General features: G+C 58.1%; 2 protein-coding genes across 9 annotated transcripts; one reads left to right on the top strand and one right to left on the bottom strand.

The window, feature by feature from the left end:
• Positions 1-19,123: 19,123 nt before the first annotated feature.
• CLSTN1 (calsyntenin 1) lies at positions 19,124-75,843 on the top strand. Of its 5 annotated transcripts, none has more exons than XM_028512584.2 (19): positions 19,124-19,445; positions 45,212-45,334; positions 52,907-52,936; positions 54,149-54,347; positions 55,880-56,088; positions 57,241-57,390; positions 57,513-57,698; positions 60,062-60,310; positions 60,654-60,775; positions 64,816-64,978; positions 68,176-68,232; positions 69,365-69,522; positions 70,632-70,780; positions 71,009-71,235; positions 71,691-71,861; positions 72,199-72,344; positions 73,295-73,430; positions 73,692-73,876; positions 74,278-75,843. In XM_028512584.2, the coding sequence occupies exons 1-19, from the start codon at positions 19,355-19,357 to the stop codon at positions 74,470-74,472; spliced, it is 2,946 nt and encodes a 981-aa protein (XP_028368385.1). In that variant the 5' UTR covers positions 19,124-19,354; the 3' UTR covers positions 74,473-75,843. The 5 variants fall into 5 exon arrangements, with proteins under 5 accessions (XP_028368385.1, XP_035881168.1, XP_035881169.1 ...); XM_036025278.1 differs by having other exon boundaries at positions 19,384-19,449; XM_036025275.1 differs by lacking the exon at positions 52,907-52,936 and having other exon boundaries at positions 19,125-19,445.
• A 978-nt stretch (positions 75,844-76,821) lies between these two features.
• On the bottom strand, positions 76,822-123,394 carry PIK3CD (phosphatidylinositol-4,5-bisphosphate 3-kinase catalytic subunit delta). Of its 4 annotated transcripts, none has more exons than XM_028513139.2 (24): positions 123,293-123,394; positions 102,447-102,567; positions 89,518-89,690; positions 86,317-86,545; positions 85,980-86,209; positions 85,404-85,583; positions 84,903-85,052; positions 84,350-84,439; positions 83,071-83,292; positions 82,387-82,483; positions 82,163-82,293; positions 81,654-81,704; positions 81,392-81,559; positions 81,183-81,304; positions 80,816-80,959; positions 80,558-80,657; positions 80,251-80,429; positions 80,050-80,162; positions 79,810-79,888; positions 79,133-79,300; positions 78,617-78,740; positions 78,345-78,490; positions 78,023-78,155; positions 76,822-77,654 (listed from the first exon to the last, which is right to left on the bottom strand). In XM_028513139.2, exons 3-24 carry the CDS (start codon positions 89,656-89,658, stop codon positions 77,517-77,519), a joined length of 3,135 nt encoding a protein of 1,044 aa, XP_028368940.1. In that variant the 5' UTR covers positions 89,659-89,690; positions 102,447-102,567; positions 123,293-123,394; the 3' UTR covers positions 76,822-77,516. The 4 variants fall into 4 exon arrangements, with proteins under 4 accessions (XP_028368940.1, XP_028368942.1, XP_035881166.1 ...); XM_028513141.2 differs by having other exon boundaries at positions 81,392-81,556; XM_036025273.1 differs by having other exon boundaries at positions 85,458-85,583.
• Between the last annotated feature and the right edge of the window lie 4,084 nt (positions 123,395-127,478).

The following is a 127,478-nucleotide window of genomic DNA, read 5'->3' as shown; positions in this document are numbered from 1 at the left end:
GCAGGTCCATAGGAAGGTGGACCCCTCCCCGCTTTCTGACCTGGAGATTCCAGATGTCATCCTGGATGAGACGGAGGCCAGCGACCTCTCCAGGCGACCTCACCCTCCCTGGTCCTGCGCCAACACCGGGCGTGCCGTAGGCGTGGGGACACTCCTCCGCTCCACGCCCCAGTGGCCCGTGCGAGGCCAGCGGTCCTCAGAGTGCTCGCAGCGGAGGTCCAGGCAGACTGGCCGCCCCTCCCGTCGTCCCAGAAGCGGGAGGTTTATTGGTGTGTAGATGTCTTCCAAGCTTGGAAGCTGTCGTCATTTCTGCTGTAGGAATTTCTGCTTGGGAAGCGTTTTCTAGAATTTTTCATTTCTACACTTCATCATCCCATTTTAGTCGCTCTCTCTTTTTTTTTTTTTTTTTTTTTTTTTTTTGCTAATTACATAGACTCACCGCTTCTATTTCCTTTCCAAAGAGTTTGACTGGGTGCTGAGTGCTACCGGGTTTATGGAATATGGTGACAGGCGACGCAGTTGCCGTCACTCAGGCTTAGTGTTGAGATGGACACAGGGGTTATCTAGCAGCCCACGCAGTGGCCAGATGTGTGGGCCCGCCTGAAACATCCCTGTGAAGGGCCTGCCCCACCTTTGCTTCAATACCCTGGGGAACTCACTACCTCACCTGATAACGCGTTCCAGTTCAGATGTTCATTCCCGTGCTGAGCTGATCTGCCTTTCTCTGGAACCTCCTTTTCCGGGAAGGACTTCACGGTTACTGATGGAAAGACAAAACAGGGCAGCTGTGTCACCTAGAAGTCACACAGACACACACATCAAGGGCTCATGTTAGGCACAGACTTCCCCCACCCCCACCCCAGGGCTCCGACTGGCACTGTGGGGTGGTGACCCTTGGAGCTGGTCGGCTCTTCCAAGTGGGGCCATTGAGCAGAGCAGGAGGGGCTGGTGGGCCCTGGTCCCACCTGCCCAGCCCCCCAGGCCTGGGGCAGGCTCTGTTAACAAATGAGGCGATTGAGGCATGGAGTGGCGGGGACGAGCTGAGAAAGGGAAGGCCCCCCCCCACCCGTGAGCTGTCAAACTGCCCTGGTCTGTCATGGGAATCAGGCCACATAAGAAAGATGACCCTCGGGCAGGCCGAGAGAGGACACTGGGGACAGAGCTGGGTCTTTCATGGTCCCTCGGCCCACACAGCAGGCTGCCCTCCACGGCCATATTCCTGGGTGTGGGTGCACGCGCCAGGGAGGACTCCAGCGGGCAGGACTGAGACAGCGGGGGGGCCGGGCTGGGCCCAGGGAGGCCAGACTCCCTGCTTTGCCGGTGTTCCCCAGCCCTGGGGGGAGGGTGGCGGAGAATGAATGAATTGCTTCATCGCCCTGTCCCTGCAGGTGAACGGCAGCTGTGGGAATCCAGGCTGCTCCAGCCTTTGAACGGGAGGACCCTTTGTGGCCGCGAAAACGATCCCTCCGCGCACCTGGTTCAGCCGTGGGGGGGTGGTGGGAGCTCTGAGGCCCCAGGGGACCCCGTCACCACCCGCCTGCCCTGCCTTCCTGGGCTGGTCCTCTCCCCTCTCTCCCCTGCCCCTCTCCCTGCTGCTCGCAGCTGGGCACCCCTGTCCCAGGTTTAGAAAACACTTCTCTGTCTAATGAACATTCTCTTCTGGGGCAACAGCTAGGTGTTTAGGAAATTTGTAGGGGTGGGGGGCAGGGGTGGCAAGGGGGGCCATGGCTGCTAGTCCTGATTTACAGAAAGGCCTCCTCCAAGGACAAGGGCAGTGACCTGTGTTCTGGGTATCAGCCAGGGACTTGCCTTCACTTTCCTCCTTGGCACTGGAACCGCCCCTCAGGGCCGGTTTCCCAGGGACGGTTTCTGCCAGGCCTTCAGGCAGGGAAGGAGGTCAGGGGAGCAGGTGACTGTCGGCGAGCCCCGCCCCACCCTGCCTGGGCCTCTGGCCGAGTCCCCAGGGAAGGAGCAGAGCGTGCAGCAGGTGGCTGCCCTGTTTGCACACCTGTGGGAGGCCCTCCCCCACCTGCACAGCCCCAGGAGGTGACTGCAGACCCAGAGCCTCTGAGACGCTCCACCTCCTGGCCCTTGGCCTTGGCCTTGGCCTTGGCCGTGGAAGGGGGTGGGTTTTCACAAACAGCTGCTGTGCAGGTGTCTCCACGTCCCAGCCTTCACACAGCAGTCGTGCACTGGGTGCTGCCCGTGTGCAGGCGTGCAGCACTTCGCACACCCTCTGCAGTCACGTGTGCGGTAAGTGGGTGACTTCACAGAAGAGAAAATAGGCTACGGAGTTTGCGGAAGGTCAGTGTGGTGCAGCCAGCACGTGGGCTCCGGCTGTCTGACCCCACACTCTGTGTTTGTAGCCACTTCCAGCTTTGACACGAAGGGGTAGGGGTCGGGGGTGGGGGATAAATCCTGAATCACGGGGTTGCCCAGCGCCCTCTCCCGGGCCGGCTCTGAGACCCCAGGACCAGCCCGGTATTGGCCCTGTTCTCTGGCCCACCACATCCTGTCGCGGGAGGTGTGCTGGGTCCTGGGGCCCGCCCTTGCCTCCCGAATGAAGCCGCAGCCCTCCCAGACCGGACGTGAGGTTGGCCTGCCACCGGCTCCCCGTGGGGACCCAGCCTCCTCCAGGCCGAGCTGGTTTTTCTGGAACCCACTGCTCCTTCCCTTGGCGTGACTCTCCCTGCCACAGCTGCCCTCTGGCCGTCCTGCCGGGATGCACACCTGCCCGCAGGTGAGGTCGGCAAAAGAGGTCCGACCTGGAGGCCACAGCCCTGCCTCCCTACTGTGATCTCTGTCCCCTTGGCAGGTCTGGGCCTCACTCTTCTCACCTGTAAAATGGGAATAATAACACAAACACTTGTGCCTTTGACAAACTCTGCACAAAAAGGCTTCAGACCCCGTAAAACTGGGGTCCAACGGTCTTCTCTCCTGACTTCGGTCAGACCATTTCCTGCCACTGGACGAATCTTTGTCTTTGTGTAGCTGGGGGCTGGGGAGAGGTTCCGGCCAGGGGATTGCGGCCTGGGTCTGACATTTGGCCACTGTACGACTAGGGGCAAGTTGTCTAACTATCAGGGGAAAGGGGGAAACGAGAACACCCTATAGGGCTGTTTCTGAGAATGAATGAGAGGAGGCACGTGACAGGCTCATCCCGGTGACCTGCCCACAGCGGGCGGTCAGCACACGTGGTCCTCACTGAGTCCCCGCGAGAGTGTCCCCCACCCATCTTCTCTGCTTCCCGTCACTCACTCGGGGCAAGGCCTTGTCCGCAGCTCCTGGGGGCAGGCGGGCAGCCCCAGGCCCAGTCGGGGGCCCGTTGGGTGCTTTCTGCTGAGGATGAGAGAGAAGGGATGGCCCTTTGACAGAAGCCCGGTTGGAGCTGCTCCCCGCCCCCAACCCAGCCTCTCTGTGCTGGGCAGCTTTGCCTGGGGGAGCCACAGGAGTCCCCTCCCCTTCCTGAGCCTGCACAGCACAGTGAGGGGGTCCCCCGCGGGGACCTGGTCGTGGTTGGCACTGGCGGGGAGGCGCCTGGAGGAGGCTGGGGGTGGGAGTCTGGTGTTCCAGGGACCCTCCTGCTCGCTCACTCGGCTCGTGCTGAAACTCGAAATAGACTCAGAGCCAGCCAGGGAAGGGGATAAAATTAAATCCTTTATCGTGATCAAGCGGTTAAAAAAAAAAACACCCGCCAGAGGCTCCTTCCCACTGCAGCCGTCTCGGCTTCAGAGCCGAAGGGAAGAGGGTAGGGGAGCTGCGGGGCCCCGAACCCTGAGTACCAGCACCCTAACCTCCTTCTGCCCCTCAAGCCCCCACCCCAGGGCCTGAGGGTCCTTCTCCTACTTCCCACCCACCCCACTTCCCACTCCCGTCTTGCCCAGAGCCCAGCGGAGCTGGGATAAAACCCCTGAATGCCTCCAGTGTGATGGCTGCCATGCGGAGAAACCTCCTGCACTCTGGGCTCGGACCTGGGTTCGAATCCAGACATTGCCGGCAAACTGCCCGCCTGGAGCCAGGTGGTAGGGGAGGTACAGGCTGGAGAACATTTCAACCCAATAAAACTGACTCTAAGTCTGGTTTCCCTTTTTTTTCTTTTTAACTTTGTCCCCGTGCACAGCAACGCTGACGCTGGGGCTGCCCCCAACCTTTGACCTCCTCTTAGGCTGCAGCCCAGGTGGGCCGTGGGAGCGGGTGGGCTGTGGGTGTGTGTGAGAGGGTGGAGGTGCCCGCCTTGGCCCTGGGTCTCCCGGGCCTGGCTCCGGCACCCCCTGTGCTCTCTCCCAGCCTCCCCGCCGGCTCACCTGGCGGCCCTGGGCTCTTGCAAGGCAGACCTGAGGGACAGCAGGTGGCTGAGCCGCAGGCACCTGGCAGGCCAGAGCCTGTGGTCCCAGCTGGCGCAGGGAGGGAGGACCGAGGCGGACCTTGGCTGGGGACCTAGGACACTGAGAGAGGAAACAATGGGCGGTAAAAATAGTCCTTTGTTCACCGCGGGCCACACATCCTCACGTGTCCTGGGGAAAGAACTCGCCAACCAGCCAGGGCGCCGCAGCAGGCAAGAGGGGCCCCTGGCACAGTGGAGGGGCTGCCCCGGGAGTGGGGAAGGGGCCTGGCCCGGGGAGGCGGGAGAGCCCCCCCTCTCAGAGGGCCAGCCTCTCCCTCTCGCCCCCTCCACTGCCCCCTCCGCTGTTTCTGCAGATCTTGCCACCACCGCCCTGAAGTGCCCGAGGCAGCCCCTTCTGGGCCACCCCTGGCCGGGCCTATTGGGCAGCCCCCCAGCCCACCCCCAACCCTCTGCCCAGAGGAGGCTTGTGGCAGGCCCAGGGTGGGCGGGCTGCCCCTGTCCACCAACCCCTTCACACCAGACCACTCCCTGCTGGCTGGCTGGCCCCTTCGGAACTTGTCTTGGGGGTGGCCCCGCCTCCCGGGAGAAGGCAGTCCCTGAGCTTTTCCCTGGGTGCACCTCTCCCGCCCCGCCCTCTGCAGCCGCGCTCAGCGGTCAGGGCAGGGGCTGGCAGGGGCTGGCAGGGGCCTGTGCGTCCACCTGGGTGGTGGTCCCTGGCTCCTCCCCAGGCGTCAGACGGAGAGGGAGGGGAGCTGGAAACTGCTCCTGAAGAAGGAGACATTTGCGGCAGTGGGGGTGGGGGTGCGGGTGGGCGTGGGGCGGCCAGGTCAGGGCGAGCCTGGGCCCAGGCACACGGGAACCCATCCGGCCCTCGGGGTTCCTGCTGGCGCTGGGTGGGCAGCTGCCAGCCCTCGCTCGGGCCTGCTCCAGCCACCCGCTCTGAGCTGTGTGATCTCGTCAGGGCCCCAGACGTTTGTCTGGGGTGTGGGGTGGAGGCAGGGCAAGGGGGTGTCCTAGTACCTCGTCCCTCCTCCGAGAGGCAAGGAGGATGAACTCCTGTTGGTGTGTGGAAGGCTGGAGAAGCTTATGAGATTAAGCTGCTGCAGGTCTTGGGGCAGGAGGTGAGGGTGGGAAGGGGGCGGGGCACCGCAGACAGAGGGCTGACCTCTGCCAGGGCCTGGTTACTACAGCCCCACTCTGCCGAGAACCTTGGGCAATTCGGTCCATGCGTCTGAGCCTCAGTTTCCCTCCAAAACAGGGTGCAGAAGCCATTGGTGCTCCTCCCCGAACACTCCCAGCTCTGCCTACCTTCTGGGCATCCGGAAGGACTGTGTCCTCCCCCCCACACCCCCCTCCTCTTTCCAGTTGAGTGCAGCCGCCCTGACTTGTTTGGCCGGAGGAATGGGGGTGGCGGTGATGGGCCATTTCGGGTGGAAGCTTTCAGACCCACTGGGTCACGTTCCAGAGGCGGTCATGCCTTCCGCCCGGCTGCTGGCAGAGCCCCTGGCCAGTCGGAGGGTGAGTGAGGAGGAATGGGGCCCTGCGTGGGTCTCGGGGGTCTGGGGCCTGCGTGTTTCCGCAGCCCACTCAGTCCCTCCTGACCACTAGGTTCTCCCGCCCTCGGAGCTGCCGCGGGCCGTTCCGACTTTTGCTGCGTCAGAGAACACTGTCAGCTCCCAGCCGACCAGCCTCCCCGAAAGGCTGTGCCTGGGACCCGCCTGCTGTTCTGGAACCTGGGAAAACCCAAGTAAGGCTGCCCGCTGGGGCCCTGCAAGGCAGCGGCTGCCCTTGGCTGCCCTTGGCTGCCCTTGGCATTCAGGATGAAATTTCCTCTCCCTCTCGTGGGAAGCCCAAGGTCTGGGGGACCCGCCTTCTGTGGACCTTGTCTCCCGAGCCTCCCACCTCCCCGACTCCGTGTACCAGCCTCTGGCTTCCTTTGGGCCCTCAGGCGTGCTGAGCCTGCCGCCCGCCGCCTCAGGGCTTCTGTGCGTGCTGTTCCGTCTGCCTGTGATGTTCTTCCACGTGGCTGAGTCCCCAGGCTGCTCACGTCAGCTCAAATGCCACCCCCCCCACCCCGCCCGTCTAGTCCCGTTCGGGCTGCTACAACAAAATATCACAGAGCGGGCGGCTCACGCGCAGAAGAAGAAATGTGTCCTCTAGAGTTCTGGAGACTGGAAGCCCAAGATCAGGGCGCCCGCAGGTGAAGTGCCGGCGAGGGCCCTTTTCCAGGTCGCAGGCCCCGAATTCTCCCCGGGCCCTAGCGTGGGGGAAGGGGCGGGGCGCTCGGTGGGGCCTCTTTCAGGAGAAGGGAGTCCCATTCTCAGGCTCCACCCTCATGACCTAAGCACCCACAGGCCCCGCCTCCAAGTACCGTCACGTGGGGGGGGCGGGGTTAGGGCTTCAACATTCGACTTTTAGAGGAGGGAGGACACAAGTATTCAGACCGGAGTCTCTACTGACCACCCTATTTTGCTTTCCACGCTCTGACAAGCTCTTTCCCATTTTCCTGATTTATTTTCTTTATCTGGAATAACCTTATGGATGAATTTCTTTCTTGGCCTACTTCTCTCTTGAGCCTCCCATTAGAAGGTGAGCCTGTAGGGTCAGGGGCCCCACCGACCTTCCTCACCGCTGTGTCCCCAGTCCCTGACACACTGTGGGCTTTCAGTAAAGGCTCGCTGCATGAATGAATGAATGAATGACCTTGACCTTGAGTTGGCTCTTCTGCTGAGCCTTCTGTGACCTACAGGTACTGTGACTCCATTTTCTGGACTGACATTGTGCTGACAGCAAGCAAACCTGGGCCCCATGGAGAAAGGGACCTCATCTCTCTTCCTCTGGCTGAGGCCTCAGGGCAGGTTTTGGGGGGCAGGGCGCTGGCCCCTGTGTGGCACCCATATCCACAGTTTTGTTAGGCCTGTCCTGGCAGGTTAATCGATTCTGAGCTACTGAAGAGGCTTGGGGACTTGTTTTGGGCAGAACTTTTTGGTTTCCTGGCAACAGAAACCCAATTCCAACTGGCTTGTGTCATTGGGGAGGGTCTGAGGGTAGTTCATAAGATTAAGGCAATTGTGGCCAGGAACCAGGGCCTCAGGGACTGGAGCTGGAGCCTGGACACTTCTAGAACATTCTCTCCCTCTAGGTCCATCTCTGCCTGTTTCTGCTCAGCTTTGCCTTTTGGTCTCATCATCTCCCTTCGGACTAACCTCCTCTGCTGACAGCAGAACACAGCTCCTGGCAGCTTCAGTGGAAGAAAAAGTTCTTTCTCTCAGTGCTCCCAGGGCAGCCTCTGATTGGCTCTGCTTGGGTGAGGTACCACCTGTTGGGCCAATCACAGTGGCCAGGGATTCAGCCACATTTTCTTCCTGTGGCCAGGGAGGGGCAGGCTACTGCAAGTGGGATGGCCACCAGAGCCACGTACAGTGGCAGCAGCAGTGCCTAGAGTGTGATCAGGGACAAGCTGTCACCGTGAGGCTCTGATGCCGGCTGAACCCCAGAGCATGAGAACTCCCGGAGTCACACCAAACTGGGTGGTCAGCCAGCCCGGCATGGGGGAGGCGGAGAACAGGGCTAGGAAGGGAACCTGCTCATGAACATCCCAATTTTCCATCTTGCCCGAGGAGACCTGTGCCATCCTACAGGGGTGCTGGGGTGCCACGCAGCCCTGCCTGGACGGGTAGGTGTCCCTCAAAAGTAAACCAAGTCTGTAAAATGCTGCGTGTTGTGTGAGTTCTTCTAGAGCCACTGAGAAGTCTTGCAGTAAAGACATCGGTTTCATTTCGCTTTCCCCTCATCTGTTCCACCCCAGAACGCCTCCATTTTTTAAGGATTCTGGGGAACCTCCCGTGAGAACCCCTGCTGTGGAGAAGGAGCACGAGATACAGAATCAGAGCTCAAGTCTGAGCCCTCCTACTTATGTATGACTCCTCCAGGCCTCAGTTTCCCCCATCTGTGAAATGGGTGAGAACACCAGCCCCCAGAGGGCTGTTCTAAGTGTGGAATGACAACAGGTCTTTGACAAGTATCTTGTAAGGTGTACGGCACTGGGCAGATGCCTGGTCGTTTATAACTGGTGTAACCTGGAGAAAAACAGGTATGCCCTTTACCTTCTAAGGTAGAAGGCTCAGGGAAGACAAGGGGGAAGGACGTGGCGCACCCACGCCTGGCCGAGCCAGGGGACTGACTAGAGATGGGTGCAGGAGGGGGGGGACAGGAGGGACTCCAGCAGCAGTGCATTGGGGAAGAAAGGCCCCGGAGCCAGAAGCACAGAGGCAACACTGATGGGGAGCCTTGGGGGAGAGGTGCCTGGAGGGAGGGAGGGAGGAGCCGGCTGTTGCTGCTGATCCCTTCTAGAGACTTCTGAACAGACAGCAATGCTGGCGCCTCCTCTCTACACCCCTCCTTGTCCCACCCAAGGGACTCTGCCTGGGACACGGGTGGGTCTCTGAGTTTGCCTGGACCGCCTTCACAAAATAGCATCGGTGACTTAGACGTTAGGAATTTACTGCCTCACGGTTCTGGAGGCTGAACTCCAAAATCCAGGTGTGGGCCGGGCTGTTCCTTCTGAGGACTCGGCCCCAGGCCTCCCTCCTCAGCTGCACACGGCCACCTTCTCCCTCACCTGTGTGTGCCGTCTTCCTCCTGGGTGGCCACGTTTCCACTTTTTATAGGGACACTAGTGATCCCAGATCAGGGCTCACCCTAATGGCCTCATTTTTCCCCTTTATTTATTTTTAGAGAGAGGGGACGGAAGGGAGAGAAACATCGATCGGTTGCCTCTCGCACACACCCTGACCAGGGACCGAACCCGCAACCCAGGCGTGTGCCCAGACCGGAAATTGAACTGGCCCCGGCAACGGAGCCACAGCGCTTAGGGCCTTGTGAGCTCGTTTTCACTTGATCACCTCTGTGAAGACCCCATCTCCAAACAGGATCACACACTGAGGTGCTGGGGGTTAGGGCTTCAACACAACACTTCCGGGGAGACCCAGTCCACCTGGAACAGTGGGCACTCTCCCCAGGGGGCGCCTCCCTGGGTCTCGCCAGCCCACCCCCTTGGCCGAAGACATGTGGATTGTGTCCTGCAGGAAGACGGAGGGCCCGGAATTAAGTTAATTGCCACAGTACCAGATCTGCAATTAATATGCCACGGGAACAAAGAGCAAAGGCACTAATCGCACATAATTGGGCTTAAACTGCACCCTCGGCAGAGCTCTGCCACCGAGCCCCACTGTTTATGCTCCTTTTCAAATTAGCAAATTAACATCCGACTCCCCTTCCCCCCACCCAGAGCAGAGCTGTGGAGGAGCCCCCGGAGGGGGAGGCCTGGCGGGCAGGCGGACTGCATGCTGTCCAGAGCCAGGCGCCTGGGCCCGGCCTTTGGAGCAAGGGTGTCTACCTGGGGCCCTGGGGCGGGGCGGGAGACTGAGGCTCAGTGGTGCAACCGTCTCCCTCCATTCCTGGGGTGGCAGTCATGTCCGGGGACAGGCGGCAGGCACCCCTCAGAAGGGCGGAGAACGAATGTTCTTGTCTTCTCTTCCTCCCACTCTCTCGGCACACAGGCCTGATGGCTCTGTGCCCCTGTGGCCCTGGGGACAGACTGTCTGGAGTCCGTCCTGCCCGTGCGTGCCTCCTGCAGCTGGAAGGCACTGCCCAGGCCTGGGGGTGGACGGCACGAGCTTCAGTCCTAACAGGCAGCCTGGCAAGTGCCAGGCAGGGCCTCCCCTGACCCTGGCACACTGCGTCTGGGGCTCCCCACCCTGAGCAGCTTCCTCCAGCCCCCTGGCCGTGCTGTGTAGGTGGGCTTCCCTTGCCATCTCCCCACCGACTCCTAGCTGGGCCTGTGTAGTGGGGGCTCAGCGCGGGGGCGCGGATTCAGACTCCTCGACTGGGCCCTCCTCTCCCCCCAAAGGCCACCAGATCGCCTGCCCCTGCTTCCCAGGGCTCAGGGGAGGGCAGGAGGGGCCCTTCTTGCACCAGCACTTCCCAGCGCTTTGCCTGGCTGCCTTTCCCAGGCGGCTGGGCCTCCTGCCCGGATCCCGCTGAGCCAGCCACAGGAAGCTGGTGCAGATTCGGATTCGCAGGGCCCTCTGTGAGGCTGCTTGGAGGAGAAGATTGCCTTCCTTCGACAGACAACCCCCTCCTTCAAACTCCCTAACTCAGTGCCCTGGGATGATGCAGGGCGAGTGAGGGGAGGGGAAGCAGGAGCCACCCCCACTTCCCGCCGCCCCCTAGGAGCGCACAAAAGGCAGGGTCAGAAGTGTCCCCCTAGGTAAGCATCCCCTTCTCCCGGCCCTTCCTCCAGGCTGGACAGAGAGGAGGGCAGCGCCAGGCCTGAGGTGGCCGGGTTGCTGGGACGTGCCAGCCTGGAAGGTGGCACCTGACTGGGCCCAGGGGCACCTGACTCCGCCTCCCCAGTCAGTGCAGTCAGACAGGCGGGCACTTGAGCCTAGGGCCTCGGAAGGGACCAGCGGGATTTGAACAGGCAGAGAGAAGAGCGTTAGTCCCTCCTGCCTGCCTGTCCCCACCAGGGGTGGGGGCTGACCAAGAAGGGACCTAGCTGGAAGGACAGCCACCGTGCACTGAGCACCGACAACGCGCCAGGAACAGTGCTGCGTGCTGTCTGCCTGGTATCACGTTTAAGTTCAATCCACATGACCTCCTTGGGAGGCACGGGCCACTGCAATCCCGTCTTACAGATGACAAAACGGAGAGGAGAGGCCACCGAGCCGGGAAGTGGCAGACTTGGGTTAAAAGCGAGAAAGCTAGCCCTGGTTGGCATAGCTCAGTGGATTGAGCTCGGGCTGTGAAGCAAAGTGTCGCAGGTTCGATTCCCAGTCAGGGCACATGCCTGGGTTGCAGGCCATGACCCCCAGCAACCGCACATTGATGTTTCTCTCTCTCTCTCTCTCTCTCCCTCCCTTCCCTCTCTAAAAAAATAAATAAATAAAATCTTAAAAAAAAAAGCGAGAAAGCTCCAGAAGGACAGGTGAGAAGGTCATGTCTGCAGTGTGTGAGGGCGGGCGCTGGCCTGGGATGACCAATCAGGACAGACCTGTCCTTTGACAGAGGGGACTGTCCTTTGGGATGGGATGAGGACAGGTTCCTGGTCAGGACACTCCCTTCCCCTTACTGCTCCACCCCTGCGTCTTCGCTCCCCCGCCCGACTGCCCGCCCTCTGCACCATGAGCTAGAGGAGGCATCAGTCCGGGCAGGGGGTCAGCCAAGCGCTTCTCCCACCTCGGGGCCCCCTGACTTCTTGTGACTCTGCAGACACCGTCCCCATCAGAGTGGTTTCTGGGAGACAGGAAGGTCCTGGGGAGGAGCTTTGGCCTCGAGGTCCCGTGGGTGGGGGTTTGAACCCTGGCTCTCCCACTTTGCTGAGCGCCCCGACCTCTCTCAGCCCCAGCGCCCTCCTCTGTAAAAGCGAGACGTCACTTGCATGCGACCCCTGAGCCTGAAACCAGAGACTGCACAGGAGAGAGAAGGCTCCCCCGCAGGCCAGCCCACAGCCGACACTTGCTCAGATGAGGAATGAGCAGAAAAAAGCGGCTCAATGAGCTGGAGACTTTAAGGGGCCAGAAATTCTGGAATCTGGCTCTTGACTCGTTGGGGTTTGCTGGCCCGGGGAGATTCGGGACTGGGGGGAAGTACAACAAGGCTAGAGGGGCCTCATCGGAGGGCCGGAGGGTCTAGGCAGGTCCCTCCAGGCCTCTGATCCCCTGCTCCCCCTCAGTTAAGCAGAGATGGGCAGCTGCCCACCAGGGAGGTTGTGGTGCGTCCTGAGTGCGTCCGGTGCCCTTGAGAAAGGGCATGTGCCCGGCAAGCGCAAACCGGAAAGTACTTCCCACCGCCAGCGTCTCCCTCGACTTCCCAGGACACGTTCACGCCTGTCACCAGCGTCATCGCTGTCATCGCGAGAGCAGCCACCACTGCCTGAGTATCGTCTAAGTGTCCCGTACTGAACAAAACCCCTATAGGCGTCCTCTCCCGTAATCCTCTCAGCAGCCTAAAGGAGGGGTGGTGATGGTGATGGTGATGATGATTGTGTCCATGTTCCAGATGAGGAAACCGAAGCTCAGACTAATTAGGCTGTCTGGTCTTTCCTGCTGATAACGAACCCGGGTCTGTCTGAGGCAAGACCATGTGAGTGAAACGTTCCCCGTTTTTTCAAACACTTTATCCTACAAGCTCCTCTCAGTTCTGGTTCCGAGGAAATGGGGCGGAGCCGTGGAGAGAACCCAAGCTGCTGCCGTCCTCACTGTGGGGGACTGGTGACCGGGTTTCCTCCGCACCGCTGTGAGGCTGGGCCCTTTCTGCCCTCCCCTCCCCTCCCCTCCCCTCCCCTCCCCTTCCCTCCCAAACCCAGGCCAGTCCTTTCCACCAGGGCGTCGCGGCAGACAGGCCGCATCGAGTTTAGCTTGTCTGCCCCCAGAGGGACCTCGTCTGCCCACCTTGGTGCCCCTCATCTGACACATGTCTCTGTGTGTGTGTGTGTGTGTGTGTGTGTTGCACAGGTGTGTGATTGGTGCTGCAGAATTACCTTATTTGGCTGCATATAATGCACACCCACGTTTTGGGCCCAAACTTTCAGGGGGGAAAAAAATCTTGTGTTTCAATGTTTAATTCCATTTTTAATTTATTTATATTTAGAAACAAAGCCGATGATCATATTCCAGGGTATTGTTTTGCATATGGAATTGTTATTGCTTTCTAGAGTTACACTTCTAACGCATACCGCGCAAATAAAAGAATTAAGAACATTTGAATAGATACGGAATCGGTACTACCTATATATATAGTGTCCATGGTTATTTTTCCCTCGGAAATTGGGGCAAAACGGTGTGCATTATACACAGCCAAAGACAGCGAGTAGCTGTCCCGTCCTCCCCCACCGCATGCAGAGCGGAGGGACGGCAGGGGAACACGCCGTGTGTGACCCTGGCGAGGGAGTACAGCAGGAGACCCCAAGCTCTACCCCACCTTGGGGGCGGGGGGCGGGGGGACAAGAGCACGAGTTGCCTGGCTTCCGTGGGAAGGCGACGTTTCCCTTCCCTGGAAATCTCCACCAGCTAGCGATGGCCGGCCCTTCCTGGGCGGGAATTCTTGGTTCCTTTGCAGGCCGAGAGCCCTAGAAAGCGGTAGGGAGTCTGAGCCCGAGTCCCCGGAGACCAGAGCAGCGCCGCCGCCGGCGGAGCTCGGAGCCCTGGACGACAGAGAATGCGAATCATAACAGCTACTGTTTAACGTTGTGCAGGGGCTCCGGTTCCCGGAGAGCACGGCAGCGGGCACGGACCCACCTCCGCTTTACGCACGGAGACCCCCCTGAGACGGGAGGCGCAGGGCTTGACGCGAGGCCACAGAGCGAGCGAGAAAGGGCGCAACAGCCAAAAAAATATGGAGAAGCCGGCCGCCAGGCGCTGTAAAAGGGAAGACTGGAGGCTGCCCTCAGTCCGTAGGGGACTGAGGGAGTCAACCCCAGTGGGTCCGCACGAGGAAAAACTGTTTCTCTACTCTCGACGCCGCAAGGGTGGGGCTGCCACGCCAAGCGAGTCTCTGACTCCCTGCGCGCGCCAAAGGAGTGTCCGGCTGCTGCTTTTCGTTTCGACACTTCGAATAGCGACCTCAAGGGGTGGGTCCCCAGGTTACCCGCCCTTCTGTCCCGGCTGGCTGCAATTCCGAGGGTTCCCACGACCCCTGTCTCAACTTCGTTCATTTGTTGAAATGTGATCATTGACGTATCTCTCCTGGTTTATTAGAAAGGATACACATGAAGAGCCAGAGGAAGAGGCACGCGAGTTGGGGTCGTGGGAAGGGTCCCAGGCAGCTGGGCCGCGTCACCCTCCCCGCACGCGGCTGTGTTCACTGACCCAGAAGCTCCCCGAATCCTGCAGGTCTCAGGTTTTTGTGGAAGATTCATCCCGTAGGTGTGATGGATTATTGACCCAACCTCCAGCCCCCCTCGTCTTACTGAGTCCGGGGGTGGAGTGGGGCAGACTTTCCAAACTTCTAACCGTGGCTACGTCTGGCCCCCATCCTAAAACTCACCCAGGAAATCCCAAGGGACTTGGGAGCTCTGTGTTGGAACCAAGGAGGATATATATCTGGTTCTTACTATCCCATGATATCAGATCAGCAAAGGGAATACTATGCAGCTGTGAAAAGGAGTGGAGCCTGTTTGTGTACTGAGATGGTGCTATCTCCAAGAAAATTTATTAAGTGAAAAAAAGCAAGATGCAGCCCTGGCTGGCGTAGCTCAGTGGATTGAGCACGGGCTGCGAACCAAAGTGTCGCAGGTTCGATTCCCAGTCAGGGCACATGCCTGGGTTGCAGGCCATGGCCCCCAGCAACCACACATTGATGTTTCTCTCTCTCTCTCTTTCTCCCTCCCTTCCCTCTCTAAAAAATAAATAAATAAAATCTTTAAAATAAAGTGCTTAAATAAAAAAGCAAGATGCAGAACAGTAGGTGTGATATGCTGCTTTTCATTTAAGAAAGGGGAGGGGGATGTATTCAAATAGTTGTGTTAAAACAAAAACAAAAAACCCGCCATGGAAGGATAAGCCCCCAACAGACAACACCGTCATCTCTAAGGGGAAGAGGGGTCAGGGAGGAGGAGACAGGGATGGAACTAAACTTCCCTGAGCACCTTGCTTTCTAGATTTGACTGTGGAACTATTTAACTATTTAATATACCAGAAAACAAAATTAAATAGCCCTGGCTGGTGTGGCTCAGTGGATTGGGTGCCAGCCCGCGAACCAAAGGGTCACAGGTCCGATCCCCAGTCAGGCACATGCCTGGGTTACGGGCCAGGCCCCAGTTGGGGGTGTGCGGGAGGCAGCTGATTGATGTATCTCTCTCACACATCAATGTTTCTCTCCCTCCCTTCCCCTTTCTCTAAAAATAAAATGAATAAAATCTTTTAAAAAAACCAAAATTGTACAAAAGGGAAGGAAGTGGGTAAATATGCATTTGAACGCAGGTCTGTCCAACCACTCTTGCCCTAAACCACATCCTTTATTACCCCTTTCTCACAGCAATGGAGTGACCTGGCCAGGCCTCTGGAAGGCAGAGGTGGGGCCAGACCCAGCGCCACGAGGGGCTCCCGGTACATCCTGGTGGTGCTGCCGGGGGCTGCGGTTCCAGTACCTCTGGGAGGCTGTCATCAGCGGCTCTGATCGGATTTCTCACAGCCTCTCCTCAGCATCCCCGAAGTGGGTTTGCTCCCAGGCACACTGTTGGGCCAGCAGGGGTGTTAGCTGCCTTGCCAGCCTGCAGCTGGGTTCTGCAAGCACTCGCCCCAAGCGCTGCCTGGAACAACACGCCCGCCTCCCGCCGACCGGGGAGTGGTCCAGATTCCCCGCACAGAGCTTTCCTGTGCTTGATTTCACTTCATCCTCGCGGCGACCAGGAATGGTCTTCCCAGTGAGGTGAGGAAGTTTAGTTCGGACGAAGACCACCACCCGCAGGCTGGCACAGCTGGAGGGTGGCAAAGCCCCCTTCCAACAGTGCTGGCTCCCGGCCGGGGGTCCTGTGCCAGGCGTTTATCCGCATCTGGGGCGTAATTTCACGTAGGGCGCTGTTTGGGGGCTCAGACAGACGTGACACTGAACCCCAGGGCTCCTTCCGAGCCATGAGCTCTCGTGCAAAAGCTACATTTTTCTAATCTGGAACAACCAAAGTCCCTTCTGGAGAGTGTTGCTGCAGACATAAATGATACGAGTTTAGCACAGAGGCTGTTGATGTCGGCAAGGCTCATTTCAAAAGAGGCGGCACCCTGGACCCTCTGTGTCCTCTCTACCTGCTGCTTGTTCAAGAGTTCGAAAGCTCACCCCTTCCTTGCCCGGCGGACAAAGCCACCGCCTTCTCCTCCCGTGTAAATACCCCTTAAGGACAGGCCTGGGTGGAGCCTCACTCCTGGCCGCGCCAGGGCCCCTGGCAGGGCGGACTCAGCTCAGGCGAGGCCCCTGCCTGCTAACCAGAGCACGAGTCTGCACCGACCCCCATCGCAGGGCCATTCTGAGAATTAGCTAATCCATCACGTGGAGACCTTTGAAGAGTGCCAACATGGCCGATGCTATTGTCGGGCCGGCCGGAAACAGAGCTCACCGGTTCCCTGGCTTCGGAGACATTCATGCGGAGCCGTGCAGCTGGACGGCCTCTGCTATGGGCAGATCTCGGTGTGCACAGGTTGCCCTGGCCTCACCGGTTGCCCACCCGCCTGCCCGCCTGCTGCTGGGCCTTTTTGATCTGTCTCTTTGTTTCTCGGAGGGACTGTGAGCGTGAGAAGATAAAGGGATCAGGATTCCAGGCACCAGAGCGCTTTTGTTTGTGTTTCTAATAGAATGGAATACATTACACTGTCCCTCTTGGCTTCAGCCTGGAGGCTCAAAACGCAGTTCTGAGACTATACCTTTTGGGTTTTGTTTTGTAAGTCTCGAAGGTCCCTGGGGACCTTCGGGGCAGTCTGTTACTCCCCCACGTGTGATCCCCCCATAAAAACAAAGCAAAACACAGAAATCCACTTAGTTCCTCATTGGATTTTTTATTGAGTTCCTACTGTGTATGCATCATTTCATTTAATTCTCACGATTAGGAACTAGGTTCTGTTATCCCATTTCAGAGGTGAGGAAAGAGACACAGACAGTTCCTATGTTGTCCAAGGTCATCTGCAGGAGCAGGAGCCAGAATTCCCATCCCGGGCAGTCTGACTGCACCATCTGGGGCCTTCCCACCATAACAGTGGGGAAGAGAAAAGGACACCAAGTAGCAGATCATTAAGTCTCTGGCTAGTTAAGAGAAGGTGGGGTTTGGGGAGGGAGGGCCTGATAGTCAGGAGGACTTCCTGGAGGAGGCAGCCAGAGGTGCATTGTAAGGACCCGTGGCTCAGGGCAGAAGCGGAGGAGGGTGTACCATGCCATGCCGTTCCTGGGGAAGAATGAACGGAAGGCAGATAGCGGACAGCAGGCCCTGAGGTCAGCTGGGTGGGGCCTGGGGCTGAGCGGCGGGAAGCCTGCCAGAGCTGCCTGGACCTGATGAGGTGGCCAGCCTCTGGGAGCCAGGGAGGGATGGAAGGAACAGCCATGCCTGGAGAGGATGACTCTGCAGTGCTGGCTGGAAGGAGTGGAGAGGTGGCCTGGAGACGGTGGGGGCCAAGCAGGCGCCTTGGTAGGGGTCCACCCAAGGGGAGTCTGGTCCTCCTGGACAAGGAGGGGGTGGCGGGGGGAAGCAGAGATGGAACCTTCAGGCTTTGGTGGAGGATGCCTTTGAGGGACAAAGGACAAGGAGGAGCACATTCATTACAGATGGCTTTGAAACCCTCAAGTCACATCGCGCCTCTGTTCACTGCTGTTCAAGGTCGTCTGTGTAAGATTAAGTCCAAATCCCTCGGGCTGTCGCTTAAGGCACCTCACAATCTGGCCTTGGGCTGCCTTTTTGGGCTCCTCGCCCACACTCTCCTAAATCAGTGTTCCACTCTCCACCACCGGGGTGACTCCCTCCCAGCCTGCACAGCTGCCCACCCGACCCCACCCCACCCCACCCTGGTCGCCACAAGCCCACCTGCCAGCCAGCCCCTCCCGGGTGTGACAAACCGGGCTGTGATGGTCCTTGTGCAGTGAACTGGCTTTGACAGCGCTTCCGGCACAGCCCAGAATGATTAGCATTTTATTGTCATTTAACTTTTGTGGTTGGTGTCTCCCCAATGCTGCCATCCTGTCGGGCCAATTTTCCTTTTCACAGTAGTTGTCTCAGCTGGGGACGTCATCACCTGTCTTAGTTTCCTCATCGGCAAAACGGAGCCAACAATGTCGTCTCCCAGGGCCTGGCCCACAGGAGCCTTCCATGACTGTTCCAGTTCTTCTCTCCAGGAAGGGGGGGGGGGGGGCGTCCCAGGGATGGAAGGAAGGTGGGGGGCCCAGGGCAGGAAAAGGGAGGACTGGAGACCCTTCAACGGAGCTACCAGAACGTCTCTTTTACCTATTTGGGTCTCTGCATTTCTAAGGGGGACAGCTGGCATCACACTAAGATCTCCTAGAAGGGGTGAGCACAGAAGCCACTTTTAAAAAGCCACACACGGATTTCTTCAGCAAATGGAGAAATGTTGCGTTACAAATTCAGGACGGCCTCCCTGGGACCTGCAGTACCCCGCGTCCCATGCCCGTAGGGCCGGAACCCCTGCGGCACGTGCAGCGCAGCTCCCGACTGTTTACAAAGCGTGGTTCGCTGACCTCCTCTCCTTGAACACCTATTGTGACTCCGCGAGCTCCCTTCTGGTCCCCTCTCCACTTGGCAGAAGACACCTAGGTCCTGGGGGGACCTGACGTGCCGGCAGGGGTCGGGGTGTTGGTGCTCAGGGGGGACGGACGGGCTGCATGCTGCAGCCGGGTCTGCACTCCTTGAGGGCGCGGGCGGGACAGGCAGAAGGGGAGGCCCGGGCCGCGGGCTGCTCCTGGATCGGCTCTGGAGCCTGGGAGCGCGCGTGGGGAGTGAAGAGCTGATGCTCTCGGCTGCGGCCGGGGCGGAGGAGCAGTCCTCCCCCGGGCCCTCCCCGCCGTTCCGGAGCCACCCCGGGCGCGCCCCCGCGGGGCGCGCGCCCGAACCCCGCCCGCGACTTCGGAGGCGCGCGCGCGCCAGTCCCCGCCTCCCGCCCGCGTCCCGCGCGCTCCCCCGGCCTGCCGCGCGCGCCTGGCCCGCGCTCGCCCCGCCCCGCCCCGCCCCGCCCCCCGCCGCCCCGCCCCGAGCCGGGTACCGTCGCCGGACCCGAGAGAGAGCACGGGCGCCATCTTAGTTGCTGCCACTGCCTCCAGCGAAGCGCTTCCTCTGCGGACGGGAGGGCGCTCGCGGCCCGAGCGCGCGGCCCGGCGTCGCGGCGGCGGCTCCCCCGCGGACCCCGGTGCTCGCCGCGGTGCGAAGCAGCCGGCTCCGGGCCACCGGAGCCCCGCTCGGCGCCCCGCGCGCCTCCCTGCCGCTCCCGCCCCGGGCCGGCCGCGGCGCCGGGAGCCCGAGAGATGCTGCGCCGCCCCGCGCTCGCGCTAGCCCCGGCCGCCTGGCTGCTGCTGGCCGGGCTGCTGCGCGGCAACGAGGTCGGGGCCTCGCGAGGTAAGTGTCGGGGCCGGGTCGGGGCGCAAGGCCGAGTGCCAGGAGCCGGGTCGGGGCGCGGGGGTCGGGGCGCCGGAGGCCGGGGGCGCGCACTGCAGGCGCCCGGGGAAGCCGAACTCTATCCCGGGCGGGGCACCTGGGCCCTGGCCACCCCCATCGCAGCCCCGGGTGGTGGCGGCGCGGATTTGGAGGAGGTGCAGACGGGCCGAAGGGTCGATCCGTCTTCCGCGGCAGCGCCCGCAGGCTGGGGCCGCACCCCCAGGGGAGATGCTGTGTACGTGTGTATGTGCTCAGAATGTGCATCGGACGCGGGGTGCACGCACAGTTTTTGGTGTGTGCTTGCTTACATAAGAGCCCACTCCTCCGCATCCCTTTCCAAGATCCCGAGTCTGCACCGCGGACACCGCATCTTCGCCGCTTTCCTCCTCCTCCTCCTCCTCCCGGGGTCCTTTCAAGCAAACAAGCAGAAGCTGGAACTTCTTGCTCCCCTCCCACCTTTTCACCCAAAGGGGAGATTGGGATGAGGTTTACGACTGCGGTTAGAAATCTTCGTCCCCTGCGCCCCCGACGCCCTGGTGCACCTTTCCCTGACGGTACTTTAGACCGTGCAAGGGCCCCGATGGTCGCAACGGAAACAAGAGAGCCCTCTTTGATTCCTTGGGGCTGAAATTATTTTATGGTTACCTGCCAAAAATATTTCTTAGTGAATTGATTATTTTGTTGTTTTAACCTTCATCCACTTTTAAACGTTACCCGATTTCTGATACTGACTGATCTTGCCAACGAAACGCTTACGCATTGCAGATACGCGCTTCCGAATGGGTCTTGGAATCGCCACCACTTTCCTTGGCCTTGGAGCAAAGTAATCCAGCCGTCGTCTACAGAATACTTGACTCTATTCTTCTGGTGTTTTTTAATACATTTATTTTTTTCCGGGGAGGAGTAGTGATGCGAGTCCAGATTAAATGGTCATATTTCACTTTAGCAAGCTTTTAAAAAATTCTTATTTTCTCTTCCTCGGCATGACATACGGGGAGAATTACGGTGCGAGCAGATTAAGGGGGAGAAGAGGCAAATGCTTTTTTCGTGCCGTGTTTCACGGGGAGGATGAGAAGCTTCAGATACTTCTTTCATGTCATTGCTGACGTTCTGTTGACTCTCTCACGTTCAGATCTTAGTTACTAAGTGTCCGATTGCTGGCGATTTGGTTTTTAAAAGTTACATGAAGCCAAGTTTCAAATGTTATTTTTCATATGTGAAATGGAGGTCTGAAAGGCTAATACTAATACATCCTAGCAAAAACATCCAAGTTTTGCTTCTCTTGGGAAGAACACGTTTTTAAAATATGTGCTTGGATTGGTTACTGTGGTTATAGTTCAAGTGTATTCAGTTTAGTCCGTGATAACTTTTCCTGTTAAAATCCATATTTTCCCTTTTTTTGTTCATTCACCTACATTTGCTGTTCATTATTGAATTAGCAAATGGGCTAACTATCTGAAGATATCCGATATCTTCATTGTGATGTACTAACAGAAATCTTAGGTGAAAGACGGCTTGAGTCCTTTGTAATTTGCTGACTTTCTCTAAGCTTTTCTTGGTGCACCCATAGTGCTTGAGAATTCTTAGTCTTCAAAATAAAAACACGTTTTTTCAACACCAGTTTTTCTGTTGCATTTGTTAATTTTTTTTTCAGCTTGCAAATTAGAAATGATGATAAAACAATTTCATTTTGAAATGTGACAAGAGTGAGTTTTCTGTGTAAATAAATACACAACTTGTGGAGATGCACTCTGTGGGTTTATTTTAAAAGATGATCACTTCAGATAATTCCTTCCACCACTGCAAGACCGCATGACGCTAGGAACCTGCCCTCGGTGCCCTGGCTGCCTCCAGTAAACATGAGTAGGGTACAGATCACATGGAAGTCGCTACCGAGAATGTTAGGCTTTGCCATCTAACTTGCATTTTGACTGTTAATTAGTTGTTTTATGGGAGAACCCTATATTTTCACTTGAATTGTAGCTGTAGTTCTAAAAAAAAACCATAAAGTCAACCAAAGTATTAGGAGAAATGTCTTTGGTGTATTTGAGGCTGCCTTCCCTCTCCCCAGTCCATCAATTAAGCAGAAATGGAAAATCAAAATAGAGAAAATAGAACGCTTCCATGAATATTAAAAAACCCAAGTGCCATCGTGGAACTCGTTGCAAAGCCGGATAAACAACACTGACCTTTGTGCAGGGACTGCTCAGCGAGGCCTCGTCTCCCATCCTGACGTGTGGTCCTCCGTCCCCGCCACCCCCTGCACCCAAGTCCTCCTTCCCGCCCCACTGTTCCTCTTGGCCACAGCACTTACTGTGACCCCCTTCCTCGTTACCTCGTGCATTCTCCTTCTCCCCCAAACGCAGGCCCCAGGGTGGGTGGGCGCCTTTTGGTTGGTTTTGTGGGCGGGCGTACCCTGGTTTCACCTGACGGGCAAGTACCATATACTGAATAAAGCATCACAGACCACAAACAACCTAGATTTTGCAACGTGGGTATCAGCATTCATTAGTAGATGATTTTTCAAGGACCCTTCTGTCTATTGCAGTGTTGGGGGTATTAGGTTGTAAAAATCTGCAGCAGCTTTTGAAGGCTGTAGCTTTGTGGCTGCCACTTGTAGTCCATTCGAAACAACACTGTCAGTCTCAGCCTTCTTAGAAAATGGTTTCTTTCCTTGTTCTTCAGAAGCAACTTGGAGGAAAAAAGCCCCTTGAATATAGACTTCAATATTATGCTTAATCTAACATTTTTATTGTTAGAGTAAATGTCATTTATTTCACACAGGAGGCCTATAACTACTGAAGAAATAATAAAATATTAATAGTTCTGAGTGTATTCTGATTTACGAGCTGTGGCTGATGAATTGGAATCTTCAGTTAAACAGTCTTCTGTGTAGATACTACTTTTAGGAGGAAAAACACAAAACCAAGCAGTTTCATAGGAGTTCATTTTCAAAAGGGAGTTTTAGGAGTGTGTCAATACTGTTTATTTTTGAGCAAAAACAAATTTCAGTTTTAGATATGACGAATATGGCCAAAAAGGGAAATTGTAATGACATGTGATCATATTATTTTTGCATTGAAATGAGAAAATCCTGTAATTCCATGAACTACTTTTGGGACTTGATTAGGTTTATTAAACCCACTTTTAATGTTTAAAATGAAGAACCTGAGGGAAGTGAAAATTTCAAGAAGCAAAACAGGATTGAAATATTTTTATTATTGCTTTCTAAGATAGGAAAATGTAGTTTTTTGGAAAAGGTCTTCATTGATTTAAAAAAATTAGGTTATATTTATTCACTTTTAGAGAGAGTGGAACGGAGGGAGAATAAGAGCGAGGAAAACATCTATCGGTTGCCCCTTGCTCTCCCCCAGCCGGAGACCTGGCCCGCAGTGCAGGCATGTGCCCCGACTGGGAATTGAACCGGCGACCTTTTGGTCTGCAGGCTGGTGCTCAGCCAGGGCACCGGTGTCATCGTATTCGGAGGTGGGGCTTTGAGGAAGGGGTCAGGTCACGAGGGCAGAGCCTGCGTGGATTGGAGCAGTGTGCCGCTTACAAAGGAGCCCTCGGTGACCTCCCTCTCCACTTCGCCCGGTGAGGCAGGTGGCTCCCTGAGAACCAACACGTGGGCCCTCTCCAGACGCCACGTTGGCTGGCTGGCACCTTGATCTTGGGTCCAGCTTCCAGAACGTGAGAAGTAAATTCCTGTCATCTGTAAGCCGGTCAGCGTGTGCTGGTTTGTTACAGCAGCCGGACAGACCCAGGCAGGGAGCGCTCTGTCGGGTGGGCACCCTGCGCGGTCCCCCTGTGTGCTCACCACTGTGCCGTGAGCTCGCACGCACGGGTTCCAGGTTCCGGTGTGGACTTCTCTCGGGTGGGCGCCTAGGAGGGTGTCGTTGGGTCTTGTGGCAGCCCCGTGTCCAGCGTTTGAGGAGCTGCCAGGCTGCTTTCCGGAGTGGCTGCTCCACCGTATTCATGCTTGCCCCCCACGGTTAATGACTCCAGGAGCCTCTTTCTAATCAGATACATCCTTCACGGTCGTCCTAGAGTTTTCTCACTAGAGTGTTACGTCACTGATGTCTTTCCTGCTCTGGGGACAAGCTGGCATCTCCTCCAGCCAGCTTCTCCCTCGGCCGTCACCTCCCCTACCGTGCCTCCCCGGGACCTGAGACCTGGGGTCGAAAGGAGGAGCCTTGAGAGGACTTCCTGCCGCCCGTGTGCAGCCTTCCCCGTCGGACGGGCCTGTCCTTGACTGCCCATGACTGCTGGTCTTGCAGGCCCGGCCCTTGCCAGCACACGAATCAGCGCCTTTCTCCAGAACGCCGAACCTGCGGTCTGCTGTCTTTGGGACGGAATCTTATCAACCCTTCGGATCTCTGGTGGCATCCATCCCTGCAGCCTTTGTCGTCACCACCCGTCACTTTAAGGAAGGCAGCAGTGTCTGTCCCCCCTTCCCAAACTTCGGGCTCAGGTCTGCCGAGTGCCACTGGCTGAGTGGGGGCGAGCCCAGTCACACACACACAGCAACTGTCTGGTTCTGCTTCAGGGTTTAACTTTATGGAAGGGACTGGAAGAATGACTAGGATTCTGAAACTACAGCTGGTCTAGAAAATGACATGTCTCTCTTTTTAAAATATTTATTTATTTATAGAGAGAGGGGAGAGAAGTGGAAGGAGAGAAACGTGATATGTGAGAGATACATCAATCTGTTTCCTCTTGCAGGCTCCCACCTGGGGACCTGGCCCCAAATCCAGGCATGTGCCCGGAGTGGGAATCGAACCAGTGATCCTTCGGTGCTCAATCCACTGAGCCCCGCCAGCCAGGGCTGACATTTCTTTGTTAAATTATTGTTCTGGCCCTGGCTGGCGGGGCTCAGTGGATTGAGCATGGGCTGCGAGCCAAAGCATCGCAGGTTCAATTCCCAGTCAGGGCACATGCCTGGGTTGCAGGCCATGGCCCCCAGCAACCGCACATTGATGTTTCTCTCTCTCTCTCTCTCTCCCTCCCTCCCTTCCCTCTCTAAAAATAAATTTAAAAAAATTAAAAAAAATTCTTGTTCTGCTGATTGGCTAAAACGTGTACTTCGTTAAAGTATGTTATTTGTCTGGTTCTTTGATTTTTATTCTATAATTTACTCTTTGTTACTTGCCCAATCTTCAGTCATAGTATAAAACACTTAGAAATGTGTCTTTAGCCTTGGCTGGTGTGGCTCAGTGAACTGAGCGCCGGCCTGTAAACCAAAGGGTCGCCAGTTCGATTCCCACTCAGGGTACATGCCTGGGTTGCAGGCCAGGTCCCCAGTGGGGGCACTAAAAAGGCAGCCACACGTTGATGTTTCTCTTCCCCTCTTTCTCCCCCCTCCGTCCCCTCTCTAAAAAATAAAATAAATAAAATCTTTAAAAAAGAAAGAAAGAAATATGTCTTTAGATTCAAAGTGAATTTTAAAACTCAGTAGAAATGAATGTCATCTTTGTTTAATACCTACTTAAAGTCTAACAAAGACATATTTATTCTGGGCTCTTCCTAAAACTGCAGAATTTTTTTCTTATGTAATATAGTACTTTCATTTTAAGGACCACCGAGGGAAAAAAATGGAATGTCATAAACTTAAATTGAAGTACGTAAAGCTTAAGAACGATTTGTATGAGCTTGCTTATCAAGTGGCCTTTTTAAAGAGCATAATTTATTTCACCTTAAATGCGGATCCAGCCACATTTAATTTGGCTTGTTTCCGATGTCGTTAATGATGAGTATTGATGGCACCGGCTGCACCGTACCTGGGGCCAAGGGCAGCATCAGAGCGCGGGGCCTCTTGGTTCAAACCCTGGGGGTGTCAGGAGGGCAGCGGCGTCATACCAAGCGTGGCCGTCACACCTGGGAAACCGGCCCTGGATACTGATGGACTTGATCCTGCAGGGCGTTTGCAGAGTACGGGCCTGGCCCTGGGGTTTCAGCCAGAGCCCTTGGTCGGAGGTGGGAGGCCCTTCCCTGTGAGCCAGCTGATGCACGGCCCCCTGGGGGACCTCCCCTCCCCTCGCTGGGAGACTTGTGTTCCCTGGTGGCCTCAGGATGGAGGCTGCATCCTCCTCCCTGTCCCCCAGCGGCTGACGAAGAGCAGGCTGCCTGGATTCACGGTAGACCTGTGAGCTGATCCCCGGGGAGGCGGAGCCTCGCTGCGGCACAGGCTCGCTTCTGATTGGATGATTGAAGCCTTGGCGGCTAGCAGGTTGTGCTCGCCTTTAAAATGCCCTGATTTGAGCCAGTTTCCCGTTGCTTGTGGAATTAGTAACAGGGATAACAGAACTACTTAGAGTTCTCCGATAATCCCCGATCTTTTTTGGGGGGTCATGCATTTGGTCACGCATTTCAAACGTTTATCGGAAGAGCTAGTGAGCAAAATGCACTGGCTTGACTGTCCTTTTCTCCCTGGTGTCCGGTCACTTGGGCCCCTGTTGTTGAGGGAAGGAGGGTACCGAAGGAACAGGGTGGGGCCGGACGGTGGGCAGCGGCCAGCCTCGGTATCCGAGTGCCGGTGGCCTGTGCCGTGTGGGTGGTGGGCCGCCACCCTGGCCCGCAGCCTGGGCTAGAAAGCCCTGCATCGGCTTTGTGGTTCTGATCTTGCTTCTGAGCCGTTTGCAACTATCCGTTCATATCTGCTGCCCGTGGTTCCTGAATAAAGCATTTTCATTTGGCAACAGTTTAAAAAGTCCATTCCTCAGCGTAGGAAGTCTTCTCTCCCTTAATTAAAAGAAGCAACTAATAAGCACCTTCTAAATATTCAAAGCCTAGGATAGAAAATTACCTAAGTGCCTCTTTATATGAGATCGGACACTTTTAAACCTTTTAATGACGGGAAGAGCACATACCAGTGGGGTAATGACTTAACAGAGCTTTCTCCCTAATGATGACTGGTGTTAATAAGAACTAACGTTAGTATATTTGTTTGATGAAATGCCAGTGAGGAATGCATACTTGCTTTTTCAGTTGGTAAACTTTCTTAACCCCGCTTGTTTCTAGAATTATTATTTCTGAGTATTCTTGAAAGGTTCAAGTTTTTTTTTTTCCCACTACTTTGAAAAAGTAATGCATAAAGTACGCCTTCATGGAACGTTTTCCTTGGTAGGTGTCTACAGACATGGTTTCCGGTGCTGCTGGACAGAGCGAGGCTGGAGGGCAGGGGGCAGCAGACACAGGCCACGAGGGCAGGTGTCGGTTGGCTAGGCATGAGGGGGGAAATCGAAAAGGGTTTCCCGAAGTTTCTGTTTCGTCGCGCAGCTCAGCCACGTGGCACAGGGTAGCAGAAAGGGGTTGGGGGCCAAAGCCTTGTCTGGAAATCGAGCCGACTCGGTTGTGCCTGCTTATCTATCGGAGACCCTGGCACAGACGGACAGGTAAACCGAGGCAGGCTGGTGCAGCGGGCAGGGGCAGGACCCGGGCACCGGAGAAAACCCTCCACAGCGGCTAACTCGCGTTACCCCCGGTCTGGTTCCGGTCAGACCGAGGTCTGCTCTCCAGAACCGCTCAGGCACGGCTCAGTTCTCCGCCCTCAGGCTGCGTCGCCCGGGTAGAGCGGACTCACCCCTGGGTGAGCCTCCGTCACCGCCTCCGCTCGGCTGCCCGGACCCAGCTGTGTCGTGATGAACCGTTTCCTGGGACCCATTTCAGGACCCCAGGTGGCCTGGAAAAGCAAGTCATATCCATCTATGAAGAAGTCGACTTGGAACTCAAATCGTGTTTTCCCCGGAAACATTGTTATAAATTGTTTAGGCTCCAAAAGTGATTGTGGGAAACCTACTTAACCCTTTAGCAAGGGAAAAACCGGGCAAATTGGCAGTGAACCACAGCACACACCCCATCACCCTGTTAATGATTATGCACACCGACAGTGGAGTGCTCCGTGCAGTTTTGGGGTAAGTAGGCCTCGAAGTAGAAGAGTGGCTTTAGAAGATTTGGGGGCACCCGCCACGGTCAGGCACTCCTTGGCTGGCACCTGCAACAAAGATGCGTGGGGAGGGGGGAGGGAAAGGGGGAGGGAGGGGGGGGTTGGGAAGGAGGGAGGAGCCCGAGATCTGGCTTCCGGGTGACCCAGCCTGAGAGAGGAGGGGGCACGTGGCCTGTTTGTGGTGATCTTGACCAGGAAGGAAGCAGGAGAGGGCGACAGGGGCCAGGTGCCCGGGTGCTGGGAAGTGGGGGGCGGGAGGCTGTGCAGCCACCATGCAACTACCCGTCCGGACAGGACGCCCTCGTGCAGCACCACACTTCCTCGGGCGCCCGGTGTGCTTCGTGCTCTTCGTCAGAGGAACTCTCCCTGCGGAATTGCTGTTCAAAACTGTTCACTGAATGGTGGAGCTTCTGAGCCCGCAGCCGAGTTGCCCCTCCGCGTGGAGGCATTTTGCTAAGGCAGACGTCGGAAGTGTGTTCCGTGCCACCTCCGGGCGGCCTCCACTGGGTGGCCGGCGTGGCCCACTAGAGGTTGTCCCTGCTGCATGGTGGCGCCCGGTGACTTCGTACAGTCACGGCGAAGGGCCACCCGACCGCAGGCCTCCTCTCTGAATGGGTGCCGCACGGGGTGGTGGGTCGCTCCTGGAGACGGTGTTTCCCCACGCGTGGCACACAGACAGGTGTCGCTTGGCCAGAGGGGCCTCGCGGGCACCTGAGTCTGAGACATGTCGGAACAGGCTCCCTGAGGTGCGCTGACCTGCGAGCTAGAGGGTCGCCCGGTGCGGGGTGGCCAGCGTCTCCTGACTCACCCGGCCCTGGGCCCTTCCCGCATGTCTGGGGCACCCGTGTGCCAGGGAACACGGCCCGGGACGCGCCGCCCCCGCCTCCTCACCATAGAAACCGAAAGTACAACGTAGAGCGAAAATGAGGGCGCTGCGATGGCCTCAGGCACTGCCTCTCGGAGACCACCAGCCTCAACACGGTTGTGCGTCTCTGGGTGTTTCTCCCCAGGCAGATAAATGAAAATGTGTCTACACAGTCAAAGTCTTAAACAGAAAGAATTCCTTTTATACCGGGCGTCTATAGCATTCTCGATGTCATTCGTTAACCTTTTGTCCCGGGTGTGGGGGGTGTGATAGCCCACCAGAGGGATGTGGTGGGGGGTCCGGGACCCCCGTGCTGTCGGGAGTCCCTGAGGGCCTCAGAGAGCTGCGTCTGTGCGGGCTCAAGTAGAAATTAAACTGAGACCCTGTTAAACTAGTCATTAGCTTATTTAAAGTAGCAGCAATAAACCCATTTGGTGATAACAACGCACTTTAAGTGAAAAATAACTGCATTTTCGCAAAACAGCAGTGTAGTAAGAAGACTGGCATTGTCTTGCATCCCCACCAAGGTTTAGAAGAAGACAGCAGGGATCCTGTATTCAGCCTGTTGCTACACTTGATCTTAGCCAAAAGCCTGAGATGCGATCTGTTGTTTGGTTGGAGTAGGTGAAGAAAGTTTGGCCTCATACAGATACGTAGCGGGAAAAGGGAGGGCTCCGTGGACCCCTGATGGGGCCGTGGGGGGACCCCGAGCCCTCAGACCACGCTCTGGTAGCAGTTGCTGTTGGGCAGAGTCGGCCAGGGGCTGTGTCTCGAGTGATGGGCGTCTAGATGAGGAATGAAGCAGCAGAGGGAAGCCTGCAAGTGACTTACTGAAGAAGAAAGAGAACTCTGAGTTCACCGCACCTGTCCGGCCCCCAGTCTAGACCTGGGTCTGCCCCCACGTGCAGCGTGCCCCTGCTGCAGCCGGGGAGGGGCCCTCAGGAGAGGGGGGGTGGCAGTGTCCTCCCTGCGTGTCTGTGGGTTACCCCTTTTGGTTTTCCTTTTCATTTATTTTATTGAAGGGTGCATTCCTAATGGGGAGAAGGCAGGAGTGGATGAAAAAGCATAGCACACTAAAATCAGGTTTGTCCGAGTTTATTCTGTAGTAGTATTTTCTGTAGCATAAGATCTAGAAAAAAAATCAAGTCTTTCTTTTCTTTTTTTTTTTTTTAAGATTGCCATCTTTGCTTTTTTTCTCTCTCTTCATAAGATGGCCCTTGTGAGACCTTTATAATGGCCGGTTTCATTGTAAAGACACTTGGTAACTTCCACAATAAGAGGAGCCCCCACTGTTGTTCTCTTAGTCTTCCCAAGAGATCGCTGGGGGTTTTCTCAGAATCTGAGTTAAGTCATGCCTGGGCCGGCGCCTGTCCTGTCGCCTGCGTGGGGAATGCCCGTGTGCGTGTCCGTTTGCTCTGCAGAGGTTTGCCCCGGACCCAGCCCCTGGCTCACTGCGTCCCACAGCTCCAGTCTCCCCTGGGGAGGCCGCCTCGCTAGAACCCTTCTCCCCTTTCAGGGGGAGTCCTTCCTCTGCTTTTAGGGTCTGGCAGTTCGTCTTCCCCTTAAATACTCTCTGGTTACTGACATGTCATTGCATTAGAATGATGAGGACTTTCAAACCCCTAAACTTTAAAAATCTGCGAATCTCTCTTTAGAAGATCAGCTTCTGAATTACACGGCTAGAATTTTAGAAGTGGAAGGGGATTTCAGATACCATTTAGCTCCATAAGCCCATTTACGAGAGAGGAAAGGATTCAGTCGTTATTATCGTCAGTGTGGTGTTTTCGGAGCTCAGAGTGTGGAAAGCAGGAATACAGCCGAGAGCAGTGGGGAGTGTCTTTAACCCTGTGTCTTCCGTAGTAAATATTGTTCGGTTATCGGGTGTCTTGTTACAAACCTTTCATGCTCAGTTGAGTCAGGAAAGATGATGATCAGGGAGGCGGTTTAAAAGTTCTGAAAAAGGATACATTGTATCAACATACATGCTTCTTAATCTTGTAGCACTTTTCACGGGGCTGTCTCAGAAATTTGCACGCTGCTCATCACAGTTTTGGATCCCGCAAGAGCTTTAGAAAGAGCTAGTGCCGTGTCCGGGGTCCCCCCTGCAGCGAGCGCTGCACTCACCGAGCGCCTGCTGCCTGAGCGCATCTCATCCGGGACCCCCTTTTTCCCTTGCAGGGCAGCCTTCGGTGTCCCCAGACTGGAGGCTGGCACCGTGGGAGCCAGGTGGGGTGGTTAAGAACATGGACTCTGGAGCTGAGCCGGAGGGTTCAAATCCCAGCTCTGCCATTCACTTGCTGTGCGCTGTCGAACAGGCTTCTTAATCTGTGCCTCAGTTTCTCCATCTGCGAAAGGACAAGAGTAGCTATCTCGCAGGTTTGTCAGGAGGAGCAAACCGGTTTTGTAAGTGTCCAGAGCATTATGGTAAACATTATGTGTTTGCTGTTTTATGAACTCAATTCCACATAATTCCCCCCTTTTTAAAATTTTAGGGACAATTCACACTGCACAAAATGGACATGGCTTTTAAAAAATGTAATAAACTTTATTTTTTTAGAGTGGTTTTGGGGTCATAGTGGAATTGGATGGAAAGCACAGAGTTTCCATGCCCCCCGGCCCCCACCCAGGCACGGCCTCCCCCACTGGTGGCACCCGGCGGCACCGTAGTGGTGCACACTCATTATGGCTGAGGTCCGGCTGAGGCCCTGCCTGGTCGGCATCGTCCCCGTATCCCCCACCTCCCTCCGCGCTCACTCCTGGCATTGGCCACTCTCTGGGCTTGGACGGATGTGTGGCGTGCGCCACCGGTGGTCTCACACAGAGCACGCTGTCTGCCCTAGAACCCCTCTTGCTGCGTCTGCTCACCCCACCCTCCCCCTGACCCCTGGCGACCGCCGAGCCTCTTGCTGTCTCCATAGTTTCCCTGTTTCCAGAACGTCGTGTCGTCGTGGAATCACACAGCACGCAGCCGGTCAGGCGGCGTCTTCCACTCGGCGGTCCGAGTTCAGGTTCCCTCCGCGGCTCCTCGGGGCCCGAAGGCTCGTTTCTGTCCTTCGCTGAGTAACACTCCGCTGTCTGGGCGGCCGCAGATTAGCTCCTCACCTCCGGGAGGACGCCTTGGTTCCTCCCAGGCTTTGGCAGCGTGAGCAGAGCTGCCATAAACATCCATATGCAGGGTTTTGTGTGGACATAAGTTTTCCACTCATTTGGGTAAGTACCAAGGAGCATGATTGCTGGATCACGTGATGAGAGTCTGTTTTGTTCTGTAAGAAACTGCCGAACTAACCGCCTTCTCAAGTGGCCGTGCCGCTCTGCACTCCCAGAGTGCGGGCTCTCGTTCCGCACCCTCCCAGCCTTTGGGGCCGTCGGTTTCCGGTCTTGGCCCTTCTGGTAGGGGCGCGTGGTGTTGCTTTAATTTGCATTTCCCTGAGGGCACATGACATTGAACATTCTTCTATCTGTGCTCATATCTTCCTTTTTCTTTTTCTTTTCTTTTTCTAAATTCTCACTTGAGGACGTGCTTATTGATTTCAGAGCGAGGGGAAGGATGAGGGAGAGAGGAGAGAAACATTGATGTGAGAGAGAAACATCAGTTGGTGGTCTTTTTGTATACTCCCCGCCTGGGAACCAAACCTGCAACCCAGGCATGTGCCCTGACCAGGGATTGAACTTGAAACCCTTCAGTTTGCCAGACCAGGTCCAACAAACGGAGCCACACAGGCCAGGGCTGTGTATCTCCTTCAATGAGGCGTCTGGTTGCTTTCTGATCATTGAGTGCTTTGTGCGTTTTGGGTGGCAGCTATTTATCGGATGTATCTTTTGAAAACATCTTCTCCCAGCTTATGGTTACCTTCTAACTCACAGGCGGCAACGCAAGGCCGCAGGCCGAGTCCGGCCCTCAACCTTGTTTCTCCGCGGCGGTGGCCCCGAGCTCCTTGCCCCCAGTTAAGGAGCAGTTACGTGTACACAGTCCTAAAGTTACGTTTGGCCCTCGGAAGGCCGCTGTGAGGCTGATGTGACCCCCGGTGACAATGAGTTTGATACCCCTCTTCTAATTCCTTTTGTAGAGCAGAAATATTTAATGCTCTAACGTATCATTTACTTGTTTCATGGATCGTGTGCCTTGGGTGTTGTGTCTGAAGAGTCGTCACCATGCCCGTGGTCAGCTGGGCTTCACCCTGTTCTGCCTCCTAGGGGTCGTTTCACCCTGTTCTGCTGTTACAGAACAAACAAGGGGGGCCTGGGACGATACAAAGAAGCCCCCAGGTCCGATATGTCCACCGCCAGAGGAAAGATGTCTCTCAATGCCAGAGATTTGTGAAAAAGGAAAGGAAACGTTTATTTAATGCTATACAGACTTAAAGTAGGGACCTAATGTCTTCACCGAAAATCCGAAAGTCCCTTAAAGCACCCACAAACAGACACAGTCCTTCCTTCCTTCCCCCTTTGCCCAGTCCAGAGTACCGTATCTCCTAAAGGTGCGGGGGTCCCTACTCTGGCAAAGGCACGTGGTCCTCTCTCCCCAGACCACGGGAGACCCCACTCTGCCAGAGCTGCGTGGTTCTCTCCCTCAGGGCCACGAGAGTCCCCACTCTGCTAAAGCTGTGTGGTTCTCTCTTATAGGGCTGCGCATGGTTCTCCCGCCCAATGGCTGCCGCGTCTCGGTTTAAATCCCAGCGCCAATCTCCCTCTGCAGCCCCATTTCCGGCTCCTCTCACAATTGGCTACAGCTGCCAGATTCCGGGCAGGTGTGGCCCTGTGGTGTGGAGCCAGTTATCTCCAGGCTCTTCTGGATCTTATTATAGGTCCCTATTTGAGGCTCCCCTCTTGGCTGCACCCTGTTACACTGCCTCCTAGGGGCCGTGTAGTTTGCGTTTCACGCTGAGGCCGGTGTCCGTTTGTGGCTGATTTTGGGGAGCGGTGCGAGGCCTGCGTCCGGGCTCGGTTTGTGCACGTGGCTGTGCAGCCTCCAGCCCCGTCTGTTGAAGAGACTTCGCTCCACGGTGTTGCCCTTGCTCCTTTGTCAGAGGTCAGTCACCTGCGTGTGTGGGTCCGTGTCTGGGTGCCCTGCTCTGTTCCCCTGACCTGTGTGCCGGTGCCTCGCTGTCTCGATGACTGTGGCTTCCTACAAGTTTTGTTCTTGTCCTTCAGTGTGGAGTTGGCTGTTCTGGGTCTTTTGTCTCTAATCCCCAAATCTGCCTGCCGGCTCTGAGGTCTTCCTCTTGGCCTGCTCCCTGGTTCAGAGAGCGCCTTTCAGATGGGCGGGGGTTGGACAGAGTCCGAGTCACCTGGGGCCACCTCCCCTGCTCTCAGCTTCTGGCCCCCGAACCGCCCCCCGCCCCTGCCAGGTCCTCCCACCACGTTGGGGTGGAACCAAGCTTTTCATCTCCTGACCTGGGGCTTTGCCCCAGTGCAGGTCTCGACTCGTCTTTGCTGTGCTTTGTCTCGCCTCGCTCAGCCCGCCACTCCATCCCACCGAGTGGGTTTGAGTCCTGACCCCACCTCCCGTCCGTTCTCGTCCCCTCCAGTTGGATGTGCAGGGTGAGGAGACCCGTCCACCTCTGAGCCTTCGAAAGGGCACGAGAGACGTTCCAGGTTTCAGGGTCCATCATTCAGGGCCCTGTCGGGGGCGGGGGGGGGGGTTGGTCCTTAAACAGATGTAGGCCCGCCCGTCTTTATTTCCCCCCAGGCTCCCTCCCCCCGCCTTGTCACAGGACAGGTGGTGGCGCCGCAGTTCAGCGCACTGCGTAGCGGTGAGTTCTGACCCAGGTGCTGGCGCTTCATAATACTTATATATAAATTAAAAGATTTATTTATTCATGTTAGTTAACAGAGGGAAAGGGAGGGAGGGAGGGAGAGAAACATCAATGTGTGGTTGCCTCTTGCACGCCCCTTGCTGGGGACCTAGCCGGCAGCCCAGGCATGTGCCCTGACTGGGAATTGAACCGGGGACCCTGAGATTTGCAGGCCAGCAGCACTCAGTCCACCGAGCCACACCAGTCAGGGTTTCTTGAGAGACTCAGTGGCAAAGTAAGAGTGAGCTATTTCATTTTCTGTGTTTATGACTAAAAAAACACTTTATCAATAATGTAGGAACTATGTAAATGCATTTGTCTTGCTATTGCTAATATTGGAAGAATGTAGGTAATAAAGGAAAAACTGGAGCGAGGACAGAATCGTGCTTTTTCTGACCAGCTGCCATGGATTTATTACACAGTTCTGGTCAGGCAGCCCGGGGCAGCCCTGTGGGTAGCAGCAGTTGGGGACCCCGCAGTGAGTATCAGCAGGTCTCGAATGCTGTGTGGCCTTTTCTGAACTAAAGACGATAAAGTTTTCCATTGTGGGTGAAGGTCAGCGGACTAAACACACACACACAGAACTTGGAAGTTACCACTGACCCATGAGGTTACCATTCAGGACAGCGCCCTGTCCTAGTTTAACTCAAGACCCACGTGTTGGTGATAAGGAAAGAAAAGGGCAAACCTGGCCTGTGTTTTCTGATAACGCCGAGAAATAGGAAGCCTCAGGAAACCGCGGCGTGCACGCTTCTGCACAACTGGGTTTCTGACCGACGTGCACAGTGAGGGTTTGTTGATAAGTGGACGCGTACGAATCAACAAATTGACATTTCTGTTGTGGTTTAGTTCTGTAAAAAAACCGCACGAAAACACGTGTACCCTGAATAAATGCCATGCACTCAAGCTACGAACTGAGAGGCGTTAAAGGACGCGGTTCCAAAAATACCCCCGTCACCAGCTTGCAGGGTGTTGGTGTCTCCTACTTTCTCCTTCCTCGTGAAGTCGTCGCAGTTGTTTGTAAAAGGCACGCGTGGGCCCCTTAAGTTGCCCTCGCCTTCAGGGCGCAACTCAAATTACCTTGTCGGACAAGCTGGCCGGTCCGAGCAGGGTTGTGAGGAACTGGAACGTGGGAGCAGCTGGGGGTTGATGGGGTGCAGAGGAAGGGGCCCAGGAAACCTGGGGGCGTGTGCTGATGGGGGGTTGGGGGGGTCCGTGGTGGTCTTCAGCTGGAGCTCTAGGAGCCTGGTGGCAGAAGGGCGGCTGAGCGACCCTGAAGGTCCAGTTCGCAGCTTTGCTTCCCTCGGCCTGGGAGCAGTCCTGGACACTACGTTGCGGAGAACGGGTCATTGTGCGTGAGACGGTTTCCCTTAAGGGGGCGCTTGTCCTAAAGCACCAGCGAGGGGCTGGCCGGTGGCTGCAGCTGCACAGGTTTGAGTCACTGGGAGGGAGAAGCCGAAGAGGGCCCCTGCCCGGCCACAGGAGCGCTGCGGGCGGGGTGGCAGCAGGCGGCCGGAAGGCGTGGCAGAGCCCGGAAGGGGACACGCGGCTTCTCTTACGGGGGGACTCTCCCGAGGCCTCTGCTCCTGAGCCTCCTGTGACACGCTTGTTCTCTCCGTGGGCGGGTGTGTCAGGTCTGAAGAACCTCCCGTTCCCACCTGCCCGGCCCAGGTCAGTCTGACCGGCTCAGACTGCAGGGTGTGGCCCAGGCGGTGGTGTCCTTGAGGGAAGATGCCTAGAATGTGCCACCTGGCGTCCCAGTGACAGGCGACTGCTGGGGTTGGTGGGTTGGGGCGCGTTCTCTGCCCTCTGTGGCGTGATCGTCCTTTGTCTGCTAGGATACCAGCTTTAATCGTTTTAGTAAGTGACGTTTCTCGGGTTGCCTGCCTCTCCTTACACGGAGAAAACATCTGAGGGAGGGAGACACGTGTTCCAACTCCATCCCTTCCCCCCCCCCCCGTTTGACTCCTCCCAGGACTGAGCCCTGAAACACGCCGTCTCAGTGTTCCCACGTGAACACCGCCGCCACCTGTGGGCGCAGAGCTGGAGGGTCACGCTCGGGACCCGCGGGCCTCACCCCGGTGCCCGTCCAGTGCCCGTCCACGGCGGGCGAGGAAGATCCCCCAGTTCCCTGGGGGCATCGACCCGCAAACACCACCACCCTCCCACGTCACCTCTGGGATGTCACCTCTGGGATGTCGTGGGATTCAGACCAGGAGCTGCCTCTGTTTCCACGGATACTGTCCCTGAGGGCTCCCGGCCGCAGGGCTGGGCTGTGTCTCTGGCAGGGAAGCCAGGCTGGCTGCGGCGAATTCATATCCGGGCCTGCCTCGGAGAAGTCCCGGGAGCTGGGGAGCACCTCCACCTGGGCCCCTCCCGAGGGTGCAGCCGGAGCCTCAGGGAGAGCCCTGCTTCCTGAGCTTAAGGACCGTCCTCCCGGCCCACCTGGAAGTCCCTGCGGAACTTCTGGAAGGGTCGTGCCAGGGGTTTTGACTTGGAATCCTTGCAGCTGGACCCAGGGCTCCCTCCCGTGTCAGCGACCGCCCTGCCACTTCTGTGACATTGAGGAGAGGCTCTCAGGTGGCACGTGAGGTGCCCGGAACTCAGGAGGCCCAAGTAAATAAGGAGCGTAGAGGCCGTGAGACTCACTGGCTGTGTTTCGGGTGGCGCTCGGCCTGTTAATTTTACGGGGTAGCTCTTAGTACCGAGTCAGACAGTTGAGTTAGAGTGATTGACCTCTGCCCTTCGTGCTAGTGGGATGTCTTCATTTGCTCGCTAGAAAAGCTTGTGAATGTGACATTAAGTTGCTTTGGAAAACTTAAGAGTAACTTTTTAATAAAATGAGAGAATGGGTAACTGAAGGGCAGCCTCTTTAAAGGTAAACATTGAAGAAAACATTTGTTGGAGACTTCTGTTATAATTTCACATTTTTCCTGATAATAATAAAATAGGCTCACCGTCCTTGGTGGCTTAGGATGAGGGGTTAGACTGTCGACCTTGCCCTTTGTAGGACGCGCCTGGGGCTTGTTTACAGTGGGAGACCCTTATGTCCACGTGGGCCCACCCACTCGCCCACCTGACCATCTCCCCCGGCTGTGGTTTCCTTTGATCTTGCTCTGACAGTGAAGTAGCAATGTTTCAGTATGCAGCCTCCTGAACAGTGCATCGCTGCGGCCCCCCCATAAAGTTAACTAGCGGAACAAGATGGGAGGGGAGCAGGAAGCCCTTGGACTGTTACTCTCCGTAAAAGCCTTCCGTTTCCGTTTCTCCCTCACTTGCACTCACTCCTCCCCGTGGTCGTACGCTGTCATCCCAGTGTGTCCCTTTCCCCTGTTGCCCTGACCCTTTCTGTGTCACTCGTCTTCGTGTCCTGTATAAGTGCAACACCCTCGTCGCACTTTATTTGTGTCCCCTCCCTGGCGTGTGCCCCGGGGGCGCCCGTGAGGACTTCTCCTCCGAGACCTGTCAGGGTGTTGCTGCCAGACGCCATGAGAGACAAGTGAGAATCGGGAACCGCACGTCCAAGGAGCCTGGCTTTACAGCTCGACTCCGGTTCCGCTGAGGAGCCAGGTGAAGGTGCCGGAGTTCTGGGCGTCGGCTAATAATTGGTCACTGTTGGACGTAGTGGGTCTCCCTGGACCGGTCTCCGTGGGGGTGCGAAGCCCCTGAAACCTCCCGCCCGGGGTGTTTGCGTTCTCACGGTTTGCCCCTTGGAGAGGACTCACGCAGGGGTGACGATGAGCTTTGCCTCCGGAGGTCCCGCCACTTCGTGACGGGGCCCCAGCGACTTGCCCTTCTGGTTTGGGGATGCTGCATTTAAGCCAGGTTCAATATCTGAAATGCTGATTCCACTTGTTTATTTTTTAATCCTAATTTAAAAATATATATATATATATTTAAAGATTTTATTTATTTTTAGAGAGGGAAGGGAGGGAGAAAGAGAGAGAAGCATCAATGTGTGGTTGCTGGGGGCCGTGGCCTTCAACCCAGGCATGTGCCCTGACTGGGAATCGAACCTGCGATGCTTTGGTTCACAGCCCGAGCTCAGTCCACTGAGCTACAGCAGCCAGGGCTTAATCCTAATTTTTAAAGGCACACTTGAGGTAATCACGCCCTGATTTCCGAAAAACAGCGCCGTGGCCTGCTGTCTCTCGGCCAGCCGTGGAGCCTCCCCGTCAGGCCCGTGGTGCTGGTAGGCAAGGCCAACAACACACAGGGCGGGGGGGGGGGGGGTTCAGGGCCCCCGAGTGCGTGTTGTGTGTGACGTTCAGTGTGCAAAACCGGATGTGCACACGCCAGCTGGATCTCCAGGTGAAAACAATGGAAACGCAGTGAGAAAAAAGTTTTAAATGGCAGCCTCAATGAAGCTGTTGAGTAAGGAGTCGTCAGTAAAACACGACCCGATCAGGTCTTACGTTGTGCAGAAAGACCCGCACACCACGACCAGATGGGGTTTCTCCCACGCGCTCACCACTGTTTCAACCCCTGAAGTTACCCATCGCTGAATGAAGGTTTTTAGAGGCCACACGACCCTAGTGATCAGTGCAGAAATAGCACTTGACAAAGCCTAACACCTGTGCGTGATAAAACCTCCCAGCAAGTTAGGAGGAGAGGGGACCTCGCTCAGCTCGACACAGAACAGCTACAACAAGCCTGTGTCATGGACATTCTGTAAAGAAGGGGACGTCGTGGGGACCACTGAAGCATTGTTCTTTAGGGCTGATTAGTGTCTCGAGTTTTTCTCGATGACGGCAGAATTCGGCTTGAAGTAGCATCCCACGCACACACAGGTGTGTCGAGTTAAACTATTTGCTACACCAAAGTGATCGGATAAGTGTGCATCCTGGTGGGATAGTTGTTGGTGTTAAATAGTTGTGTGTTTTTTCCAGGTGACAGTGCCACTCAGGTGAGTGTTCAAGAGTCGTTATTGTTCAGCGCATCGAGGGGTGAAGTCACGTGATACCCAGGGCTTGTTTCAAGCGACCGAGCCTTGTGGCCGGGATGGGGGCATGTGAGTCAGCCATGGTCGGCCCCGTGTCCACCACTGTAGCGGCCGCGTCCTGGGCACATGGGGCCTGTCACTCTATTCTTCCCACTTTTGTGTCTTACAAAACACAAACAAGATGAAATTACTCGATATAACACTCGCCTGGCCACACCCACCGAGCGGCTGCCGCAGAAACCCCGAAAGCCCCATGTCAGGAGGACGTGGAGACCCGGGAACTTGCACTCTTTTTGTCGGGGCTGGGACACAGGGCTGCCGCCGTGGGAAGAAAACGCTGTTGGCGGTTCCTCCGAGGACCGAAAATAGCGTTGCCGAGGGATCCAGCGATCCTGCGTCTGAGCGCAGGCCCAAGAGAGCTGAAAACAGGGGCAGACAGATACTTGCACACCCCCGTGCGTGTCAGCGCTGTGTGCACGGCAGCCAAGAGGGGGCCGCCACCCCGGCGCCCTGACGGGTGAGCGGACAGACAAGGTGTGGCCCACACTCACACTTGCTGTGGGGGGAAAGGTGGCGCGTGCTGTGGCGTGAAGGGACCCCGAGGACGTTATCCTGAGTGAAGTAAGCCGGTCGCAAAAGGACAAACACCCACTTGCCAGCTGTGGCCGACTGAAAGTTTCCCTTTCTGTTAAAAAAGCCAGGTGTTTTTGCGTGTCTGCTTTTTGTTTTACACTTAACGGTGTCACTGGGTAAGGCTCCCTCTCTCTCTCCTGCAAACAGAAGGGATAAAATTAGCCTCTCCAGGGTCTGAGCCGGCAGGGATTTCTGGCGGCTGCAGAGTGTGCTGAGGAAGAAGAGGATGGGGAGGTTGTCATGGGAACGCCTCCTGAGTCTGCCTAGCTCTAGTCACTCTGCCCTGGTAGTTTTTCCTAACACACGGCTCCTGCTTAAGGTGAATTTGTCAGCGCAGGTTTGGGGATCACCCGTGGGGCAGGCCCAGAGTGGGCCCTTTGCTCATGGTATCGGTGATCCTCCAAACGGGGGTGTGGGCGGAAGCCCCGTTCCCGACTTACAGTGTGGAAGTCGGCATGGGTGGTTCGGGACCGCCCCTGGCTTAGCGGGAGCCAGAAACAGCTCATCGATCCGCTGAGTTCCTGCCTCGTCCGCCACCCTGTGCTGTTTGGCACTTCCGTCCGCTGCTTGCTGCCTGGAGAATGGAGGGGCTCACAGGGGTAGCAGAGAAGGGGGTGCGCACCCTAAATTAAAGCCCCGCTCCAGCTGCACCTCCTCGTCCATGCATTCATCCCAGTCTTGTTAGTCCCAGAACGGGCCCTAGATTTTTCTACCTTATTCGTGTGCTTTTCCTGTTTACAAACACGCCCTCGGAAGGATAGTCCCTTTAAGGCCATCCTTGGGAGACTTCCATTTGGGCTTTTCCGGTGGTTCCGAGTAGATCTCAGATACTTCCTGCTCGCTCTCCCAGGAACAAGCCAGAAATGCACATGTCCCCCCGCCCCAGGGCTTGTGGGTGGGGCCATGGGACTGGTTCTGGCCCTCGACTGGGGAGCCAGAGTGGGTTGTGTCCCTTCTGGGTAGAAGGTCCGGCTCCCACTGGGAGGGGTCGCTCCTGCCCCCTGGCAGGGGCCTGGCTGCGTCTGAGGTGGAGGTGGCCGTGTGCTCGCTGTCCCCGGCACAGAGCGCGCCGCCCCCCCCCCCCCCCCCCGGCCCTGTGTCTGCCGCACCTCAGGACCCTGCGACCACAGCCACGTCATTTCAGGGTGTGGACGGCTGTCGACAGGTTTGCGTTCCCTGGCAGATGGGGACTTGCGGTGACGTCACCGTCGGGAAAGACTGCTGGGCCCCTCAGCCTCTGGACAAACTGGACGTCCGTGGCGGTGGGAAGCCAGGAGGACCTTTGACGTTAACCTCATCTGAGGGCTCAGCGATGGTCTGGTCTAGATAGGAATTTTTATGCCTGGGGACAGTGCTTAGAGAGTCCAAAGAGCGTACACCTTTTTATATTTTTATTTTGGAACTAGATGAATAATTTACTAATTTTAGATGTTTTTTTGAGAAAAAAGAATCAGCTGGAGATTTTACACTTACGTGGTTTAAGACACCTTTGTATGCCTATTACGTAGGACGAGGGAGCTGCTGACGCAGGTTACCTTCGTCTGTTCCTGGAGCAAGTCGGGAGCTGGATTTTTAAATTAAAGCCTGGTCCTTGCAGCATGTAATGCAAGGCACCTATCGCCACCTAGTGGCGATGCTTCTTAATTGCAGATTCTTTTGGTGGACCAAGGTTAACCGTTGAATCTGCAAACAAAACCTGTAACATTACCTGAGGTGTACGGGTAAAATGCCTCCAGTCTCTTAAAAGGTAAAGCCGTCATTATTTATCACGTTGTTGTTATTGGGTCGGTATTACTAACGTAGATGTTCTGGAATGAGAAGGCACGCACCAGATATGTTTTTGGAAAGAGTGGATTTCTCTTTGTAAACAAACTTAGGAGACAAGAACTCTGGTGCCGGGTTGGCGCTGGGGCTGCCACACTCGGAACCCCCTTGCTGGGGGGTCTGCGACTGCTGTGACCTGGGCGAGGGGCCAACCTCTCTTTTGCCCAGAGTTGGGGTGTACCAGGAAGGTATACGTTTTTACGTTTGAAGCTAACCCTGCCTTGGCTGGTGTGGCTCAGTGGACTGAGTGCCGGCCTGCGAACCAGTGTCGCTGGTTCGATTCCCAGTCAGGGCACATGCCTGGGTTGCGGGCCAGGTCCCCAGCAGGGGGCGCACGAGGGACAACCACACATTGATTGATGTTTTTCTCCTTCCGTTCCTGTCTGTCTAGAAATAAAGAAAATCTTAAAAAGAGAGAAGTTAACCCTGAAGTCGACTATGGCATTCTTTTCACTTTGATTTCTAAACCAGTGGCAACTTTGTAGCCACACAAACTGGCCGTGCCTTAGAGCGGCAGGCGTGCACCAGGACATGGCCTGTGTTGGCTGGAGGTCTGGCTGGGCCCCAGTTTAGTCAAGACGGTGCCGTTCAAGACCCTGCCGGCTTCTCTGCGGTCCACAGCGCGGAGACGGGAGCCAGACTTTCAGGTCGGGCGACCTGCCCCTGGACCTAGGGCTGGCTGTCTCTTGCCTTTGTGTGTGGGTTCCTTTGGAAGATTTCAGTCGCTTATTTCCATAAATATTTGATGCTGCCAATTGAGTGTGATGAAATATTGAAAACATCATTTATTAAATATTTAAAAGTTCAGTCTTTGGAACTGGCCACATCTCTTCATGCTTCTGCCAGCCTAAAGGAGCGATTTAGGAAATTTGAATTGTAAAATTAGAATACTGGGGGGGGGGTAAAAGAACGGGGAATATCACTATAAAATTATTTTTTGCTTTGAACCGTTTAGCCATTTTCAGCTGAAGGCCTTTCCGTTAGGGTGGCAGAAGTACATGTCTTATACTCCCACCTTTTATGTTTTCTGCAGTTTGCCTCGTGTTTTTACCGGAACTCACACGTTAGAATACTCTTCAGTTTTATATTTGCTATGCTTATAATTTTATTAGTAAAACCTTAACTATGGAAGCAAATTGGAATTGACTGTTGCCCTCCACGGTACATTATTAGCAGTAGATTGAATTCATAGCCCCTGTGTTTCGAAAGGAGAGGATTGTGGCGGACAGTGGGGGTTTGGGGCACTTTCCTTACGGTGGCCCGTTCATCTGCATCACACCTGCAGCGCCGGCAGCGTCCAGCCTGCGTCACAGCTCCGGGTTCACAGCGCCGGGTTCAGCGGGCTTTCTGGAGCAGACGGGGAGCATCGGCCACTAGGAGAAGCATCCAGCCTGACTGTTGTTTTCCGTGTTTGGCGGCCCTCCCAGACGGGAGGCTGCAGCCAGCTCGGGGCCCACGCACAGCACTGCACTGCCCTGCACTGCCCTGCACGGTGTTTCTGGAGGAGAAGGGCAGAGGCACCATGGGCTTCTGGCTTCCCTTTGCCAAGTGCCCCGTGCCAGGAGCAGCCCTCGTGCAGGGAGATGCTCTCCGAAGGCAGTTAGACCTCGGCCTTTGTGGTCTGGGTTTGGTGTTGCAGCCGGTCCCTCTGTAATCTCAGCCCAGGCCCCCAGGGCCTGCTGCACCTGGGCCTCCAGACCCTCTTATCACCTTTCTCAGGACATCCGCCTGCCAGACACGAGACGTTACACCTTGCTGGTGTTTAAAACACCAGATCACAGCTGCGTTTCAGTTCTCAGCCCAGACTGCCTTCCCCGGGGGAGGAGGACTCACAGACCAGGACACTGGTTTCATTCGGGCTGTGTGTGCGGTTCCTGCTGCGCTCATGCGTTGGCCAGACAGCTCCTGAGCGATGAGACACTGAGTGGCAGACCACAGAAGGTCGCCCCCTCCTGGAATCTGCCTGTCTGTGTCCGAGTGGAGGAGGGGAGGGTCACCATACAGTAGCACCTTGTGGCATTCCCTGAGAGTGACACTGTCCCCAGCCTGTCCCGTGTGATGGGTTTGATCACACAGCAGCCTGTGGGGTGGGCGCCGCTCCTGTCCTCAGTGTACAGGGAACCAGGGCCATGGCTGAAGCCGGGGAACCCGCCCTGTGTCCCCAGGCCGGCTCCACTGCCGGGTCTGTGCCGTGGTGGCCGGGAGCAGAGGAGCGGGTAGGCAGCAGAAAGGAGGTGGAAGTGGGGGCCAGAGCAGCAGGCGCTGACCTAGTTGGATGAGGGGACATCTGAAGAGAGACCTGAAGCAAGGTGACGCGTCCGTGAGACCCTGGCAGGGGACTCGAGAGGTCAAAGCTATTTTAGTAATCTTAAGATGGTAACTTAACATTATTCTTCCTACTGGTAGGTAGGCAGGTAGGTAGGTAGGTCGGTCCCACATAAAGGAAAGCTGCTGGGTCCTCCGCGACTCTTTGGTGTGAACGGCGTGTGTGATGCACACATTTGAGGACACCGTTTGGATAAGACCGCGCGGCTGCTGTGCGAAGAATCGGCTGCTGTGCGAAGAATCGGTGCCGGAGGACGAGGATGGGCGTGGTCGCGGGTGGGCGTGGTCGCCCCGCCCAGCAGCAGGCAAGAGAGACGCGGCTGCGTCTGATTTCACGTGTGCGGAGTTTCCGGTGCAGCGCGATGCGTGTGACCAAGCTTCCCGCTGTGGCCATTGTAATTGTGCAGGGCAGTAGCGTCGGCTTCATTCGCTCATGTTGCTGTGCGGCCCGCCCCCAGGCCCGCTCTCATCCCGCAGACTGAGGCTCTGCGCCCGGCGAACCTGTCCCGAGGGTCTGGGTTGCCCTCGGATGTGGAGGCCCAGGGCCCGCCGTGGGTGCGGCGTGGTGGCTGGGGTGGACGCCCTTTTCCATGGAGCCTCAGAGGCTTCCGAGCTGATTGGCAGCCGCGGCAGAGAGTTGGGGTGTCTGTAACGGGGACGGGACAGAGCCAGGCCCCGGGCGGGGCAGCAGGGGCTGGAACTCCAGACGGGCGGTACCAGGCGAGCTCCTGCCGGACGGCGCAGGTCTGGCCCTGGAGACAAGAGCAGCAGGTACGGTGCCCAGTCCGGAAGGAAGGCACCGCGTCCCCAGTGACAGCCCGGCCCTCCGGGGAGGGCGGGGTCCCGGTTTGCAGAGGAGGAAGTGGAGGTCTGGGGGGTCTGTTGTGCACCGCACAGAGGGGGCGGGGCTGCAGCCTGACCCCGGTCAGCCCGACTCCAGGTCAGGGGTCGGAGGAAATGGGCTTTCATCGTTTTATTTCGATACCTCACGTTCGTAATTGCACATTCATCGGTCTTGTCAGTTCTGCATCTTTGTCGTACGTTTTCGTTTGCGATGCTGATTTTAAGTGTCGCCGTGCTGTCAGAAGGACGTAACGTTCTCCTCTGTGACGGGCTGCGAACGGCTGGAGTGTTTGCTGGCCGCCAGCTCTTTCCCCCGAGTCTCCCGGGCACGGTCTGGTTCCTCCGGGACTCGGGACTTTCTCCATCACTTGCTCCAGAAGGTGGCGTGTCGTCCCCCTGGGGTCTCGACGCCGAACTCTGCAACAACACGTACACGGGCCGCCTCCCGGACCCGCGGGAGCTGTGCTGTCCTAACGGGTGCGAGTCTTCGGGAGCAGCCCAGTTGAAAACAGCCCTGCTAACCTGCTGCGCTTCCCTTTCTTCTCCTTTAAACCCCAGTGAACAAGCACAAGCCGTGGCTCGAGCCCGCCTACCACGGCATCGTGACGGAGAACGACAACACCGTGCTGCTGGACCCCCCGCTGGTCGCCCTGGACAAGGACGCCCCGCTGCGGTTCGCAGGTAGGCGCGGGGGCTCCTCCTTCGCCCCTGGTCCCCGCGGGCCGGGCGGCCGGGGGGCGGGGGGCGTCAGGGTCGTGTCTCGGCCTTTCTCGGGGTGGCGGGGTGGCTAAGGGCGGTCTGCGGCTCCCGGGCACTGTGTTTTCCTGTCTGTTTTAATAGTGGGGGTCCCCTGGCCAGAAGCCTGTCCTCGCAGTTGAAAAGCAAGATATTTCGCTGCGTCGTCACGTCCCTTGTCTTGACGTCATTGGAGACTCGACGCCTGGGCCAGTGCGTCTCCGATGTCATGTGCCCTCGTTGCCCCTGAGGGGCGTGACCAAACGCAGATTTGGATGCAGAGGGTGGGGGGGGACCTGAGATTCTGTTCCATCCTGCGGGGGCTGCGGGGCGCGAGGGGCAGAGGAACTGGGTGATTACAGCTCAGGGTCTCCCTTGCACAACCTGGGTGTCAGTTACCTGCAAAGATTTGTTTAGTTACCTGCAAAGATTTGTTTGAAAATGTCAAGCAGTCTTTATAGAGAAACCCTTTGGCTTAGATTTTGCTTTTTTTTTTTTTAAGATTTTATTTATTTATTTTTAGAGAGGGAAGGGGGGGAGAGAGAGAGAGAGAGAAACATCAATGTGCGGTTGCTGGGGGCCGTGGCCTGCAACCCAGGCATGTGCCCTGACTGGGAATCGAACCTGCGATGCTTTGGTTAACAGCCCACGCTCAACCACTGAGCTACGCCAGCCAGGGCTTTTTTAAGATTTTTTAAAAAGATTTTATTTATTTTAAGAGGGCAAGGGAAGGACAGAGAGGGAGAGAAACATCAATGTGTGGTTGCCTCTTACGTGCCCCCTACTGGGGACCTGGCCCGCAACCCAGGCATGTGCCCTGACTGGGAATCGAACCAGCACCCTTTAGTTTACAGGCCCATGCTCAATCCACTGAGCTATGCCAGCCAGGGTGCATTTTACTTCCAGTAAGTTTTTTAAGTGGAGGTGTTTCATGGGATTGAAACCTGATGATAGCGACAGACCTGGGGCCACGCGGGGACTTGCTGCCCCGCTGACGTGTGGTGGCACTTCGCCCGTCAGAGTGGCTCTCACTCTAGTTGTGCCTGTAGCTGCTTCCCCGACGGGCGGGGAACGGGGCCCCGTTAACCCTTCTTTGCCTCAGAGTCACGGTTGACACTGTGAAGCTGATTTTTTTTTTAACGACTTATTTATGTTTTTAGAGAGAGGGGAGAGAGCGAGAAAGTGAGGGAAAGAAACGTCAATCGGTTGCCCGTTGGGTGCCCCGTGACTAGGGACCAAAGCCGCGACCCAGGCGTGTGCCCGGACCCACCGGGAATCGAACCTGAGGTCCTTCGCTTGGCGGGGAGACACTTAACCAGTCACACCGGTCAGGGTGTGAGTTGACTTGTAAAGAGCGGTTGTCACGTGGTAGTCTCCCAGGACAGAATTTCTCACGTTAGTGTGTGCCCTTTGCTCGGGGACCAGTAAGAAAAATTCACTCAACTCATGCAGATCAGATGGCCTGTTAATTTCACTGCGTGTAAATCCAGGGAAACGAATGTGTTTCTGAAGAGCTGTTTAAGCAATAAATTCGTTCTTCATTCTCGACGAGTGCCACAGCCCGTTTCCAGGAAAACCCCCAGAGCGCCAGCCGGAGCTGCTGGGGGCAGCGGTTTCACTGCTGGTGGGGTTTGGAGGGAGACCCGACCAGGCGGGCCGTGGAGCACCCTGGGCTGGGAGCCCACTCGCGGTGTCTGTCCAGTACCCGGGGGGGGGGGGGGTTCCTGGTGTTCCCTCCCTCCCTCCTCCAGATTCGAGATGGTTTTTAGCATTGCACCTGGGTTTCCTCTGGAACACACTGGATTTCTGAGTGTGTGTGTGTGTACCGCCCCCCCCCCCACACCCCGTGTGCTGAGTGTAGTTGTCACCTGTGTTCCTCTCCGTGGGAGTGACAGTGATGTGTGAGTCACTTGAACAGGATTGTCAGCTTGTGTTTTGGCGCAGACGTACACATTCCCGGCATTTCGGGCCTTTTCGGGTCCGTGGTCCTGGGGTTCGCGCCAAGGCCGGCGCCTGATGTTGTTGGGGGGACGGACGAGGTGCCCAGGATCACACGGCTCATAGGTGGTGGGGCCGCTGTCCCGGCCAGGAGGTCCGACTCCTCCGTTCGGGGGTTTGCTGCGTCGGCTGTCATGACATCATCTTCAAAACATGACACACATCCTGGCTGGCAGCCCTGCCCCACCCCGGGAGCGTGTGGGTAGCCGCCGGAGATCACGTGTCCGACTCCTGAAGTGTAAATACACGGGTGATGTCAGTTGCTCAGTCACCCAAGTGCACTGTAAACTGTCACTCACCAGACCAGCGCGGTGGAGGCACGGGGCCTCATCCGGGTGGTTTTCTCGGGTGAAACAGGAGAACAGAGTCTTGGTACTTGTCAGGTAGTCTAGGAAATTAAAATGACTGGATGTCTTTTTAGGAAGCTTTCTTTATCAGATCAGCTCAACAGTTACGTAGAAATAGACTCCGAGAGATGACAGGGCAAGAGTGGGAAGGTCGTTCTCGTTACTGTTTAATTAGAGCCAACTCCGACCCAGGACCCTCTTTTCCAAGTGCTTTGTCTCGGATGTTGTGACTTGGGCCCTGCAGAGCCCACGGGACCCAGACACCCAGCGCAGGTTCCGGGCGGAGGCTGAGAAACCCAGAGCAGCCCGCCGCCTGCCCGCACCAGGGCCGCTAGGCAGCGCCGGCTAGGAACACAGACGGCTGGGCTCCCGGGGCCGCCCAGGCTGAGCTGCTGCGGGCGGGGCGTCTTGGCGAACCATGTGTTTTGAACGAGCTTCCTGGGCAGCTCTTGGCACTGAACTTGGAGAGCCAGTGCCGCAGGCAGTGAGGAGCCGGGGGCGTCATAGCCCCTGGGTTGTGGTGTGAGGGCTGTGAGCGTGCACCCCACGGGGGGGGGGAGGTGCTTTGCTGCCATGAGGCTTCCATGCTCGAGACACTGCTGCCGAGAGCCACCTGTGAGCTGTCCCCGAAACCAGCGTGCACCGGCCGCCAGAAATAAGCCTCAGCCTGAGGTCCAGCTGGCGAGCGTGGGCGCCAAGGCTGAGTGGAGGGAAGTGGGTTGGGGACGAGAGCTGGCTTGGAAGGGACCGGTGTACCGGCTGCTCAGCAGGTGTCGGTTCTCGCTGGGTCCGCCGGATCGGGTGGGTCTGCGACCCGTTACCCCGCCTTCCCGGCCACGCGTGGGCACGACCCGGGCCACCACGCCAGCCAGGTGCGCTCTCTCTCCCTGGGACACGTGTGTCGAACAGAGAGACAGGGGTGCCAGTGCCGGCTGAGGTTGCATTCTGTCTGCCCGGGCCAGCTTGCTCAGGGCCTGTGGCGGCCCCTAGATCCTGGTTGCTGGAGCTGCCTTGGGTTCTGGCTGTTTCCAGGCCCCCCTCTGGCCTGCGGTCAATACCATGAGCTTGGGATGGCCTTTCCGTGACATCCCTGTGGCCTGGGCGAGCTAAAATGCCTCTCTGTTGCTTGCAGCCAGAGCACCTGACGTGGGAGCCGGCCTGGCGACCTTGACTGGGAGTGCAGCACGGGCAGGGCGACCTGAGGGGGGGCTGTAGGCGTGGCAGCAGACACACCCCTCGCTCTTGGGGAAGAGCAGTGCGGTTCGAGGTGGTTCTCAGGTTTGGACGAAGGCTTAGAAAGATGCAAGACCAGCCCGAAGCCCAGGCGTCCTAGAGGGACGGGCGAGGAAAGGGGAGGCCGGACGCTGCCAGCCTGGAGCCCCGGCCGTGACCTCGGGTGCCAAGGAGTCCGGTCTGTGCCGTGCTGGGTTTTATGTTTCGCTTTTTTTTTTTTTTTTTTTTAAGATTTTATTTATTTATTTTTAGGGAGGGAGAGGGGGAGAGGTAGAGTTAGAGGGAGAGAGGGAGAGAGAGAGACACACACATCAATGTGCGGTTGCTGGGGGTTATGGCCTGCAACCCAGGAATGTACCCTGGCTGGGAATCGAACCTGGGACACTTTGGTTCCCAGCCCGCGCTCAATCCACTGAGCTACACCAGCCAGGGCTATATGTTTCGCTTTTAAGAACGTAGTGAAGTTCCTCTGACAGCGAGTGTCCTAGATGGCCCCAGGGGAGTGAGGGGGAGAGATGGGAAAGGTTGGGTCCGTTCCTAGGCTCCGGGGAGCTGGAGAGGTCGCCTGGGAGCCCTGGGGGGGCGTCTCCTACGTGGCGGGAGAGAGCTTTAGGTGGGCTCTCCCAGCAGAGCAGGTGCAGAGGCCCGTGCTGCCCCAGCACGGTGGCTGCTAAGGGCCCAGCCTGCCGGGCAGTGTAAGCAAGTGCCCGTGGACTTGAGGCACCCAGATCCCCGAGGTGCGGCCCGTTCGTGGAGCCAGCCTCCGTGTGACCGGGGACTGTGGGAAGGACGCCAGTGTGCTTCTGCTGTTCTCAGCGTAAACGGACCCCGTCTTCCTGAGAGCCGCCGGGAGATACGCAGTGAGCGTCCAGACAATTTATATTCTTCTTTTAAATCCTCACCTTGAGGACATTTTAGAAGTCGATTTTTAGAGGGAGGGGTGGGGGAGAGAGAAACGTCGATGTGAAAGAGAAACCTATGGGTTGCCTCCCACACGTGCCCCAGCTGGGAGTCGAACCCACAGCCTTGTGGCCTACGGGACGATGCTCCAGCCAAGTGACCTACCCCCCGCCCCGGCCAGGGCCAGGCAGTCTATATTCTCCTGTCTGATGACACCTCTGAGGCCCGTTCCCTGGAAACTTGTGGTGCAGACGCGGGTTCCCAGCCACGGGACGAACCCCCCCCCCCCCCCCCCCCGCCCCGAGGCTCTGCCAGGTCGGCCGGAGGCAGCGCCGTCCTCGCAGTTCCCACCCACGGCCCCGCGGCCTGGGCCTTAGTCCAGAACATGGCCCGGACCCGGCCTCTTGTCTGCACCCCGTGCCCCCGGTTCTGGCCTGCGGCCTCTCGCGCTGGGCTCCCCCCAGCAGCCAGCCTCTGCCGTCTGGGAGGCCGCTCCTCAGCACAGCAGCCAGATGGAGCCTTCCGGAATGTGAGACGCGTGCGTGTGCTTCTGCTCCGAACCCCCCAGTCGTTTCCTGCTCACCTGGGGGATTCCCGCAGTTCCCGCAGCAGCCGGTGTAGTTAGTAGGGCCAGGCCAGGTCTCTGGCCTCGTCTCCTGCCCTCCCCTCTGCTCCGCCAGGCCGGCGGCCCGGCCTCCTCGTTCTGAGCCGGGCCCGGCCCCAGCCCCGGCTGCCTTCGCATGGCACGCCCTGTCCCCTCGCCCCAACATTCTGCACCGGTGACCGTGTTTCCTTAGTTTCTCCCGCTTTCTGCTCAGGTGTTGCCTTTTCCGCGAGCCCTTCCTGGAACCCCCCCCCCACCCCTGAGTACAGAAGCAAAGCGAGCCTCCGCCTCCCCATGCCCCACTCCCCACCTCCCCGGCGGGAGGGGGAGGACCTCAGAGGAGGGGTGGGGGGGGGTGAGTCTGTCCGTGGAGGGTCCACTCCTCACAGAGACACCTCACGGCCGCTGCCTGAGGGACGCGTGTCGTCAGCCCCTCACTCAGCAGTGGCATCACCATCACCGCCCTGCGCGGTGGCCCTGGCCAGGAAGGCCCTCGCGGCCCCCGCCCCCAGCTTGCCCCCCTCGGGCCCGGGCCGCACGACCGCCTCACCATTCCCGTCTCAGAGCAGTGAACCCCGAGTTGACGCCGAGAGGTTTTCTCTGAATCAGACACGGGCACCTTGCCTTACCTTGAAGTGTGTTGGGCAGAACCGTTACACGCCCCAAGCGCGTGAACAAAACACAGCGAATGAGCGCGTTCTGGGGGCCGGCTGGACGTGTCCGCGCCCAGCCGTTCTGCTCGCGGGTGTGTCTCCGGAGCCGAGCTCAGCAGACTTCTCTGGGGCGGGGGGGCTGGACAGTAGGGGTTCGGGGCTCTTCGGCAGCAAGAGGCACCCCTTGTCCACCGTCGCGGGACAGCAGCCCTCGACGGCGGGTAATCCAGCGTCTGTTCCCATGGAACTTTGCTCACAGACAGTGAAATTGGAATTTCATGTAGTTTTTCCCTGCCACCATGTGACACTGAAAATATAAAAGTAATTGTTAGCATGCGGGTTGTTCAGAAATGTGACGGGTGGAGTCGGCCTGAGGCCCAGGGCGGCCGGCCCCACGGGGGCGCCGCCGTCCACCTGCCCGCCAGCCGGCCGCAGCGCCCGCTGTGACAGTGGGGAGGTCCGGTGCCTGCATCCCCCCTCGGGAGCTCCAGGGCACGTGTGGCCGCTGAGAGGCGGCCGTGCGACGGAGGAACTGGGTTTTTAGTATTTAATGTTACCCTGAGTTTTAATTTAATCAGACACAGCCCCGGGTGGCGGGTGGCTTCGGCGGCAGCCGGCATAGACCCAGGGAGGCGCTGTGGGGGTGCGGCAGGGCCGGGGACGGAGTGACCCGTCCCGGCTCGCTCACAGACAGCAGAGACCGGCACCGCAGTGTGGTCACACGGGGGATGGCCGAGGCCACGGCAGACGCTGTCGAGGGCCTGCCTGGTGCCGGGCGGCGTCCGGGGTGCTCCGCCGGGCCGGCTCCTCGGGTTCGAGCTCAGGTGGCAGAGAAGCGACTGCGCCGCCGCTGGCTCGAACCCAGGACGACAACTGGTCTCAGACGCTCAGGGCGGGTGGGGAGGCCGGACGCAGGAACTTGATACTGCATGACTGCGTTTTTCAAACCTTCAAAATGAGCAACATGAAGCCACACTATTCAGGATACACAAATATATGGTAAAACCATAAAAAAAAAAAAAGCAAGGGGATTCAGGCCGTGATGCCTCCGGGGGGGGGGGAGGTGCTCCCCGGGTAGCCACACTGAGTGGAGGGCAGTGGGGCTCCTGACCGCTTCTCGGCCCTCCCCCTCGGGAGTGGTCCTGGGCCCGGTGTGCCCACGCAGTAACGGCGGTGGCCGTCGTGGTGCCGCTGCCGTTGGAGTGGAGTCCGGTTTCAGTTCCCCCTCAGGCAGATGTTCGGTTCAAAGAGCTGTTCCTGGTCGTTGCCTGGGTTGCGTTAGAGCCACAATTAGATTAGAATAAACACGTAATTATTCAGCCCGAGAACAAAGGATTAAAATAAGACCCTTTGCTGCAACTGTCTGGTTCATTCATCGGGTGATGAGCGGGGCGTTACCAGACTCCAACCCCAAGAACTGAGAGTGAGAATGAAAATCTGAACACTGTGAAGGACAAGTAGGTGTATCATTAAAGTGTGCGTTTAATGCCCTAACACACCTGAGGGGCCACGAAACTGTAGCAGCGTCTCAGGGGCGGGTCCGTGTGGTTTCCCCAAGCCACACGGCAGGCGGTGGTAAGTAGCAGTGGGAGGGGTCTCACTGCTGGCGGTCCAGGTGTGCCGTCCAGGTGTGCGGCCGCAGCGCCGGCAGGCGGCTCGGGAGCTGATGGTTCGATGTGCCCGGCTTCTCTGTGTAACACGTGCACCTGTGACTTTTTTCCTTGTTGTTCTGTCTCCGTTCTCTCCTGCATTACTGACACGGGTTTATCTTTTCTCCCTTCAGAGAGTTTTGAGGTGACAGTCACCGCAGAAGGTGATAAGGGGTTCTTTCTATCCCTCCTACGAATATTAACCCACTAACTTTGTCTGTAAAATTGGGAATCAGCCCTTAAACAGAAGGAGCTGTCATGCTCTTTTGCCCCTTTTTATTCTCCTACTTTGTTTCTATTTTTAAAGACATTGATGGAAATTGTATGTAACCAAAACCCTTGGCTAGAAATACCTGCAACTCAGACATCCATTTGAACTATGTGGATAACATTGTACGTTTTTTTCTTCAGTGAACTTAAGAGATTCATTTAGTAACCATCTTCTCTCGGCCATAAATAAACCTGGAAGAGTTCTATTGTATTTTTACGTGGAGTACATTTTGTGAAGTTTTCTGTGCCCATCAGAACATTCCCATTGGCTCTCCCACGGGCAACAACGGAAACGCAGATTCCAACTCCTCGCCGAGCCGGAAGCCGGCGGGGGGGGGGGCGGGGGGGGGCCCTTGCGTTCCCAGGCGGGCTCCCGTTCCAGGTCTGGCGGGGCGCAGCCCGAGACAAGGGCCGCCCGGCAAATCTGTCCCCGTAAAGGACCCCGCGTCCAGCTGGGGTGGACACCGGCCGTTGAAATGGATGCCTGAAAAGCTGGTATTTCTACCTCTCGTTCAGTAGTTTGCTTCGATTCCCTAATTTTAGCCAGGCTCATTGCACAGGAAGACTTGCTTCTCCTTTTTTTTTTTTTTTGACAGACTTTCTGTAATTTGGGTGCTGAACCTATATCTCACGCTGCTGCTTCTCTCGACACCTAACTGTGCATTTTGTAGCTTCCTCTCTGGTCCAAACCAGAACGGCCGCCCAGCTCCCCCCAGTGGCCGGGGCAGTCTCTCGGGGCGGCCAGGCCCGGGCTGCGTGCTCACGAGCTCACTTGGACCCTGGAGCTGTCCTAAGTTCTCCTGTGAAATGCCTGTCTGTACTTCCTCTTTCTCTCTTTTGTATTCCTGCATGAGTGGATGCAAAAAGTTAAACGAGTTGCTTGGAAAGCCAGAACGTGCTTCTTTTTTTACTAAAGCCCCAGAACTGACCCCGTTACAAAGCCCGGCGCCCCCCCGCTTTGTCCACAGACCCTCTGAACCCCTGGCTGCCAAACTGTTGTCCTTGATTTTCTTTGCGGGGGCGGGGAGGGGCGGAGGCGGGAACCCACTCTGCAGCCCACGGTGCCTGTGGCAGCCTGTCTAACCCGCGCCGCTCCGACTCCCCAGGTGAGATTTGCGGGTTTCAGATCCACGGGCAGAACGTCCCCTTCGACGCTGTGGTGGTGGACAAGTCCACGGGTGAGGGGCTGCTCCGCTCCACGGAGAAGCCGGACTGCGAGCTGCAGAAAGACTACACGTTCGCCATCCAGGCCTACGACTGCGGGAGGGGGCCCGGCGGTGGCGCCGGCTCCAAGAAGTCCCACAAGTAAGTAGGCCAGCCAGGCGGAGGGCAGGCGTGAGGACGGCCTCCGTGACCCCGGGGCCCCAGGGTTTCGCGTGCTTTTGGAACAGAAGATAGTCCTGCGAGGCCCATCGCGACGCGGGAAGCAGTTGGACTGGAGACCCCCGTCTCCGGCTGCCGGCCAGGCCCGGGCACGTCGCAGTTGCTGAGAAGCTGAATGCGAGTAATTGTGTCCCGCCAGATGCGCTGGTCAAGGAGCCCAGGCCCCACAGCGAAAATATAGAAGGCCCGCTTTGTCCCTAGGAAGATATTTTGTAGTTACGTTTGTTTTTCGTCTGTAAATCCCGGGGGTGCAAAATTTGCTGGAGCTGGTGGAAGGAAGCTGAGGGCAGTGCCCTGCCTGGGTGCACAGGCCCAGCCTCCGGGGAGGACTGCTGGTGTGGGGTTGGGGGGGACTCTGGGCGGGGCTGGCTGGGGATGCCGGTCTGCCCTTGCCCCTGCCGCACCTGCTGGCATCAGGCAGATTTAACTGTGTCGAGTCTCATTTTCTACGCGGACCTGGGAAAGAGGGGCCTGTGGGTGAGATGATGTCGCATGGCCATTGTGAGAGTCTGGGTGGCCCGGCAGTGGGGGGCAGAGCGTCTTGGTGAGCGTTGGGGTGCTGGGTGCCAGTGAAGCATGGCATAAGGCTCGTACCCTGTACACGCCCCTGTCCTTGGGAAAGCTCTTCCTTCAGTCAGAGACCTCGTCTGGTTCAGACCACGCCCTGACCGGCAGCCCTCGGGCTGGCAGTTATTGGGAGCCTGGTCTGACGATGCCTCCGTTTTCTCGCCCCATGCTGGGGAGGTGGAACCTAGCAGCGTGGGGTTCTTGGGGCAGGGCAACACCGAGGTCCCGAGTTGTTGGACGACACTGGGCCGTGTCCCAGCCGTGGGCCCCCTGGAGGCCGGACGGGACTCGTTTCCCGTCTCCCTTGTCCCTGCCTCCCCCCTTCCTCCTTCGGCTCTTGTTGCTCCTGAAGTCTGCAACAGAGTATTTTTAACTCGGTGACCAGATAGCTATCAGATGCTGATGTCATCTATCTCCCTGCTGTGTGGCCTGTCCCACGTCGTCAGAGAAAATCCCAAGATTCTCTGACTCTACATGGCTGTGCTTTTACCTGCCGCCTTACTCTAGGATCTCGGAGAATTGACCCAGACTCCTCCTTTAACTTCCGTTGTCTCCGCGCTCTATTAAAAACAGCAAATTGTTTATCTTTTTTAAAGATTTTATTTATTTATTTTTAGAGAGGGAAGGGAGGGAATAGAGTGAGAGAGAGGGAGACATCAATGTGCGGTTGCTGGGGGCATGGCCTGCAACCCAGGCATGTGCCCTGGCTGGGAATCGAACCTGCGATGCTTTGGTTCACAGCCTGCGCTCAATCCACTGAGCCACGCCAGTCAGGGGTAATTTTATCTTCACCATGAAATGTGATGAAAGATACCAGGAAAACGGCAGGTTTTTGGGGGGCAGGGGTGGGAAGCAGGCCAGGCACACGGCCCCCTGTCGTCCTCCAGGGCCACGGTGCACATCCAGGTGAATGACGTGAACGAGCACGCGCCCGTGTTCAAGGAGAAGTCCTACCAGGCGACGGCCATCGAGGGCCGGCGGCACGAGAGCATCCTGCGGGTGGAGGCCGTGGACGCCGACTGCTCGCCGCAGTTCAGCCAGATCTGCAGCTACGAGATCGTCACTCCGGACGTGCCGTTCTCGGTCGACAAGGACGGTGAGTGAGGCAGGGCCCAGGGGCCCCGACCCAGGGGTGGTCGGGCAGGCCGCCCCGCAGACGGGGGCGCAGGCCATCCGGGCAGCTGGGCAGCGCAGACAACAGATGCCTGTGCCCCCCAGGTCTGCAGGCTGGGAGGGCCGAGATCGGGGTGCCACCCCCCATCCAGGGTCCCTCGAGGGCCCGCCTCCTGGCTCCCCGCATCCTCACCTGGCGGGGAGACGGGGCACCTTGGTCTCCTGCTCTCCTGATGAGGACACCGGCTCCAGCCGGGGGCTCCCCCACGCCCACCCCCTCACACTGTAGCTCTGGGGGGTCAGGAGCACTCCGCCCACAGCGGAGGCCTGAGGAGGTGTGTCTGCCTCGAGGTCCAGTTGTCGCTCTGCCCCTGGAAGCCTCGTGTCTCCTGGTGGGACGGTTCGTCCTCCTCTCCCATCAAACCACTAAGAATCCCTGCCTGCCTCACCTGTTTGTTGCCTTTGGCCTCCGCGCCCTTCCTCAGGGCGCATCCAGAGAGGGCGGGCCTCTCGCTGGTCCCGCCCTCTGTCCTCCATTAGACTGGGGTCGTCCTCTGCCTGTTCTTGAAGGTGAAGGTGTATGCCTTACTGCCAGACCCCTGCCCTCCTCAGTAACGGAACAGCGTCTAGAGTTCAGCTCCGTGAGGTTATAGCCTCGTGGTGATACAGCGCCTCCATCGTTAACGCACAGCCCAGGAACTTTGCTAAAATCGTGTTCACGGCCGACACTTTGCAGACACCTGTTCGTGGTCAGAAGCAGGCTTCTCTCCTAGTGGGTGGGGGTCGGAAATCTATCTGATAAAGTACGTCTTCTAGCAAGAAATACTTAACACAGCTTGATCTTGTATTTACCACTTAAAGAACTTGAATTGTTTTGTCCTTTTCTTTATTCTTTTATACGTACACCTTAAATATAATCACAAAAACAAAAACCGTCAGTAAGAGTAAGCGGAGCTGAACCTGGTGGGCGCTTGGAGGGGGCGGGAGTTGTGCGCATGCTCGGGAAGCCGGTGCTGCCCCCTAGGGGCAGGCTGCCTCCCCGGCCAGCGCGCACTCTGTGTCGGCAGAGGACAGCGGCGGCGCGGGTTCTCACTGCCGTCCCGTGTGTCGTCCCCCCTCCCCCCCCCCCCCCAAGGTTACATACGGAACACGGAGAAGCTGAAGTACGGGAAGGAGCACCAGTACAAGCTGACGGTCACCGCCTACGACTGCGGGAAGAAGAGGGCGGCCGAGGACGTGCTGGTGAAGATCAGCGTCCAGCCCGCCTGCACCCCCGGCTGGCAAGGTGAGCTCCGTCCCCGCCTCTGCGCGCGCGCCCCTGGCCTCCGAGCCCGCGCGGCACGGTAACCTGACGCGTGCGCGTTTCCCCCGCCCCGCCCCGCCCCCTCGGACTCTTGGGCGCTGCAGGATTCAGCGACAGGGTGGAGTACGAGCCGGGCACGGGCGCGCTGGCCCTCTTCCCCAGCCTGCGCCTCGAGACGTGCGCGGAGCCGGTGGCGTCTGTGCAGGCAACGGTGGAGCTGGAGACCAGCCACATAGGGAAGGGCTGCGACCGCGACACCTACTCGGAGAAGTCCCTGCACCGGCTGTGCGGTAAGGAGGCCTGCGGTCCTCGGAGCAGGCGGCGGGCGGGGACCCTTGCAGGTGGCGGTGTGTGCGGGTGCGTGATCACTAACCAGGACAGAATCCAGTGTTCCGACATGGTGCTGCCGCCTCACCGGCGAGGTTTCACACCGGATGGGCTCCAGGGGGTACATGACCCCACAAAAGTCTTCAAAATGTTATGTGCATTTTTATGAACCACTCATGTGGCCCTGGCTGGTATGGTTCAGGAGGTTGAGTGCCGGCCTGTGAACCAAAAGGCCGCAGGTTCAGTTCCCAGTCGGGGCACATGCCTGGGTTGCAGGCCAGGTTCCCGGTTGGGAGCATGTGAGAAGCAACCAATCAATGTCTCTCTCTCACACATTGATGTTTCTCTCCTTCTCTTCATCCCTTCCTTTTTCTCTGAAAAAGTAGAATAAATAAGTAAAATCTTTAAAAAAAAAAAGAACCACTGATCTGAAGACATTATTTCTGTGAGATACACTGAGAATCATCAAAATAGAAATTATGTACATGGAGGGAGTTTTCAATGAAAGGAGATGTTCATTTAAGGACCGAAGGGAAAACTACGGGAAGTGTGGTAGCTTTTGGCAAACGTGAAGAAGGGAATGGCAACTGGAGACGCCGCCATCCTCCATACGGCTCCCGCAGACCGCAGACTGCAGACCCCGTGTGGGGAAGCCGAGGGGCAGGCCCCCTGTCTCCACCGTCAGCTGGGGAGCGTCTTCTGTTTTATCCGAGTGGGAGGCACGGGTGCCTCTCTTGGAAAACGCCGTTCCTTGACTGGTGGTAAGACGCCGGCAGCTCCAGTGGCCTCTTCCCAACCAGAAGGGCCTCCTGTGTCTCGGGAGCTCCGCAGCGTCAGCTCTGTGGGGACCGTCACCCAATGCCCGCCTGCCTTCCCGCTGGCCTCCCACAGCAGTTAGGGCTAGGCAGCCGGCGTGCGTCTGTAGCTGCAAATTGTTACATTGTGAAGAAGCAAAAGGGGAGAAGCGCGTTCTCTGCCGGCTCCTCCCAGCGATGAGTTGAGTACGCTGGGGTGTGTCCTGATGCCCGATCTCCTGGACGCGGTCCAGATGTGCGTGAGTGTGCACCTCACGCGTGCGAGCAAGAGGTCTGGCGTGTTTGCCGTATTAAACTGCGTGTGTGGGTACAATGTAGAAAACTCACTTTCTCGCAGCGCCATTTTTAGGGTATTAGATGCACATTCTCTCAGCAGAGCAGTGTGAGGGCAGGCGGAACGGGAAGAATGCCCATCCCGGTGCTCACTGTGACGGTCCCTCCACCTGGGTCGTCTCACGTGACCTTCCTGCCAGGCCTGCGGAGAAGGTGGCATCGGGCTCGTTCTCACCGAGGGGCCAGTGGAGACCAAGGGGGGCTGAGTCGCCCGCCTGAGGCCCCACTTGGAGGACACGGCAGAGCTGGGATCTGGACCAAGGTCGGATGTTACTCGGGAGTCCAGGTCATTCCAGCTACATCATGCCGCTCCCGGGGATGGAGACGTCAAAGGACCAGCAAGTGGGAGAGCTCCCAAAGTCCTCTGCAGGCAAAAAAATGTTTTATCCTCCCCCGAGGACAAGATTACTGATTCTAGAGAGAGGGGAAGGGAGGGAGGGAGGGAAACATTGGTGTGAGAGAGAAACACCCATCGGTTGCCTCTGGTGTGTGCCCCAGCTGGGGAATGACCGGGACTCAAACCCGTGACCTTCCGGTGTACAGGACATTGCCCAACCAACTGAACCACACCAGCCAGGGTTGACACATTTTTTTTTTTTAAATTGAGCTTTGCATTATGTACAACAGTTGTACATTTTTCATGCTTTTTTTTCCGGCATGGTGATTCCGTTTCTGGGGATTTGTTCTGCGGGAGCAGTCGTGGGTACACGCACAGGCGCTCCTCAACGCAGGGTTTGTCCTGGGAGAAAGGGCGGGGTGGCCTCAATCCCCCCGGGGGTCAGCTCAGTATGGAAGGCGCATGGGCGTGGCGAGGTGCGAGGTGGGCGTTTTCTCGGTCGTGCGGTGGAAGAGTGTGGACGGGGCGTGTGTGCGCACGGGTCCAGGGCTCCGCTTTCATGACGTGTGTGTGTTCGTAAAGGATGGGAAGCACTTACACGCGGTTGTTACTCATAGATTACAGGTGCTGCTGCTGCTTCTCTTCCTAGCTTTTGAAAGACACCTGTGCTTATTACTTAGGGATTTTCCTGGTAATAAAAGCCCCTCTTGTGTGAGAAGGGAGGTGGGTCCAGCACACGGAGCCCCGAGACAAGGACAGTGTGTCGGCGGGACTGTGCGAGGCTGCCGTGCCCCTCGTGCTCCCGGCACACCGCTGACCGTGTATCCCCGTGCTGTTTCAGGTGCCGCGGCTGGCACTGCCGAGCTGCTCCCGTCCCCGAGCGGCTCCCTGAACTGGACTGTCGGCCTGCCCACCGACAACGGCCATGACAGCGACCAGGTCTTCGAGTTCAACGGCACGCAGGCCGTCAGGGTCCCGGAGGGCGTCGTTTCCGTCAACCCGAGAGAGCCTTTCACGGTCTCCGTGTGGATGCGGCACGGGCCCTTGGGCAGGAGGAAGGAGGCGATTCTGTGCAGCTCGGACAGAGCCGGTGAGCGGGGCCCGGAGGGGCGGGCGCTTCTGTTCTGCGGCCCCCACCGTGGGCGCCGGAGGGGGCGCCTCCTTCCCCAGAGGCTCCCCGGGGCCGGTTGGTGACATGCCTTGTTCTGTGTTCTGCACCAGGGCACCTCACCCTGTACTCAGTGCATCACCCCGATCTTTGGGCCTTTTGACAGTAAAAATCCAAGCGTATTTGTTCCAGACTCTGCCTTGGCCCAGCCAGGGAGTTCGTTTATGCTGATAAAGCCGAGTCTTCAAAATCCGTTAAAGAAAGAGCTCTCCGTTCTCCTTCGGGTCCTAGGTCGGCAGCTTACCAGTCGCATCTCTCTCCGCAGACATGAACCGGCACCATTACTCCCTGTTTGTCCACGGCTGCCGGCTCATTTTCCTCCTCCGCCAGGACCCTTCAGGCGAGAAGAAGTACAAGCCTGCGGAATTCCACTGGAAGCTGACGCAGGTGGGCGAGGAAGGGGCTCCCCGAATCCGCTCTTCTTGGAGAGACGAGTGAGGTGGGGTGACCATGCATAGGCCTGGCGGCCTCTGGGCAGTGTACACTTCCGTTTTTGATTTTTTAAAAATATTTTATTTATTTTTAGGGAGGAAAGGGAGGGAAAGAGAGAGAGAGAGAAACATCAATGTGCGGTTGCTGTGGGCCATGGCCTGCAACCCATGTATATACCCTGACTGGGAATCGAACCTGAGACACTTTGGTTCGCAGTCCGAGCTCAATCCACTGAGCTACGCCAGCTAGGGCTTGTGTTTTTAATTTTTAAAAATTGTTGACTCTTTTACAGATGTCCCCAACTCTCCCGTTTTCTCCCCTCCACTCTCCCCACCCCCCGCCGGGCAGAGTATACTTGTGATTTTATGATTTCTGTGTCTGTGGGTCTTAGGATAGCAAACTAAATCCATTGAACTGCTTCCCACTGAAAGCCTAAGGTGTTTTTTTTTTAAATGTATATGTCTTTTATATATAAAATATTAATATAAGGAAATTATACGTTTAAATTCAAAAGACTGTGTTACAATGTACTGAAAATGCAGCCCTTGCTTAAAAACTGGGATCAAGACCCTTGCATTTACCAACTCGTTATTTAAGGCTTTCCCTCCTGGATGGTGCCCGGGAGCCCTGGGGGCCTCGGCAGATGCGGGGGTGGCGCCGAGGGGTGGCTGATGTTACCCAGGAGCCAGCGGTCTGGACCTCTTTCAGAGGCGCGGGCGCTGCACGCTCGCAGGAGTTGGCCATTTCAATGCCGCACACGAGACGTGCCTTTTGACAAAGTCACGTCTTTGCAAAGCTGCCTTCCCAGCAGCTGCCGGGAGAAGAAGCAAGTGCCACATGAACGAGATGGATCTGTCACAGGAGACGAGGGGATGCGGAAGACGGAGAAGGCCTCTTCACCGAAATCACAGCAGATCGTTTCTCTCCTTGGTTCAGGGCGGGGACAAGAAGGAGACCTTTGGCCTTAGCTTAATTTTTTGCCTCACGGAGTAAGGGGGCAGGAGCGAACCTGTGCCCATAGCTTACGTCTGAAACGCTGACGTCTGAAACGGTCCCAAGGTAGACCAGTACGGGCGTAAATGGGAGAGGAGAAACCCCGTGGTCGTGGGGAGAAGGAGGGACCATCTGGCTGGCCGCATTCATCTCTCACGGAGGAAATGTCTGTTTGTGTGGACCGTTTCTTCCTTAGAAACTTGCACCTTAAAATTTTTCAAGAAACTAAAGAGAGGTATGGTCCAGAAGAAAATTGTTTTGCCCCGCAGGTAAACATTTTAGGTACAGTTCGTTTATAGCAACCATAGTCTGTGCTTAGGTATTTGGTGTCTTCTGGTTACATTTTTTGGAACTTTGTTGTGGGAAGTGCCAGGCGTGTGCAGACGCAGACGGATGAGTGTAAGGAGCAGCCCGCACGCCCGTCGCCGGCCTCGGCGGCTGTCAGCTCTTGGCCGGGCTCGTTGCATTGTCCCCCGCCCCCTGGACAGCCACCTAGTGGATTCTGAGCAGACCCCAGCACGGCATCTAGCGAACTGTGTGTGCCTGGACAGTGAGCATGATCATAGTACTTCTTCACACCTTAAAAGTCTAAACGATTCTTTCAGGTAGAGAAACAAATATAATACGATTTCACTGTTTGTGTAATCTAAAAAAATATAGACGAACAAAATGAACTCATAGATAAAGAGAACATTTTGGTGGTTGCCAGATGGGAGGGGGGATGAGGGTTGGATAAAAAGGGGAAGGAGTTGAGATGTGCAAGTAGCCAGTTACGGAAACAGTGGCGGGGATGTCCAGTGCAGCGGAGAGGTGACGGTCGATGGCGCCGTGATGACCGTGTGGTGCGAGGCGGGTGCTGGACTTTCTGGGGTGACCCCTTCACGAGTCAGTGTCCAATCACTGTGCTGTACACCTGAAGCCAGCACAACACTGAATGCCAGCTGTCATTGAGAAATTAAGTCATTTAAAAAAATCAACAGCTAGCCCTGGCTGGTGTGGCTTAGTGGATAGAGTGCCAGCCTGCGAACCAAAAGGTTGCTGGTTTGATTCCCAGTCAGGGCACGTGCCTGGGTTGCTGGCCAGGTCCCCAGTTGGGGATGCATGAGAGAAAGCCTATCAATGTTTCTTTCCCTGTCTCCCTCCCTCCCTAAAAATAAATAAGTAAAAATTAAAAAATTAACAGCTCCTTAATCATCAGATAACCAGTGTTCAAATTTCAGACCATCTTGGATGTGGTTTTGTGTTTACAGTTTGTTTGTTTGAATCAGTATCCAAGTACGGGGTCACGCATTGTGATTGGTTGATGTGCCTTTTGAGTTGATTTTCATCTATACAATTTTCTTTTCCCTCTCGGAGTTGATTTGGTGACAGAATCAGGCTATTATCCCACAGTTTCCAGCGGTTTGGGTTCGGCGAAGTGCACCCCTGTGGTGCCATTTATCACGCCCCCTGTCTGTGTGCCTGTAACCACGACAGCGGGACCTGATGGCCGATCAGTAGCGGCTGGCGTGTCCCTGGCCTGTGCGCTCTGTGTGTGGTCACATCTCTTCCTGCAGTGTCAGCGGGTGGGTGTTCAGTGCCACCAGTTCCCTGGCATTTTGTGTCTTTGGTCATGGGGGTTGCAGAAAGCGTGCTCCTGGGACAGGGTCATAAGGACAAGAATTCTTGAGTTCCTACACGTTGTCTGTGGCTTTTACGCTAAAGGCCAGTTTAGCTGGATATAAAATCTCTGGCTCACATTTAAGATTTCGAAGAACAGAAAATCTCTCTATTATCTTCTGACATAAAATGTTGCTGTTAAAACCTGGCGACAGTCTGATTTCCTTTCCCTTATGAACACTTGGTCTTTTGCTCGGACGACCGGAGGTGGTCTTTCTCTTCTGAGTCAGTTTCATGCGTGTGTCTTGGCTGTTTTGGGTGTGTTTTCCCAGATATGTGGTATGTTCTTTTTGTACATACTGGGAGACATTTTGGTCTTTCAAGAAAGTCGTTATTGCTAAAGTTTCAGTATGCTCTTCCCTTGTGGTGGTTTGCTTCTGCCCTTTTATGGATACTCTTCACCTGCTTTCTGTGCCTGCCCCTTTCTGCTGAATTCATTTCTGGGTGTTGTCAGCTCATTTCTGAGCTGCTCTAATTATGAACTATGTTCATTTACATTTTGTGTCATTTTCCAAACATCTTCTATCTATACTTTCTAAACGATTTTATTTATTTATTTTCAGAGAGAGGTGGAGGGAGTGAGAAAGGGAGAGAAGCACTGATGTGCGAGAGAAGCATCGATCAGTTGCCTCTTGCACGCCCCCAACCGGGCCCTGGACGGCAACCTGGGCCCATGCCCTGTGCCACGGAGCCACCCAGTCAGTTGTGGCTTCCTAAGGTCTTCCAGCTCTGAGTACCCTGTCCTTCCGTCTCTTCGGTGGGCGTGCCTTTCGGGTGTGCTTTCCTTGTCTGCATGGAAGGGGCCCTCGGAGCCTGCAGACCCCTGTCCCCTCACTGACAGCCGGGAGGCGCCCTGGAGATGCCCATTCACGACAGGGAAGGAACTCAGGGCGCCATCTGTGTTCACGCTCCTGTTTATGTAGACCATCGACCTGGACTTGGGAAAGAAAATGCATGCACTGCTGTGTGTGGCCTTCTGAGATTGGAGGTGTTTGCAGTTTGATTCAGGAGAGGAGAGAAAGGCCGGCTGGCAGGCCACAGTGGGGGCAGCGTCCTTCCTGCCCATACAGGACTTTCCTGGTGTCACACTCACGGCAGAAGAGAGCAGGCAGCTCCCCACGTGGGGGCCCTGTCAGGTGATGATGACTGGGCGGTGTGCCCTCTGGCCTGAGATGCCCTAGGACAGCAGTGTGGCCTTGGCTCAAAGCCTTTTCCTTTCTAGGAAGACACGTGTTCTTATGGGCGACTCGCTCTCCGTGTCCACCTGTCCTGCCCTCGTGTGGGTCTCTGGATGAGAGGGGAGGCGGACTTCGGGCTCTAACCCTTCCCCCCGCCTCCCGCAGGTCTGCGACGAGGAATGGCATCACTACGTCCTCAACGTGGAAATCCCGACGGTCACTCTGTATGTGGACGGGGTTTCCCACGAGCCCTTCTCCGTGACCGAGGATCACCCGCTTCATCCGTCCAAGATCGAGACTCAGCTCGTGGTCGGGGCTTGCTGGCAAGGTACCAGTCCCCGCCCCCCCAGGCTCAGGGATTAAATGATGCCAGTCTTCTCCATGCCTCCCCCTCCTTCCCTTTCCCTTGTCCCTTTTCCTGGGCGGTGCCGTTCGGGGGGCGTGGCCGACGCCACGGTCGCCCCCTAACAGCCGTGTCCGAGGACTGGCTCGCACCAGCACCTCTCCTGGGAGCCCGGGAGGGGGCGCTGCACAGAGGGAGCGTGCGGCCGAGGACCGGTTTACAAATTAGTCCGCTGGAGAGTTTGTGAAGACAGGCGACGGCCGGCACAGGAGTGTGAGTGCGCTTCGGCCCAGGGGGCTACGCCGGAGGGCGTGGCGCTGGACAGCCCGGTAGGGACACCTCCGGCAGGTGCTGCATTGGGCGGGGTCCGAGGGCCTGTCTGTCCAAAGCAGGGACGGCGGCGATGACGGCCGCCCGAGCGGCAGTGCCGTTCCCGTGCGCTTTTTACCTGCTGGTGCCGCGCGCAGTGATCGCATTGGCCCTTATCCCGAGTCTGCGGGTAGACGCTGCGTCTGTCCCTGTGCTACAGCGGAGGACGCGAGGCTCCGAGGAGCAGCGAGCCTCGTTCCTGGCTGGGCCACCGTGGCCCGCGTGCCCAGGGCCCGAGCCCTGACGCCCCAGAGCAGGGGTTTTAGCCTCTGCGCCCTCGAGCTCTCCCCAGGATAACTCCTTACTGATCTATAAAATAAAATACATAGGGTTTCAAAGGTAACCGGTTACATTGAAGTATAGTTAGTACTGTCCGAACAGACTACATGTGTGAAATGATAACACCCGGGCTGCTTTGGCAGCAGATGAAGAGCAGGCGCCCTGGTGGGTGGGGCTCAGTGGGCTGCGCATCGTCCTGCAAAGGGAGAGGTCGCCAATTCGGTTCCTGGTCAGGGCACAGGCCCGGGAGGTGGGTTTAGTATCCGGTCGGGGCGCCTGTGAGGGGAAACCAGACAGTGTTTCTCTCTCCCATTGATGTATCTCTCCCTCTCTGACTCTCCCTTCCCTTCTCTCTAAAAACATAAATAATAAAACCTTTAAAAAAAATCGAAGAGCAGCCTTTAGCAGCCAGTCTGCCACCTGCTGTGACGTCAGAGCAGCAGGGGACGTGGCGGTGATGCCGGCGATGTCTGAAGCAGTGCGACAGGAGGGGAAATATCAGCGACCCCTCTTGGTGCCAGCGTCGCCGCTTCTGTTCATGCCCTTGTGGTCTGCGGCTGACCATTTACAGTCAGTGGAGAACCAGATTTCAGGAGCTAGTGGGAATAAGCGTGTAATTTTTCCCATCCAAGTTCAGGGACCCCTCAGTCCACTCTCGAGGTTCATGGGCCCCACATTTGCCCTTGCACTTGACCTGGGTTGGGTCACTTCAGGGACCTGCTCAGTGGATCTTTTTACTTCCTCTCCACGGGAAACGTTGCACCGTGGGTCAGACGGGAAACTCGCGGAAGAGCCTTAATTCCTAAGACAGCTTTGCTGCTTTTAGGAGAATTTGAATTTCATACTTTCCCTGTGGATCTTTTGAAATTTTATTTTATTTTTGATTTTTAGAGAGAAGGGAGGGAGAACGAGAAAAATCAGTCAGTTACCTCGAGTGTGCCCAACCTGGGAGCTGAACTTGCAGCCCCGGCGTGTGCCCTGACCGGGAATCGAACCGGAGGCCTTTCGGTTTGTGGGACGAAGTCCAACCGACTGAGTCACTCCAGCCGGGCCTCCCGCAGATCCTTTCAAATGAGACAGTGATTTAGAGTGATTCCCTTCGGCTAGTTCCCGCCTTTGGCTTTGGTGACAGTTCATCTGTGAGGAAGTGGAACGTGGAGATCCAGGGATGAGGAGGAAGTTATTAGGGATGCAGGAATTTTTTAGTTGTGCTTAAATTTCCAGTTCACATTCGCTTCCCAAGTTAAAAAAATTTTCTAATGTTGATTTTAAAATGAAAATACGAGTGCACACCTACATGTCATTTTACGTTTGTGGCTCGGGTTAAACCGGACCCCGTGTCCCACCTGCCTGCCTTGGTCCCTGTCCACGTCGCAGCGCTTCCGCCGTCAGAATGGTGGTTTTCACCTCGGTCCTCAACATCCTCAGCCAGGAAAACCTGCCTCAGTTTGCAGACCAGACACAAATTTTGAACATGTAATTGGCAGGGAGGAAGATCTTTTTTTTTTTTTTTTAAGATTTTATTTATTTATTTTTTAGAGAGGGAAGAGAGAGAGAGAAACATTAATGTGCGGTTGCTGGGGGCCTGGCCTGCAACCCAGGCATGTACCCTGGCTGGGAATCGAACCTGTGACACTTTGGTTCGCAGCCCAAGCTCAGTCCACTGAGCTACACCAGTCAGGGCAGGGAGGAAGATCTTTATTCTTCCTTTGAGAGGATTTGAAACCCTTCCCCTTCGAGACTCAGCACGGAGAGCTTGGGCGAGTGGTGGACTCCTCCCAGCAGCCAGGGGTGCTCCAGGCCTCCTCTGCCCCTGCCCGCCCGCCCCCAGCGCCTCCCAGGCCCACCGCCCACCGGGGCAGGGCCTGTGGCGGGGGGGGGGGGGCAGTGAGAGCAGCTGGTTCCTGTGGCACAATGCTTAGGCCACCAGACCCCGAGCTCCGGGAGCTGTGGCTGGCTGGAGCCCCCGGCCCACCAGGCGGGATGGCCTGTCTCTCGGGGGGATTCCTTAACCTCAGACACCCCCTTCCTGGTCGGAGAGGGGGGTTGAAAATGCCTTCTTTTCCCTGTCACTTAGAGATTCAAGTCTAGACCAACATGAACTCTGTTTTGAGCTTTCAAAAAAGACGTACTTTTCCAGGCTCGCTGTCCTCCAGCCTGCGGCCACGTCCATGTCCCCGTCAGGAAGGACGGTGCTGTGGGTCTGGGCCGGGTGGCCCTGGGGGCCAGGGTTGAGGGGACACGTCAGTGCCCCTGCTTTGGTTCATTTTATTTGGAGCCCAGCCTGCGTTCGGGCCAGGAGGACATGAGCAGGGGGGCAGAGAAGCGAGGGGGGTAAATGGTAAAGACCCCTCTGGGGAAGCGAGCTCAGGGACAGGCTTGCGTCCGGGTGGAGCACGTCCCCAGGGGGCACAGGAGGGGGGTTTTTCTCTCTGCGTTCTGTGTGTGGTAGCCTTTCAAGACCGACGGTCAGGGTCCAGCTGGAAAAGCCTAATAACCTCGTGGCCCTTCTCTGTTGTCTTGCTTCCCTGCAGAGAACTCAGGAGTCGAAAGTGACAATGAGACCGAGCCTCTGCCCGTGGCCTCGGCAGGTCGCTGGACTTTCCCCTACGGTTCACTGTTGCGTTTCACTTACATACGAGGCACCGGTTCATCCCGTGTTTTGCATGAAAGGCCCAAATTGCATTTTGGTCCCCGTCTCCATCTCAGCTGCTGCTTCGCATTATTCACCCCCCCCCCCCGCCCCATTGCTTCATGGGATTTCCCTTGCCTGGCCGCCCCGACCCCGACTGCAGTGAGCGAATGGCGCCGCGCTGCCGTGCGCTGACGGGACTTTTGTTTCTCTCTCATCGAGTTTTACCCCGCTCCCGCTGCCTGGGGCTCGCTGCCGACACCTCCTGGGCCAGGGCGGGGGCGTCTCCTGGCGCTCAGGCGGCCGAACCACCATGCAGGAGAAGATTCGGTCCCCGATACTCTCAACACGACTGCTGCTAAGTTTTAAACGTGCCTCTTAGAAATCTCCATCCCTAGCGATGGTTCGTAGTGTCTGGCGTCCTCCTCGGGAAGGAGGGCTGATGCCTCAGCCCGTGGTCAGCGTGAGGGCCAGGGCAGTGTCCCGTGGGCCCGGCTCCAGGCTTCTGTGTCCTTCTGACCCCTCACGTCCCAGGCACCCTCCGTAGGAGGAGACGGGCCCGACAGCGCCAGACACTGCGGCCCTGACCCGAGGGGCCCGGCCCGAGGCTTGTCACCGGGGGTGGGGGGTGGTGAGCTTCCCCTTTCTCTGGGGAGTCACGCTGCGTAGGCTCACCCCAAGTTCGCGCACAGCCCTGCGTGTGCTCGGGAGAAGCAGCCCAGAGCGTGAACCAGCCAGCTGACGAGACAGGGGTCGGAGAGGCTGGTGGTGCCAGTAGGTCGTGTCACTTGTGCCCCGTGGTGACAGGCCAGGTGTGTGGGGACACTCCTGGGACCTCGTGGCTTCCAGGCTCCGGGTGAGGGACCCCCGAGTCCCCTCCTCTCCGGGCCACCTGCATGATCACGGACGGTTTAATGCCTTCATCCTGCCTCCACGTAGATTGCCAGGCTAACCGGTCGGTCTGAACTAACCCGCATGTCCATCCATCCATCAAGCCGCCACCGCCAGTAACACTGGGTTGAGGAGTGAAGTGGGGGGCTCTGGTCTGCGCCCCTCACCGCCTGCCCTCTCCTCCCCGCTGCGTTCCCAAGGTGGTGACCTGCACATGACCCAGTTTTTCCGAGGTGACCTGGCAGGCCTGACCATCCGTTCGGGGAGACTCACAGACAAGAAGGTGATCGACTGTCTGTATACCTGCAAGGAGGGGCTGGACCTGCCGGTGCCCGAAGACGGCGGCAGGGGCGTCAAGGTAACGCTGGCATCTGCCCGCGCAGTGTTCTCGGAGCCGGGCTGTGGGCGCGGGGCTGATCTGTGACTTCTCCTGGGCCGTCTCCGCTCCCGAACCCTCTGGCACAGAATGGGTGGGGTTTTCCTCCCACGCCAGCCCGTCCCCCAGCTCTGTGGACACCAGCCCTCCAGGTGCCCCTCAGTTCAGTTCTGACGCCGCCTGGAGTCAGCCTCAGACCCTGCGGGTCAAGGACTCAGTCCCACCGTGCCACTGTCCCCTTGAGGTGGCGGCTGCTAGCATCCGGGCCCTGGGCGACCTGCTCTCTGTTGGACTTGGCTGCGGAGTCCGGGGTTCCCACGGTCTCCACACCCTCCCCCTTTTTAGGAGCAACGGTTTGCTAGAGCTGCTCAGAAAACACTTTACTTACTATTACCGGTTTATCGTAAAGGGCAGAGCCCAGGAGAAACTGAACGGAGGAGATGCAAGGGAGGGGGCTGGCACACGAGGCCGCCTCCTCGCCCCGTCCGGGCACACTGCCTCCCGGCCCCTCCCGTGCTCCCCAGCCGGAGTGCCCAGGCGCTGAGGTCCAGGGTTCTTATGGAGGTCTCGAGTCAGCGTGATTAAGTCACTGGCCACGGGTGGCAACGCCATCTCCAGCCCCTCCCCTTGTCCCCACAGCTCAGGGGGCGGGGCTGGAAGTTCCTACGCTGGTCACGGGGTTGGTTCCTCTGGCAACCAGCTCTCAGCCTAAGACTGTCTAGGAACCCCCGGTACCCCCCACCAAGAGTCCCCTCATTCACCCAACTCTGGGGCGGTTGCAGGGGGCTTACTATGAGCAGTGAAAGGCGCTCCTGTCACTCAGGAAATTCCCAGGGTTGTGGGCGCTCTGGGCCGGAAGCCCGGGGCGGAGACCGAACGAAGGTGCCTTTCTCACACCCCAGGTGCGTCTGCACCTCCTGGTTGCCGCTGCAGGGAGAGGGTCTCCGCCCCAGAATGACATGCGTTTTCTTCTGTGTCACACAGTCGACCTTGATCCCCAGCTCACGTCCCCTTTGCCAGAGCGTTTGTGATTTCAGCTTCCCGCAGCCGGAACCTTACCCCTCTCCTCTTTCCGTTGGGCACGGTTTCAGATCCAAGCCAACCCCAGCCAGTCGGTGTTGACCTTGGAGGGGGAGGACGTGGGGGAGGTGGAGAAGGCCCTGCAGCACGTCGCCTACCTGAACTCCCGGCAGTTCCCCACCCCCGGGATCCGCAGGCTGCGACTCACCACAGTGGTCAGGTACGGCGGTTCTCAGCGGTGAGCCGGCCTGTGCTCGCTGCCCCTGGGCAGAAAACTCGTGCATTAAGGAAAAGCGAGCCAGAAAGTTAGAGTGACGTTTGTTAACACAGTTCGGCTGCGAGTTCTGAGAGTGGCTGCTGTCCCCTGTGCTGGCGGCGTCCCTTGCGCGTGTGCCGCCCCCGCATTCCTCTCAGAGCCCTGGCCTTCCGTCCCCTCCCCTGCCCGCAGGTGCGGCAACGAGGCCGCTTGCGTCACGGTCCCTCCGGTCGACGGCTCCGTGATGGTCTTGCAGCCGGAGGAGCCCAAGATCAGCCTGAGCGGCGTCCACCACTTCGCGCGAGCAGCGTCCGAGTTCGAGAGCTCGGAGGGGGTTTTCCTCTTCCCCGAGCTGCGCATCATCAGCACCATCACGAGGGAGGTGGAGCCCGACGGGGAGGGGGACGAGGACCCCACAGGTAACGGCCCCCCACCTGGGCCCTCCCCTCGGGCAGCTTGGGAGGTGTGAGTGTTTGGGTGCTTCTGGAGTCTGACCTGAGGGCAGAGTTCATTACCACGTTTGGAAACCCACCGGGAGGGTCCTCCTACTTTCTGGCCGGGCGGTCCGAATCGCACTGAACCCCAAGGAGGGTAGTGTGGGTGGGCGCTGTTGCAGGGGACGCTGTCAGGCTGCTGTTCTGGGGCCGTGTCCCTGCTCGCCCGGCAGCCCCAGGCGGACAGGCCTGCCCGGTGGCTGGTCCTCCTGGACACACAATGAAGTACCCCCTTTCTGGGAGCTGCCTCTCTTGTGCCCGTCATCGGTCCTTGCAAGAACTCTGAGTTGGAGGAGGATGGGCCTGCTGCACACGGCCCAGCGTGACCCCGCGCTGGGCCCCCACGGCCGCTGCGATTTCGGGCCGGGCCGTTTTTGCAGTTCAAGAGTCCCTGGTGTCCGAGGAGATCGTGCACGACCTGGACGCCTGCGAGGTGACGGTGGACGGGGAGGAGCTGAACCCCGAGCAGGAGAGCCTGGAGGTGGACGCGGCCCGCCTGCAGCCCAAGGGCATGGAAGTGAGCCACTCCGACCTGGGCGTGACCTTCACAGGTGCGAGGCCGCGGTGCCCCGGCGGGAGCCTGAGCCTTTCCCCTGCCCCTTCCTTGTGCCCCAGGACCTGGGGAGTGTCCTGGAGGAGGCGGGAAAGGGGCCCTCTCCCAGGGTCGGATGAGGAAGTGCAGGCACGCCCTGCCTTGTGTCCCGTCCTTAGGAGGGGGCAGAGGTCAGGCGGGTGGCATGTCCCCTCACGAGGGAAAACACCCCGCGCACCTGGCGCTCGCTCCTGCAACGGGAAAGCCAGAACTTCTGCGTGACCGCCGGCTCCGCTCGCCCCGGTTCCTGACTCCGGCCCTGTTCTCCCCCCCGCCCCCCCCCCCAACCCCTGCAGGCGTGGACACCATGGCCAGCTACGAGGAGGCCTTGCGGCTCCTGCGCTATCGCAACTGGCACTCCAGGTCCTTGCTCGACCGGAAGTTCAAGCTCGTCTGCTCCGAGCTGAATGGACGCTACGTCAGCAATGAGTTTCAGGTGGAGGTGAGTGCAGGCTCTGGTGGAGAAGGGCCCCCTGCCCGGCCCTGGCATTGCCAAATGCCGACTTTCCGAGTGTCTGCGGTAGCAGTGACTTGGGTTTATATCCCAGAGTGTAGCCTTGCCCGGCTGGGGCTGCTGCTGGTCAGACCCACGCAGGGTGGGGACACGGGTCACACCGGGTGGCCAGGGTGCTCCCCTGTCAGAGGCTGCTTCAGCCCGAGACCCTGGGGGCCTCTGGAGGGAGGTGGTGTGGAGCCCGAGACAGCGAATGCCCCAGGCGAGGGCTGCTGGCTCAGGGGCCAGTGCTGGGCAGGCCTGCTGTCACCAGGCCTGGTATCGGTGACCCGGGCCATGGTAGCCAGAGGGCCTCATCCTCCTCTGGGTCTTATGGGGCCTGCAGAGCAGCCCTTACCACTGGGGGCTTCTGCCGTCTGGACAGACCAACAGACCCAAAGTCGTCCTGACACTCGACGGCTCGCATCCACCGGCCTCCTCGCGGCAGGAGGCCCAGCTGAGTGCAGGAGAATCGACGAGTGTTTGTCTGAGCTGGAGGGCAGCCGGTTGGAAGTAAATGGTTACAACATGTGCTCCCCTTCACGCCCTCGGCTGAGTTCGGGGAAGAGGGGCCGCGGTCTCGGCCAGAGCAGCTCAGACGACCCGTGGGGGGGGGGCCCGGCGCTGTCCCCTGGCTCCTCCCGAGCCTGCTGTGTGCCGGTTCTTTTATAAAACCCAGTGAAGATGAGTTATTTGAACAGCAGCCTGTTCCTCGGGTGTGTGACCGTGTCGCGTTGTCACAGCAGTTTCTAGGTGTTTGCCCTTGGTTTTTCCTGCCCTTCCCTCGTCCGCTCACCAGCACTGTGCAGGGAGCGCCGTGGTGCCCCGGTCGTGCCAGCCCCTGGCTGGCCGGGCCGGCTCGCAGGCACCCGCAGGCTGCTGCTCTCTCCCCGCCGCAGGTGAACGTGATCCACACGGCCAACCCCGTGGAGCACGCCAGCCACATGGCGGCGCAGCCGCAGTTCGTCCACCCTGAGCATCGCTCTTTCGTCGACCTCTCCGGGCACAACCTGGCCAACCCCCACCCGTTCGCAGGTAGGACTGGGGCCCCTCCCCGCTCCCTGCGGCAGCCCGGCCCCAGCCCGGAGCAGGCGCTGGTGGTCCGGCCGACCGGGGCACGAGCTCAGCCGCAGCCCTGGGTCTGAGAGCCGCGCTGAGCTTTCGTCCTGCTTCCTCGGGCTCTCCGGGGCCCGGCGGAGCTCCCAGTGTCTGTGTGGAGGGAGCCGAGGACACGCTGGCCCTCTGGGCCAGGGCTCGTCGTCACAGCCCCTGCTGTCCATCTCCGTCTCCTTGCAGTCGTCCCCAGCACGGCCACCGTTGTCATCGTGGTGTGCGTCAGCTTCCTGGTGTTCATGATCATCCTGGGCGTGTTCCGGATCCGGGCCGCGCACCAGCGCGCCGTGCGGGACCAGGACGGCGGCAAGGAGAACGAGATGGACTGGGACGACTCCGCCCTGACCATCACCGTGAACCCCATGGAGGTAGGTGCAGGCGGGTCACCCTGCACACACGAGCACCCCGTGGGCCCGGCCCGAGCCGGGCTAGCTTCAGGGGAGCAGCGCGGCCACAGCATGTGTGATCCGCGTGGTGACTCTTGAGGTCAGGTGTCCCGTTTTTCGGGTGGCTAAACTGAGGCCCGGGGAGGCCTTGCTCGAGGGCATGCCCCACAGTGCGCGTGGAGACACTCTGTCCCCACGTGCAGACCCTGTGGGAGGCGACCGGGTCTCTGATGAGGCGGTGCCAGTGCAGTCCAGCCCGTCCCGCTGGGGAGTGGCACACCGTCCCTTCCTCTGGCTCCTGGGACGTGGGTGCTCGCTGGACAGTCGGTCCCGAGCTGGGGTGGGGGCCGGCAGCCAGGCTTACCTGGCCGCCTCTCTGTCAGACGTACGAGGACCAGCACAGTGAGGAAGAGGAGGAGGAGGAAGAGGAGGAAGAGAGTGAGGAGGGCGAGGAGGAGGACGACGTCACCAGCGCCGAGTCGGAGAGCAGCGAGGAGGAGGAGGGGGAGCCGGGGGACCCGCGGACGGGCACCAGGCAGCAGCAGCTGGAGTGGGACGACTCCACCCTCAGCTACTGAGCCGCGGCCGCCCCTGCTCCACGGGCTCCGCTGGCACCTCCGCGCCCACCCCGAGGGTCCACGGTGTACAAAGTCCTTCTGGCCAGTAGGTCTGCCGGCCCTCCCCGCCGCCCGTGCTTGGTGTGCAGGACCCCAGGCTCCCTCCCCGCCCCTCCCCCGCCCGGGTCTCTGTCACGCGAGGAGCTGACACGCTCCCTCTCCTGTCACCTCGCCCCGCGTGGCCCCTCGCGCCCCCAGAAGCACCGAGTGACTGGACTCAGTGACGAAGGGTTAAAGTCTCTCACTCCCACCTGATGATCCTCTCGTTCATCTTTTTTTTTCCCCAAACTAGTGCATGTATAAAATGGCAGAATGGGGGTTAATATGTAGATGACAAACTGACTTTTTAATATTTTGTAAATAAATTGGGATTCCTCACGTCCTCTGTGCTAGTGTAACCCGGGACCCGAGTGCGAAGTGCGAGACACTGAGCGTGGAGACCCCTCCCCCGCCGCGCTCCTGCTCCCCCTGACAAGGAGAGAGGGGCCCGCCCCCCTCGGGTGCCCAGGACTGTCCCAGCCCCCGGTCTCGGTCCCCAGGTGGGGCCAGGCCAGTTGCGGGCAAGGATTGGGTGCGCTGCCTGGTGGGAGGGGACGCTGCCTGGAGGCTGGAAGTGGCTGAGGCCCGCCTCTGAGACTCCCCGCTTCTCCTGTGGCAGAGGGCTGGGCCGCGGGGCCCCTGGCCCTCTGTGCACACGGCTCCTTGTGCAGGACTCCGGACTCCTCGTGTGCAGCCCTGGGGCTCACACTCAGATGTGCTTTCACACTCCCAGGCCTTAGAGACAACATGGACGGTGCGAGCCGCGTGCGTGGGGACAGCCGTGGGCTCAACGCAGCCCGTGGCCCCAGGGCAGACTCAGGCTCCTTGCAGCGGCCAGTGCTCTGCTCTCCGCCCCAGACAGAGCCCCGGGAAGGGGGGGGCGGCGCGGGGTGGGGGCGCTCCCAGAGGCGGCTGCTGCTGCTGCACTCCCCGGGGAAGGAGAGGGAGCGGGAGTCAGGAGCTCAAGTCTCTGTAGCACTTTGTTGTTTTTAATTTACATGTAAAGTTTTAGATTTCTAAAATGGGAGGGGGGGGGGAGATAATTTTGAATCCTGTTCTGTAATCCTAACTGCTAGTCTCGAGGCCGCTGCCGCTGTCCCGTGTCCCTGTGGCCATCCCTCCCCTCCGTGCGCTGTCCCTGTAGCCGCTCCGTGTGGACCACGGACAGACACTGGCGCAGAGGCGAGCCCGCCGCCCTCGCTGTCCTGGCCGCCGTGGCCCCTCCCCCGACATGTATATCGATGACAGGCCAGACCGTGTCTCCGCTACAATAAAGTTCTGGTTCTAACTCCAGCGGGAGAGCGCGTGGTTTGTCGTCCGAGTTCCCCGTTTCTCTCTGCGCCCGAGAGTGGGACGTACAAAGGCTTTTATTCCTTCTCATCTTTCACCTCCCGTTGCAAGGTTTCACCGCGCGCCAGCCCGCATCCGCTGCGTTGGACCCGCCTTCCCCACCGGAAACATTGCACGATTCAAAAGACATGATTTTTCCTCTCACCAGGCACACAGGCTGTGCACCCAAAGCAGAAATTGCCGTGTCAGTGGGAAGTGTGCTGCCCACGCCAGGGAGCACACAGACGCCTTTCAATAAATAGGAGACACACACTCTGCTTTTCTGTATCCTGAAGCTGGTGGCGACTGGGCCTGAGGGACGCAGCACTTACCCGGACACCGGTGTGGGCAGCACACTCCGGGGAAGCCTGCCTGCTCCTGGGCTGTGCCTCCTCACGCTGCTTCTGGCAGCGAGAGGAAGCTGGCCCCTAGGCTGGTGGGCCTGACGAGGCCTTCGTGAGATCAGCGGTGTCACCTGGTGGGTTCCTGGCCCCATGCCCCCAACCAGCTTCAGGAGGCTGGGAGCTGCCCAGATCCGCCCGAGGCTACGTGTCAGGCTAAGTACCAACAGGAGGAGTTTGCTCCACACCCTAACTCACACCTGATTGCAGTACCTGATTGCTCGCAGCAGGTTCTCTTAAAACCTTCTTTAAGAGGACGCTCACAGCCCTGGCTCGTGTAGCTCAGTGGATTGAGCGTGGGCTGTGAAACGTAAGGGTTGCTGGTTTGATTCCCAGTCAGGGCACATGCCTGGGTTGCAGGCCAGGTCTCCAGTGGGGGCCACATGAGGCAACCACACATTGATGTTTCTCTCCCTCTCTTTCTCCCTCCCTTCCCCTAACAATAAATAAACCTTAAAAGAGAGAGAGAGGACGCTCACAGACAATTGCACTAAGTACTCTGACCTGCTTTCCCCTTGACCCATCACCAGAATGAGCTCAATCAAGCTCAGATTTTTTTAATACGTCTTGAGGACCAGCTTGTGTCGTCATACTTTACGGGGCTGAGGCTGTTCTCCCCAGCCGTAGAGGTTCAATGTTTGGATACTTGGTTTCTTACCCGCAAACAAAATCACTTTACAGCAGAGAGATGAGAATTCCCGTACCCAAGAGTCACTTAAAAAGTGGAAAGCAAGCATCCCTGAATCGAGAGGGCAGAGAACTCAGTCCAGAGAGCGCGTGGGTGGAGAGGGGAACGGGGGCGCGCGCTCCGCGTCTGCACAGCAGGCACCAGGTAACCAACGCGTGGGCCTCGAGCCCCGCGCAGCCCCCGCCGGCTCTGCATTCACCCGCTGGGAGACCCGCGTTACGACCCTCTCTCTACCAGGTGGTCTCCAGGGGCTCCACTTCCAGTGTCTCCTCACCCGAGCCCAGGGCTCTGATGGGGGCGCTGTCGGTCAGCGCCCCTCCCCTGCACAAAGGATGCATTTCCGTTTATGGCTATTTAGTTCCTGAAACATTTCAAGTCATTAATAAATAACCAGTGTAAACAAAAGGCGGCTGTGGGAGTGCTTCCCCTTCGGATGCAGTTCGGGCTTTCGGCCCCGCGGAGCCGGGTTCCCAAGGCCGACGGTCCGCTCCGCTCGTGTCCCGCCCGGGGCGCGCGGCGAGGGCTCCGGGTGCCGCGGGGAGGCGCTGCTACTGCCTGTTGTCTTTGGACACGTTGTGCGCCAGCCAGTTCACTTTGGTCTTCCAGCTCTCGCGGAGGGCCTCGTTGAACTTCACGCGGAAGTGCTTCAGCGCCTCCTCCTCCGTCTTCCCCAGCGCCAGCGAGTCCTGGGCCGAACCACGAAAGCACTGAGGCTCCTGGGCCCTGCTCCGCGAGGCCAGCCCGCCCGCCCGCCTGCCCGGACTCGCTCCCCCTCTGGGCGGTTCAAGCGCCCCCCTGAAAGGACGGTGGGAAGAGAGAGCCACCGACGTCTCCTTTGAGAAGAGCTCTTTATTCTGATCCCTGACGGAGACAGACTCCCAGACCCACCCGCAAAATCTGGTGCCTGCTCGTAACAGAACCGGGCTACCTCCGGCCGCTTCCCCCGGCGCCCACTGCCCGGCCCCGACGCCCTGTGGGGTTCCCCACGCTCGGGCGGGGGAGGGGTCCCCTGGGCTCCCCGGGCTCTGGCCGGCGTGCCCGTCTCGGCCTTTACCTTGAGGTACTGGATGTCTTTGGAGCAGCTGAGCTCGGGCAGGCCCGCCGCGCGCATCAGGGCGAAGAGGTGCAGGAAGAGCAGCCCGTGGCGTCTCAGGATGGTGTAGGCTCTCTCGCAGTAGCCGCGGAACCTGCGGGCGACTAGACGTGGGCCCTGGGTCCTCCCAGCCACGCCCCCCCAGACCCCGGGAGACAGCACAGCCCCCGCCCCAGCCTGCTTCCTCCTGCCGCCCCCTCCAGGCGGGCTGATGGCGCCCCCTGTGCACCCCGTCCGCGGCGCCGGGGCCCAGGGGCATTGGCGGCGTCCGAGGCACCCTCACCTTTCAAATTTCTCACTATTATTAGTCTTCCCCTGCTGAATCACGTGGACAAAGTCATAGGTGAGGATGAACGGGACTCGCTCCCGGTTGATTCCAAACTTGGTCTTGAAGTTCCCCAGAAAGTGGCCAAAATCAATGTGGAACAGCTACGGGAACAGAAGGGAGGGGCAAAGACTGAGGAGGAGCCGGACGGGCTGGGAGGGGCTCCGCCCAGAGCTGAGCGCCGGGCGGGAAGGCCGAGGGCGGGGCCAGGAGGCAGGCGCCGCCCCTACCTGCCCGTTCTCGCGGATCATGATGTTGTCGCTGTGCCGATCGCCGATGCCCAGCACGTACGTGGCCACGCAGTAGCCGGCGCAGGACAGGGTGAACTCCTCAATGGCTCTGTCCAGCGCCTCCCTAGGTGGGAGGAGGGGGGATTGGAGACCACGCCCTTCGACGCCCTGCAGCTCTGAGCCGTCCTCGCTACAATGAGGAGCCCACCCCAGGGCCCCAGGCCGGCCACCCTCCTGCCCAGCCAAGCTACCAGACACCAGCGGCCGCGTGTGGGATCCCGTTATGCTGCGCCAGCTCGAGTGGCAGATTCTGAGCCGATAAGTGGGGGTGGTTTTAAGTCCCTAAGTTCAGGGTGGCTACTAGCATGGGGGAACGGAGACAGACCCCACCCCAGCACAGACGGGGGCAGGGCCAGGAGGCCACAGAGACTGTCACAGGCCGCCCCTTCACCTTTGACTCCCAAACCTCACCTCTCTGACTGGAGGAGACATCTGTTCCCAAAGCCTGAGACCTACCCAGGGTTCTTGGACTTGAGCCAGTTGAGCAGGGCATCCTTGTTGAAAGCGGCTGTGGCCGCCATGTTGCTCTTGTTCAGCTGGATGTTGGCGATGGTGTCCGAGTGCAGCACCACCTCGATGAGGCCCGTGCGGTCCCCGGTGGAGAGGCAGCCGTAAGGGGTCATCCTGGCCAGGGGGGAGGAGGGGCAGGCCGTGGTCGAGGGCTGTCCCCGGGCTACCTGACCCCCGAGGAGCTCCAGAAACCCAAACTAGCCACAGGAGATGCTCCTCAAGGAGCAGAAACGGAGGAAGACGAGCGGCAGCTGGGGAGGAGGGGTCCCCCCGGGAAGGCTGCTCCCTGTGGTCGGCACCAGCGCCCGAGAGGGGGAGAGAAAGGGTGAGCTCGTGTTCGCTCAGAGAGAAAACAGCATGTGGCTCGGGGGACGATGGGGCAGGAGCCGGGGGTGCTCAGAATGAAAGGGACAACGGAGAGACAGGTGCTGAGGCCCGGCCTCCCTCCCCACCCTGTGGCCCCACTGCCCCCTGGGGCCCTAGTGCTGAACTGGTCCCTGCTCCTCTCAGAACAGCCCTCGCCCCTGAGGTGGTGATGTCAGCCTGGGCAGAGGACCCCCCCCGCAAAGGGACAGGGTCCCAGGCCCGGTGCCAGCACAGATGGCCAACGGGGGGCTCCTCACCTCAGGTCCAGCCCCTCCTGCTTCCACAGCACGTCCATGAGCTGGATCATCTGCAGGGTCAGCATGTCCTGGCGCAGGTCTGCACCGCCGGCCCCCGGAAGGACAGAGCGTGGGTTTCTAGTGGGTCCCGCACCCCCAGCCACACCCCGGCCCCAGCGTTCCTGCACTTCCCCTAGGCTCGCCCTCCAGGGACCCTGGGGGGCCACGCAGTGGGAGGGGGGGCCCAGCCTGCCTGCTCACCGTCCCCGTTCTTAAACATGATGCCCACGCTGCCGTTGCTGCCCGCCTCCTCGTTGCAGTACATGACCCACAGCGGCTTCATCTTGGAGTCCATGAAGGTGCACTGCTCCACACTGCCAGGCAGAAAGCGGTCAGCCGGGACCCCCACGCCAGGCCTGGGGGGTGGGGGGGCGGGGCAGGGAGCCCCGAGCCGGGGCTCACCAGACTTCAGCCAGCAGGATGCTGGGGTCCAGCGGGGACTGCAGGTGGGAGAGGGCCTCCAGGTAGGTCTCCTGGCGCATGCACACGTGCAGCAGCTCCTTGGCCTGGGGCTTGGGGGTCTTCTGGGAGCTCACTTTGACAAAGTCGTTCAGGGCCTTCAGCTTGCTCAGCGCTTCCCCCTGGCCGGGAGAATGGGAGGGCGGCGTGGGCAGGCCAGGAGGGGCAGGCCCCGAGCCTCAGGCCGGCCCAGGAGATCGATTCTACAGGGGCCTGGCTGGCCCCGCCCCACAGTGGATCCCAGCCTCACCTGCTTCATCAGCACCCTCATGTGGTGGATGCTGCCCCTGCAGTAGGCCTCCATGATGAGGCCGAAGCGCAGGGCCACCGACGGCACGTGCATCTCGGAGCTGCAGGGAGGGAGAAGGGGCTGAGTCCTTCCTGGCAGGGCCACGAGGCCCCTCCCAGCCCGGTCAGGACACCCAGGCCAGCAGGGGGTGCCAGGTCTGCAGGCAAGCGGGCCCCCCTTTCCCGTGGCCTTCCGGGGAGACTAGCTGAGTCCAGCTACCGGAGGTGCCAGAAGAGGAAGTGGCCGATCTTGCGGTTGGCCAGGGCCCGGTCCAGCAGGAACTTGGTCAGCTCGCAGTCGAGGTAGGACTCGTACTTGAGCACCTGCACCAGCTGCAGCAGGTACTGGAAAAGCTCGTCGTCCCTGCAGGGGAGGGAGGCTGGCTGGGGCCTGGAGCTTCGTGGCTCCTGGCTTGGGACAGGGGTCTGCAGCTGGCTTGGGGGCAGGGCACAGGGCAAGAGGCCAGCTTCCCCTGAGCAGGCCCCCAGGGAAGGCTCCGTCCCCGCCCTGCACCCACTGCCAGGCAGTCAGGGCAAAGCCACACGCCCCCCCCCCTCCAGGAGGAGCAGGCGCCCGTGGGACTCACGTCAGCTTCCGCAGGGACTTGATGGCAAAGGAGCCCACGTGCCGGTCGGGGAAGCTGGAGTCCAGCAGCTCCAGGGCGCTCAGCACAGGCAGCTCCGGCCAGGAGCACAGCAGGCAGAGCATCTGGGGGAGCCGGGGGTCAGGGTGGGGGGCTCTGCCCAGCCCTGCCCGGCTGCCCCTCCTCCTTCTGGGCCCTCATCCCCCGCCCACCTGGGCCACGTCCTCGTGCTTGTTCCACTTGGTGACCAGCAGCAGCCGAGCCAGTGCCTCGGGGAAGCGCTCCTGGACCTCATGGCGCATCTTCCACACCAGGTCCTTCTCGTGCTCGTATAGCTCCCCGGAGCCGCGCCGCTCCAGGATCTCCCGAAGCTGCAGCTGCTGGGAGCGCAGGGGGGTGAGCTGCAGCCGGCTGCCCACCGCGCTCTGGGCTCTGTCCCCCTGCACCCCACCACCGCCCGTGGCCCCCGCTCACCTCCTCCTCGGTGAAGCGCCCGTGTTCCCCGTGCCGCCCCAGCTCCAGGATCTGCAACAGACATCCCTGCTCTCAGGGGCGCCCCCACAGGGCCTGGGCCAGCCCGCAGGGCCCCGGGGCAGGTGACCACACTGCTGACTCATGGGCCAGCAACTCTCCGTGGTGGGGACTGTCCTGTGGTGTTTGAGGCCTCCCTGGCCTCCCCCCATCCCAAGAAGCAGGAAGCATCCCTCCCACTAGTCATGACAACCAATACTGCCTGAGGTCTCCTGGGGGCAAAGCGGCCTCGAGGTGGGAACCACTGTGCTAGGGTGCAGGAGGGTTCCAGAGAGTCACGGGAGCCTCCAAATGTGTGGGGTGGCCCAGCCCTCAGCCTGGGCAACGCCCAGGGCCCAGGGCCCAGGTTCTGGGGAGCCCCAGAGGCAGGGTCAGGACAATTCACTGGATTCAGCCCCACAGCCTCTGAGCAGGGTGGGCCCGGACCCCAAGCGGGGAGGGGCCTCACCGACCTTGTCCAGGGCGGGGTAGTACACAGGGTAGGGGGCCACCTCCGGAAGGCAGATGATGAGGGCCGCGGCACTCTCGGTGTTGGGGTTGCTGCATACAGTCCCCGTGGGGTTCAGCAGCTCCCCTTTCTCATCTGGATGCAAGGACAGACGGGGTGAGCTGGGGATCGGCCCCCCATCAGGGAACCCTTCCCCCCCCTCCCCCTTGCTCCCAGGCCTGGGCCGACCTGGGACGGAGGGCCACATGTACAGGCAGTATTCGCCCGTCTTGAGCTGGTCCTTGTAGTCAAACAGGGTGAGGTTGGCCCAGGCGATGGGGCAGTCCTGGGGGAGCACACGGGCAGTCAGGGCGGGCGCCGGGCCGACCCTTGCTCATCTGCCAGGTGGGCCCAGCCTCTAGGCCGGCTTCCCTGCGCGCTCTCAGACTCCCTGGGAGGAGGCCGGCGAGTCAGCCCCCTCTTGGCTCCCTTCTTCTCCCCACCCCCAGGAGATTCTGGAGGAACCCCTAAACCAACTGGCTGAGCTCAGCGACGGGGGAGTCAGCACGGCTCAGCGGCCAGTCACGTCCTGCAGCCCGTGACTCAGGGCTCCACCACCGCTCCTTCCCGCCCGGCCAGCCGCTGACTCAGGCCGCCCTGCTGCCCGCAGGAGAGGGACTCCGTCCACCCCCCACAGCTGCCTCCCGGTTCCCACGAGGCCCACGGGCCTGTGCCAGTATTCTGAATCGAGCCCAGGACCCCAGGACGGGCACACAGCAGGGGCAGTGGCTGGGCTGGGAGGGGTGCGAGGATGGGGGTCTCAGGGTGAGCGGCCCCGCCCCGGGGCTGCAGGAGGAGACCGGGCCCAGCAGGGAGCGAGCGCATGGGCTCCGGAGGCCGTCTCCCCGCCGGCCTCCCAGCCGGCCCACCCACCGCCTTCTTGGACTTCTTCTTGGTGGAGCGAGCCTTCTTGGCCTTCTCGATCACGGCGTACAGCGCGAAGCAGAGGCGGGCCATGCGCGGCAGGTCGCAGACGTTGATGTCGAACTCCAGGCGCTGCTTCCACACGGGCTCCGAGCACACGCTCACCTCCGAGCTGGACACCGTCTTGCACAGCGTCTCGTTGCCGTGGAAGAGCCCGGCCTGCACCACCAGCTGGGGACGGTGCGGACGCATGGGTGACAGGCGGCAGGGGCCCGGCCCCCTCTCCCCTCCCGGGGCTCCCACCCATCTGAGGCCGGAATCTCCTCCCGAAATGTCCACTCTCCGTGTGTGGGTCTGAATCCCACGTGCCACGTGGAGGGAGGAGGGGTGGAAGAGGGATGGCCGGCTGCCTGGGTGGGATGCGTGGCCGTGGGCCCGGGGGTGAGGGCAGCAAGAGGGAAAGGTGCCGTGGGCGGTGCGTGGGGGACTGGTCTCGGGTCCCCAGTGGCTCTGTGGGACCCCAGGGTGTGATGCTTCCTGCTCTGGCCTCAGTTTCCCCAGCTGGGCTCAGGACCTCCAGGGGCCTTTCAAGCCCTCACACCCGGGGGGTCTCCCTCCACGGCTCAGAGAGTCCTCAGGGACTCTGGGCGCCGGGCCCCGCCTCCGCCTGCCCCGCCACAGCAGAAAGCTGCCTGCACCCAGACCTCCACGACTCCGCCAGGGCAGCCCAGACCTGCCTGCTCATGAAATCAGTCCAAACGGCCACTCCCCAGAGACCCAACCCCTGCGGACCCGGGTTTCACATCCTGCAGGCAGAACGGTGAAACCGGCACCCAGCAGGCGGTCCCAAGGACCGAGGGCTCAGCCCCCAGGGGTCCAGGCGCACACCTCCTGCACCCCACCCCGCCCCCTGGGAACCCCAGAAAGCCCCGAGCCCAACTAGAATGGCTCCTCTCCCAACGCCCGTCACCTCCCTGACTGCGGTTTCCACATCCCAGGGCTGGGCCCGGCCCCACAATCTCCACCAAAGTCGAGTACCCAGAACTCGCCGGGCCCGGTTTCTACGAATCGGCCTCTCTGGCCCCCGACCTGCTCCCCTCCCCCCTTCCTGTTTTGAAGCAGCTCACAACCACCCTGGGCAGGGATGCTGGGTAATGTGGTCAGCCACATGCGTGTGACCCCCGCTGCTTCCTCTGCCATCCCTCCGGGGCCACAGCCACCTTGTTTGTGCAAAAAAACACCTGCCCCCTCCCCCCCCCCGCCCCAACCCCAGCCCGGGAACCCCTACCTTCATCCTCTCGTCGGCATTCACTTTGCTGCCCTGAATGAGCTCGATGCAGAAGGGCTGCTCCAGCGACCACAGGGACACCGACGAGGGCTGGGGCGGGAGGAGAAGCAGGGCCTTGACGTGAGGGGGTCCAGGGGCCGGAGGGGCTCGTGGGGGTGGGTGGGAGGGTTGTGGGTTTGTGGTGAGGCTCAGGTAGGTACCTATGGCCAACTTCATCCTTTATTGGAGAACTGAACCCCTGCCGTGCAGCTGGTCCAGGGGCCCCACCCACCCCGAGCCCTGCAGGGCATGAGTTCTGCTTCCAGTGCAGGAAGCAGGGAGCCGGGCCTGAAGGCTGTCCCGGGAAGCTCACATGGGCCCCCACCCCAGCACATCCAGTCGTGTTGGCTGCCGGCGCTGAAAGCCTCCACTCTCAACACTGACCCACAAGGGGCATGCGACGAGGGGCCCCAGAACCCATCGCCAGCCCGGGGCGTCGCCCACTAGGCTCTAGGGCTGGACAGCGGGCGGGAGGAAGGGACAGACAGGAGGGTGGGCAGGGGGCCCAGCTCACCTTCTTCATGGGAATGGGGGGCGGTTTGGTGCGCGGTTTCTGGACTTGGGGGGCGGGGTTGCTCTGCTCGTCCCGCATGGCGAGGATGGAGGAGGAGTGCACCATGGTCAGGTGAGGGGTCAGCCCGCGGTGCAGGCAGCTGCAGATGTACTGAGATGTGGGGGCAGGGTGAGTGGCCGACGGGCAGTCCCGGCCATCCCCCAGAGAGCCGGCTGGCTGGGGACGCCCCCTGCGGACCGCTGCCTCTCCCAGGCCTTCCTCGCCTCTCCTGCTGGCTCTTCCTGGCCTCGCCCACCTCCTGAAGATGGAGCCTTCCTTATGTTCACAGGGAGGGCCAGCCAGGCCGCAGCAAAAGGGCACTCTTGCTGTGACCCCCCAAAGGCCGGACTCACCGGGTTCGAGAAGGCCAGGGAACCAGCTCCCCCAACCCCCCCACCCCAGGCCTCTGCGTGGGCTGTAGGGCACCCGGGAGCCCAGGGCCGCTCAGCCCTCAGCCCTCACCTGGAACTGGCAGAGGGGGTAGCTGCCGTACAGGTACTCGTGCTTCCCGTTCACCTGCAGGGTGTAGTCCTCGGGCTGCTCCACCAGCGGCTGCCGGAACACCGTGGCCTTCTTCCGGAGGGCACAGGTCATCAGGGCCAGGGGCATGTCCTTGGTGGACACCTGGAAGGTGAAGCTCTCCTAGGGGGAGGAGGGAGGGTCAGGCCTGTGCCCTGTGAAGGGACCATGGAGTCCAAGGGCACGGGGGTGGGTGGCCTATTTGCTATAACAGGCTTGCCCCGCCCCTCGAGCATGAGCTCCAGGAGGCCAGGGTCTGATGCCGGCACGGGGCCGCGCCCAGGTACATTTGGTGAATGAACGGACAGACCAGTGACCACAGCCATGTTGCTGCCTCACCAAACTTGCCTGGGGGGATGTTTGGCTGAGCCCCAGGGAGGCATGGATACCCCACAAATGCCCTCTGATGCTACAGGGCAGACAGTGAATTAACTGGGGGGGGGCTGGAGGGTGACTGGGGAGTTTCACAGGGGCAGCATCCCCCATGGACCTGCGGCCCCGGCAGGAGCCATGGCTCACCTCACTGCCCTCGAACTTGACGTTGACCAGCAGGGCCCGGTTGGGGACCCGCAGGGTGCCCGCCCCCCACGTCCGCGCCGAGGGCTCCAGCTGCAGGGGGAAGCAGTACTGCAGCCAGGCCTCCCAGCCCAGCTGCTGCCGGCGGGCCGCCGCCTCCTCGCAGAACTGGCGCATCTTGGCTCGAAAGTCATTCACTTCCGGGTCGCACAAAGAGTCAAACTCGTGCAGGCCTGAGAGGCAGGGAGGAGCTGGGTCAGCCTGAGGGGTCAGGGGTCGGGGGTCGGCTGGGGGGGGGGGCAGGGCATCCTGGAGCCCTTGGCCCTCTCTGGCTGGGTACCTTTGCCGATGAGGAGGCTGATCTGGGAGTTGATGAGCTTCTTCACCCTGTCGCCCTCGCGGGCCACCAGGCGCAGGACGGGCAGGAAGGGCTGGATGTCACAGAGCCGCCGCTGCTCGTCCTCCAGCTCCTGCTGCTCCGCGGTCTGGTTGACGCAGGTGAACACGTAGGCCTCGGGCCCGCTGAGCATGTGGAAGAGCGGCTCATACTGGGCGCGGTGCCACAGCGCCTGAGAGGGACAGCCACCGGTCAGCCCCTCCGGCCCAGGCGGGCGGGGCCTCGGTCTGGGCGCCCCACCCAGCACGACCCCTACCAGAAGGCAATCATGGCACGGTCCCAAGACCACGGCCCTCTCCAGACCCCTGGGGCCCTGCCCACACGGGGCACCAGGAGTGCCCGTCACCTCCCTGCTGTGAAGGCCGCCAGGTGTGGCCTCACACCTGGCACTGAGCGGCGGGTCCCAGTCTCCCCTGTAGGTCATTCATTCTGACAGGCGGCCAGCCGGACACGACCCCCAGGCACCCCCAGCTAATCATCCCGGGGTTCATCACCCCGATTTGTAAATGCCAGTTCAGAAACGTCTCAACACACTGAGGGGGACGTAAAACCACCTGTGGGCTGGGTGCCCTCCGGGTGTGGTGTCCCCAAGGATCGCTGGGGAGCCACCCAACAGGCCAGCTTTCGTGCAAAGGTGTCCACCGCCAGCCCCAGGGAGGGCGTGCAGGGAGAGAACGAACAGCCTGAGTTTTCACGCAGGGGCGGTGGGCAGCTACGGCCCACGCGCAAACAGCTCGCGCAGGGGCGGGGCCAGGACCAGGGTCTAGGGACACCGGAGCCACAGAGCACTCCAGGACACATCAGCGAGAGGAACTCCACCGAAGCTGTGCCACAGCAGAGGCAATTCCGGCCCATTTCATAAATCGGCAATAACAAACATAGTAATTACACAGATGGCAGTTCAGCAAAAAACGCCAGGTTACCGGAAGACGGCCACGCCCCCTCATTTACATATCGCCTAAGGCAGCCTCCGCGGCACAAGGCGGGGTCGGTAGTTGCAACAACAATGGGCAAACCTAGAATATTGACTGTCTGGCTGCTGGCACACATAACATAGGAAGGAACCGCAGGAGAACTGGGCTGGAGGGGAGACTGCCGGGACCCACGCGTTTTACGTTGGCGCCGTGTTCGAACCCTGCATAACCCGCGTGTATAGCTCTGTAAACGGAAAGGTAAGATTAACCTTAAGATGCTATTTACCTAAAGGTACCAACATGAGAAAGATGTCATCATGTTAACTCTGAAATAAAAGGACATAAAAGTTCATAAACAGAATTTATCACCCCCCAAATAAATACTACACTATATAGAAAACAGAAAACAGCCAAAGCGCGAACTGCGGCCCTCTTGCACACTTGGGTCACCGATCGTTATTTCTTCTACTTTTTCTTAGGTTGCCAAATTTCAGTGTGTCCATATTACTTTTGAAATAGGAAAAAAAATAAATGTACTTTTTAAAGAAATCTCCCAGGAAGGGAAGATTAAAAAAACCCACAAAAAGTCACGGAAGCTCCATTGCTTCTCTCCTTTTTTTCCCCCTCCTCCTAAGAAAGACTTTCAAAATTCTGAGCTAAGGCCTCGCGCTGTGGCGCGGCCCGTTACGTTTCACACACTGCAAGCGGAACAAGCCGGTCAAGACCAAATACCATCCAGATGTCTAATCTCTTGGCTCAGTCGTTTCCCCTGAAAATTACTCAACAGCGTGGAGAGTGGGACCCATAGAATGGCTTTGGTCCAATCAAGATAAGCGTGAAGTCTACACACCCCAATGGGGTCATGCATGTCAACTAGAATGCCCGTCAGTGGGCCGTGACACTTGGGTGCAAGGGGAAAATCACCGAAGTCAGAGCAGACACATCTGGCCGGCGAGGAGACGCACCTAAGGCACCTGCCCACGTGGTCAGCACAGCTGTGGTGCCTGCAGAGCAGGACCACCCATACACAGGCTCCTGGCACGACTGCGTACTTGGCCTCAAGGAGGCCAAGAATTTACTGAAGAGACCCAGAAGGGTGGAGTCCACCGCTTTCAAGGTACAACTGAGGCACATTCCAGACCACTGCTGAGACCGCTGAGAGCTCCACACGCCAGAGTGCCACTCCGTGCCACGCTGGTCTCCCTGGCAACGGCTGGAGGCTCTGCCCCGCCCGACTGAGACCTCATCTGCCCTGCTGCCCACCCGGCTCCAGAGAGCCTTCCTTGCAAGACGCTGACTGACAGCTCCCTCGCCCAGCGAGCTGTCTCCTGGACCTGCAGGCTGAGACTCTGGGACCCGGGTTCACTGCCCCCATTGATTGCTCTGTGTGTGTGTGTGTGTGTGTGTGTGTGTGTGATATTCTCTTAGATGGTTAGAGTGTGAGCAGGATATTAATGTGTGTGGATGTTCTACTCTGAGTGGACCTGCATGCGATAAAAGCTGAGTGACAAGCACAGTTCCTGTGTGTGACTCTGGTGTATTCCTTGGGGCCGGGCTGCTCCGCAGGCAGCAAGCCGAGAGGCTGCCCGGCTGCCTTATAGGAAAGACCACATCACGGACCAACGCTTGTGACATATGAAACCAAAAACGATTTCCAAAGATGTTTACCAGGGCAACAGCTCCAAAGACGGAAAACCGGCAAAACTCTTCAGTGACGTGGATGGGGTGTGCTCACGAGAACGGAAGGCCACAGGGGACCCCACCCTGAGCTCCCACCTGGGTCACAGGCACCGTACGGGGAAGCTGAATCTGGAATGCTGGGCGGACTCTGACTACAAGGGTTTTTGTTGGTTGGTTTTTAAATTTTTTTTAAATTGCATTTTAGAGAGCAGAAAGGAGGGAGAAAGGGAAACATCGGTGTGAGAGAGAAACAGGTTGGTCACTTTCTGCCTTCTGCAAGTGCCCCATTGGGGAGCCAAGCACAGCACCTGCAACCCAGGCGTGTGCCCCGACGGGGAATCGAACCAGTGACCTTTTGGTTGCAGGATGCAACCAACTGAGCCATACCATCTAGCACTAACTGCAAGTTTTTAAACAATTCTTGGATATTGCTGACAGTGCTAAAAATTCATATCCAGGGCTCTCAGATCTGAGAAACGGGGCGTGTGAGTGAGGATCTGTCTCTCCGAGTTCCAAGCTCTAAGGACTAGTTTTAAGGTCAAGGTCATACCTTCTTGATGGTGCTGAGGTTGGCATTTCGGGACACGGAGAAGTTCAGATAGACCCCGGTGGGCAGCAGGAAGTCAACCGCCACATTCTGATTCTCCTCGCTGGTCCAGAATTCCATGGGGCAGTCCACCCCCGGGGGCATCCTGGTTCTTCACTTCTCAGACACCAGTTGTCCTGAAAGGGAAGTGGAGGCAAAATGAGCCACCGCAGCAGGTGTGCGGGGCGAGTTCCCTGAAAGGACCCTTTGGAAACAGGGTGTCAGGACCTGTGTCCTGCCTGGGGTAGCTTGTGGCTCCCGCTGCCCCAGGTCACTGGCTCGGCGGAATGGCCTGCCATCACAGGTGGTTACTCTGTCTGCAGCCCCCACAGCGGCGGCCCAAGTTCAAGACACCAGGTCACTTCCTCTCAGGCACACACACATGTGCGAGACCTCTGCCATGGCCACCGACTGGCCGAGGAGCCAAACGGGAGGTCCTGCTCAGACACCCCAGGACCAGAGAAGGACCCAAGGCTACAGTGCTTTGAAACTTTCTAACCAGAAACCAGGGGTCCTAAAATGGGCTTTGAAGGGCATCAAACAATTTGTTGAAACATCTAAGTCATACCAACCACCCCACCCGCCCCGTCTTAGCCACTCCCCAGTAAGTAACAAAGTGTTACAGACACAGTTAAAGGTCCCACCCACCCTGACTTCAGGTTACCACCACCTGCATTCTGGTTGTTTATTATATCCACTGATTTTTTTTTAATTCTTACCCAAAGAGATGCTTATTGATTTGAGGGAGAGACAGAAACACTGGTGTGAGAGAGAAACATCAATCGGTTGCCTCCTGCATGCACCCCGACCAGGGATCGAACCCACAACCTACGTGTGTGCCTTGACCGGTTATTGAAGCCTCGACCTTCTGGCTTACCTGCCACCTTTCAGTGTACAGGACGATGCTCCAACCCACCAAGCCTCCCGGCCAGGGCTCCACCAATGTTTTCATACTTGCATGCTACTAATATGTATCCACAAACAATTCTTAATATTGTTGCATGCTTTAAGACTTTGTATGAATAGTGAGTCTTCTGCAACTTGTTTACCTCCTTTAGATTTATCCACTGTGACACATGTAGCTCTAGTTCATTCACGTTAACTGGTGTGGTATTTCACTGTAGAAATAAACCACAATTAATTTGCCCCTTGTTGATGAACCTCAAGGCCTTTTTCCACTCTGGTTATTACACACAGTGCTACAATGTATAGTCTTGCTCACGTCTCCTTGTGTGCAAATGACAGTCCCGGATGAGGGTTCTCCAAGAGAAATACAATGTGAACCTCGTGTGGAATGTCAAAGTCACCAGTAGCCACACTAAAAAACGACACAGACAAAATTAACATATTTGATTTAACCTGCTATGTCCAAAATACAGTCATTTTGATGTTATCAATATAGAAAAATTATTAAGGAGATATTTCCCATTCTTTTTTTCTGCTACTATTTTGAAGTCTTCTGTGTATTCCACAATTCAGACAATAGATTTTCGTCTCTCTGTGGATTTAATACAGCTGCCGGGTGCAAAGGTAGGCTCAGAGATGCAAGTTGTCCTAAAGACACTTCCAAAAGTTTTCAAATAAATGAATTTGATTCTTACATTTAAATGAATTACATTTAAATAAAAATGTTTACAAGTTCCATTCCTTACTCCTCCACTCCCGAGTTAGGTGCTCCTGAGCGAGATGTGGCTGCCGGGCTGGCCAGCCGGCGGCCACTGGGGGTGGAGCTGTCCGGTCGGAGGTAGAACCTGTGGCAGGTGCAACTGCAGCATCGGCTTTGCTGAAGTAAAGCGGTGGCGCCCGTTAGCAAGAGCTGCCCTCAGTCCTCCTCTCTCGCCAACACTTGGAATTGTCAGACTCACTTGTTTATGCCAACCGGACAGGCGCCCGGTGCTCTTGTTATTGTAATTGGCATTTCCCTGCTTTTCCATAAAAGGTTGGTCTTCTCCAAAGAGCCTGCTTATAAACTTCGCCCGTTTTTTTCAGTGGAGTTATTTGTCTTTTTCTTATTACCTTATAGAGTTACTTTGTCGACTCCAGATTGAATGATTCTGTTGACTGATTGAGTTGGAAATGTCTCCTAGTTCCAGTCAGCTTTTCACTTGTTGATAGTGAGGTTTTTGATGAGTAGAAGTTTTTACTGTTGATGCAGCAAATGTATCACTATTTTCCTTTATGTTTTAGGATTTTTACTCTTTTTTTTAATACTCACCCAAGGACATGTTTTCATTGCTTTTACAGAAAGAGGAAGGAGGGGGAGGGGGAGAGAGAGAGAGAGACAAACATCGATGCGAGAGAGAAACGTTGATTGGTTGCCTTCTCATACATGCCCCGATCAGGGCTTGAACCTGCAACCTGGGTATGTGCCCTGACTGGGAGTTGAATCTACATATGACCTTTGGGTCTACGAGACGATGTTCCAACCAACTGAGCCACAGCAGCCAGGGCTGATTTTTATCCTTTAGAAAAAGGCTTCCCTAACCTAAAATACTTCCCTCACATCCTTCTAGATTTAAATGACTCTTAAAAACAGTTGAAAGAAAATGCTGAGTGGGAGACAGACACCCCAGTGTTGGATGGGCCACGCCTGGCCCCGGGCTGCACGCAGAGCTGCCGGGAGCCGCCTGGCGCGCACACCACCCGCTGCTACCCTGACACCACGGGCGAGATCCCCGTCCCCTGATTGTAAAACCACATCCTACTTCGGGTTCCTCTTTCTCAGAACGGCCAGGCCAAAGGCTTTCTTTTGATTCAAGATGTCGGGGCTCGTCGGGAACCCTGGAGAACCCACTTACAATCCTGCCTGTGCTTTAGCCGAGCTCAGGAAGTCAGGGGCACCCCTCACTCCCCTGCCCCCCGGCGCCACGGAAATGCAGCCTTCAGCCACTCGAGTCCATCTGGAGTGCAGGGAAGCTCTGGGACGGAAAAAAATCTGTTCCCAAAAGGGGAAGAGACTCGGGACAGTGTGAGCGGCCCGTAATCAAATGCCAGACATGGGACAGGAGAAAGTGGGAACTCCTCCCCTCTTCGGGGGCCCAGGGCCCAGGGTGCAGCCGCTAACAAGCCCCCAACTGCCCATGAAGTCCAGGCTCGTTGCCCTGCAGTGTGCCTGGCGCCCCGAGGCCGGCTAATCCAGGGGCTTTGGAGCTGCTCCAAGAATGCAAACGGGCACAGCCACTCTGGGGAACTGTTTGACAGTACCAGCTATGTCCTGTGACCCAGCAATTCCCTCCCTCCTGGGGATACCCCTAACAGACACGCAAGCACGTGTACCAAAATCAAGCAGGACCCCTGTTTATCCCGGTCCACACTGGAAGCATCCCAAATGCACACCAGCTGTCAAATGGAAAAATAAATTGTGTCCACTCCCAGTGGAATGTTACAGAGCAATAAGAATGATCTACAAATACACCCGACAATATAAATGAATCTCACAAACGCGAAGCTGAGCGCAAGAAGTCAGGCACAGAAGAACGCGTGCTCTTGATTTCAATTACACAGAGAATGGGCTTGGGCGGGACTCAGTCTGTGCTAGCGGAAGAGATGGGGCTCACCCCCAGGGGAGAGCAGCTACCCCGGAGGAAAGGGGCTTGAGGGACTTCTGGGCGCTGGGAATTGTGGCTTTCTCCATCTGGAAGCTGGGGACTTTCTCCCCCCCCCCCCCACCCGCAACTCAACGCACCCTCAGCCCACGTGGTTCAGATGAGTTGACTTCACTCCTGGCCCGAGACCCAGGCCCAGCCAATCAGAGCCCTGGATTCCCCCCAGGCGTGGGGATTGGCCTGCAGGTGGGAATGGCACTCAGGCCCAGCCAATCATCGTGTGTCATCTTTACAGAGATTCCAGGACGTGCTTGTGAATGTCCAATCAGGTACAACGGGTTTTGACAGCTGGACTTCCTCCTGGGGTAGCAGAAAACGTAGACTAACAACCTGGAGCCGCAGGTGACCAGGTGACCATCAGCTGCCCTTGCGGGGAGGGGCCTGAGAGGAGACCAGCGTGAAGGGAAGCAGAGTTCAGCGTGGAGAGCACAGGGGGCGCTGAGGAGGGCCGTAGGCTCCCTGGACCCAGCCACGCCTGAAGCCAGACTCTATCCCTGGACTTGTCGTTCTATCAGCCAATAAATGCCCCCTGCTTTTTTTTCCTTTTTAACTTAGAGCCGTTTGAGTTGGGTTTTTTGTCACTTATCGCTGGAATGATCTATTTCCATTGATGCAACAACACGTTCCATTTCAGGAAGCTTCATGTGTTTAGAAAGTTCTTTCCCTGGCCATTGCCCTGCCTCCAGGAGCCACCCCTGCCCTTTGTGCTGCCTCTGAGACACACGGGTTGTCCTCTGATGGCTCTCTGCTGGACGGTGGTCCCCCTGGGACCTCTGACCGTTCTCCCCACCACGTGGTTTTTACACTCTTCTTGCCAAAGTCCAGTACTCCAAGCTAACAAGATGCTCCAGATGGCGTCCGACAGGCCAGCTGCAGAAGAAAGTTCTGGGCACCACACTCCCATTTGCTCAGCCTAAAAGGGTGTCAGGCTCCCCTGCCGCACCCCCAGAAAGTTTTCTGGGGTCCGTATCACTGAGCTTGCTGGCTGCCAACACTCCCGACATTTCTCAGAGCAAGCCAGGTCCTCCCAGCCTGTATGGAAACACAGTTCCTGAATCTGAGGAGATGTCTGGCAGCATGAGGCATGTTTTACTCTTGTTCATTCCACCTCCTGAAATAATCGCTGCTCCTTCACTACTGGATTGGATATTCTATACGGATCATGCGTCTGAGATATATTGGTTTATCCAACGGGTATTCATTAAGTGGCAGGAGCCAGGAGGGGAGACACACGGGGACATGGAGGGAAGGATGAGCACGCGGTAACGTGACACAGTGGCTGCTCCAGGGCTGTTGGGCGGGGACGGGAGGGCATGGATGAGACAGCTTGAGGAGGCCGGCAGCGCCGAGTCCGCAGGGCCTTGAGAACAGGGCAGACGCCCGGGTTGCACAGTAACAGTGAAGGGCGGCCCTGGAGGTAAGCTGTAGGCGGGGAGTCCCGGGACCCGGTTTTGTCTGAACCGGTGCTGCGGGCTGCGTGTGGGAGGCCTGTGGAGAGGCCGAGAGGAGTGGCACGGGGCGGGGAGGCCTGTGCCCCCGATGGAGCGGCGGCCTTGGGACTGGAGAGGGGAGTCCGGCTACACCTAGGAGCTTGGGCGGATCAGAGAGGGGACAGGGAGGAGGAGGCAATGGTGACAGCCAGGTTTGGGCTTGGGAGATTGGGTGGGGGGGTGGGAAGTTCCTGAAGTGGGAAAGTATACGGGAGAGACAGGTTTTGGAGGTAATACAACAGGAAGAACCACCTTTTGGACACATTGAACCCGAGCTGCTTATTGAGCACCCCGGGGAAGACAGCCAAGGGTAAGCTCCCCGGTTCGGAGCTCAGGGGAGAGGTCCTTGGGGTCACAGAGACATAATTTGGGGTCAGCAGGTGACACACAGATGTGGGTCCATGGGGACAGATGAGACGGCCTGGAGACAGAGGGCAAGAAAGGGCCGAGACCACCCCCCAGGCGCTGGGGGTCGGGCGAAGGTGAACCGTGAGTAATCGACCCTTCCTCGCTCTGAGTCGTCCAGAGTCCGGCCACAGAGGCTGTCGGTCCGCACCTGAACCATCAATAAAATATCAAAAGGAAACCGGACAGGAAGGAGCCCAGTTCCTTTCACCTTCCATTTCCACAGCACGATGCGCCGAAACAGCCGTGCAACGGTGGAGCACCGCCGGCTGCAGGTCCCCGTTGCAGGACCCGCCATCCCCGTGCACGCCGTTCTCAGTTAGACATGCTTTCTCGGGCCCGAGGCTGAAGCCCAGGGTCTCCAGCTGAGCTCATCCAAGGGGCCTGACCTGAGTCCGGAGCAGCCAGCAAGTCCCTCCAGATCGCCCAGCAGAAGCACCTGGGCCTCCCCCGCCCTGCCCGCCAGCAGCCCCAGGGGCCTGGGTGTATTTCTGAGACGGCGGCTGCAGTAGCCCTGAGTCACACGCACGCCCCTCCGCTGGGAACGAGGGTGCAGCCCACGTGCAGTCCCCCTGGCGGGCGGACTGCTGGCCGTCCGCTTGTCCAAAGCTCAGAACTGCTTAAAAAAATTCCTTTCATTCCTTTGGAAACTCCGAGGGCCTGGGGCTCTGCGCGGGCGTCTCCCGAGTCCAGCGGCAGACGTGGCTGGTGATACCGGCACCGGGCGCCGCTGGCCGGCGTTTGTCCATGCAGAGACGGGCTTTCCGGTGCCCCAGTCACATGTCCTGGGGAACGGCTTCCCAAGGGAACACATGAGTCACACCCTCAGCAGGCTCCGAGCAGGGAGAGGCGGCAGGAAAAGGGGAAGTGTGTCCTGTTGATTTCCCTGAGGGTTTCCTCGGCAAACCCTGCCACGTGCTCCCAGACGTTACTCCAGAGCTAGAATGTAAAGCCCCCCCCCCCCACTGACCCCCTCCAGCATTCCTACAAATGTCTGTAGACAGATGCTCATTAGTCCTGGGACAATACACCTGCCCAACACCTGAAAGTAACAACTCCAAAAGCCCAAGAGAAGGAGCCTCAGAAACTTCTAGAAGGGGGCCATACACATAGTCTAGGTATGTACCCATCCGCCCAGGCTGGGAGGACACAAGACCAGCAGCCACTGTGACAAGGCACGGGGACCCCAGTGCTGCTCGGGCCCCCAGACCTGGGTTTATTTCCAGGTGCTTCTCAGCCTCAAAAAGTCCTTCCAATCGAGCGCTGTGTCCCGGGCAGCCTCCCACGGGGAACGCAGTGGACTGCCCCCCGATGGCCCGACTTACGTGGGAACAGGGTCCAAGTGGGGGCCTCAGAAACGGAGTCGAAGGCGCTTTGCCAGGGCGCCCACTTCCCAGCGGGGCTCCTGCACCCGCACCTCCAAGGAGCCCCGAGCGAACCAACCCGCCACTCTGGCAGCCAGGAGAAGCCCTGAGACCCTGCAACCCCTGGAGCCCCCTGGAGACCTTGGGGAAAGAACGTGATGGGGGGGCCCCTGGTGGTCCCAGAAGGCTGCAGCCCCGAGTCCTGGCCGTTTGCGCCTCCGTCCATGCGGCAAACGCCAACTTGAGTGTCGGGAAGGGTGCCGGCCCCATCCCTGTGCTCCCAGAGTCTGGAGTCCAACAGGGGTTTTCAGGAAGCGGGAAAGGACGACGGCCACACAGGGCGATTTGGGAGAGTAAAAGGGCTGGGGTGTGAGAACAGCCAGCTGGCAGGGAGGCCCCCCCCCCCCCCCCCCCCCCCCCCCCCCCCCCCCCCCCCCCCCCCCCCCCCCCCCCGTCATGCAAGGGCCCGGGGGGAGATCGCCCTGCAGCCAAGGCGCCCGTGAGGCGCAGGATCCTGAACAGCACTCGGACACAGGGTTCCAGGTGGCGGGAGTGGGAAGCGCAAAGGCCCTGAGAGCCGTTCGGGCCGGGGAGCCAAGGGCAAGAACAAGGGCAAGTGCCGGAGCCCTCAGCTGCCTCAGCCCCTGGGCTCTCCCCTACCCTCGCCTGCCTCCCTGCTGGCTCTTCAAACTTCTTCCTTCTTCTCAAACTCTTTACTCTCCCCCACTTTAGATGTGTCTCTGCAGGCCACAGTTTTCAATAGGACGGTAACTCTTTTTTTTTTTTTCATTTTAAGGACAGTAACTTTTAGTTTGAATATTTAAAAAGGAAAAAGGATCTCCAGTGGGGGGATGGAGACAGATGTCAGAGGTGAGAGGTGACAGTCGTCAGAGGTGAGAGGTGTGGGTCTCTGGAAAGTCTGTTCTCCGGGGCGGGGGTGGGGCTGTGACTGCGGCTGCTCGCTGCTCTCAGGAACGGCGGGCCGACCACCCCGCCCAAACGTCTGCCCCAGCTCTCCCCCCACCCCCGATGTTCAGTTCGTGGCCCACCCGAATGGAGCCCCGGGCATGACACCTCAAAATCCATAGCGAAACCCGTGGTCTCACATCTGCTAATTTGGGGAATAAGGGGCGGTCACAAAGAAGCAATTCAAAATTTTTAAAAAACAGCTTCATGCACCACGATATTCAATGCGGTATTGTCTGTGAAACGGATAAACCCAAACAGTAAGGAAACGGCCGAGTCCGCGAGCACACACAGTAACTGCCACCCGAGGACATTTTTTTCCCCAGTGGCTTTTACAGGGAGAGGAAGGGAGAGAGTGACACATCGGTCCAGTGCCAGGACAGGGGATCGAACCCACAACCCTTCAGTTATGAGGGGACGCACTGAGCCGCACTGGCCAGGGCCGACCACGTTAATATAGAGTAAACGCGGTCACTACACGGACACCCGTGTGCACTGCACGGCACTGCAAACACTCCTGCGTGGAACGACACCGACATGCACGTACACTGTCACGGCAACATGTGTGTGGGCCACACACTTCAGGGGTATGGAGAAAATGGAAATGGCGGTACCATGGGTGATACAATAAGGCCTTTTAACCTTTACTATCTATGGAAGTTATACAAGATTGATTTTTAAAATTACTTAAAACTTCCCTGGCTGGCATAGCTCAGTGGATTGAGTGCGGGCTGTGAACCAGTGTCACAGGTTCGATTCCCAGTCAGGGTACGTGCCTGGGTTGCAGGCCATAACCCCCAGCAACCACACATTGATGTTTCTCTCTCTCTTTCTTTCTCCCTTCCCCTCTGAAAATAAATAAATTTTTAAAAAGTTACTTAAAACTAAAATGCCTGCAGTCGGGAAAAAACGGCTCCTGACCTCCACGGGCAAATATACTACCCTCAATTTTAGTTGTTTCTTTGGATATTTATCTCTACATTTCTAAATGATAGGTTTATACTGACATTTCTGGATTTTCAGCTTTGAACTTCTTACCTTTTAGGAGGTAAGTCTGGGCCTCCTGACATCTACACATACCCTCTCCCCCAGCTTCTGGGTACAGCAAAGGGATCGGTTTTCGTTAACCAAACGTCAGCGCTTACATGATTATGACTATGTAAATATCGTTCAAAGCTAGGCCACGTGCTATATTGTGATTTTCTTTCTCTTCTTGTTCAACTTCGTTACTCCTATAGTTACTAGTTGCCTCACTTTTCATTTTCTTTGTTTTCTGTGTCCGAATGCGTAAGTCCTCCCTAAACTCTCCTCGGAACGCAGCAGATACGGCAGATAACCTGCCAGCTCCATTTATTTTTCTCAAAGCTACTCCCCCAGGGTCCTCGATCATCCCCCTCCAAGCGGGGCTGCTCGCTCTCGGACCAGCCCCACGGCTATGGTCTTGGGACATCCCTCCGCCGTCTGTCCTTCCACCATCTCCCCACCCGGCAGGGTGTTGGCTGCGAACAGAGAGGCCGCCTCTCACTGGTCAAGCAGGAAGGAGCTGGCGGAGTATGACATCTGCTGCACTGTGGGGAGTTCCTAGGTCTGTCAGAGAGTTCGAGTAAGGATGAGCGATTAGCGCCTTGAAAGCAAAGCAAATAAAAAGCTGAGGCAACTGTCAAGTCCGGGAAAAGCAGAAAGTTGGACAAGAAAGGAAATACAACCGTGGTCACTGTGGGGCCCGCGCACGGCACATCTGATGGCGAGACGGCTTCCGTTGCCACTTGGTACCGGGCATCGGTCCCTGCCCCTGCCGCTTCTGTGCCCAGGACTTGGCCTTGCAGCCCATCGCTGCCGCACGGGTACAGTCCTTCATCACCCCTCCCTTCTCCGCGGAAAACATGACATCGGTGCACCCCACAAACAGAGCCCAAGTCCCAGGCCCCGGCTACCGGGGAGACTCGGAAGTGAAACCTTTCCAGTTCCTCTGGTGGGTGGGGCGGGCATGTGTTTCTTTGCTCTCCCCGCTCCCAGCCTCGAGGGAAAGGAACCACCGAAATACAGAACAGCATGTGGCAGCCGAGCCCAGCGAGAGAACAAGGGACAATCGCGCCTTGTACTACTAGTTCCTCTTTCTTGGTTTACCTTCTCCTTTTAGTGGAGCACGTCCTCCCAGGATCTTCCCTGAAAAGGGATACAAAGAAAGGAGGGTAGGTCTTGAAAAGTCACGTCTAAAAATAAAAAAAATATCTTTATTCTACGCTTTTGCTGGAGTGACCAGTACAGCATGCTGAGCTGGGGACTGAGTTCCCGTGGAGACTGGAGGGAGGCTGGGCTGTCCCGCGGCCCCGGGCGCTGCTCTCTCGGGGTCCGGTGCGTCCTGTTCTCTGATCTCTGACCTCCTACACGCGGCCCCTCTGCTGGCTCTTTGTAACTTTTCTCTATCTCTGGAGGGTGGCGAGTGCACGATGATGTCCCGCAGTACATCTCCTTCTCGTACGTGGTGTTTCTTTCACTGTTCACTGCACCGAGTGCGTACTCAGAGGCGCTTCCTGTGGGGGGGACTCCTTCTGTTCCGGGGTTTTCTCCTGCAGTTTCTTCGCCAACTTCCCCTCCTCCACGTCTTTCCCCACTTCTTCTTGAGCTCCTGTGAGATGGATATCGGGCCTCCCAAAGCGATTCTCTAATTTTCTTATCTTTTCTAGAGATTCGTTTTTCAATCTTCCGGCTCTCTCCTCTTGAAATTTTTTGCTATTAACATCATAGTTTTAGATCTAAGAGTGTATTCCTGTTTTATGAATATTTCTTTTTCAAAGCCACATTGATGACTTCTGGCCCCTTTTTTCTGCTGTTTGGGTCTCTGTCGCTCCCGGTGGAGGCGAGGCCCCCATCCCCGTGTGCTGACCTGCCGCTGCCCACGCAGACTGACACGCCGGGCACTCAGCGCTGTCTGGGCACAGGTAGGGCTTGCTGCTAACAGGTGTCATTGTGAAGTGACAAAGTAGCAATGTAGCTTTTCCACAGGGTACCCCCTCAATCAAGGTGAGCATCCGGGGGTCATTTTTCTCATGAGGTCAATTTTCTCAGAAAGAAGTTCAAGGCCCAGCCTGGAGGGTGGGGGTCCTAAGTCAGGCTACCACGTTCTGCTCCCCCTCCCCCCACCCCGCAGGAAAGGGTGCCTCTGCTCGGTGTGCCAGCTAGCATGGAGTTCCCCTGTCCTCAGTCTAGTGCCTCCTCCCAGCATCCCCTGCCCCGGGCTGGCCCTGGGCGGCTCTGGTCCAAGGCGCCTGTGGGAAACCCAGCGTCCCCTGCTGGAGTGCAGCCGGGAGGCCCCTAGCTCCGAGGACTCGGGAAGGGTCTGTCGCTCTAACATACTCTTCCGACCAGTCTTCCCGCCACCCTCTACCCCAGCGTCGCCAAGACCCTCGGTAGCCCCTAGTTCTTGTGCCTGGGTGGGGGGCGGTCCTGTGGACACATCAGCTTGCTTTGCCCACCGCGAGGGACCCTCGGTGCCCTGCTGGGCTTCTCTCTCCCCCACCTGTTTTCTACGTTTCAGCGTTTCTTGCTCATACCCCTCCTCCCCTCTCATCCTTCCCGTTTTCTTAAGGATTGATCCCTTTCCTCTCATGTTACTGGGCTTTTGAAACAGGGCAGAAACAAACATGTCACTCAACCAGTTCTGTTGACATGGAAGTCTGTAATCATCTCTAACAATAAATAAAAATCAGGGGTCCAAAGGCGATACACACAGAAGACTCTCTGGTGGGGGGTGGGGAGGGTACTCCCACTATTCCCACAAGGAAACAACAGCGGGGGCGGGGGGGGGGTGGAATTAAAGGAGAGTGACGCTTGCAATTGCTTTTCGAGTTTTGCAAATTTTAACAGTGACTAGGGATTTTTACAAATAAAACCATACGAGGGTTAAAATGATCATGAACAGACATCTCCTGAACCAAGAATCAGGACGGTGCAAACAAGTGTGTAGAAGAAACTCTAATCACCACAACAGGCCAGCACGAGCCACCGTCTGGCCTCTGCGGCTCCAGGGCCCGGGCTCCTGAGAAAGCACCCGAGGCCCCCAGAGGGTGGCGGGACTGGGAGAGGGGTGGGGGCACGGAGTGCATGCAGGTGCCTCTGCGTGTGCCACGACGGCTGTCTGCCCTCACCTGCTCTAGGGGTCAGCATTCTGCTGACTATTTTGATCTTTTAGAAGAGATCCACACATAACAAAAAAGTCTGGGAAATACCAATGAAGATCTAGAGAAAACAGGGTTGACGGGGTTGGGGGAGGCCTCCCAGGATGACCCCGAGCTATCACCCCAACCCCTTTCCATCCTGAAATGACGGTGGCTGTTCAAGGGTCCAGGTAAGGAGGAAGTGGGCCGTGTGCCCACAGAGCTTGCGAAGGGGGCCGCTGGCCCAAGGACCCGGGGGGCTTAGCCAGGTACAGACCCGGGTGCTACCACAGGCTGGAGAGGGGAGCTGAGCCGATGGCCAGCCAGTGTCAGTATCTGGCCTCAGTTTCTTCATTTGCACAATGAAAGGGATTGCATTCATCTCCCAGGCTAATGTTCCAGAAGCTCCAAGGAACATTCTCTTACTGATACAGGGCCTGCCAAATCTCCAGAGAAACAGAGCGTCCCCAGTGAGGGCTCCTTGAGAAGCAGGGATGCCGAGTTATCAAAAATCCAACCCACTTCCTCCAGGAGAATGTTTTACTTTTTCTCTCCCCAACCAGGCCCGCCCGGCTCCACCACAACCAGAGCAAGGGAAACGCCAGACGTTGCAGCTTCAGAATGGGCTCCAGGGCTCCCCGGAGCACAGCCGGCCCTTCCCTTCCCTTCCCGAGCAGCGCACCCCTCCTGTGGGAAGCTGGCTGAGGTCTAGTTCACTTCCCGCTCCCAGGCTCCCAGCCCAAATCTGGGTCAGTGTCTTCCTTCCGGCTCCAGTCCTACGGAGAGGCCCCCCTCTGGCCGAATGGTCAGGGAGGGCAGGCGAATCTACCTTCGGATTTCAGCCTATCTACAAAGCGACATCTCTTCTCCTCCCGGCACCCCCCTGGTCTCCTTCGCCCAGCCTACCTCTCTGGAACGGTCCAAGAAAGACCAGCAGCAAGGGCCCCTCCACCTGGCAGATGAAAGATGCTTTGGAATCAGCGAGCGTCATTCCGCCCTTGCTTGACTCTGAGAGCTCCTTATCTGTCTGGAAAAAAGAAAGAAAGAAAGAAAGAAAGAAAAGAGTCTCAGAAACCTTCCGTGCATTCTCCTACAGAACTCTAGCATAAAAGCAACCCTTTCGCCCAGGCTCCCTTTTTGCAAACCAATCACATTCTGCCAGATGGGCCCGGTTCGCCCTCTGTGGCAAGGCAGCCCGGCTCCCTTTGGTGGCACTGAAGCAGACCACAGGGGCGCCTCCAGGCCCCGGGGCAGGAACGTATATGCACGCGGATGACTCAGATCATTTTTTGAGATGTTTGTTGGGGTTTTTTTGTTTGTTTTTTTGAAAGCAAAGTAAGTGATTGGAGCCAAGCCCGGGCTTGAGTTCCATTCAATGGCTGCCAAAAGCAGGTTCCTGAACTTGAGGACCCCCATTCAAGACCCCAGCTGCATCATAAAGGAAGACCCATCCCAGCTCCCGGAAATGAAAAGGTAGCGTGGGGAGGGGCAGCCCACTGAGGGCATCTGTGGGCCACTCCTGGAAATAAGAGGAGGTAGGAGCAGCCCCTGCTCCTAAGCCGGGACCCTGGGCACAGCCACCTGCACCACAGGGAGTCTCTTGCCCGGAGCCCACGGGGCGTGGCTGGGGAGGGGCCCTGAGAAGCAGGACACCTAAACACGGGTTTCTCCAGGAGACAGAAAGTCCAGTGCTAGGAAGCCACTGAAGAAGGTATCCATTCTAAGGATACAGTTCCCAAGGACAAGCTGAAACTCTTCCTGCTGTCAGTCCGCTCCTGGAAGGATTTATCCCCAGGGACCCTGCTGCAGGAGCCCAGGAAGGGGGGGGGGGGGCGGGGACGGTCCCTTCACTCCGCATCCAGGGGACGATGGCAAGGACTTCCCAAGGCACTGCCACCAGAGACACAAGAGGTCAGCGCCAAGAGCTGAGGAAGAACTTCCATTGATGATCAATGGAATTAACAAGAGACCAAAAAACAAAACAAAACACACACACACACACAAAAACCACACAGCAGCTCAGTCACAGGGAAATGAGTCTCGATCGTGGAGAAAGCACTTTCAAGTCGAGGAAGACAAAGAAGGCAGAAGGCATGATGGAGTGAGAGAGGGAAGAGTTGGAGAAGGCGAGGAAGAAAGGCGTCCTCAGGAATTCAGGTCAGGAAGTACGGAGCCGGGACTGAATTCACAAGAGGGCGGCCAAGGTGGGTCTTCTGCTCTGGCTCTCACGCTTGCCGGGACCTCAGCACCTGGGTCTGCCGCCCTCTAGCCCTTCGGGTTCAAGGGCAAAGCTTGGGAGGCAACGCTGGGCATGGACCGAGAGCAGGATGCTCCGTCCCGAATCGGGGGCAGGGGGAGGGGAGGACGCGCGTAGCAACTGCTGGGTCCCTGACAAGTAAACAGCTTGCCCGGAACGGCTCAGGGCCCTGCTCATCCCATCAAGGGCGACAGCGGGACACCCCGATTCCCGGCCCTCCCGGGGGCAGGGAAGGGATGCAAGGGAGCCTGAGGGAGGAGCAGCGCGTGAAGCAGCCCACACCGGAGCGCGGCCCCTGCCCTGGCCTCCCCGGCCGAGCCCGGTCGGCCCCGGGAACGCGCCCGCCTCCCCAGCGCCCACGCCCCTGGACCCCTGGCCGCCCCAGGCGGACAAAGCCCCGCGCCTGGGAGGGGCGGGGCGTGCGGCGGGGCGGGGGGCACTGAGACCCCGCAGGCGCGCACACAGGTGGGCTCCGTACCGGGTGTCGCTGCCGGGGGCGGGGCCCGGTCTCCCTGGAGACGGTTGCCCAGGGACACGGCGGGCGGGTCCCGGAACGGCGGGAGGACGCGAGTCTCCCGGTGGCGGCGCAGAGCCCGCGGGGGCCTGAGGGCAGGCCCGCGGAGCGGAGCCGGCTAGCGGGGCTTCGGCGGAGGGGCGCGGCCCGGGGCGGGGCCCGGACATCAGCGGGCGCGGGCGGCGCCAGGGGGCGGGGCGTCCCCGGGGCCCGGGCGGGGCCAGGACCTGCCGCCGCGCGCGCGGGCACCGTCGCCAAATTCTCACCGCCCCAGCCAGGCGAAGCGCAGGCGCGCCGGCCGCAGCCGGGCACGGAGCGGCCGCGGAGGCCAGTCCCTCCGGACCCCGGCTGCACCTGCCGGGCCTGCGGGGCCGGATCCCCGCGCCTCCGCGCCGCCGCCGGACCCCGGGCGGCGTGCGCACGCTGCCCTCTGCGGCCCTCCCGCCTCGCAGCCGGAGGGTATAAGGTGTCGTTCGCAGAAGGAGCGAGGACTGGTCGCCTGCCAAGCCGCTTCCGCTCCCGGGTTCCCAGGGAATCGCCAGAAAGGGCGGGGCCCTGCACCCTGTCACTGGTCCAGAGCCGGGGTCACGCGAGCGGCCGGCCCCCCCCGGGCTCTGGGCTCAGCTCCAGGGGGCGGGCTGCCCGCCTCCCGGCCTCCAGGCCTTCCTCTCCCTCGGGGTTCCCCTGACGAGTCGGGTGCAGGAAACAAACAGGTTTCCCCGGGACTTGCACTAACGCATCTTTCCATCCCAGTGAGCGGCGCGCGAGCTGGCCCGCCGCCCAGCGCTAACGCGGTCCCGCTGCATGGGCGCCGGCGTCGCCGCGGCCACCGGGGCCGCACACTGCGCCGCGGGCGCGGGCTCCCTGGGGGCGCTGTACGCGAGGAAACCGAGGCTCCGCGGCCGGGCACCGAGCCTCGCGCACACGCAGACACGCAGACGCGCCGACGCGCCCGCCGGCGGACCAGCGCGCCGCCCCCTAGCGGCAGAGGGTGGGAACTGCTTCGGTTTGGACCGGACCCCGCAGGAGTCCTGCCCGCAGCGTCCCGCGTCCCCTCAAAAGGGGCTTTCGGGTTACAGCCCTGGATGGAAACCCGTGCCACAGTGGAGAGCGAGAGGAGGGAGGGGGAGCGTGAGATTCAGAGTCACCCCAGCAGGGTCCCTTCGGGCAGAGCAGATGTGGGTGGAAGAAAGTAGTGGGAGGTCCAATTACCCTGTGTAGCTCCGCGGTGCTCAGGTGTCCAGGTGAGGCACCCAAGGGGAGACCCGCCCTTCGGAGCCCCCCCCCCCCCGGGCCTCCTCCGGCCCCAGCGTCGCCCAGAGCCTAGCAGGGAGGGCAAGGAGCAAAACTCAGCCAGAAGCATGCGCGAAGAAGGCCAGGTGGCTGGGTCATGGGGGATCCCGCACCCCCAGTACCCAGGAACCCTTAGGGCCGGGGTCCCAGCAGCCCGGGCATCATGAGAAGTAAAAGGGGGGTATCAGGGCGGGAGGAAGCAACCCCCGGACGTATCTCCTCCCCAGAGGCCAGGCGCACACTGAAAAACACTCGCATGGAAGTTCACACATAGGCACCATTGTGTAAACTGCCACGGCGACACAGTCACGTACTCCTCACATGCACTCAGCCACAGAGACCAAAGACAAACAGATGCACACTTTCACAAAGACACAACCCCCCACACACACACACTTATGTAAACTGACACACATAATGTCACATTCACCAAGACCACACACCCACTCGAGCACATCCACAGGCTGAACCTCACCCACCCACACAGTGGGGCGGGGCTGTGGCCTCCGGAGAAGGCGGGGCCTGGGCCGGGAGGTGGGGACAGCGCAGTGAGACACAGAGGCCGATGGTCCAACCCAGGGCTCAGCCTGTAGGCTTCCCCGGCCTCCCCTTCACTCCTCCTGTCCCCAGCCTGGGGAAGGGACTGGTGCAGCAGAAGACAATCCATGGGCAGCCAGGGTCCCCTGACTCAGTGGGGTGGAGTAATGCCCGGGCCGCCTGCTGGGCCGCCCTTGACGGGCAGGGTGGGGGGTTTCTCAGGAGGAGAAACAAGCGGCTGGGATTCCCAGCTGGACTTTGGATGGGCGGAGAGAAGCTGCGAATTCTCTGACTGCGCCCTGGCTGGGAGAGGCGGGGCATCTCTAACAGCCAGGAAAGGGTAATGACCTACAGTAGCAGGACACCAACAAGATTTCTCAAGGAGCAGACAGGCTTCCGTGGGTCCACTTCCCCCATCCTGGCCACACGTGCCCTTCTCCCTAGTGGCCCAGTCCCTTGGCCTTCCCTTTCTCTCCAGCAGGCCTCTGCAGGGAAGCTGAGCTCCAAGACAAGGACCTCATCGGCAATGGGACCCAGCGACCTGGCGTGGGGTCCAATCGGGGCTCTCAGGTTCCGGTTCCTCTGGGGCCCAGAGAAAAACCTAAGATTCTTTGGAATGACAAAGGTCACAAAAAGCCATCCTGCTGCAGCGGTGTACTGGAACTGCACCGACAGTTCCAGAAAGACATCACATCCGTTGCAGGGAGAGAATGAAGTGAACTGATCACACACGAGAAACAGACACAAAAAGATCCAGCGACCTAACGTCACACAGCTAGTCAGTGGTAGAGACAGAAGAGAAAAAAATCTCCTGCCCTGACAGGTGTGGCCCGGGTGGGCGTCGGCCCCGCAAAGCGCAAGGTCACCGGTTCGATTCCTGGGCAAGGCACATGCCTGGGTTGTGGGTTCAGTCCCTGGAAGGGGCACGTAGGAGATGGATGTTTCTCTCCCTCTCTTTCTCCCTCCTCTCCCCAAGCTCTAAAAATAAACCAATGAATAAAAATGCAAAATAAGAAACCAGCTATTGGGGGGAATCCACACGATCTGGAAGAAATGCTCGTTGGGACCATCACCACCTCTTGTCACTCACTGGACAAGGGTACAGCCCATGATGTGGGCTGGCGGAGGGTTGACATATAATATAGAAATGGGAGTAGCTGAGAACTTCGTCAATGGAGAAATGAAACTGAATAAACAAACAAAAAACTGAACTGTCAACCAGTTATTTTATCTTTTTTTACAGTGGTTGATTGATTCATCGATGGAGAAATGAAACCGAGCACAAAAATACCAACTGCCAGGCAGTTTATCTTTATTTTATCTTATCTCATGGCAAAATTGTCTTACGGCCAAAACTGGTTACACGGTGAACAAGCTTGCGGCAAAAATGCTTGTGGCAACCATGTTTACGGGGAAAGCACCTAGACCCAGAGTGGATGCAGTGGGCAAAGGGAGAATTCACATCCCGGGGCGGGTGAGATTTCATCATGCTGCTCAAAAGGGCGTGCCACTGCAAACTTATGAGTTGTTGATTTCTAGAACTTTCCATTTAAAATTTTTCAGACGGAGGTTGACCGTGGGTAATTGAAACCGTGGATAAGCTGGAGGGGGAACTACTGTTGTTTACTGTGCAAATTCGTTTCTCTGCCGTGAGAAAGTCAGAGTAAATAGAAATATTAAAATTCTCACCCTCCCCCCACACACACATGGGACATGCTCCTGCCCAATGGGACAGATCCTTTCTCAAGTCCCCCAGCGTGAGGCAGGAAGCCAGCTGAGCCTGCCCCCACCCCTGAGAGCCCGGGCTACGTTCAACAAGAAAGAGGGCAGTCACTTTCCCCAGCAGCCACGCTCCCCTCTCCTGACCCTTCCAGGTACTCACTGGGACGACATGTCAGTGCCTCCCAGCTGCCCACCGATAACCCACCCACCAGCCGTCCGGGGGTTGGTCGGCTCTTTCTATTCAAACCTGGCACTCAGCACTGTAGGGGGTCAGAATATGTCACCCCCAAAAGATGGCATGGTGGCGTATTGTTTTGAATGAAAAGTAGTTGGGAAACAGCCAGGGCAAGAAGGACCTCCGAGCCTCCTTTGTCCCCCTGACAGCAGGAGACGAACGTCCCAGGTGGAGGTGCCCTCCCCATACCAGGAGGGTGCCATCCATCCTTCGCACCAGAAACAGGAAATCCAGGGCCGAGTCGCTGGGTGAGCAAATGGCGTTACTTCCACTTTCCCACCCCGCCTCAGGTCCTCTGGTCTCACCGACCCTTCGCGCATGTATCGTCTCTCTGCCTACAAAGTACAGATGCTTCCTGCTCCGGTCATGTCTTTGAGTCTCATCTTTGTGGGGCTCCCCTACTTTCGTACGTAATTAAACTCTTTTTTTGCTCCCGCTACGCTGTCTTTTTATTTTTTTAAAGATTTTATTTATTTATTTTCTAGAGAGGGAAGGGAGGGAGATAGAGAGAGAGAGAGAAACATCAATGTGCGGTTGCTGGGGGTCATGGCCTGCAACCCAGGTATGTACCCTGACTGGGAATCGAACCTGCGACACTTTGGTTCACAGCCCGAGCTCAATCCACTGAGCTACACCAGCCAGGGCTGTCTTTTTATTATAGGAGGGTTTCAACCAAGCACCTAGAGGGAGAGGGAAAATTATTATTCCACCCCTACAGCGTTTTTGGGTGTGGTCAGATAAGACACTGAGTGGGGACTAGACTAGGAAAGCTATAGGAAGAAAAAATAACGTAAAAAACAATGGTTACATGTTTGCTGTTAATTCTATTTGGAAAAACAAGAGGACTCTGGGGAATAATCTCCCTCAAAGAGCAGAGACAGTTTCCGTAGTCGGACGCACAGTCCGCCTGGGTCTTTTCACTCTCAGGCTCAAGGACAGGCAGCCCAAGGACGGGAGTGCCTGGCCCGTTTCCCTGCTGCCTTTATACGTGCTCATGAGCCCTGAGACTCCCACCCCCGGTCAACTCAAAAAGTGGCTCATCTGTGGTTAAAAAGCAATGGTAATTGGAATCCGGAGCTCACTCTCTTTCCTTTCCTTTCTTTTCCTTTTCCTTTTCCTTCCTTCCTTCCGTCCTTCCTTCCACCAATTCCCCTAGCTTAGACCCAAAGTCTGCCTCAGTGGAAGTTTCTGGAATTTGTAACCTGGGAGGGGGCAGAGAAAAAAAAACAACGATGCTTCTGTTACGATGCTAAGTGTCAACCTCAAAGCCTCCCCGGCTGTGGGCGCCGTCCCAGGGAAGGCTGGGTCGGGAGCCTTGGGGTCAGACAGAGCCGGGTTCGGATCACTGCAGAGCAGGGCTGCTGAGAGAGAGAGAGAGAGAGAGAGAGAGGGAGGGGCCAGTCCTCCGGCCGGGCAGTGCGGGGAGAGGCAGTGGGGCAGGCCCCTAGCTATATGCGGGTCCTGCCGCTGCCCCCCAGGAGCCTTAGGTTTCCGTTCTGGTGTGAGACCCTCATGGGAGGGCGCCGTGGCTTAGACCTCTTTGTATCTTTCATAGAAGGACAGACATTCTTCTGTTTGGGGAAATGATCTACTGTGACTACTTACTGGGAGAAAGTTAGAGTAAGGGGAGAAATGGGGCGCCCGGAACAACCGGGCACTGCTCCTGAAAGATCCCCCCTGGAAACTCACGAAACGGATCTTCTAGAACCTCCTTGTGAAACCTCCCGGTGTGTGTGAGAAGCCACGGAGGGCCAGACAATGGAACTAAGGGCCAGGAACTCTTTCCGAGTTGGGGCCAAGGTGGAAGCAGGCGAGAAGAACGAATCCGGCGGTATTAAACTCAGCCTACGCGCAGAGCTGATCCTTAAAGATCATTTAGTCAGGGCGGTTCGGGGGCTCGCTGGGGTTGCCCAGGGGGACAAAGCGCCCTCAGTGTCCGGGCGCTAAGTGTCGGCCCCTGAGAGATCCTGGAACCAGCCAATGACCGCACAGCGGCCGTGGAGGGGGCAGCCGCTGACGCTTCTGGCCCGGACTGCATGGAGATCAGTCGTCACGTTAAACACGTCACACTACTGAGCACGTTCTAAAGCATGGCAACCGATTCTTCAACATTTGGGCCACGGAGAGATGCCATTTATGTCCCTCCCCTTAAATCTGGTGGACTTGAGACTTCTTTGAGAGAGAGAGAGAGAACAGCAGGAGTGGTGCTGAGTGTCTTGAGAAATTAGGTCATAAAAGGCCATGCAGCTTCCGCCGCCTTCGGAACGGAGCCCTCCCAGCTCTGCCCATCAGGGAGGAACTGTGGCCCTGGCTGGCGTAGCTCAGTGGATTGAGCGCAGGCTGCGAACCAAAGCATCGCAGGTTCGATTCCCAGCCAGGGCATATGCCTGAGTTGCAGGCCACGGCCCCCAGCAACCGCACATTGATGTTTTTCTCTCTCTCCCTCCTTTCCCTCTCTAAAAATAAATAAATAAAATCTTAAAAAAAAAGGAACTGTGACCACCTGGGGCCGCCCCTCCATGCCGAAGCCCCAGCCAGAAAGAGAGTCAGGGTGTCGGCACCCAGGTGGACAGTCCCATCTGAGCCCGACCTCTGAGCCATCCCCACCCAGGCAGCTAGACTCAAACAAAGAAATCTCTAGACGATGCCAGCCCTCCAACTCTTCAAATTACTGGCAGCCCTTCGAGAATCTTGCCGGCTGACCGGGGACAGCCTGCTGCCCTACCAAGCGCTGCCTCAGCTCCTGGCCCCGGGGACCTGTGAGCGGATCAAAGCAGTGTGGCTCCGCACCTCGGAGTCTGATGTGGCTTTTAAAGCAGCAATAAATGCCTGGAACTTTGCAAAATCGTGTAAAATCCTCAAAACGGCTCCCTGGGGGGTTATGATCACCATCTCCACAAGGAAACTGAGGCCCATGACGCCCCCAAAGCGACATAGTCAGTGGCAGAAACAGAGATGAGACCCACTGTCCACCACCACCCAAAGCTGCGTCTCACAACAGGGCTTTAGGGCACGAGGCTCGGTTTTCAATGAGTGGTCCACGACCATTGTATCAGGACGCGAGCCTGCCCCTTTGGACAGCCTCACGGACCACCCAGGAAAGGGAGGGTCTCTGGCACCTTCGGTTGGAAAGTGTGACCCAGTGCCCCGAGGCGGGAAGGGTCAAGTCCGCTGGGATGGGTCCTGGGCCTGTTCTTGACAACATAATGAAAGGAACTCCGAGAACTGGCTCTTTAAATTGGGTAGAAATGCAAAGAGAATTCACAGCTACCTGGAGGAACCGTCTGTAAAGATGATCCCACCAGAGGGGGCGCATCTGGTGGCACCCAGCGCAAGGCAGGGTGTAATTACACGCTAACGGCCTTCGTTACAGAGTGGGGGCAGGTGGGACCAGGGAAGCCTCAGCCCAAGGCTCAGCCCCCATTGTTTAATCCTCACCCAAGGATATGCGTATTGATTTTAGAGAGGAGAGGGGAGACAGAGAGAGAGAGAGACATTGATCGGTGGTCTCCCATATACCCCTTGATGGGGTCAAACCCGCAGCCTAGGTATGTGCCCTGACCAGGAATCAAACCCACAACCCTTTGGTGTATAGGGCAATGCTCCAACCCACTGAGCCACCCGGCCAGGGCAAGGGTCATCCCTTCCAACCGATTTGCCTGGGCACCAGCTATCCCAAGGGCTACCTTCTGTGGGGAAACTACGTCAGATCACGGAACCCCTCCTGGCAGTCACACCTCAGCGCCAAGGCCTAAGGGCACCAGGTATCGGGTGTAGGGTGCTCGGGACCGGCCTGGCTCACGGGCAAAAGGGGTTTTGCACATTTATCCTTCGGGAGGCCCTGCCTGGTCTCAAGGCGCCTGGGGCCCAACCTGTGGAGCCCGGCCACGGCTCTGCCTTCCCAGATAACTCCACCCGCCCATGACGTACACCATCACTCACGGGTGGGCTTGCCATCGGCCCACGCCCAGGCCCTTCCCGCAGAAGTGGGGGAGGGGGGCGCCACAAAACCACAGGCTGCCACTCTCCCAAAGGATGCAGGCAGGACAGTCCTTGCTAAATGCACCGCGAAAGGGGCCGTGCGTTAGGACCAAGCAACGGGTTTAAATGGCCCAGAGTAAACTTGAACGTGGTACTTAGGAGGCGGGGAGGACCGAAAACAGAAACTGCTTCAAAGCGAACTTTGAACAAGGCGTGCGTGGGGCGAGCGTGTCTTCCGAGGCCCCCGCAGGTCGGAATCTTGCGGCCCTCTCCTGCCTTTGAGGCTGGTTTAGGAGTCGGAGTCTCAGGGCAGAGAAGCCGGCGGTGGGACCCCCACAGCCCTCTGGTGCACCCTTACAGTCTGGGGTGAACCCAGGGGACACCTGGGAACCCAGTGGAATTACTTGTGAGAGTGCCCTCACAGCCAGGACACTTCCTGGGGAGAGGGGCCCCGATTTTCAGCGGCTCTTCATTAGGACTTGAAATCTGAATAAACTTAGGAGCCACCGGGTGGTGGGGTTCTAGGGTAGGCGGATAAATGGGGGCCCCGGGCCTGATTCTAACCCGGGGTCGGGGGGGACTTCCCCACCAACAACATACAATTCTCAGGCACCAGTGGGAAACCCAAGAATGCAACTCAGTGTTGGCACTCTCTACCTAGAGCTGACGTCATACTCCACAGGGTAAGGGTCCAGTCCTAGGAGACGGACCCACACACACACACACACACACACACACACACTCCCGGTGGCCACGGAGTGGGGGCCCGTCCCAAGGTCTTAGCTCCTTGGCAGGCTACTCGGGGTCTGCTCTGCAGTGGGCTGCCCACCCAGGTGCCCAGCCGGGCCTCGCTTACACACCCACCCCCTCTCCTTCCCTCGTGAAACCGAGATGAGCCGACGCCCTCTGGGCACTGGGCCGACAGCATCCTCTGGACAGCGCTCCCTCGCCCCCTGTCTGGTCCGTCTGGTCCGTCCTCGGCAGGTGCCGCCGCCCCACGTCCTCCCACTGCCCAGCCCCTGAGCACCTGCTGCAGGCCGGCACCATTTAGGCGCCTCATGTCCCTTTTCCACTGGGTCAGCACGGCACGCCCTGGAGCAGGCAGGCCTTCCGTTTACGGAGGGGAACGTGGGGCCCACGGAGCTTCCAGCTGCACGGCCAGTCAGGGGGAAGCTGAGTGGAACCCGAGGCAGCTCCAGAGCCCTGCCCCCGCCCCCCCACACTGTGCCAACCACCTCTCCCGGGGCCAGGGCGCAGGGGCCAGGTTCCAGCAGACCCCCGAGTCCTCCTGCCCCGACTGTGTCACCCACCAGCTGGAGAGCCCTCAGTCGGTTTCCTGTGAAAGTTCTGAGAGTTGTGCAAGGAGGCGATTGAGACTTCCGGGGCCAGGCCCTGCTTTCTCTGGCCAGAGGGCCCTCGTGGGCACCACTCGGCTCGGACTGCGGCCGTGCTGGGGACAGGGCTGCTTCCTCCCGGTCCCTCTCGCTGGCTGCAGGGGGACCGCGCCCAGGAAGCCGGCTGCAACCAGGGAGGAAGGACCAGGGAGAACAGGGAAGGTGACCTGGGACAGAGGCCCCCGGTGGGAACGGAGCTGGGAAGCCAACTGACTGGCCGCTCCTCCTGCCTGGGCTCGCCGTCCCCTGGCCCCGATGCCATGCTTCCTCCTGGGAAGCAAGGGGCCAGGAGTGGGGACGACAGCACGGGACAGTGGTCAGAAGCAGCCTCTGCCACTTGCCTGCTGGGTCACACCCCGTAAGTTACTGAGCCTCAGTTCCCTCTCCTGTAAAACGGTGATTGCAATAACACTTATTACATAATGTTGAATAATATATTTTTTTTAATTTTTAGCCCTTAGTCACTGAGCTAATGTAGCTCAGTGGATTGAGCATGGGCTGTGAAACATAAGGGTTGCTGGTTCAATTCCCGGTCAGGGCACATGCCTGGGTTGCAGGCCAGGTCCCCAGTGGGGGCCCACGTGAGAGGCAACCACACATGGATGTTTCTCTCCCTCTCTGTCTCCCTCCCTTCTCCTCTCTCTAAAAATAAATAAATCAATCTTTAAAATTTTTTTAAAAAATTTTTATTTATCGATTTGAGAGAGAGAGAAATATGGATGTGTTGTCCCACTCATTTATGTATTCATTGGTTGCTTCTCATATGTGTCCTGACCGGGGATCGAACCCAAAACCTTGGTAATATTGGGACAATGCTTTAACCAACTGAGCTGTCTGGCCAGGACTGTTGGATAAATCTGTATTTCCAAAGTACCCAAACATTGCCTAGCACACAGTGAATGCTACAAAGTGTCTGTTGTTGTTGTTATTATTATTACCATCATCATCATTAAACAAAAAAGAGCAAGCTAGATTAACGAAGGCGGCACTTCCGAGCCGGCTGAGAGCAGAGCTCCCGAGCATCAGTGCGGCTGCCGATGGGGCCGCAGGCGGAGACGCTGGATGGGCGCCCGCCTTGGGCCCTGCCGCGCTCACTGTCGGAGCCCGGGCCGTGCGGTGCAGTCCTAAGTCGGGCCCGCCTCTGGCCCCGGCTCTGTGACTCCTACATCTTACCCGACCTCTAGCCAGCAGAATCAAGGGTGCATCGTCCTCCCCATGCCCTCTTCAAAGCATCCCAACCGGGGGTCTCAGCATGCTGACCTTGGGGCCAGCAGGCTACTCCTCGGGCCGCCACGATGCCAGGCCCCTGCTGGCTAACACGAGTCCGCCATGCTTCTTCCCAGACATGCGTGCCCATGCCAGGCGTTCACAATTACACAACACAGTCAGCAGATAAGTGGGCGAAATACGGGTGTGGGCCCTGGCCGGGGGGCTCAGTTGGTTAGAGCATCGTCTGATACGGCAGGGTTGCGGGTTCCATCCCCAGCCTGGGCCCACACGAGAAACAACCAACGCACACATAAATAAGCGGAAGAGCAAATCGATGTCTCTGTCTCTCTCTCCCCCCTCTCCTTCCCTCTCTCTTTCTAAAACCAATACACTTAAAGAAGAACATTAAAAGAAGAAGAAATATGGATGTGAAGAGAAAGAGTTGATGCCAAAGCCCGGGTCCTGCCCGTGAAAGCCGGCCTCAGCCCCCAAACGGCATGGAGGGGCACCTGGGTGTCACTGGCAGAGGAAGAGTCACCGAGACGAACTCCGGACTCAACCATTAGCAAGGCTTTATGTTCCATTCCCATGTGACAGAGACTGCAAGACCCCTGGGGGACAGGGTCCTGAGGACCTCGCGAGTGAGTCCCCACAGCCCGTCACAGCCCCTTTTCGCCCCTCAGAGAAGCATCACCCAGCGTCCGTTCATTGGCGCATCCCAGGGAGACTGGGCCGAGATCCAGGCACACAGCCGGGGGCGTGGTCCATTCCACCCCCTCCTTCTAGGATCGGCTACCCTAGAGCAGGAGAGTCGACCCCTGTGCTTACCCTAAACCCCTGCTGCTGACGTGTGAAACATCTCTCCTTGTTCAAACAGGACGGATCGTGAGGGTGAAGGCGGACTTGTTAGAGTAAGTGATGGTATGAACAGTAACAGCTAATATTTACTAAGTATCAACTAGGCGATGGCCATCATCTAGTTTACTCCATTTAATTCTTAGGACAACCTTAGGAATGGCTCCATGAGCTTCATTTTGTAGAAGAGGAACCCAAGGGTCAGAGAAGGTGAGAATTCCACTCCAGGTCACACAGCTGGGAAGTGAGGAGGCTACAGGGTGACTCTGCATCCATCCAGTTCCAAAGTTCAAGGGTGTCAGTGCTGCAAACCTCCTTCTAGCCCTACAGCTAGCGACACTATTTAACCTTGTTGTTAGCAATCAAAGAGACACATTTAAGATGACTACTTTTTAGCCCCGCCCAGTGTGGCTCAGTGGCCTGAGCTCCAGCCTGAGAACCGAAAGGTCGCCGGTTCGGTTCCCAGTCAGGGCACATGCCTGGGTTTCTGGCCAGGTCCCCACTGGGGGTGCACGAGAATCGATGTTTCTCTCTCACATCTGTGTTCCTCTCCCTCGCTGTGTCCCTTCCTTCCCCTCTCTCTAAAAATAAAGTCTTTAAAAAAAAAACACGACCACCTTTTAGACCCATTAGTAAAACATGTTTCTCAATATTATTCAATGCTGGAAAAAAAAGTGTCGTGAAACTGTTGTACAAGATAAATCGGTCCGATCTTTCTTGGAAGACCGCCGAGCTCTCAGAGCTAGAAATACGTTCGCTGCCTTCGGCGCAGTCAGTTTTGACTGTGAAAAAAGTCAAATGCCTGGAAACAGCACTGACAGTATTTGAGAGTGATTGTGTGTGTGTGTGTGTGTGTGTGTGTGTGTGTGTGCCTCTAAGCATGGACACAAACTAATGTCCCCTAATGGGAGTGGGGTGCTTGAGAAAGCAAGGGGGACCTGCTTTAGGACACTTACACTGCCTCCAGAAAGATGGCTAGTTTATGAAGCAACGTGGAAAATGTTAAGGAGCCAACGTTACGGAAAAAAGCAAATTCCATGAAGGGGACTAACAGGTACCGACGGCCAGTTGTATAGACAGTCGTGGCGATGTCCGGTGCAGCACAGGGGACACGGCCAGAAACACTACACGGGCACCAGACTGATTGGCGGGTCACTTCGTAAGGTGTGGAAATGTGTCATCACTACAGCGTACACCTGAACTCATGTAACGTTGCATGTCAGCTACAGGGTCCCGCACAAACAACGCCTTTTTTTAAAGATTTTATTTATTTATTTTTAGAGAAGGAAGGGAGGGAGAGAGGGGGGAGAGAGAGAGAGAGAGAGAGAGACATCAATGTGCGGTTGCTGGGGGCCATGGCCTGCAACCCAGGCATGTGCCCTGACTGGGAATCGAACCTGTGATGCTTTGGTTCGCAGCCTGCACTCAATCCACTGAGCTACGCGAGCCAGGGCTCACAATGCCTTTTTTTAAATTACGCGATCTTTTATTACAAAATCACAAGCGTATAATTCTGTAACATATCAACATCACACTCAAGCACATCATATGGCATTTTAGGAAAAATGCTCAAATGAAAACTCTAAGTTGTCCCACCCATATTGTTATTACCTTACCAACCACACTCAAGCAGATGTTACTTCTGCCAGACCCGGTATACTTTAAAAATAAATGACAAAAGCATATGCCTCGCTCCTCAGAAAATTACACATAGAATTACCACATGATCCAGCAATCCCTCTCCCAGGTACACACAACAGAACTCAAAGCAGGGAAGAGAACGGCGTTTGCACACCTGCGTGCACAGCACATCACTCAGGAGAGCCAGAATGGGGAAGCAACGCGGGTGCCCACGGACCTGGGAATGAGTGAGCAAAAAGTGGTCCGTGTGGACAGTGGAGTGTTTTTCAGGTTTACAAAGCAAGGGAAGTGTAACCCGCGCTACAGCACGGATGAAACCAGAGGACATCATATGAAGCAAAATAAAGGATTCACATTTTAGCCCTGGCTGGCGTAGCTCAGTGGATTGAGCGCGGGCTACGAAGCAAGGCATTGCAGGTTCGATTCCCAGTCATGGTACATGCCTGGGTTACAGGCCACAGCCCCCAGCAACCGCACATTGATGTTTCTCTCTCTCTCTCTCCCTCCCTTCCCTCTCTAAAAATAAATAAATAAAATCTTTTAAAAATAAATAAAGAATTTTTTAAAAAAGAATTCACTAAAGGACAAATACTGTGGGATTCCACTGATGTGGTCACCAAGAGCAGTCAAATTCATGGAGGTGGAAGTACAGCGGGGGCTGCCGGGGGCTGGGGCCGAGGGGAGAGGGGACAGGGTGGGGGTGGAGAGCCCGAGGGGCACTCGCTGATGAAGATGATAACACTCCGGAGACGGGAGGTTCCGGAGATGGGACGTTTTAGAGGCAGAGGCGGCCGCACAACAGCGTGAAGGTACTAAATACCGCAGGTACAATCCTGACCAGTGGGAAATGTGGTTATGTATATTTTATCGCAGGTGGAACATAACATTTAAGGTAAGAAAGCACCTGCCTACCAGTTCCATGGAAATTAAAGATGCAGGAACACTGGGAAAGATGCCCAAATTGGCAGTGGCTATGTCAGGATGGTGGGGTAACAAAGCATCACTGGTGGGCCCCCCACGACCTCAGAGTGCCCTCCACGGACGCTGGCTCCTCCCACAGGACAACCCAGGAGGCTGGGGCCTGACAGTGGGCACCGCTGGCTGCTCGGAGGGCACCACCGGGGATTCTGAAGCTCGCTCCGGTGAGCGAGGTGCCGCAGGTCACGAGCAGGTAACAAGTGGCCGAGATTAAGGCCCAGTCTGGCTGCCTCCACGACACTCCTTTGTCTCCCGAGTGACAATCCCTGGGTCGCCACTCGGTACCCCCTGCCCCACCCCCACCCCTGCAAACGACTTTTCGACTTTTTGCAGTGTGAGTAACAGTGTGGGCTTCAATCTTGCTTCCTGATGGATAAGAAAGCGCTTCTCCCAGATTTCACATCAAAGCAAAAAAAAAAAAAAATCGATGCCCCCTCCCTAGGGAGGGGGGCTAGGCAAGAAAGCAGCCCTGCCCCCCAAGAAAGCTAAGGAGAACCCCCCATTGCACACCCCCACGCCCTCATCCCCCTCGTCCTATGAGCTCCCAAACCCTCCCCAGCACCAGCAGCACCAGCAGCCCCGTCTCACCACTGCGGCCCCCGGAGGAGGGCAGGGGACACAGCAGCAGCACTGGGCCCTGCACCCGCCTCTCCCCTCTCCCGGGCCCTGCTCAACAAGGACACCCTGAAGTGGGAGGGGCTGGGGAGAGGGGGGTGCCTGGCAAGGAAGGACCCCGAGTCCAGAAGAGGCTGGCCTTGAAGAGAAGGAGGGGGAGGGTGGGAAGGGAGGGGAAATAGGAAGGGAGACCAGGGGCAGGGAAGGTTCAGCTCTGCAGGTGAAGTTGGGGTGGGGGGAGTGCTGGGGGACAGAAATGTCCTTGTCTGTTATGGGGACCCTGGGGGTGGGGAGGCTGCTGTTAACCCAGCTGACTGCTAAGGTGGTGGCCGACTCACGGGCAACGTGGGAGAAAGGGAAGCAGGATTGAGGACAGGGAGAGGACAGCAGAGACCGCTGGGGACATCCTTGCGAAAGGTCCCCAGGGGAAACGGTGGCCCCAGGACCAGAGGCCGGGAGCGTTCGGTTCCCTGCAGACGTGACTGTGCACAACGGCTTCCCCAGAAAGTACTGGAAGGGGCGAGGTCTTGTCTTGTCCGTATCCCGAAAAGATACATCCACGTCTCGACCCCCGCCCCAACCTGTGAACTGCACTTGAAAACGTAATTCTGTGGGAAGAGGGTCTTTGCAGATGGAGTGGGGTTAAGGGTCTCGAGAGGAGTTCATCCTGGACTACCCGGCGGGGCCCACCCCCATGACAGGTGCCCTCACGACAGACGGAAGAGGACAGACACGGGGACATGAGGGCGGCGGCCGGGACTAGGCACGTGCTGCCTCAGGCCCAGGGGCCCCCGCAGCCCCCAGAACCCCGAGGGGCCAGGAAGGATCCTGCCCCAGGCCGCTGGAGGGAGCAGGGCCTGCTCACACCTTGGCTTTGAACTTCTGGCCTCCAGAACCAGGAGGGGAGATGTTTCTGCCGTTTTAAGCCACACGAGATGCGGGGTAATTCATCGCAGCGGCCGGCCGCAGGGAAGGAGCACAGCGGCCCTCCAGGACTCCGGGGTGGAAAATCCCGGGCCGGGCGGCCTGCCTTCTCTCCTTCTGCGGCTGCACCCCGCCTCCCCCGCCCCCCCAGCGTCTCCCTCCTGGCACTCCTTCTGAGTGGAAGGCAGTTTCCCCTCCCAGGAGAGAGACACAGAAGCGGACAGAAATGGCATTTTACAAACGCCACACCCATCCCTCCAGTCACTCTCCCTCGGGGCTCCGAGAGTAGGCCGCTTTGGAAAGCACCGGTTTCTGGAAGCAGCCCTGACCTCCTCTGAAGGGTGAGCTTACCACTCCCTCCGGGGGGGGGGCCGGGGGGGGTGGTTCTCACACACCGGCAGCCAGCACTGCTGTGGGGGACAGTCACAGAGAGGCTCTGGAGGGGGGGACGGGGAGAGCGGCTGTAGTTCAGGACAAACCGCAGAAAAACAGTGTTTGTCTGCAAGGAAAGAGTGAGGAGGGAGGTTCCCGGGTTTTAATTTTTTTTTTCCATCTTGAAACTGGCAGCATTTTTGATATGATTGCGGGGGATTTCCACCAACCAGAGTCAAGAAAATTCCGTTTGAACGGCTCACTGCCAGGAGAGGAGAAGGAGTCTTGCAACCTTTGTCACCGAAAGACGAGAATGTTTGTCTCCGGGACGAGGTGGGCAGGCTCCTGCTGCTGACCCGCGGGAGCTCAGCCCCCCAAAAGTCCCTCAGTCCCGGGGCAGAGAGGGGCACATGGACAGGGCGTGTGCCCCGGAAGCAGTGCAAGGATCGCCTCTGACCCCCGGGGAGGGGCCGAGAGAGCCGCGCTAAGGAAGGGAGCATTTGGAGGGGCCCCAAGCCCCAGCGTCAGGCCCCGCAGGAGCAGCTGGCCTCAGGGAGGGGGGGGACTGCTCTCTAAACAAAAATGGTTTTGAAAAATCAGCCGGCCAAAGGGGAATTGCTTCATAAGTTGCACATTCACTTCTCCCTTTAACTGTGCAATTGAAGAAAAACAAGGTGAAGCAGGAACTGACCCCTCACCCCCCCCCCCGCCCCCCATTTACACCCGCCAAAAAACTCCCTCTCCGCAACTGTGCTGGGCCGCCGGGCGCAGAAGCCAGTGGGTCTGCGGCTGGCCTCCGATTCCGTGTGGACTGTGTGCCCTGCAAGCTCCCCGCCCCATGCTCCCCGCCAACCACCGCCCCCTCCAGCCCCCCCAGGAGTAGGAGCCCGCCGGGTCTCTCAGCACAGCCCCGGGCTCCCAGGGAGACCTCGGTAAACACTCGCTACACCCAGTAAAGCGCGAGAAAGGAAGGCGCCCGCAGGCTTCATGCACCTGGACCGGGGCCGCAGGAAGAAGGCAGCTGGTCCCACTGCAAGGGGGCGTCGGCGCGCGCAGGAGCACCGCTGGGCCACTCGCCCTAATTCCAGAAACGTCTGTATTCTCAGAGAGGCCGGTGCCGTCTCTGAACACCGGCCGAGGAGGCATGGGTCGAGCGGGGCTCGGAAGGAGCTTGTCTCCGCTGCAGGCAACGGTCAGCTCGGTTCTAGGAGCACTCAGCCCCGCACGCCGCAGCACCCCGCGCTACTCGGAGAAGCCCGTGAAAGCTCCCAACGGGCAGCGACGCGCGGAGGCTCCAGGCTGTGCCCGCCCCCCTCCCCGCCCACCCAGCCTGGACGGCCGGAATCCTGAAGTGGAGGAATCAAACCGCAGCAGCGCTCGGAGGTGCCACGGGCTCTGCAGCTTCTGCCCTAGAGAGGGCGGAAGAGGAAACTCTAGTTCTGACTCCCCTGTTTGGTGCCAGCTGGGTCCATCAGAGGCTCCTCCACCCCCGCCCCCCCGCCACTTAATCACGGCCATCAAACCTGGCGGTTGGCGAGAGGGGTGCGTTCCCAGCGAGCCCCCCCCCCCCCCCACCGCCCGGAGAGCATCCTTCTGATCCGCGCCGGCTGCACCTCCAGCCGGGAACCGCTTTGGCATCTGAACCGGCTGGGATGCTGGAGAGCTACTTGCAAACTGTGTGAGCGAGCGAGTTAACTTGTCTGAGCCCAAGACCCCCGGAAACTCGAGACCACACCACTCATCCCTTGGTTCGCCGGGAACACTCGTGGAAAAAAAAGGATGCACTCCGCGGGGGGAGGGGGGAAAACTCCCTCTGGCATCACTCACTTGACAGAACCCCAGGGCGCTGTCAGGCACTCCAGGGGTGTCCGGCTCCTCCGGGAGTCCAACAGGGGTTGGATTCTCGGTTTGAAGGTCCCTTTGGAGCAGAGCGAGGGCTCCCCGCGCGCCCAGAAAGAAACACCCGCCCCACATACACGCGCGACGGTGCAGAGCGTTTCTGAGGGTGGCGCCCGAGGGGGGGCTTCTCTGCAGAGGCCCGGGTGAAGAAGCCCCCCTCGGCCGGGTGGGGAGGTTCCAGCCCCTTCGGCGCCCCTCCGAGGGGCACCTGCGCCAAGTGAGAGCTGCCCAGTCGCCCCAGGGGTCGCAAGCGCTCCCTCCGCAAACCGGGCAGATCCCAAGGGAGCCGCGCCCGGACCTGGCACGTGGGCCGCCCCAGGGCGTCCCCCACCCCCGACCTGGGAAACCCCGACCTGACCCTCTTCCACTTGAGGGAGCGCGCCCTTCGAGGCCTCCCGGCAGCCCCTTCTCGGCCCTCGGGATCCCCCTCTCCCCACCAGGGCAGAGCGCAGCCTGGACACCGTGCCCCCCATCCTGGTCGCCGCGAACGGCTTCCCTGCTCCCCTCGCCAGGATTTCAAAATAAGGACGCGCAGAGGAGGAAGCCTAAATAAAAACAGGAAACGCGATTTTTTGAAGCCTCATTCAGGCTGAATTACGGGTAAGAGTATTAAAAAGAAGAAGAAGAAAGAGAGTCCGGAAATGCAAAGCTGGAGGCGGTTTTGCCGCCGTAACCCGGGATCCGCCGCAGATCTGGGGGCTGATTTCGGCGCCGCTGCAGTAAACACGCGGCGGGGCCGGGCGGGGCGGGCTGGAGACGGACCGGGCCACACGTCCACGAGCCCGGAGCGAGCGCCCGGCACAGCTCCATCTGGCCAGCCCGGGTCCCCGCACGCCGGGGAGGGCGTGCAGGGTCAGGGCGCCTGGATAGAGTGCGTGCCCCTCTCCCCGCGCCTCCGCGGGAGCCCGCGAGTCGGCGCCGCTCGGGAGAACGCAGCCCGCCTAGGGCGGGCACTTGGCCAGCTGGCCCGAGCGCTCCCCACCTCCCGCGCCTCGGAGGGTGCACGCGAGGCCGCCCCACCGCTGGAAGCGGAGCTGGGACTCTGCCGCCCAGCCGGGGAGCTGTGTGCACCCCTCTAGGAGAGCGCACCCGGGGCGGCCCCGGGGCCCCTAATTCAGCTCCCGCCCAGGTCCCAGCAGCCCTCTGGCGGGGCGCCCCTTGCCCGGCTTGCTAGGCGCGGAGATGCGTACTGGGCAGGGCGCACCACCAGCTGTGCGTTCGGGGAGACCCTGCGAGCTGGCCCCACTGCTCCACCAGGCTCCCTGAAGCCCTTGGCCCCGGTCCTCTCCCCCACCTCCCCAGACACAGCCAGAGGCGAGCGCTTACCGGTCCTGGTGCGGCTGACAGCGCTGGGGTGGCTCGGCCCAGCGGCCGCCTGGAGCTAAGGGCGCCGGGCGCGAGTGAGCCTCGAGGGAGGGAGGCGGGGCGTGATGGGGGCGCCCCGCCCGCTGACAGCCCGCAAACTCCACTTCCCACTTTGTTTCCTTTTTACTTGCAACAGGAAAAACAACAGGTCCTCCTGCTGCCTCGTCTGCTCCCCTGCCCTCCCCACTCCCCCCCCACCCCACCCCGACTTCATCTGGAGGGTGTCACCCCATGTGCCTCTGGAAGCTGCACCTTGCCCGTCTTCAAAACAAGTTTTTCTTCATATAAATATAAATATATATGAAGGAAAACAACCAAATAGAGGTCATAGAGCCCATTCCAGCCCCCCCAGGCACTCTGGGTTTGCACACCCCAGGAACTTCCACAGCGGCCAGAGGAGAGCAGAGTAGGGGGTAAGTGGGGGTGAGGAAGGGTCATCGAGGCCGAGGCCAGGAGCAGGGTGAAGGTTCCAAGTCCACCCAACGCAGCCCTGGGGGGCGCGGGGAAGCAGCGGCCTCTAAGCTTTGGTGAGCAGCGAGGGTGGGGGTGGGGGCCAGCACCCCTCAAGATTGTAATAGTGACTTCAAATCACTCTGGAATATGGGGGCGGGGCGGGTGAGCTGGTTAATGGATCAGTCTGTCGATGTAAGAAAGGTCCCCTGTAGAGAAGTTTTGAAAGCAAACCCAGTGTGGCTCAGTGGGTTGGCCATCGTCCGGCAGATCGAAGTGTCGCCGGTTCAATTCCTGGTCAGGGCACATGCCTGGGTTCCGGGCACATGCCTGGGTTCCGGGTTCAGTCCCTGTCATCCGGGCACCTTCGAGAGGCAGCCAATCGATGTTTCTCTTTGGCGTCGATGTGTCTCTCCCTCTCTTTCTCCCTCCTTTCCCCTCCCTCTAAAAAGGAATCCATAAAGCCTTAAAAATCATCCATTTATTCGAGCCAAACGGAAGACAGGCGCCAGGAGCAAGACCTCAGATGCCCAGCGGAACGCCAGCCTCGGGGACTCTTTGATGCCTTTGGAGTCAAGGCGGGGACCGAAAGGGGGACCAGGGGAAGGCGAGAGAAAGCAAAACGAAGATCCGGTTTCCAAAGGCACGACTGAACCTGAATGCACAGAGCTTGCCTAGGACACAGAGGAGTCTTTTAGCAAAGGAGTTGTAGGCCTGGGGCGTGCGTGACTCCCCACCGTGACCGTCCCCTTTAGGGATTTATGATCAGATCTCCCTGTGGGGCGACTTCCCATAGAACACACCCCCCTTCTTTCCATTCACAACCAGGTCTGGGGGCTGTCTCGTTCCCTTGGGCAGCGGGGGAGACGGAAGCTTGGAGAGAGGCTCTTCCCACTCAGGGCGGGCCTACCCGCACCAGCGTGGGCCCGGCAGTGGCGGCGGCAAACAGGTGCAGAGGCGCCTCTGTTCTTAGCCAGGAAGAGGGAGAGAGCTTGAGCATCACGAGTGAGTTTTACCTGGTCCCAGTGTGCCGGCTCCAGCCCCCTCCCTGGACACCCGTGGGGGAGCCAGGAGGGTGGACAGGCCCCTTTGGGGAAGAAGGGTGGGTCTGTCACCAGAAGTGCACCCTAACGTCCTTCTCACAGAACGTCTGAGGCTCCAGCCTCACCCCGACCACAGGCCGGGATCACTGGTCCTTTGCCAGGGGTCTCCAGCCCCCTCCAGGGAGGCCCTGCCGGAAGCCAGGGGAGAGAGAAGCGGACATGCTCAGACCTGGTGGCAGGGCGGGCAGCCTTCCCTGGGATTTCCCGACACCTGTCCTGGCCCTGCTCCGGCTGGGCTGCGGTTAACACTCCAGGTCCCGGTGTGCAGTGTTCCCTGGAAGAAACAGCCGGAGGAAGAGTTTCCCCATCATCCGAAAGAACTCATCACAGAATAGGTATCTCGCTGTGCAACCCGCCACAGCTCCACCAGGTAAAGCTGATTGTTTGCCCTGGATGGAGAAGAACACTGGGGCAGAGGGAGGCTGGATCATTTTGGAGCGGAGCCGCACCGGTGCCTACCAGCTTCCAGACCCTCGCTCCTTTGGAAGTTCCACTTCCCTGAAAACCTGATGCACTTCCTTTTTGAAACCACGCATTCATGCGGACAGCCTCCTCTTTGCGGGGTGTGTGGGGGGGGGCGGCGGGGGAGGGGGGCCGGAAGCTCGGGCTAACTGTAAGGTCAAGTCTGTACTCATCCTCCCCCAGTCACTCTTCTCCCCCAGGTTCCTGATAGACTTGCCTCCTTCCTTCCTCTATGGTTTCTGACGGCCCGTTCTCGCTTTATTTTTAACTGCTGTCCCGTGTGCTTTGGAGGAAGCTACTTGGCGTTCCCTTTGAATAATCATACGTGAAGCGGACCAATGAGGACCTGAGAGCAATGCCGGAGGCAAAGAGGCCCCTCGCTGTAAGGACGGCACCCTGGACACACGCCCACCCACCTGAGCTCCAACCTGGGGAATCCCTCAGGCCCCCCGTTTCACGAGAGGAGAGCGGGTCTCCCTTACAAGAGGGCAGAGGGCGCAGGCTCAGATGCTCAGAGCGCGGCTGCAGGCCTCGGGGAGGAGCATGCCCAGCCCTCCACGCCGTTTCCTCCTTCCCCGCCACCCGCTCCTGCAGAGCTTCCCCCTCCGGGAGCCAACAAGCCTCCGAAGCCACTGCTCACAGATGCAGTTCACAGCTCTGCTTTTTGTTCAGCCTCCAGCGGCTTCACCGCTGACACCCACGCATGCTTACAGGCAGGGTTATCTCGGGGCAGCCGGAGCCAAGCTGAGCACCCGGGCACCGGGGTGCAAGCTGGGAGGTGGGGGGAGCCACTTCCTCAGCGCCTCCACGAATGAACGGCTCCAGACACCTGCCTCCATGCCCCGTCCTGGCAGGAAGCCCACTTTGCTGCCGGTCCTTTCCTTCCAGGCAGAGCAAAAATTATTATCCAGCTCAAACCCTTGTCTTTTTTGCCTTGGCCAAGAAAAGTGCGGTGAAGCTTTGGGGTTAAGGGCTTCTTCCTTGCAGCCAGACTGCCCCGACCTGTCCTGTCGGGGCTGTGTGACCTCAGGCATGTGACTTAACCTCTCTGTGCCTCCATCTCTTCATCTGTAAAACAGGGACGCTGATAGTGGCTCTCAGCTCTCAGAATCGCTGTTGAGATTGAACAGCACCTGGCCCAGGGTGAAACACCCCCCCCCCAAAAAAAAGTGTTAGTTATTGAGTTATTTTTTTCCAGAACAGTCTTTGTGCTTTGCAGGGCTGGTGTTGCCACTTGGGACCAGAATTTTTCTTTTTTCTTTCTTTCTTTCTTTCTTTCTTTCTTTCTTTCTTTCTTTCTTTCTTTCTTTCTTTCTTTCTTTCTTTCTTTTTAGAGAGGGGAAGGGAGGGAGGAAGAGAGAGAAAGGTCAATATGTGGTTGCCTCTTGGCATGGCCCCCACTGTGGACCTGGCCCACAACCCAGGCATGTGCCCTGACTGGGAATTGAACCTGCGACCCTTTGGTTCGCAGCCCGTGCTCAATCCACTGAGCTATGCCAGCGAGGGCAAGGGGCCAGAATTTTTCAACAGCAGCAACAGCAGGTTGTGACATGTTCACCCATCAGCGTACGGCCCATCCATTCCACAGGTCAAGTTCACGATAACGGAGCGGAATCGAAAATTCCCAACAACATTCTGTGTAGCCAGAGTGGGTATCCCTCCCCGAGGCTTCCGTCCCGTGTAGGGGCTGGTGCGAGGGCGCGTTAAGTCAAATGCATGTCTTGCTGCAGCTCCTGGTCAGCACGGCCGGAGAGCCGCTGCCCTGACCACGGCAGGACGGCAGGACGGTGGGGACCAACGGGGAGCGTGGCGGACAGGGAAAGGTCCCTGGGAAAGTCTGACTTCGAGGATACAAAGTCACGGCTTGAGATACATTTAACCGCTGTGCTGCACACCTGAAACTAATACCAAGTAACATGGGAGGCCAATTGTAATTAAAAAACCATTTAAATGTGAAAAAAAAAAAAGAAAAAGGCCAAAACTGGAAAGATTAAGTGCATCAGATAAAAAAAGGAGGGGCTATTAGACCCAAAACAAATAAATGAAAGAAGCAGCAGCTGGCTTTTCAACAGACCCTCTCAGGCTCTCCCTGCGGTGGGGCGGAGGGACTGTGGGAAGGGGCTGGTGGAGGA

The sequence above is a fragment of the Phyllostomus discolor genome, chromosome 5 (assembly GCF_004126475.2).
Source record: "Phyllostomus discolor isolate MPI-MPIP mPhyDis1 chromosome 5, mPhyDis1.pri.v3, whole genome shotgun sequence".
Classification (NCBI taxonomy): domain Eukaryota; kingdom Metazoa; phylum Chordata; class Mammalia; order Chiroptera; family Phyllostomidae; genus Phyllostomus; species Phyllostomus discolor.
This window is presented reverse-complemented; position numbering and strand designations above follow the sequence as displayed.

Excerpts from the sequence above, each read along its gene's own strand:
- PIK3CD (XM_028513139.2), bottom strand. The coding sequence starts at position 89,658 with ATGCCCCCGGGGGTGGACTGCCCCATGGAATTCTGGACCAGCGAGGAG. Across the intron at positions 82,484-83,070 it reads AGAAGAAGTCCAAGAAGGCG|GACTGCCCCATCGCCTGGGC; the intron begins GTGGGTGGGCCG and ends GTGCTCCCCCAG. Across the intron at positions 80,430-80,557 it reads TGAGGGTGCTGATGAAGCAG|GGGGAAGCGCTGAGCAAGCT; the intron begins GTGAGGCTGGGA and ends TCTCCCGGCCAG.
- CLSTN1 (XM_028512584.2), top strand. The coding sequence starts at position 19,355 with ATGCTGCGCCGCCCCGCGCTCGCGCTAGCCCCGGCCGCCTGGCTGCTG. Across the intron at positions 19,446-45,211 it reads CGAGGTCGGGGCCTCGCGAG|TGAACAAGCACAAGCCGTGG; the intron begins GTAAGTGTCGGG and ends TTTAAACCCCAG. Across the intron at positions 56,089-57,240 it reads GTTCTCGGTCGACAAGGACG|GTTACATACGGAACACGGAG; the intron begins GTGAGTGAGGCA and ends CCCCCCCCCAAG.